General features: G+C 61.5%; 3 protein-coding genes across 9 annotated transcripts; 2 read left to right on the top strand and 1 right to left on the bottom strand.

Annotated features, from left to right (window-relative positions):
- Positions 1-3,211: 3,211 nt before the first annotated feature.
- On the top strand, positions 3,212-27,831 carry LOC125159909 (PI-PLC X domain-containing protein 1-like). The gene is given in 9 exon segments (XM_047848586.1): positions 3,212-3,267; positions 7,702-7,839; positions 12,238-12,374; positions 16,682-16,810; positions 17,876-17,915; positions 17,918-18,030; positions 20,458-20,575; positions 20,578-20,640; positions 26,499-27,831. Coding segments are annotated over 8 exon segments (957 nt in total). The 5' UTR covers positions 3,212-3,267; positions 7,702-7,721; the 3' UTR covers positions 26,738-27,831.
- Positions 27,832-31,689: 3,858 nt separating this feature from the next.
- LOC125159907 (putative GTP-binding protein 6) lies at positions 31,690-44,388 on the bottom strand. Of its 7 annotated transcripts, none has more exons than XM_047848572.1 (12): positions 44,024-44,388; positions 38,967-39,104; positions 38,333-38,403; positions 38,051-38,181; positions 37,642-37,709; positions 36,562-36,720; positions 36,309-36,388; positions 35,711-35,867; positions 34,531-34,739; positions 32,956-33,104; positions 32,411-32,563; positions 31,690-32,056 (listed from the first exon to the last, which is right to left on the bottom strand). In XM_047848572.1, the coding sequence occupies exons 1-12, from the start codon at positions 44,370-44,372 to the stop codon at positions 31,921-31,923; spliced, it is 1,800 nt and encodes a 599-aa protein (XP_047704528.1). In that variant the 5' UTR covers positions 44,373-44,388; the 3' UTR covers positions 31,690-31,920. The 7 variants fall into 7 exon arrangements, with proteins under 7 accessions (XP_047704528.1, XP_047704533.1, XP_047704529.1 ...); XM_047848577.1 differs by having other exon boundaries at positions 44,097-44,236; XM_047848573.1 differs by lacking the exon at positions 38,967-39,104.
- Positions 44,389-48,588: 4,200 nt separating this feature from the next.
- Positions 48,589-110,477, top strand: LOC125159906 (cohesin subunit SA-2-like). Its single transcript, XM_047848571.1, has 31 exons — positions 48,589-49,357; positions 50,115-50,184; positions 58,370-58,471; positions 58,643-58,768; positions 59,791-59,943; positions 63,610-63,706; positions 64,003-64,079; positions 67,328-67,399; positions 72,037-72,241; positions 73,500-73,651; positions 75,343-75,410; positions 75,554-75,677; positions 85,018-85,116; positions 86,521-86,600; positions 89,735-89,842; positions 90,537-90,648; positions 91,319-91,433; positions 94,269-94,372; positions 96,371-96,463; positions 96,565-96,654; positions 99,214-99,420; positions 100,462-100,538; positions 100,946-101,033; positions 101,287-101,367; positions 102,611-102,703; positions 103,887-104,046; positions 105,290-105,438; positions 106,252-106,353; positions 109,183-109,334; positions 109,746-109,884; positions 110,299-110,477. The coding sequence occupies exons 1-31, from the start codon at positions 49,353-49,355 to the stop codon at positions 110,338-110,340; spliced, it is 3,342 nt and encodes a 1,113-aa protein (XP_047704527.1). The 5' UTR covers positions 48,589-49,352; the 3' UTR covers positions 110,341-110,477.
- Positions 110,478-110,942: the final 465 nt, after the last annotated feature.

Genomic DNA, 110,942 nt, shown 5'->3' with positions numbered 1-110,942 from the left:
TCACAAGGTCAGGGCACAGGGCTGGGAGTGTCATGAGGCTGGGGGTCATTCAGTGGGGGTTAGGGGGTAGAGGTCATATGGTGGATGTCATGGGCTGGGGGTCACAGGGTGGGTGTCACAGGGCTGGGTCACGAAGGGCTGGGGGCCACAGGGTGGAGGTCACATGGTGGGTGTCACGGGGTTGGGGGTGATGTCATGGGCTGGGGGTCACAGGTTGGGTGTCACAGGGCTGGGTCACAAAGGGCTGGGGGTCACAGGGTGGAGGTCACATGGTGGGTGTCACGGGGTTGGGGGTGATGTCATGGGCTGGGGGTCACTGGTGGGTGTCACAGCGCTGGGTCACAAAGGGCCTGGGGTCACGGGGCTGAGGGGTCACAGACTGGGAGATGGGCAGGGACACTGATGCGTGGGGTGTCCTCTGGTGACTGAGAACGTTCTGGAACTGCACAGGTGGTGACTGCACAACAATGAATGTGTAAATGTCACTGGTGGTCAATTTTAGGTTGTGTGTATTTTGCTAACCGTGTGGAACTTCCAGTTCTGGTCAAACAGGAGGTAGAAACTGAAATGGGCGTGAACGCATGTGTGTGCGCACGCGCATGTGAACATGAGTATGTGCACAACAGTGGGAGAAGGGAGTCCGGACAGGTTCTGATACTGTCACTTTCAGGTGTCCTGGTGTTTCCTGTGGGGACAGGTGGTCCCAGAGGTGCTGGTGCCCCGGAGGCTGAACAGCTGGAGCTCCCCACAGGGAACACCTGACCACCGCCCCCCCGCCGTGCACACACGGCCACTGTAGACACGGGGTGTGGCCCACGCTGCCGTCCTCTGCGTCTGGAGGTGGACGGGGCTGCACACGAGGACCCTGTGGCCACCAGCCCACAGCAGCTGCCCCAGCACATAGTCTGTTCTTCACCTCCTGGCAGGTGTGGGTCCCACACATTGTTTGAGGGTCTGAGGGAGGGTGCAGACACAGGGGACGGGGACTGCGGGTCCTGTCTGAGCACAGGTGTGAGGGTGGGGGTGGCCTCTGGGGGAGGGGTTGACCCCAACCTGGCTGAGCACAAGGTGCTGCATCCCCAATGGGCAGCACTCTTGGGGTGGCCCTGCCTGTGTCCCCTCCAAGGGGCCTTGGTGCATCTACCCATAGTGTTGGCTGAGACCCAGCCCAGCACCACTCACCTCTGCTCCTGTGTTGCGAGCACACTGTCCCCTAGTACGCCTCTTGCTGGCAGTGTCCCCACAGAGACGTGGCCATGTCCTGACCCCCAGAGTCTGTGGAAGGGATCTTTTTTGGACACAGGGACGTGGGGAGGGGGGCGCCTATTCCAGTGATGAATGTCCCCCTGGCCTGTCTGGCTACAGGACATCAGGGTGCAGGGACGTCCACAGTGGGGTGGGGGGGGACCCGGGTGCAGGGACGTCCAAGTGGGGTCAGGGGCTGGGGGGGGGGGACTCGGGACCCGGACGCAGGGATGTCCACAGTGGGGTCCAGGCTCAGATAGTAGGCACGTCCACACTGGGGTGCGAATGCGCCGGTGTTGGGTTCCCTTGCGCACTCCCCCCCCAACTCCGGCAAAGCCAGCCAGGCTGGAGTGCTTGTCGAGGGTCCCGCCCAGTCCTGGGCCCGCGGGCCCAGCACAGCCCTTGGGACTGCACGCACACCCGCCCCCTGCTTTGCGCTCAGCTGTGCAGCGACCTGGAGTCCTGTCTGCAGTGGGGCCTGACAGTCACGGGTTCTGGGGATCTGGACAACTTCGGGGCCCTGGGTCTCCCCACCTGAGGCAGGAAGGCGCGTGGAGGCCAGCCTCAGGAAGCCCGGACAGACAGATGGGGAGGGGAGGGTCTGTTCCGCAGGCAGCGGGGGACCCCAGTGGCGGCCGCTGCCCAGGCCCCAGGAGCTCAGAGCCCCATTTCACAGGCGGTACGTGGGGCCCCGGGCTGTGGAGGGCGGGGCACAGGGGGCCAGTCAGGGAGCTGCCGGCCAGGAGCTGGGTCTCCAAGGAGGTAGGAAGGGAGAAAGTGGAGGAGGGGAAGGGAGGGGGAGGGGAGAGGAGGGAGAGGAAGGAAGTGGGGAAGAAAGGAGGAGGGACGAGAAGGAGGGGGAGGGGGGAAGAGAGAGAGGAGGGGGAGGGGAAGATGAGGGAGGCGAAGGGAGGGAGGGGGAGGGAGGGGAGGGCAGAAGAGAGGGCGGAGGGAGGAGGGGAAAGAAGGGGGAGGGGGCAGGAGGAGGAGGCAGGGACCGCGGGCGCGGGAAGAGGCGCCGCGGGGCTGCTGGGCGGGGAGCCCCTGAGGCAGCGCCCGGCACCCCCCCCCCCCCCGCCCCAGTAGCCGGACTGCGCTGCGGGCGGAGGGCGCAGGGGGCAGTCGCGCGGGCTTCCGCCGCACACGTTGGGCCGTCCTGTGCGCGCTCTGGGTCCCGGCTGGCCTCGGGCAGGCAGGGCAGAGCCCGCACAAGGCGCACGTGCGGAGCGCCCAGCGCCCAGGAGCCGACGGGACGAGGCTCCGAGGCTCCGGGTCACCGGGGTCAGCGTCAGGGTGGGTGGGTGTGCAGGTGTGCACGTGCCCTGGAATGCGCCTCCGCCGACGCGGACGGAGGCCACACGCCCTGGCCCGGCTGGGACCGGGACAAGAGCCACTCAGGCCAGAGGGCCACACACTTCAGTAAAGGCCGCGGTCGGATTTCAGACCAACGTCCTCAGAGATCACAGGCGCCGAGGACATGAGGCCATCCGAGCTCTGATGAAAGTCCTGTTTGCTCTGGGCCTGGGGTCCAGAGTGACGGGAACAGCAGCCAAAGCACGGCCAGGCTCTCAGGATGTCCTCCCATCCTGTCCCCTGACCCTGACCCCGTGGTCACACTCAGGACACCCTCCTGTCCCTGTTCCCTGACGCTGACCCCGTGGTCACACTCAGGACACCCTCCTGTCCCTGACCACTGACCGCTGACCCCGCGGGTCCCCTCAGGACACCTTCCCGTCCTCTGGGAGGGTCTGGTCCCTGCAGGTGGGGCTGCCCGGGACGTATGGGGCACGCCCCCCTCCCACCACGCCCTGCTCTCCCCGCTCGGGTCCTGCTAGGACGTGGGGGGTGCAGCCTGGGGCCCGTGTGGGGTTGGGCGTGACTGTCTGGAGGCGGCCCCTCCTCCTCGCGGGGGCGGGGGTTCCCGGCGTCCAATGGCGAGGCCAGAGCATTTTAGGAAGTGCTTGACTCGGCTGCTGGGGGAAGGCGCCTCGCGGGAAAGTCTGCTGGCGAGTCTGCGGCGCGGTGAGTGCCTCCGGGCGGGTGGCGGGTCCCTGCGGGGACAGTGGGGAGAGGTGGGGACGGGGTGGGGGGTCCCGGCCTGGGGCTCGGGCGGGGCGCGTCTTGTACTCAGGCCTCGCCGGAAAGTCCGCTGGAGAGTCTGCGGCGCGCGGTGAGCGCCTCTGGGCGAGTCGCGCGTCCCTGCGGGGACAGTGGGGACAGTGGGGACAGGTGGGGACGGGGTGGGGGGTCCCGGCCTGGGGCTCGGGCGGGGCGCGTCCTGGGCTTAGGCCTCGCCGGAAAGTCCGTTGGAGAGTCTGCGGCGCGCGGTGAGCGCCTCCGGGCGGGTCGCGGGTCCCTGCGGAAACAGTGGGGACAGGTGGGGACAGCGGGGGGGGGGGGGGGGTCCCGGCCTGGGGCGGGGGAGGGGCACGGCACGTCCTCCGGACCGGATGGAGGGTTAGCAAGAGGGGCCGCCACAGGCTCGACTCCGGGCTCCGCGGCCGCGGGAACTAGCCGTGGTCAGCGCTGACCCGCTCCGGGGTGGTGAGGGCGGCAGGTGCCGGTGCGTCCGCGGACCCTGCTCTGCCGCTGGCGCAGGACTTAGCGCCCCAGGTGTAATCGCGGGTCCTTGGGGCTGGGGCAAAGCCTGCGTGCGCGCAGGCGGGCCGGGGAGCGTTGGGGACCGTGAACGGGACAGAATGTCACGCGGGTTTGCCGGCGGCACGTCCGTCCTTTTATTCACCTAAGAGCTATTTCCTGAGTGCGACTGTCGCCAGCCACCACCTCCGGATGCGCCGCGTGGACACGGAGCCACCTCCCCGAAGGCTCACGAGTGGGAGGCTGCTGTGTCTCACCTGCTTGGGCCGGGAGCCTGCAAACCTGCCCTCACCCGGTTTTGTGCAATCAACCCCCTCCTTCCCAGGGCGCGCCCGAGCCCTGCCTTGATGTGATCAGAGAGGGTGGAGGCTGTCCAGCTGTCGAGGGGCTGGGCTCCGGAGAGGACATGGGGTGCTGGGGCGCCCAGGAGCTCTCGCAGGGGCTGGGGTCCGCGGAGGGGACTCAGAGTGCTGGTGCTCCCAGAACCTTCCCAGGGGCTGGGCTCAGCTGAGGGGACTTGGGGTGCTGGGGATCCCAGACCTCTCCCAGGGGCTGGGCTCAGCAGAGGGGACTCGGGGTGCTGGTGCTCCCAGGACCTTCCCAGGGGCTGGGCTCAGTGGAGGGGACTTGGGGTGCTGGGGATCTCAGACCTCTCCCAGGGGCTGGGCTCAGCAGAGAGGATTCGGGGTGCTGGGGCGCCCAGGACCTTCCCAGGGACTGGGCTCGGCTGAAGGGCCTCAGAGTGCTGGTGCTCCCAGGACCTTCCCAGGGGCTGGGCTCAGCGGAGGGGACTCGGGGTGCTGGGGATCCCATACCTCTCCCAGGGGCTGGGCTTTGGAGAGGACTCGGGGTGCCGGGTGCCCAGGATGTCTCCCAGGGGCTGGGGTCGACAGAGGGGACTCGGGGTGCTGGTGCTCCCAGGACCTTCCCCAGGGGCTGGGCTCGGCAGAGGGGACTTGGGGTGCTGATGCTCCCAGACTTCTCCTAGGGGCTAGGGTCGGTGGAGGGGACTCGGGGTGCTGGGGCTCCCAGGATGTCTCCCAGGGGCTGGGCTTAGCGGAGGGGGCTCAGGGTGCTGGTGCTCCCAGGAACTCTCGCAGGGGCTAGGCTTGGCGGAGGCGACTGGGAGTTTTGGTGCTCCCAGGACCTTCCCCTGGGGCTGGGCTCCAGAGAGGACTTGGGGTGCTGGTGCTCCCACGACCTTCCCCAGGGGCTGGGCTCAGCGGAGGCAACTCGGGGTGCTGGTGCTCCCAGGACCTCTCGCAGGGGCTAGGCTTGGCGGAGGGGACTGGGAGTTTTGGTGCTCCCAGGACCTTCCCCTGGGGCTGGGCTCCAGAGAGGACTCGGGGTGCTGGTGCTCCCACGACCTTCCCCAGGGGCTGGGCTCGGTGGAGGGGACTCGGGGGGCTGGGGTGCCGAGGAGCTCTCCCAGGTGCAGGGGCAGAGGCATCTCTTCAGGTGGACATTTCACGTCTACATGGAAACTGGCTTCACGCAGACAAACTAGTGCCCCGTTGGGCAGTTTCTCTGGGGTCTGTTGCTCCCTCCAGCTGGTAGGAACCCTAATGCCCCAGGGGCACATTCTGGGGGTGTGTTTAGTTACCTGTCAGCTGAAACTCACAGAGTGGTTTTCCTTGGAAGCAAATTGGTGAGCCCCTGGCAGATCTCAGGGTTCACCCAAGGCCTCTTCCTGGGGCCATTGAGACGTGGGCCCTGCTGGGATGGGACTGGGGAGGGCTCAGTTGGGCGGGACAAGGCCCCCTGGGCGGCAGCTGGGAGAGGCATAGCCACACCCCCTGCTCTGTGTGTCCTAGCTGGGGCTGACCACACTCCCAGATGACGTCCAGCCGACACATATAGGGGGTCCTGAGGCTGGGGCTACACGGTCCCCGGTCTGCTCACTTTCCAGACACCTGCATGGCTGGAAGGTAGGCAGTGGCCCATCTGCCCCTGGATGGCACAGTGCCTTGAGGAATGTCTCCTGTGTGCATAGGCCAGCCCCAGACCACCTGGATGCTTGCCGCCCCCCGCGGGAGGGCCGGGGTCCCACACTCACTCCTGCAGGGACACTGATGGACTGGGTGTGAGCTGGGAGAGCCCTGGGACCCACCATGAGGGAAGATGGATGGCAGGGGTGCTAGCTCTAGGACCCTCTTATGGACGGGGGGGGGGGGGGGGGTGTAGGGTTAGGGTTAGGGATCGGGCTTTTGTCTGCTGAGGCAGAATGAGAATCAATACTGTACTGTTGGCTGTTGGTGCACTCGACACAGTGTAGACAAGGAACAATTTTTTCTAACCTCTTAGATTCTGGGACCAAGACCTGCAAATTAAAATGACAAAGAGGGGGGCACCTGGGTGGCTCAGTCGGTTAAGCATCCGACTTCAGCTCAGGTCATGATCTCAGTCTGTGAGTTCAAGCCCCACGTCAGGCTCTGTGCTGACAGCTCAGAGCCTGGAGCTTGCTTCAGATTCTGTGTCTCCCTCTCTCTCTGCCCCTCCCCTGCTCATGCTCTGTCTCTCTCTGCATCAAAAATAAATAAAAACTTTTAAAAAAATATTTTAAAATGACAAAGAGGGGCCCCTGTGTGGCTCAGTCGATTGAGCATCAGCTTATCAACTGGTTTGTGAGTTTAAGCCTCGCATCAGGCTCTGCGCTGACAGTGTGAATCCTGCTTGTGATTCTCTCTCTGTCTCTCTCTCTCTCTCTCTCTCTGAAAATAAATAAATAAATAAATAAATAAATAAATAAATAAATAAAATGAAATGAAATGACAGAAGACAGATGGACAGGGTTTATTCTGGATGTTTGTAGAGGCCTTCCCAGAAGAGGAGTGGACCCAGGGAGACAGTTGGACGTTAGGCCTTATCTGCCATTTCACCAAAGGTTGATGAATTTGTGTGGAATTGAGAAGCCAGAGTGAAAGGGCTGGGGGTTGTAGGGACCCTAAATCCCGAGAAGGTAGCGGGCTGGGGGAGGCTAAAGGCAGGGTCACTGTTACTGTGCAGACCTAGGGGGGGGTGCCCTCCCCTTCCGGGTACAGGTGATGGAAGGGGACGGCTGCACAGAGGGAAATTTATACCTGCTTGCAGGAGAGGGTTAGGGTTAGGGTTAGGGTTAGGGTTAGGGTTAGACGAGGAGGGAGGAGAGTTTTTCTTGTTTCTGCTTTTCTTCAGTCTTCTTCCGCTCAAAATAACCCTTAGGGTGAAGTGGCTTATTTCCAGGGAAGCCAAGTCTGACCCCCTCACTGTGTGTACAGAGCTTCCACGGCTGGGGACGTGCTGGGGGAAGAGGCCACATGGGAATCTGGTGGCGGGTCACAGCTCAACCCAGGATGGGCTCCTGTCTTTGGGGCTCCTTTTCTGGGCAGGCGATGTCCTGTGCCCACCTCGTCGGCTTATCCTGAGAGTAAATTACACCCCATGCGTGTTCATCACCTGGCAGATGCTGGGAAGACAGTGGCCAGGGCCATAGGTTAAGGACCAGGAGACACCCCCTCCTCTCCCCTAGCCCCAGGCGTCTCCCCATTGCTTCTAAGGGAGCGCTGGCTTCCGTGGGAACAGTCTCAGATTCCCTGCACCACAGCCCAGCACCCCAACCCAGGGAGGCAGAGGGCAGGGTGCTGACCTGGGCCCCCAAGGCACCACCACCCCCAGGATTGAAGCCCTGCAGCCACAGACCTGGCCGACTGTGGCGTGTGAGCCCCTCTGCGCAGCGGGTGTGGCGGGGTGGAGGGATTAGCGCAAGACTGGAGCAGGGGGCACCGGCAGGGGGTAGCATGCACGCTTTGCCAGCGCCCCCCAGGAGAGTGGCTCTGGGCCCTTTGGTTTACGTCAGCAAAACTTTGTTTCCTTCCTCAGGTCGCGCCGAGTGGCCCCTGATGGGCGGACAGGTAAGCGCTTCTGGCAACTTCCAGGGCTGCGGCACAAATGCAGACTGGATGTCGGCACTGTGCCCCCTGCTCTGGGATGTACCTCTGCACCACCTGTCCATCCCAGGTGAGGGCTTCTGCTTCCCCCAGGGGCGCGGCCGGCCATGGGGTGGGGCCTGAGTGCACGGAAACTGCAGGGACCATGCACGCATGCACGCAATATAGGCACGCACACAACACAGACACTCATGCGTGCACACACATGCACACAGCACGGGCACACACGCATGCACACAATACAGCACACATACACATGCACACATGCACACACACACATATGGACACAAGACAGACACACATGCACACAGGAACAGGCACGCGTATGCACACATGCACACACATGTACACAGACACGCACGCATGCACACAATACGGACACACATGCATGCACACACACGCAGACAGTACAGGCACACGCATGCGGGAACATGATACAGACACACATGCGTGCACACACATGCACATAAGACAGACACGTGTGTACACATGCATGCACACAGTACAGGCACACACATACGCACACAATATGGACACATGCATGCACACAATACAGGCACACGTGCACACAATACAGCACACATACACATGCACACATGCACGCACACACGTATGGACACAAGATAGACACACATACACATGCACAGAAACAGGCACGTGTGTGCACACATGCACACACATGTACACAGACACACACGCATGCACACAATACGGACACACATGCAGACAGTACAGGCACACACATGCATGAACACGATACAGACACACATGCGTGCACACACATGCACATAAGACAGACACATGTGTACACATGTATGCACACAGTACAGGCACACATACGCACACAATATGGACACACATGTATGCACACAATACAGGCACATACGTGCACACAATATAGGCACACACGCACACAATACAGACACGCATATGTGCACACACGCACACAATGCAGTCACACATATACACACACGTGCACACAATACAGGCACACACACACATGGATGCGATACAGACACATGCACACATGATACATGCACACATACGCATGCACACACATGTACACACAGACACACAGGCACACACACACCACATGCACACACATGCACCAAATGACCGTCTTCCCTTCTCCATCTCCTTCATTCTGATGTGGCCCAGCAGGCACGTGCACAGTCCCAGGGAGTGTGGCTGAGGGGAGATGTGATGGCATAGGGATTTGGGGTACTGCTCCCCCGCCAGTCTGTCCCTCTGTGTAGGGACCCGCTAGCCCTTCAGCTGTAAGGACCGAGCACTGCGTTCCTGCGGGGCACCTCAAGCCGCCAGCTGGCCGTGAGCCATCCCTATCACAGGACCTGTGGGACCCTAGTTATGGTGTGGCCAGAGCAGCTGGCTGGCAGGTCAGGCGCAGTCGAGGAGGGCTGGGAGTGCAGGGGAGGGAGAGAGGGGCTGAGGGCAGAGGGGCAGCAGGGACAGAACCCCCCCTCTGGGGACAGAACCCTCCCTTCTGAGAACAGAACCCCCCCTCTGGGGACAGAGCCCCCCCCTCTGGGAACAGAACCCCCCTTCTGGGAAAAGAACCCCCCCTCTCTGGGGACAGAACCCCCCTCCTGGGGACAGAAGCCCTCTCTCCGGGACGCCTGCCAGGCCTGCACGGGGCACGACCTGGTGGCCCTGAGTCCTGCTGGGCTCCGTCTGGGCCCTTGCGGCTCCAGTGGCCCCGGGACCAGTGGCCGCCGCTCCCCACTGATGAGCATGTGGGCATTACCAGCCTTTTGTTTTTGCAAAAACGAAGGGCTGTAGTGGACCCACTCCGTGTCTCCACGTCCGTGCACGTGCGGTATCTGGAGATCCTCCCTCAAAAATAAGCAGGTTTCTCACCTGGGTACATTTTTGTAGTTTTTCAGATTGAGCCACGTTTTCACCCTGTCCTAGCGCTTTTCTTTGGGATTTTACGAAGACTTCTCAAAAACGTTTAAATCCTTGATTCGAATGCAGTTTCTCTTGATGGGGCAGGACCCAGTCTGGTTATTTCCCAGATGGCTGTCTGTTGTTTGTCAGCTGGACTCCCACAGTGGCCCGAGTCCCAACACCCGAATGACTTCACAGACGAGAGAGAGTCCCTGGGGGTCAGGCTGTGTCCCCGCTGGGCCCGAGGGGTGACCACACAAACCCGATTCTAGGCACTGACCAGTGCCTACAAATTCATGTCCCGCATAGCCTCAGAACGGGGCCTTATGTGGAAATAGGGTGTTTGCCGATGTGAGTAAGTGAAGGATCTGAGATGAGCCCATCCTGGGTCAGGGTGGCCCTGACTCCAATGGCAGGTGTCCTTGTAGGAGACAGAAGGGGAGACACAGACACAGAGAAGCCACGTGAAGGCAGAGGCAGAGATGAGGAGGATGGGCCCACCAGCCCAGGGACGCCTGGAGCCCCAGAAGCTGGAAGAGGCAGGAAGGACCTTCTGCTGGAGCCTCTGGAGGGACTTTGGTCCCGCCCCCTTGGATCTCAGTGGTCCTGCCCTGCCTGGATATCAGACTTCTGGCCACCAGAGCTGGGATACAATTAATTTTTGTTCTTTGAAGCCTCCCACTTTGTAAGGGAGCCACAAAAAACTCATAGAGCCAATACATAATAATTGCAGACAAATGCAAACGTGTAAGTTACAAAAAATTACATTCTCTGTGACATATATAGATTTGCCTGCAGTTTATAGTTCTATATTATAATATATATGTGAATCCATTTACATATAGGGATAATCCATTTTTATATATAAAGATATACACTGTAAACGAAAAGAAGGCCCAACTGTACAATTTTTGATCTACGTTTTCACTTAGCATAATATTGTCTGCATTTTCTGTATCAGCACATATGGAGCCACAGTATCGTCTTACTGGCTGTGTGCCCTCCGCTGACATTCGTATAGGAGTGTATGTAAGTGAGGACTGTCACTGGGCGTGGGGACCGTCCACTTCCCCATCGCAAGCTTCTCCAGGCGCATCCTGAGTCTTGGACTCTTGACCAGGTGGTGGGAGGGGATCCCTCCCACTGCCCTCTGCCTTCTTGTCATGCCCTATGGCCACGCCCCCGTCATCGGTGTCAGGAACCCCTGGCCACACCCACGTGCTCGAGGAGAGAGGTGTAACCATGCTCTCACTCCCTGGTGATCCCTCCCTGGTGATCCGAATCACAGGGTTTCCAGTTTGCCCTGGGGCCATTTTCCTTGTGGGAGGCGGTTTCCGGGTGGTTCCAGGGGATCTGTAGGGAACTCTTCCGGGACAAACAGCCACCAAGGGCCCAGGGCATGCCCTTCTTCAGGCCCATCCCCTCGTCTCCCCTCTGTGCCCCGCAGAAGCAGGTGGCCTCTGGGGAGCGTGTGGGAGTTTAGCTCCCTTAGAGGTCAGATCTGGGGAGCGGGGGCAGCTGTGGGCGGTAGGGGACGCCCCAGCACCACAGGGGAAAGGGCCCCTAGTCCCCAAGGCGCCGTGTCCAGGTGGCTGTGAAAGTGTCCTGGGGACGCTCTAACAAAGGGCCACAATCTGTGTGGTTCCAAACAGCTGTGTGAACTCACAGCTCTGGGGCCAGAAATCTGCACGGGGGTGACCTTTCAGTGCCCACAGGCCCGGCTCCTTCCGGAAGCCCCGGGGGGAATCCCTTTCTCTTTTCTCTGCTGCCTCCAGCCTCCGTCTTCTCCTTTCATACGTTTGCGTTCGGGATCGTCCTCAGAAAGATTTCCTGGCACATTCCGACAAAGCAGGACGGCTTCGTTTTTCCAGCTAAGCCTGTAAACATCGTGGGTTCCGCTGGATGGGACACAGGGCCCAGGAATCTCTCCTGATCTCGGTGCTCACTGATTGTGTCCAGCGACCAGAACGCCCCCGTTATGACACCTTAGATGCGCAAAACTGCGTCCGTCTTTGAAGTCCGCGCTCTGATGCGTTGATCTGTGGAATCGGCAGCACCGAGTCTCAGCGATTCCAGCAGCTTCGCTTATTTATACGTATTTGTGCTTATTTACACGGACGTCCCTGTACAACATGCGAACGTTCGCACCCAGTAAACGTGCCCCTTTCTTCTTCAAGAGTTTCTGGAAAACCTTCACGGACGTCAGTGCGGACGGACATGGGGGTGTTTCTCCAGGTCAGGGGGGCACGTTGGTGGCTGTGCTGGATGAGGATCACTTGGCACGGGAAGGTCCCCGAAACCAGGGGCGGTGTTCCCCGCGAGGAACCACGTGGTGTCATGTGGCATCTCCTCTGTGTCTGTGTCTCTCCTCTTGTGTCCCTTAAAAGGACACCCAGGTTTAGGGCCACCCTGGTCCTGGACGACCCTGTCCCACCGGCACGGTGGGCATGAGTTTGGGGCAGTACCCACTGCCGGGCACAGGGCGCCCAGTGGAGGGGGCTCACGGGGCGCCCGGCAGAGGGGGCTCCCGGGTGCAAAGTCCCCTCGGGTTTGCTTGCAGGGAGTCACGACACCATGACGTACTGCTTGGACAAGAAGTCGCCCATTGCACAGAGCCAGTCCCGGCTGCTGCAGCTGCTGGGCAAGGTCCTTCCCTGCATCACACGCCCCATCGTGCTCAAGTGGTCCACCACCCAGGTGAGGGGCGCGGGGCCCTGGGGCCAGCCGATCAGTGCCATCTGCCGGGTGGGTGCCCTCCCTGGCAGGGGAAACACTATTGAAAACAGACGTCCGGCCAACCCAGCAGCCATAAACAACGCATGTCCCCGTGTCTTTGTGAGGTGTTTTGCTGGCTGGAGGCAGGCCCTCACGGGATCCCACTTCAGAGCCCCCAGTCCTGGGGAACCTCCTCTGGGCCGTGCCGTTGTCCAGAGGCCTGTTTAGAGACGGGCACACGTTTGAAAAGGAGGAGAAAGAACCCACAATGACAGGTTTCTGCCCTGAATGCTCAGGGAGGGACAGGGCGGGCGGGGCCGGGTCCCCACGTCCTGAGAGGGGTCAGTCTCTCCTGTCTGATTGGGGTTTGCTCAAACTCCCTGCCAAGGCCTCTGCTCCTGGGGGTCCGAGGGCATTGTGAGCACTGGGGTGGGGGGGTTGTCCTGGGGTAGGGTGTACATGGAGAGGAAGGTCTGGGTGATGTGCAGTCTGAGGGTCACCTGGGGCATCCCGGTGCGGGGTGGGGTGACCCGGAGGGTCCCAGTGGAGGGTGGGGAGAGCAGACCCAGGGTGACCCGTGGCGTCCTGGTGGGTGATGGGGAGAGCAGACTCAGGGAGACCCAGGGCATCCTGGTGTGGGGTGGGGTGACCCAGAGGGTCCCGGTGGAGGGTAGGGAGAGCAGACCCAGGGTGACCCATGGCGTCCTGGTGGGGGGTGGGGAGAGCAGACTCAGGGAGACCCAGGGCACCCTGGTGGGGGGTGTGGTGACCTGGAGGGTCCTGGTGGGGGGGTGGGGAGAGCAGACCCAGGGTGACCTGGAGGTTCCCGGTGGGGAGTAGGTTGAGCAGACCCAGGGTGACCCGGGGCGTCCCGGTGGGGGGTGGGGAGAGCAGACTCAGGGAGACCCAGGGCATCCTGGTGGGTGGTGGGGTGACCCGGAGGGCCCCGGTGGTGGGTGGGGAGAGCAGACCCAGGGTGACCCATGACATCCTGCTGGGGAATGGGGAGAGCAGACCCAGGGTGACCCGGGGTGTCCTGGTGGGGGACAGGGAGAGCAGACTCAGGGAGACCCAGGGCATCCTGGTGGGGGGTGGGGTGACCCGGAGGGTCCTGGTGGGGGGTGGGGAGAGCAGACCCAGGGTGACCCGGGGCGTCCTGGGGGGGGGGGAGGGAGAGCAGACCCAGGGTGACCCATGGCGTCCTGGTGGGGGGTGGGGAGAGCAGACTTAGGGAGACCCAGGGCATCCTGGTGTGGGGTGGGGTGACCCGGAGGGTCCTGGTGGTGGGTGGGGAGAGCAGACCCAGGGTGACCCATGACATCCTGCTGGGGAATGGGGAGAGCACACCCAGGGTGACCTGGGGCGTCCTGGTGGGGGGTAGGGAGAGCAGACCCAGGGTGACCCGGGGTGTCCTGGTGGGGGGCGGGGAGAGCAGACTCAGGGAGACCCAGGGCATCCTGGTGGGGGGTGGGGTGACCCAGAGGGTCCTGGGTGGGGAGGGAGAGCAGACCCAGGGTGACCCATGGCGTCCTGGTGGGGGGTGGGGAGAGCAGACTCAGGGAGACCCAGGGCACCCTGGTGGGGGGTGTGGTGACCCGGAGTGTCCTGGTGGGGGGGTGGGGAGAGCAGACCCAGGGTGACCTGGAGGTTCCCGGTGGGGAGTAGGTTGAGCAGACCCAGGGTGACCCGGGGTGTCCTGGTGGGGGGTGGGGAGAGCAGACTCAGGGAGACCCAGGGCACCTTGGTGTAGGGTGGGGTGACCCAGAGGGTCCCGGTGGGGGGATGGGGAGAGCAGACCCAGGGTGACCTGGGGCTTCCCGGTGGGGGAGGGGCAGGCAGCTGGCCGTATGGCCGTCACCGCACAGTGTCAGTAAGGGAGGAGAGGCACGTGATGGTTCCAGGTTCTGGCAGCAATGCAGGACCCACCTGGGGAGCAGCCCAGCCCCCCACCGCCGCTTGTGGGGGGCTCAGGGGGTCCGAATTCTCTGCTCCCTGGACGTGTGCATTGGAAACTCTGGGTTCCCGGAGGCCCCAGTCCCGGGCTCTGGTGCTTTGTAATCGCTGCGCAGCAGGAATTCAGGTCACGAGGGCAGCAGGAATCCCTCTGGAGACCTGCCTGTCTGGAATGTGGAGAAACCAGATTCCCTACCTGTGTGAGGTGTTTGCACTGGCCAGCCTGAAATGTCACCACAGAGCCCTGCGGGAGGGGTCAGCGGGTTCGCTGCCGTCCTGGAGATGGGGTCCCGCGGTGCTGGGGTCCCAAGATGCTGGGGTCCCACCGAGCTGGGTCCCCGCGGTGCTGGGGTCCTGGGTGGTTCTGGGTCCCATGGTGCTGGGGGCCTGTGATGCTGGGGTCCTGAGTGGCGATGGGTCCCCGCAGTGCTGGGGTCCTGGACGGTGCTGGGGTCCCATGGTGCTGGGGGCCTGCAGTGCTGGGGTCCTGGGTGCTGGGTCCCCACAGTGCCATGTCCCACGGTTCTGGGGTCCCCACAGTGTTGGGTCTCTCAGTGCTGGGGTCTCATGGTGCTGGGTCCCCATGGTGCTGGGTCCTACGTGGTGGTGGGGTCCCGTGGTGCTAGGGTCCTGAGTGGCGATGGGTCCCAGCAGTGCTGGGGTCCTGGACGGTGCTGGGGTCCCACGGTGCTGGGTCCCCACAGTGCTGGGTCTGTCAGTGCTGGGGTTTCATGGTGTTGGGTCCCCACAGAGCTGGGTCCTACATGGTGGTGGGGTCCCGTGGTGCTAGGGTCCTGAGTGGTGATTGGTCCCAGCAGTGCTGGGGTCCTGGACAGTGCTGGGTCCCCACAGTGCTGGGTCTCTCAGTGCTGGGGGTCTCCTTGTGCTGGGCCCTACAGTGCTGGGGTCTCGTGGTGCTGGGTCCCCGTGGTGCTGGGGTCTCATGGTGCTGAGGGCCATGAGGAGGTCTGGGTGGGGGTATGCTGTTGTAAAGTCTGGGTGCCTCCAGGGAATCGGTTGAGGAAATAACCAGAACCGCTTGTTCATAAGCACCGGCCACAGGAAAGCATATGGGGTGCGTCCACAGCCGGGAAGCTGTGCACACCCTGAGTTTGCTGCAGAACGCCCCAGGCCACACGGTGCCATCGCTAATGCACACCGTTCGGGGAAGAAGCACCGGGGAGGGCATCATGTTAAGTTTGTAGCTCACACACCGAGGGGAAGGGGCAGGAACGCCCCATCCAGCTCCAGGGAGGTTCTCGGCGCAGCCCCCCTGTTGCGTCCCCAGGTGTAGGCAGGGATCCGCCCTGGGCGGTCAGACCGCGCGTGCGTCGTGTGACGACCTCCTCAGATCCCGCGGCTTTACTAATACACCGCGAGCACCTAGTTTACGTTCTGAAAAGACACCATACGCGTGTGAAGGGGTGTTTTACGGGAGAAAATGTGCACTTCTCGGTCCTGTGCGTCCACGACCTCAGCCCACCTGAGGCACAAGCCTGTGCCCCGGGGAGTAGCCAGCTGGGTGCTTTGCTCTCCCCGGAGTCCGCTCCTGCAGAGAGCTTGGGGTCCCTGAGCGAGGGCCGGCCTGGGCGTCAAGGCCCCTCGCAGGTGGTTCTGCACGGTGGGGGGAGAGGGGGGCGCACCTGGCTGGACCTCGCCCCCCTCCCCCCACGCACACACAGTAGGGGACACGAAAGCCTCTAGGTAGCCTCCTGAGCCCGAGTGCTGCGTGTTTCCACAGGGGGGCTCACAGGGGGGACCCTGGCTCCCTGCAGGGCCGCAAAGGACGTACAAATTACTTTCACGTTAACTCTCGCTTTTTCCATTGTCACGTTGTGTGGGAGGGTACAGCCTTTCCCTCCTTTACCCTCTCTGGATTGGATTCCTTCCTGCCTGTCCTCCTGCTGTTTGTGGCGTGGGGACGGTGCCCACCTCCGCTGACCCTCCTCCGCGCGTCCTGACCGCCAAGGGTGCAGGTGCGGCCCTGGGGGCCTGGCTCAGGGCTGCTGAGGCCCAGAGAGCGATCCTTCCCGGAGGCGGGACCCTGCAGGGCAGCGCCGAGGGGGCGTGGACGGCAGGACAGGGCCTCCCCAGGCTCCGTCTGTGGCTCACCGTGGCCAGTGTCACCCGAAAGCATGTGCCCGAGTGCCAGGCGTGCGCGGCATCCGGACCGCAGCCGGCACCTAGAACAGCTCTTGATTCGACCTCAGACAGCGTGGCCCAGAGGGGGGCATCTCCGGCCGGACCGTGAGCCCTGGACGGGAGGGGGGGGGGGGCAGTGAGCCGAGGCGGGAGCCCCACGGCCCCCAGCAGCGACGACGGAGCTCTGTCCACAGGTGCTGGGTATCACGGAGCAGCTGGACGCCGGGGTGCGGTACCTGGACCTGCGGGTCGCGCACATGCCGGAGGGTTCGGAGAACAACCTGCACTTCGTGCACATGGTGTACTCGACTGCGCTGGTGGAGGTGCGGGGGGAGGGGCAGGGGAATGGGGGCGCGGGGGGGGGCAGGGGAGGGGGATGGTATACACGACTGCGCTGGGGGAGGTGCGGGGGGAGGGGCAGGGGAATGGGGGCGCGGGGGGGGGGCAGGGGAGGGGGATGGTATACACGACTGCGCTGGGGGAGGTGCGGGGGGGCGGAGGGGGAGGGGAAGGTGCGGGGGGGGGGGAGAGTGGGAGGGGAGGTGCGGGGGGGGGCGGAGGGGGAGGGGGAGGTGCGGGGGGGGGGGGAGAGTGGGAGGGGAGGTGGGGGGGCGGGGGGCGGGGGGGGGGCAGGAGAGGGGGATGGTGTACTCCACTGCACTGGTGGAGGTGTGGGGGGTGCAGGGGGTCACGGGGTTGAGGAGGGGGGGCGTGGGGGAAGGGGGGAGGGGAGGAGTGCGAGGTCGCAGAGGGAGGGCAGGGCGGCTGGCGCAGGGAGGGGCTGGGGTGCTGGACGGGCTGCGGCGGGGAGGCCTGCACGCGGTGATGCGCACCCTTGTGGGGTCCAGCCGTCCAGAGGTTACGCCTGTTGAGCTCCTGGGTTTTGCAAACCTGGGGCCGCTTGTCTTCTGCCTTTGCTTGGGGCTTGGGGTGTCTTGCACTGTCTCCTCCGCCACAGCCTGAGTGGCTCTGAAGTCCGAATATGACGAGTCACCGTCCCGCTCAGCCTGACTCCCCCCTGCCATCCAGGACGCCTGGGGCCGGGTGACACCATTCCGGGACCTCACTCCACATGCCACTTGCCGGGCTTTGCGGGTTCCCTGCACTTGCAGACTTCACACCTTTGCACACACGGTGCCCTGTGCAGTGAGCGTGCACACACGTGGCCACACACACACACACACGCAAGCATATGCTTCTCCCCGAGGATAATGGCTGGCGGCCCGGCGGTCGTTGGTGAGGCTGCATTGGCTATTTGTTGGCCCAGGACCCAGGCCCGTTTGCCCAGTGGGTTCTGTTTGCGGAAGGCCCTTGGGCCTGTGGGAGTGTCCTCAGCTTCCTGGCCCCCCTCGGGACGGTCCGACTGAGCCCCTCTCTCTCTTGTGCAGGACACCCTCACGGAGATCTCAGAGTGGCTGGAGAGCCACCCCAGGAGGTGGTCATCCTGGCCTGCAGGGACTTCGATGGCCTGACGGACAACCTGCATGAGTACCTAGTGGCCTGTATCAACAATATCTTTGGGGACATGCTGTGTCCCCGAGGGGTAGGAAGGGCCCCTTTGGCGCAGGTGGGGGGCAGGAGTATGACTGTAGGCTCCCCTGCGTGCTTGGTTCTGCTGTGCATGATGGTGAGATAATTCCGGTGCTGGGGGTGGGGGCACTGCTGGAGTGCTCTCTGTGATGCGCCCAGGGAGAAAGACCACTGCCCACCCCCCGCCCACAGTGTGCCCCGCGCACCACTGTGCCACATACACAACCTGGGAGTGCGAGGTCCAGGCGGGGACGAGGCTGGGAGTCTGAGGTCCAGGCAGGGCCGAGGCCTGTCTCCTGGGCGTGTAGACCCGTCTTCCCGCTGTGTCCTCACGTGGTCGTCCCTCTGTGCATGTCTGTGTCTTCATCCGCCCTTCTCCAGTCCTATTGGATCAGGGCTCATCCTAATGATCTGATTGTACCTCCGTTATCTACTTCAAGACCCCACCTCCAAATACAGTCACGTTCTGGGGTATCGGGGTGAGGACTTCAACTTAAGAATTCAGAGGGGACATGGTTGAGCCCACAACACACCTGGTCTTTGTGATCCAGATAATTGGTGCCATTTGCTGACGACGGCTAGAGTGACCCTCCCTGGGTCTTCGGGAAGCTGAAAAGTTAACTCCATACCCATTTGGGGTCCATTTTACATCACTTTGTTGGGCGTTTCTCCAAGTTCGTCCTATGAGCCTGGTCTGGGGCCAAAACAAGACAGTGGGGCTGCTGTGACCCAGGGCACCCAGGTGCTCGGGGCTTCTGAGGGAAGGTGGCAGGAGCAGCTGTTAGGGGACAGACGGCCAGGCTGAGTCTCCAGAGGGAACGTCACAGAGGGGAGACGGAAGAGGGTGGGAGGTCCACGTACAAAATCACTGGTCCTTCGAGCACTGGTCCTTGTAGTAACATGTGCTTGACCTTCCTGACACACCTGGCTATTCGACGGGCAGGGCCTCTGGGGGGTCAGCGTGAGCTCAGGATGCTGTTGGTAACACTTCTGTCTGGGTCACAGACATTCCAGAGGCCAAGGAGCAGTTGTAGATGCTGCCTGCCCCCCACCTCATGTCCCTACTACAGGCACCCCAATGATGCCACATCCCTGCGTCTCTCAGACACCCTGATAACCGACCACCGTTGCTCTCAGACACCCGATCCTCCACCATCAGTGTCTCTCACACTCCCCGATACTCCACCATCAGTCTCTCACCCCGATCCTCCACCATCAGTCTCTCTCACCCTGTTCTCCACCATCAGTCTCTCTCACATACTCAATCCTCCACCATCAGTCTCTCAGCCCAATCCTCCACCATCAGTTTCTCTCAGACAACCGATCCTCCACCATCAGTTTCTCACCTTCATCCTCCACCATCAGTCTCTCACACACCCCGATCCTCCACCATCAGTCTCTCTCACCCTGTTCTCAACCATCAGTCTCTCTCACACACGCAATCCTCCACCATCAGTCTCTCACCCCAATCCTCCACCATCAGTCTCTCTCAGACAACCGATACTCCACCATCAGTTTATCACCTTCATCCTCCACCATCAGTCTCTCTCACCCCGGTCTCCACCATGAGTCTCTCACACACCTTGATCCTCTACCATCAGTCTCTCACCCCGATCCTCCACCATCAGTCTCTCACCCTCATTCTCCACCATCAGTCTCTCACACACCCCGATCCTCTACCATCAGTCTCTCTCACCCTGTTCTCTACCACCAGTCTGTTTCACTCCCCAATCCTCCACCATCAGTCTCTCACCCTCATCCTCCACCATCAGTCTCTCTCACCCTGTTCTCCACCACCAGTCTGTTTCACTCCCCAATCCTCCACCATCAGTCTCTCACCCCCATCTTCCACCATCAGTCTTTCTCACCCTCTCTCCACCATCAGTCTCTCTCAGACACCCTCATCCTCCACCATCAGTCTCTCACCCCCATCCTCCACCATCAGGTCTCTCTCTCACACACCCGATCCTCCACCATCAGTCTCTCACCCCTATCCTCCACCATCAGTCTCTCTCACCCTGTTCTCCACCACCAGTCTGTTTCACTCCCCAATCCTCCACCATCAGTCTCTCACACTCCCCAATCCTCCACCATCAGTCTCTCACCCCCATCTTCCACCATCAGTCTTTCTCACCCTCTCTCCACCATCAGTCTCTCTCAGACACCCTCATCCTCCACCATCAGTCTCTCACCCCCATCCTCCACCATCAGTCTCTCACACTCCCCAATCCTCCACCATCAGTCTCTCACCCCCCATCCTCCACCATCAGTCTCTCACCCTCATCCTCCACCATCAGTCTCTCACCCCCATCCTCCACCATCAGTCTCTCACACACCCGATCCTCCACCATCAGTCTCTCACCCCCATCCTCCACCATCAGTCTCTCACACTCCTCGACCAGTCTCTCTCAGGTACCCGCTACTCTTCCTTCCTCTCCAGGAGGTGCCGACATTGAACCAGCTGTGGACACGCGGCCAGCAGGTCATTCTGTCCTACGAGGAGGCGAGTGTCGTGAGCCGGCACAGGGAGCTGTGGCCTGGGATCCCCTACTGGTGGGGGACCAGGTGAAACCCCAGGAGCTCATCCACTACCTGGAGCACATGAAGAGGTGTGGCCGCCCAGGTGAGCAGTGTGGGTCGGTCACACATGGCACCTGCAGGGCTCACGCACACGTTATCGCTCACAGGTTTGCTTTCGGCTCTTGGGGAAGAACTTTAGAAGTCATGTAGCGTGTGTGTGTGTGTGTGTGTGTGCGTAACATGTATGGACACGTGTGTGGCTGTGTACGCACGTGTCTTACGTGGGTACGTGTACATGTGTGCACGGATGCACAGAGGTACGGATAAGTCCATACACACGACGCGGTTTGAAGTGTTGGGGTTCTGAGCCGACGGCCAAGAAAGAAAGGATTGTTGCGCGGTCTTGGGTGCAAACAGGTGCTTTCATTACAGCGGGGGGACAGGACTGTGGGCGGAACGGGGTTGTGAGGGGTGACTGTAACTTGGGAGGTGGGGGAGGTGAAGGGACGGAAGTTCCAGACGGATTTCTATGCTAACGAGGACTCCGGAGGCTGGAGGCCTGGCTGTTGTCAAGCTAAGGTCATTTCCCCTCTAGCAACGCAGGAACTTTAAGGGGGTAGGGAGTTGCTGGAGAGACGTTTCACTCTGAGGGTGTCAAGAGTTCGCCAATGGCCGCAGGTTATAAGGACATTTAATCCGCACCTCTGCCTTTGTTTCCCACATCTTTCCCCCCTGAACAATGTTGACTCTTACATCTTTGGGTTTTGTTTTTTTTTTAAACGTTTATTTATTTTTGAGACCGAAAGAGACAGAGCATGAACGGGGGAGGGGCAGAGAGAGAGGGAGACACAGAATCGGAAACAGGCTCCAGGCTCTGAGCTGTCGGCACAGCACCGAGCCCGACGCGGGGCTCGAACTCACGGGCTGAGGGGATTCTCAGTCTCTCTCCCTGTGCCCCCTCCCCCCAACTCTCTCTCTCAATCTAGAGGTAAAAATAGAAACAAACAAAACCAAAAAACCAAAAAAAAAAAAAATTAGTATTTACAAAGACGTGTTGAAACATAATTTTTCCCTGCAATTACCCTCATTTGGAGAAGTAGCCAAGTCAAGACTCATCTGTTTGTAAACCGAATCCAGTGCTAATAAACTCGGCCTAATTATTTACATCACCTCAGCAGGAATAGTGATAAGCCATACAGATTTTTTTAAATTTGCTTTGCAAATTTCGTAAGGAATCTCTCAACTGAGCCAAGCGCAGCCTCTCCAGGCCAGAAGCCAAGCCAAGTACTTCCGTCAGACCTGCCTGCTGTACCTGTAGAATTGGGCCAACTCCTGGTCACAAGGTCCCCAAATATCCTGAGGTTCCTGCACCTGCCAGGAAGTGACCTGTACTCGCCTGGTGAGGCTGCTGGGAGCTGTGTGAGCAGGTACCCGGCCAACGTTTCCAAGGGGCTCGATGGCTCCGTGTTTCGTAAAGTCAACCTTAGTTCCTTAGAGCTGTCTGGTCATATGTGAGTCTACACAGGTCACTCACAAATAGGACATTCCGGAAACTTCAGGAATTTCGGGGCACCTGGGTGGCTAAGTCATTTCGGTCGGATGAGTGTCGACTCTTGATTTCGACCCTCCCCTGCTCAAGCTCGCTGGTGCAAAAAGAAAACAAACTTAAAAAAAAAAAAAACACTTTAGGAATTGCATAGTCTCCAGAATAGTTCTAGCATTTGCCCTAAGACCTATTATTTATTTAATGATGCTTCCTGAGTCACCTAACAACGTACCAAAGAAGCAAATCTAATTGGTCAAAAAGACTTTATTTACAATTTAAATCTTGGGGAAGTTTGTTTAAAAAGCCTTAAAGAAGTTACAAAGCACACGCCTTAATAGGATTACCTACCATACAAAGTTATTTATTTAACCAAGGAGGCAATAAAAGATTCCAAAGGCAAGTGTGTAGGGTTATACGGTTATTAGCAAAACTTAGCTCTTTTAACACTGAGGTTTAAGTAATCAAAGACCTGATAAACAGAAAATGTAGAAACTGGCTTGCTTGGCAGGTAACACAGAAAAAAACCCTTTGTTTACATGTTCTTATCAAAAGCAGGCTAACAATCCAAAAAAAGTCCTTTTTTATTATTTTATTTTATTTTATTTTTTAAATTGTTTTTTAACGTTTATTTATTTTTGAGACAGGGAGAGACAGAGCATGAACAGGGGAGGGGCAGAGAGAGAGGGAGACACAGAATCGGAAACAGGCTCCAGGCTCTGAGCTGTCAGCACAGAACCCGACGTGGGGCTCGAACTCATGGACCGTGAGATCATGACCTGAGCCGAAGTCGGACGCTTAACCGACCGAGCCACCAGGCGCCCCAAAAGTCCTTTTTTATAACAGAGAAGTCAGAATTCCGAACTTCTACCAGTGTACTTTTAAAATCCCCTCATTATGGGGCGCCTGGGTGGCTCAGTTGGTTGAGAATCCAACTCTTGGTTTCAACGCACGTCATGATCTCACAGTTTGTGAGTTTGAGCCCCACATGGGGCTCTGTGCTGACAGTGTGGAGTGTCTCTCTCTCTCTCTCTCTCTCTCAAAATAAATACACATAAAAAAAATCCATGCATTTCAACTTTAGTCCTGACCACACACAAAATTCCTTTCCAAAGATTTCCCTTCTTAAACCCTCTACACCTTTTTTTTTCTTTTCATCCAGTGTTGTTTCCCTTATTTCCATCAGGGTTAATTACGTTTAGCAGCATTTTCAAAAATGTTTATTTATTTTTGAGAAGGACTGTGAGTGGGGGAGGGACAGAGAGAGAGGAAGACAGAGGATGTGAAGCCGGCTCCAGGCTCTGTGCTGAGAGCCGTGAGCCCGCTGTGGGGTTTGAACCCACGAACTGCACGATCATGACCCGAGCCGAAGCCAGACGCTTAACCGACTGAGCCACCCGGGCTCCCGTTTAGCAGAATTTTTCGTGTTAGAAACCTTAGTCTCCAGTGGAAATTAACTGGTAACCAATTGTAAACTGTTCAGCCAGAAGTCTCTAGATGGCAGATTTATGAATCTAAAATTTAAAGCACAAATTAAATGAAAACATTTAAGCACAAAGCATGTTTTCCAGCAGATTTAAATGCCCTGAGTTTCTCTGCAGTAAGAAGCCGAAAAACCACAAACCTACGTTCAGTAATCAATCCATGCTTCAGGGCCACGTCCTATTAGGGAAAGGTCTGGATGCCCAAGGAATTCAGTCCAATTTGTCATCGCAGCAAAGCTTTAAAAGTCTCGGGTCACCGCAGACTTTGCAAGCTATGTTAAGAACACCCGTGAAAACTGAGACAGAAATCAAGCATCATTTTAGGTCGTCTTTTTGCTGACCAGTTGCGACAGACATAACACGACCTGACCTCACCTTTAGTGAGTCCGAATAGAATAGCAGCGTGGTATTTAAGGCTCGTGCGTCTAAAGACAGGTGCATCTTAAGTAAACCGACAAATTTAAATTAGCTTAAACACCGAATTATATTCTGCTTGTGTCCATTTGAAAGCCAATTAGCTTGTTCCCCACTGTCAGTTTTTCGGGGATGCGGGCAGGGATCTCTGAAGTGGGCGCTCTGAGTCCGGGGCCGGTGTTTGCTCCTTGCGGGAGGGGAGGGGGAGCCCGGGCTCCGAGCTGGGCCAGGAACCGGTGGTGGGCCAGGAACTGGGCCACCCAAGGTGGTAGGAAATAAGGAGGAGAGGCAAAAGAGGAGAGACGCCCCAGAAGGCAGAGAAAGGGGTTCCCGATGGATTCTAAGCCTCGTAGGCTCGGACAGATGAGCAGACTCCGTGGGGTTTTCCACCACAGTGGACGCGTGCTGTTTTCACAGCTGCTTGGGAACATTCCAGAAAGTCCCCGTCCCGAGGCAGACTAACCACAGCTGGCTCCGATGATCGCGGCCGTGAGCCCGGGAAATGACTTCGGGAGAAGCCCCTGCATCTATTTGACGAGGAGCAGACAGGGTCAGCGTCCCCTTTGCTAGGACGGCCTGGGTGCCATCGGGAGGACGCCTGTCTACATAATTATCGCAAGGGAGTTTGCTGGCCTGCGCCAGACACATCCTGCCAGAGCCGCTTAGGTCCGGGCTGATGTGGAAAATGTTGGGGTTCGGAGGCGGCAGCCCAGCAAGCATTCTCGAGACGTTTTTGGTGCAACAGGTGGCTTTATCAAAGCGCAGGGACCGGGCCCGTGGGCGGGAAGTGCTGCTCAGGGATGGAGGAGAGGCTGGTTATACACTCGTGTGAGCTGGGGGCGGTGAGGTCAAGGGAAGCGCCCAGAAGGACCTTCCTATGCTAAGGAAGATCAGGGATCCTCAGGGATCCTGGAGGCCCGGCTGGCGGCTGGCGTCAGGCTGCCGGTGTTTTTCCCTCTAGCAAAGCCTGAACGTTAGGACAGAGGACGTTCCCGGAGAAATCGCGGACTCGTGAGCGCTGCCCAGGGATCGTCAGTGGGCTGCAGCTTGTAAGAAATTCCATTGTGTCTGCGTTTCCTTTTTGCTTTAATTCCCTGCGTCACGTACACACGCACGACGCACGTACGCACATCCACGAGACATCTACGTGTGTGTACGTACGTGGACACGCACTTGTGGTATCGCTAGCGAGGTGCGGAGACCCGGTCTACAGCCTGCCCCAGCTCTGCGCTGCAGCTGTGCGACACGCGTCGTGGGCAGTGTGCTGTGCTCGCGCCCACACGCGCGGTACAGACTCCCACACGTGCTGCACGCGCGCCCACGCGGGCGGTGCCCGACCCACATGCACTCCACAAGCATCCACACGCACTCACACGCTCTACGTGCACCCCACGAGGTCTACACGCACCCACACGCGCGCCACACGCACCCACACACGCTCTAGACGCACCCATGCCCTCCACACGCAGTCTACACGCACCCACACGTCTAAATGCACCCACACGCGCTCTGCACACACCCACACGCGCACTACACACACCACGCACCCACACGCTCTCCGCACGCACCTACACGCGCCACACACACCCACATGTCCTCTACACACACCCACAGACGCTCTAGACTCACCCACACGTCTACACGCACCCACACGCGCTCTGCACACACACAGGCTCCACACACACCCACACGCGCTCCGAGCATGCCTCCTGCTCGCCCTGTCACGCCTCTGTGTGCTCACAAACCTGTTTCAGAGGCCATGTTGTCACCCGAGAGACGGACATAAGGCCCGGCCCCGAGGCCACCCGAGAAGCCTGTTGTGACGTGGTATCTCGCGCTCTCGTGTTTCTCCGGTTGACAAGCGTGCACTCTGAGGGTTAGAAGGAAAACCGTCGGGGAGACACCAAAAGTCTGACCGTGGCCGCCTGCCAACTCGCCTGTGGTGGGGGTGGGGGGCTCTCAGACCTTTGTCCAGGGGTTCCCACCCACACAGGTGCTGAGCCCCTCCCGGAGATTCTGCGATGTGTCTGAGGATTCTGGGCCCCCCCCCCCGAAATCCGCTGGCTGACACGCGGTGTGTGAGTGTCCATTTGCCGCTGTGACAAATAGTGGTTACTGTGTCCAGCACACGGGTGGGATGTGCACGTCGCTGGGGACATTATTCCGTCCAGCACGTGGGAGGGACATCTCTGGGGACATTCGTGTGTCCGCCGCTCAGGGTCAAGGGGTGGACGTCTGTGGGGACATCAGTGTGTCCGTCATGTGGGGGGTTGGGGCATGGTCATCTCTGGGGACGTTATTCCGTCCACTACACGGGAATCAAGACATGCACGTCCCTGCGGACATTATCTGTCCCCATGCTGGGTGGCAGGAGTCTGGCACTGATGTGGACACGTGTGTCCCCGCCGTCGGAACCCTAATCTGCACGCGGCTCTGAGAGTCTGTGCTCAGAAGCGTGTGGACACGAGGGCGGGGGAGGCTGACAGCTGTGGCACCAGCTTCCTCTCCTTCCTGTTCCAGGTGGGCTGTTCGTGGCGGGCATCAACCTCACGGAGAACCTGACGTACATCCTGGCGCACCCGTCCGAGTCCTTGGAGAAGATGACGCTCCCCAACCTGCCGTACCTGCGTGCGTGGGTGCGCGAGCAGTGCCCTGGGCCGGGCGTGCGGTGCACCAACATCATCGCGGGGGACTTCATCGGGGCGGACACGTTTGTCAGCGACGTCATCAGGCTCAACGACAAGCTGCTGCGACGCTGACACAGAGCGCCGGGGGGGGGGGGGGGGCGGAGGACGCGGGGCAGGGTCCACCTTCCCCCATCCACGGAGCACCCCCCGAGGGGGCACCCAGCCTCGCGGCTCCCGGGGGCGGGAGTGGAAAGCACACACTGGTGATCAGCAGAGACGTGTGGTCGAATCCTCAGAGGAAGAAGGGCCCGGAACCTGGGATCTGCTTCTTCAGGTTTAGCTGCAGCCGTGGCTTCCGTGGGCGGGTGCCGTGACTGCCGTGGGGCATCCCCTCGCCTGGGGCTGTGGCGACAGCAGGATGACGTATGACACTTTCCCGGAGCTGCATAAAACCCGAAAGTACGGCGTCTGTGGGGTAGGACTGGGCATGTCCGATCCACGGAGAAAACCACTAAAACGGGGAAGAGATACTGCGGTTTCCGATGAAACCACCGCACGTTTGCTTGTCCCCAGGCCACGGTTCCTGGGGCTGCTTCTACTCTGGCTTTTCCGACAGGGATGGAAGGGGCCCTCGAAGGAGTGTTTGGCACTCACTCCCTCACTTTCCAGACGCCTCCCTGGCGCTCTCTTCGAGCCAGTGTGGGCCCGCACGCGTGACGGGCAGCTGGGTGCCCACCCTGGGCGCTGCCGTGGCATCCGGGGGCCCGCCGGGAGGCCACCTTCAGGCATCCCCGGAAATTAGGCCAAGTGGTGCTGGGGTTTCCCCTCTCTGGCACACGTGCCATTCTTCTCCCAGGACCACGTTGGGCAGTGGTCAGTTTTCCAACATCCTTGTTCTGTGGTTTCTTAGGGTCTGTCTGTCCGTCTGTCTGTCTCTATTTGCCCAAGATGCGAACTCTCTTTTGTTCTTTTCTCTGTTCGTGGTGCTCTGGCGTCTGGGGGCCTTGCGGCTCCCCCCCTCAGGGCTAGCGGATTCCTAATCAGAGACGCCAACCACGGGCTCGGGAGCACACGCTATATGCGAGCAAAGCAACGCCATCATCCAGCCTGCGCTCGCCAAGCCCACATGCATAGGCTTCGAGCTGACCCCTGAGCCGACACGGGCACGCGCTGGAGATACTGTGGGTTTCGGTCCAGCGAAACTGCAATAAAATGTGTCAGATGAATTTTTGGTTTCCCGGGACATACAAAAGTTGTGTGTTGACGAAGGAGTCTATTAACACACCGATCGCGTGGTGTCCAGAAAAACAGTGCTCGTGCCTTAACTGAAACATACCGTATCGCTCCAAAAAAAAAAAAAAAAAAAAAATGCTAACCATCCCCTGAGCTGTCGGTGAGTCCCCGCCACCGGGCGGAGATCACCTTAACGGACACGGTCATAACAAAAACGGAAACACAGCAAGAATGACCAACCTGGGGCGCAGACACAGGAAGTGAGGGGATGTGGTTGGAAAAGTGGGGCCGGCAGCCTGGCAGGACACTTTAGGTTTGTGCAACATGCGGTGTCTAGGAAGAACCACGGCGGGGGGGGGGGGGGGGGGGGGGGGGCGCCGGTGTCCCGCTGTCACGTCTGCCTTTCCCACGGAAACTGCGTGGCCTCATGCAAATTTCTGCCCCAAACGGGTTTTCCTTGCAGCTCAGGGGCAGCACACCCCACCCCCTGGGGCAACATACTTAGTAAATTCTCCTGGCGGCTGGCCGCCTCCGGGAGTGAAAACCCCGAGGGTGTGCATGAGGCCGTGCTCCCCGTGAGGGGCAGGACAGCATTGCTCCGCTTCCCCAGTACCCAGGGATCCAGCCGCGTGGACGCAACGTCACAAGTCCCGCGTTGCTCACACGACCTTGACGGTTCTGGCCCTTTCAGCTTCTCAGCCCAACGGTGAACCCCGATGGTGTGTGGGTGTTCCTCTCCCCTACGAAGGGCTCCCTGGGGTTCCTGTGTGTCTCGTGTTCCGGAGCATTCTGCCTCCGATGGAGGAGGACATTAGGCTTTCTCCAGGTAGTCTTGAAGACGACGCTTTCCTCCGGGTTGGAGTGTGGTCTTTTCAGGTGCAAGGGGTCATTTTCCAGAACATCCGCTTGTGTTTTCGGTATGCGGATGCCATCGTTCCAGGAGCGGCCGGAGGCCCAGGAACTGGAAGCTCGAAGCCCGCAGGGGACGGCGCCGGACGTGATGCTGCGTTCTCGGAACGCCCCGTGGCCGTAGATCCTGGCCGCGTCCGGCCCACAAGTACCTTCCGTTTGTGTCCGGAACGCTCCTCACGACTGTTCAATCCCACGAAATCCGCCTCGTTTGTGGATTTCTGTTTCTGTCATTCAAGTGACGGACACATCTGGGCAACACGGTGTGGAGGGCCCGGTGTTGAAGGAGCAGGTTCCCCGGGTCACGGGGAGGTTTCTTCACCTGCTCGCTGAGCCGCACTTTATTGTTGCTTTATAACTTAAAATCCTGGGTCAAACCTTTCAGTTTTCTGGTATTTTAAGTCTCTTCATGTGGACATGAAGCAAAGGTTCTGTACTTTATTCATTTTTTTAATGTTTATTTATTTTTGAGAGAGAGAAGACAGAGTGTGAGCAGAGGAGGGGCAGAGAGAGGTGGGGGGGAGACACAGAATCCGAAGCAGGCTCCAGGCTCCGAGCTGTCAGCACAGAGCCCGACGTGGGGCTCGAACCCACGAACCGTGAGATCATGACCCCAGCCAAAGTCAGCTGCTTAACCGACTGAGCCACCCAGGCGTCCCTATTTACTTTTAATTTAATTTAACTTCATTTAATTTTATTTTACTTCATTTTGTTATTTTTTATTTATTTTGTTCTACAGTCTTTTTTAAAAAATTTTTCTTTACATTTATTTATTTTTGAGAGAGAGAGAGAGAGAGCGCGCATGAGCGGGGGAGAGGCAGAGAGAGAGGGAGACACAGAATCCCAAGCAGGCTCCAGGCTCCGAGAGCTGTCAGCACAGAACCCGACGAGGGGCTCCAACTCAGGAACCATGAGATCATGACCTGAGCCGAAGTCGGACGCTCAACAGACTAAGCCACCCAGGTGCCCCGCGTACTTTATTTTTTTTTAAAGATGTTATTTTGGGGCTCCTGGGTGGCCCAGTTAAGCATCAGACTTTTGATTTTGGCTCAGGTCATGATGCCAGGGTTGTGGGACTGACCTTGTGTTGGTCTCTGCATGGAGAGTTGACCCTGCTTGGGATTCTCTCTCTGCCCCCTCCCTGGCTTGTGTTCTCCCTCTCTCTCTCCCTCTCTCTCTCCCAGAAAGAAATGAAGAGAGAGAGAGAGAGAAAAGAGAGAAAGAAAAAAGAGAGAGAGAAAGAAAGAAAGAAAGAAGGCTGAAAGCAAATAGAAAATACTAACCCAAAGAAAGCTGGTGGGTCTCTATAAATAACAAACAAAAGGGGCACCTGGGTGGCTCAGTCGGTTAAGCGTCCGACTTCAGCTCAGGTCATGATCTCCCAGTTTGTGGGTTCGAGCCCCGCATCGGGCTCTGTGCTGACAACTCAGAGCCTGGAGCCTGTTTCAGATTCTGTGTCTCCCTCTCTCTCTGACCCTCCCCAGTTCATGCTCTATCTCTCTCTGTTTCAAAAATAAACGTTTAAAAAAAATTATTTTTTTAAATAAAAAACAAAAATGCTTATTTATCCAAAGCAGGCTCCAGGCTCCGAGCTGTCAGCAGAGCTGACCTGGGGCTCGAACCCACGAGTCGTGAGATCATGCCCTGAGCCGAAGTCGGATACGTGACTGAGCCACGGAGCCGTCACCCGCCCATACCCAAAGATGAGTGTCTGAGCCTTGTGTATTTGAGGGATGCACTCTGTCAGAAGGATGTGCCTGGCAGGTGCTGTGGTGGCTCCGTGTGTGGACCACGAGCCCACGGGAAAGGAGGCCGTGTGGTTCGGGTGTGCGCACTGCCCTGTGGCTGCTGGATAAACGTCGGCGGAGTGAAGTACCATCAGGTGACGGTGTCTCCGGGTCACTCAAACCCGTACTTGGCCCTTCCCATGTCAGAATCGGGGTGTGGGCACCTCGGGGGTCGGCCGTGCCCGGGCCCCCTTCTTGGGGTGACTGCCTGCCTCCCAGCACATGGGCGTGTTCTCAGGGCCCGGCTGCTCGCGGCACAGTGGACCGGGCCTTGGGAGGGGAGAGGTCCATCCGTGGACAGAGGGGTCCTGGGGAAGCCTGGGTGCTCGTGGGGCGGGGGGGGCGGTCTTTTACCTGGTCCCCTCGGTGGGAAGACCGACGCCCTCTGTCCGGGGTCCCTCCCCACCATGTCCCTGATCTTCCCTCCTGGGCCCCTGAGCCCCTCCCCCAACCCCCCCATGCAGGCCCCCGAGCCACTCCCCCCAACCCTCTCTCACAGGCCCCCCTGAGTGCCAGCCACCTCCTCATCATGCTTGTAAGCACGCAGTTGGGCGTCAGGACGCTGTGGCTCTGGGCCTTGGGGTGGGGCCTCTGGGACACTGGGGTGGGTGGCTGTGAGGAGGAGAGTGAGGGACCAGAGGTCTGACCCACCCGCACCCCCTCCTTGTGTCTCCTGCACGGGGAGGTGCTGCGGTGGTGAGAACAGTCGGGGGCTGGAAGGGGGCGGCCCTGGTGTGGGTCCCAGGCAGAGAGCCAGGCTGCGGGGCCCCAGGGAAAAGTGGGCACACACTGGGGGCGGGCAGACCGGGCGGGACCTTGGGGGCTGGGGGCGGCCCGCGCAGCACACTCCCCTGCCCACTGCGGTCTCTTCGGGGTTGGCCAGTCTCCTGGCTTCAGGCTGGGCTGGGCTGCTCTGTCCACACCTCTGCCCCGTCCCCTTGTTTCTCCTTGACCTGTGTGTGCCCGCAGAGGCCTCAGGGTCGTCGGGAGACAGTCCTCATTGCCGGGACACTGCGGTGGGGAACAGGGAGGTCTGGCAGCCCTGAGTTTATGGGGACCAGCACCCGGGAAGCCCCAAGTGGCTCCTCCCACCCCTGCCACACTGGCAGGACCGTGTGCCTGGCGGCCGGCCCTCGGAAGACTCAGCAAGGCTGGTTTACAGACACAAGAGCAGAGCTTTTAATATCCTGTAGCTGGAACAGCGTGGAAGGCAACCCATGCTCAGGTCACAAGCACGTCCCCGCGGAGTCACCCTGAGACCTGACCTTTGACTTCTGGCCGCAGGGGGGCGGCCACCAGCCTTCCGGGCCCAGCAGGGAGCAAGGCGCCCGAGGGGGTGGGCAGGACGCCCCGAGGCGGTGCTGAGGCCACACAGCCTCCGCTCCCTCACTGGCTGGCTGACTCCGGGAAGAGCTTCCGGAACTTGCTGTAGGCAGAGCTGCTGATGACGACCCTGACGTCAGCCGCCCCGGCCTCGGGGATCACGTCCACGTCCTGCACCGTCGCCTCCTGGTGCAGCCAGCTGAGGAAGTGAGCAAGGGACACGTCTGTGAGGCGGGCGAGGACCCCAAAGGGCTATGTTCCCAGGAACTCGTCCCAGGCAGAGCGCCGTCCCACAGAACGCTACCCCTGGAGCCCCGTCCCCTGTCCCCGAAGAGCCCTGTCCCCCAACCGCACACCGCCTTGCTGTCACTGGTGGGGGACTTACTGCAACGAACCACCCCCCTGCATGCCTGTCAGCTCAAGGAGGCCGCTTGCCCCGCAGGCCAAGTCATTAACCCAGATTCGCTGCAGACGCGTCAGACACCCCGCACCTGCCCCGCGTGCCGGTGCTCTGCCCGGCCCTTCCTACACCTGCTTGGCCAGCCCCACGCACCTCAGCTGTGCCCCCGCCAGCCGGACTCGGAGCGTGAGGACCTGTCTCCCTGTGGCTCTCAGGACGGCGTCCTCCAGCCGGGCCCTCAGCTCCGGGAGCCCGTGTCCCAGGAGGGCGGACACGGCCACGGCCTGGGATCCTGACGGGCTGTACCTGCGTCGGGGCGGCGGGCAGACCCCACTCAGCCCGGGGAACACCGAGCGGGGGTCCCCAAGAAGCCCACGGGGCCTGAACTGTGACTGTGTCAGACGGTCCCAGGAGAGGACGCGGCCCCGCTGGACAGGGACACAGGGACGGAGAAAACCATGAGGCTGCGGTGACACAGGGGGGGCCTGTGGGGGTAAGGGGTTCAGAACATGCAACCCGGTGCCACATCCGGGACAAGGGCGCTGGGACCGCCCCTTTCCCTCCCGGGACCAGCAGGGGGCGCTCCGCGGAAAGCCGCGGGGCAGGCGTCGAGGGGCGGCCACAGGTCACCGGGCCGCATCTCCAGTACGTGCGGGAATGAGGTCCGGGGGGAGGGGGGCAGGCCGGGGTCCACTCACCCGGGCACCAGGTCGACCTTGTTATGAACTTCCAGCACGGAGTCCAGCAGCGGGGCGGGCAGGCGCAGGCCCCGCAGGGCGGCCAGGACGGTGGCTTTCTGCAGCTCCGTCTCGGGGTGGCTCACGTCTCTCACGTGCACGACCAGATCCTGGGGAGCAGACGGGCCCCGTGCTGGGGACGGGGTTCCGGGGGGCACACCGGAGGACCCGCGCCGGCCGGGGGCTCTCACGGGCACCGCACGGTGGGGTGGGAGCGGGAGCGGGAGCCGGCCCGGCCCCCTGGCGGTCCCCTGCCCTGGTCGCGGTGGGAGGCTCCCCGAGACCAGAGCTGGCCCGGGGCCCACCCAGTGCCCCCTGCTCGGGGGTCCAGCCCCGGCCAGGCCGCCGCCCTCCACGTGGCCGGGGGCCCTGGGTGGCTCCCGCACCAAAGGCAGCAGGCAAGCACCTTCGGGCTCAGGTAGGCCCCCGACCCCCACCGGGTGCCTTGCTCATCATCCGCGGAACCCTGAGTCCGCATGACTCCAAATTTTAAAGGTCGCCTCTTACTACGTTTAAGTATCTTTACAGGTAGGTGACCCATGCACAATTAGGAAAACGCGGGCATCTGACTGGTGCAGCGCTTTCGGCTGGGGTCATGACCTCACGGTTGGTGGGTTCAAGCCCCACCTCCGGCTCGGGCCCACAGCCTGGAGCCCGCTTGGGATCCTCTCTCTCCCTCTCTCCCAAGATACATGAAAAAGAATTTGGAAAATGCAGCAAGAAGAAAGAGCTGCCTGTAATTCTGCCCCTGGGAACAGGCACCGCCCACATTCCAGAATGTTCACTTCCGGGTTTTAGATGCGCTTAAAATTAAACAACAACAAAAAAAATGTTTTACTTCAGAAACGTTCCAGATTTTCTGGAAATATGGCAGAGGGGGCACGTGGCCCTCACCTTGCTGCTGCAGCCAACGTTAGTCATGACGTGTGCCACAAGGCGGGGGTGACCCCGGGGCGCACTTGTGACGACCCTCCAGGCTCTGTCCCGAGTCAGTGGTCTCTCCTTTTCCGTCCTGGACACCACTCAGGACACTTGTCACATTGCCGGACACCTGTCCTTGGCCCCTCTGAGCCCCGACCACATTGAGCACCGCGCGGGCATTTTATGGGACGCCCTGTAGCTGAGGTCGGCCTGGTTCATTCTCCTATTCACACCACGGTTCGGGGTTTGGGGGCAAGACCACAGAGAGCGTGCCCTGAGTCCCCGCGGCCACAGCTGCGCACCCAGGTGACCTGAGGGCTGAGGGGCAGGCACCTGGTCGCCCTGGACAGCGGTTCCACCTCCTTCTGTGAATTAGTCTTCAAAGGGGTCACCGGACAGGGCTCAGTCTCAGGGTGGCTTAGGCGCCACCTTCCTGAGGGTGTGTGTGTCCGGAGACCTGGCCCCCGGGTTGTGTCGTGTGAGAGGGGACCCGGTCCCCAAGGCTGTGTCGTGTGAGGGGACCCGGTCCCCAAGGCTGTGTCGTGTGAGGGGACCAGGCCCCAGGTTACACAGCTGTTTTAGGTAATTTGGCCTCTGGGATCATCCCACACTCACTGAATGAGCCACGTCTTCCAGGGTGGCGGAGAAGGACTCGATCAGGCTGTGGGGCAGCTGGGAGAGGAAGCCGACGGTGTCCATGTAGATGACGGCCACGCGGGAGGGCAGCCACCCCGCGTGGGCTGTGACGTCCAGTGTCGCAAACAGCCGATCCTGGGGCCGGACGGCGTCGTCACCCGTCAGGGCCTTGATCAGCGTGGTTTTTCCTGGAAGGTGGGTCACAGGGGACGCGCTGTGTGAGAGGCCCCCTCACCACACGTGTCCCACCTTGGCAGCAGTCGAACCCACGTGCATCTGGCCGAGGCGGCGGCCACGTGTTGTGAGGTCTCTGAGCTCCTAGTCTCCGCCCTGTGTGGTCAGAGAACCTGCCGTTCTCCGTCACGCTTGCGGCCCAGAGGGCCGGGGCCCAGGGTACAAGTGCCCATACGCAGGACGGCGGTGGTGCAGACGGGGTGGTGACGGCCGAGGGGGTGAGGGCACCGGTGCACACGAGGATAGTACAGACCCGGCGGTCACGTTTGTGCACATGTGGGGGACACGTGATTGGCATCTACGTACACGAGGCAGGTTCTCCGCGTGTCTGAGATGCAGTAGGTGTCTGCGTGGCAGAAAGGTGATGGTGTAGACGGGGGCCGTGGTGCCTATGGGGCATGTGTGTTGTCTGTGAGGTGGGCTGGGTGCCTGTGTAGACAGAGTGCTGGTGGTGGAGTTGAGGTATGTGTATAAGGCGGACCGGATGTTGGTGTAGACGGAGTGATGATGGAGTGGGGTGGGTACACTGTGTGTGAGGTAGGCTGGGCGTCTCTGTAGACAGAGTGATGATGGAGTGGGGCGGGTACAGTGTGTGTGACGTAGGCTGGGCGTCTGCGTAGACGGGGTGGTGGTGAAATCGGTGTGTGTGTGGGGGGGGTGGACGGGGGTGACAGCGTTAATGGAGTGTGGCGGTGTAGACAGGCAGGAGCTGTATGGTCTGCAATGGCCCCAGAGGACATCCCCTCCACTCAGCCTTCCTGCAAGAATGAGCCCGTGTGTGTGCCTGACACCTGTGTTCAGGGCCACGCCAGCACCACGCCAGCTCGTGGACATTACCGGTGGCCACTGGCTTCAGCCCGCCCCACAGGTGAATGAGGAGATGACCCGGTAGGGCGGCCCCACCTGGACACACAGGTGCCCTCACCACACAGGTCCCGGGGCACAGACTCCTCTGTGCTGGTGAGCCACGGGCCGCGGGCGTAACCTAGCAGTACTGAGTTCGGCAGCCTCGGCGGAGCTCCAGAAGCTCGGTGCTGACGCCGCCGTGCGGACGCACTCGCCGTTTCCCACAGGGTGAGAGCCTGTATGTAGCCAAGCGGGATTCTCTGCAGCTGCGGTGCGCCCGCACTTTCTGTGCCAGGTTTTGTGGGAAGTTCCCTCCCTCCTTGAGGACAGGGAGCTGGTGGCGTGAGGCTGGTGGGGACCTCACGCTGGCAGGGGAGTGGACCTCGCGCAGCCCGGCACCCGCTGGCGGACCGGACCCCGACGGTGAGGAAGTCGCACCTGCCGTTGTGTCCCTTTACCGAGCACAGCCGTGAGCTCAGGGCTTCGGGACGAAGGAGACCCGAGGTTCCGTGTCCTGCAGACGATCGCGCTGAGCGCACACGTTAAGCTAAACCCCGAGCCCTGTGGTGAGGTCCTACTGCGCACAGTCTGAACCGCTTTTATCTTTCTACGGGCCTGCCCACCATGAATGGTCTTAACACCGTCACCCTTCTGTCTCTCTCTCAGTCTCAACACACCTGTAAGAGAGGGGAGTGCAGTCCGCTGTCCAGCACTCGATGACCACGCTGCTGACCTGACGGGGCACCCGCCGTGGGCCCTGCAAATGCCCCGGGGACGTGAGCCACGCTTTCCACCTGTTCTCATCATCCGTCGGCCCTCTGAATCCCAGGGCCTTGTTGCGTTGGCGAGCGGTCTCTCCCCAAATGCACTAGCAGGGTGGGGGAGGGGGGCGGTGGACCCCCCCCCAGGGGCTCCCAGAACTTCTCTCACCGCAGTTTGTGTATCCCACCATGGAGACCACAGGAAACTCCCGCCGTCTGCGCTGCCTTTCCAGGAGACGCCTTTTCTCCCGAAGTCTGTCCAGCGCCTTCCGAATCTTCAGCTCCTTGTCCTTCAGCAGGCGCCGTTGCACCTGCACGAGCGATTCTCCTACAAACCCCCAACACGGCGAGTCGGTGAGCACACTCACAAAGACGTGAGAGCACAGTGAGCCACGCGGGTCCCTGTGTGCGTTGTGGACAGGCATTCTGCCCCTGGGACCCCCCGCCCCCCGCCGGCCTGCTCTTCCACACTGCCCCAGCACCTTCCTGTCTGACAGATGGCTTCACCCAGTGGAGGGTGGCCTCGCCTCCGGACTTCTGCCCTCTGAGGTCACCTGGGCTCCCCTTTATTTGGGAGTAAGGGAGAGCCTCAGAAGGACAGCCCCCATGATATCCAGAGCCCCCTGAGCGGTGCCCCAAAGACACAGCTACATCCTGACCCCTGGGACCCGTGAACAGGAACTCATTTTGGAATATGGTCTGGGCGCCTATAACTGGTGAGGGATCTGAGGGGTCATCCCGGATCAGTGTGGCCCTAAATCCAAAGACAAATGTCTGCATAACATAAGAGAAGACAGAGGAGAAGCCGTGTGAAGACGTGAAGACCCATGTGGGAGGGACGCAGCCACGAGCCCAGGGACGCCTGGAGCCCCAGAAGCTGCAAGAGGCAGGAAGGACCCTCCCCTGGAGCCTCTGGAGGGAGCACAGCCCTGCCACTTGGATCTCAGTGGCCCTGCCCACCCCCCCGACCCGATCTCAGCGGCCCTGCCCCCACCCCACCCCCCAGATCTCAGACTTCTGGTCTCCAGAGCTGACAGAGTAGATTCCTGAGGTTTTAAGGCTCTGGCTTGTGGTCCTTCATTGCAGCCACCCCAGCAGACCACGTAGATATTCTAGTTTGTGTGAATGGGACCATGTACGAGGTCACATGCAGCCCCACTGGGATCTTTCAGTGCTGCTGTCCCCTTCCTAAGGGTGGCCACCGTGACATACCCCCTTCTGAGCACGCGGTGACAAGACCTCACGTTACCTGACCCCATGATGTAGCGTGAGCCTCCTCCCCGTCCATCCAGGCGGGTGGTGCTGCTCAGGTGGGACCTGCCGTGGAAAGGGGGCGTCTCAGTAGACAGGGTGAGACGTCCGTGCCCATCTAGGGGGAGCACACCAGGTGACAGCACACAGACCGAGGGTGACATGAGAACTCGGGGTGGAGAGAGCGAGGCAGGGGGTCTTTCCTCCTGCCTGGATCTTCACCGTCACGGAAGGGGGGGGGGGCCCACAGCGGGGTGACCTGTCCGGGTAGGCACGCTGCTTGGACAGGAGCCTGACAGGCCTCGTCCGGGAGGGCACGGCCAGCCCTGCCTTCCGTCTTCACCGCACCCCAGGCAACGGGTCGGACCCCACTACGCGAGCCGCGAGAGCTGGGGTGTGCCCCGAACCTGAGAAGGGGGAGCTCAGCCAGCGCCACCTGCAGCCGGGCCTCCTTCGTCCGGGCGTTGCAGCGGAAAATGGAAAGAACAACGGTGAATCGGTCAAACACCTGCATGCCCCAGGCGGCCTCCAGTTCTTTCTGGAAACGGAGGGAGGGAGTGAGGGCATCTGCAGCGGTGTCTCGGGTGAAGGGGGCCGCCGAGAAGGCGTCCGCGATCCCGGGGCCTCCTCCGTCTGACCCGACTCCCTCCTCCCCGGAGCGTGGGAAGCACCCAGAGACTCCCGCGTACCTTGGTGGGCGGGGCCATCCTCTCCACATTCAGAAAGACCGCGGTGATTTCTGGCAACGCTCTGATTTTCTCTGAGGAAAAGAGAAGGTTCGGTCGGACGTCAGGGCTCCATGGGGTCTGTCGTGGGGCCGACCCTGGGCTCAGGCTGGCTGTGGTCACCGGGTACCCCTCGACTCCCTGAGTGCGTATTTGGGAAGTCGGGTGTGTGAGGCAGGGGAGGGGAGGACCGGGGTCCCTTCGGGGGTCGTGGGTCTTGCACACGCAGGTGACACGACCCCACGGGGTCTGAATGGCTCCATGACCTGCGGTGACAGAGCCGGGCGGTGAGCACCCCCTCAGCGTATCTGCAGGGCTCGCCGCTCTGATGTGTGACACCCCCGGGGGTCCCTGGAAGGCAGGGTTCACACACAGCACCCTGTCTGCGGGGAGGGCCGGGCTGGGGTCCCGGGGCCGGTTTCCACCGGACTCTGAATTGCCCCGACGGCCCCACTGGGCACAGTTCAGGTTGCGATCAGGGCACGGAGGCGTTTTGGACGTCTGATCCAAGTTCCCGTGAGGACACCTCTACTCGGCCCAGACGGCGAGCCCCACCGTTCCTGCTCCAGGAGGAAGAGAGCCAAGGAGCAGGGCCCACCTGTCAGGTGCCGCAGGGTCCCGCTGCTGAACGGGACCTTCCCGTCGGGTGTTCTGGCGGGCACCACCATCCTTTCCACCACCGACCAGTGGTCCAGCGTGTGGACCAGAGATTCCGCCTCTGCCACCTGCCGGTCAGCTTCGGGGAGACACAGGGCCAGGGTGAGGGACACACCCTTGTGAGGTCGGCCCCGGGGCCCCGTGCTCCCCAGCTCGGATGGCTGCCCGCACGGCGGCACAGAGGTCCGGACGCAGCACCCAGGTAGGCACCTGGTCCGAAACACAGCTGTGTGCCTCCAGGCCCAGACCGTTGCAGCCTCCGCTCACGCTGGATGCCGGGGGCTGGGCAGATAACGGGACGTGGGCTCGGTGGGGCCCCCACGGTCTGTCGTGACCCAGCGGACAGCGGGTCTCGTGACGGAGCCCAGGAACTGGCTACGTTCATTGCCTGCAGGGTGGGCTGTGAGCCCCCGCTTAGGCAGGGAGTGGGGCGCTGGTGCCGGTGGGTCCTGGAGCTTGGAGTCCTGACTGCTGCCGACAGGGCCGAGGGGGGCTCAGGACTCTGTGACACGGAGGCCAGCGTGCTGGGTCCCACCCCTGTGACACTTGTACTAAGCGCCCGCTGTGCCCCAGTGCGGTCTGCCCTCTCCCGGCGGCCGCCTTGGAGCACAGTGTCCTCAGGTTCCCCTGACGGACCTCGCTGGTCCTCCTCACCTCGCCCCTCTGGGTGGGGTCCCCCGATTCGACTCTTTAACCGTCACACGTGGGGCATCGGCAATGAAACCTGAGGACACTTGTGTCTTCACAGTTCACATGCATGGGCTCACTCACAACTGGACCCTGCTCGCAGCACTACGGAGGCTTCTGCCACCCCTCACCTCCCCACCCCTGCACCACAACTCCCCACCCCTGCCCCACACCTCCCCTCCCCGCCCCACACCTCCCTACCCTGCCCCATACCTCCCCTCCCCATACCTTGCTACCCCCTCCCCACACCTCCCCTCGCCTCCCCCTCCCCTCCCCACAACACCCCTCCCCTCCCCTCCCCTCCCCATACCTCCCCACCTCTGCCGCATACCTCTTCACTCCACACCTCCACACCCCTGTCCCACAACTCCCCTCCCTTGCCCACCCATGCCCCACACCTCCCCTCTCCCACCCCACACCTCCTCAGCCCCCACCCCACACCTCCCCTCCCCTGACCCACATCTCAGCACCCCTCCCCTCCCCCCTCCACACCTCCCCTCCCCTCCCCTTCCCACCCCTGCCCCACACCTCCCCACCCCTGCCCCACATCTCCCCTCTCCTGCCCCACACCTCCCCACCCCTGCCCCATACCTCACCTCCTCTGCCCCACACCTCCCCTCCCTGCCCCATACCTCCCACCCCTGCCCCACCCCTCCCCTCCCCTTCCTCACACCTCTGTACCCCTGTGCCACACCTCCCCACCCCTGCGCCACACCTCCCCACCCCTGCGCCACACCTCCCCACCCCTGCCCCACACCTCCTCTCCCCTGCCTCACACCTCGGCACCCCTGTGCCACACCTCCCCAGCCCCTGCCCCACATCTCCCCTCTCCTGCCCCACACCTCCCCTCCCCTGCCCCATACCTCCCCACCCCTGCGCCACACCTCCCCACCCCTGCCCCACACCTCCTCTCCCCTGCCTCACACCTCGGCACCCCTGTGCCACACCTCCCCAGCCCCTGCCCCACACCTCCCCTCCCCTGCCTCACACCTCGGCACCCCTGTGCCACACCTCCCCAGCCCCTGCCCCACACCTCCCCTCCCTGCCCCACACCTCCCCTCCCCTGCCTCACACCTCGGCACCACACCACTGAAGACCAGTTGACACCACTTCCTTGTTCCCCATCTATCACATCCGGCCATTAGGAGAAAATTACAGGGTATACTGACAGGTGACAAACGTGATGTAAAGACACAAAGCAGCATCAGAGCCATGGAATATGGCAGGAATGCTGGAATTATCGGACCAGGAACTTACAACAACTATGAGTCATATGCTAAGGGCTCTGACAGATAAAGGAGCTGGCACGCAAGGACAGATGGGCAACGTAAGCAGACAGATGGAAATTCGAAGAAAGAGCCAAACAGAAATGCTGGCTGTCACAAACACTCCAACGGAAAGGAAGAATCCGCTGATGGGCTTATGAGTGGGCCGGGCAAAGCCAAGGAATGAATCTCTAAGCTTGAAGACAGGACTAGAGTCGTGATGAAGAAATTCCGACTGTGAATGTCGTAGAGAAACTGAGAAGTCAAGCCACAGACTAGAAGAAAATATTTGTAAAAAACATCTGAGAAAGGGCTGTTATCCAGAAGAACTCTTAAAACTTAGCAGTAATAGAAGAACTTGAGGGGCGCCTGGGAGCTCAGTCGGTCGAGCGTCCGACTTCGGCTCAGGTCATGATGTCGCGGTTCGTGAGTTCGAGCCCCACGTCGGGCTCTGCGCTGACAGCTTAGAGCCCGGAATCTGCTTCAGATTCTGTCTCTCTCTCTCCCTCTGCCCTTGCCCTGCTGGCACTCTGTCTCTGTCTCTCAAAAAGTGAATAAACATTAAAAAGTGTATTTTAAGGGGCCCCTGGGTGGCTCAGTGGGTCGAGTGTCCAACTTCAGCTCAGGGCATGATCTCACGTCTCGTGAGTTCGAGTCCCGCATCAGGCTCTGTGCTGAGAGCTCAGAGCCTGGAGCCTGCTTTGGATTCTGTGTCTCTCTCTCTCTGCCCCTTCCCTGCTCATGCTCTGTCTCTGTCTCTCAAAGATGAATAAACGTTTAAAAAAAAATTAAAAAAAAAAGAACTTGATCAAAAGCTGGGCCAAACGGGACGCCCCAGTGGCTCGGTCGGTTCAGGGTCTGACTTGGGCTCAGGTCACAATCTTACGGTTTGTGAGATCGAGCTCTGCACGGGGCTGTCAGTGGGAGTTGGCTTGGGACCCTCTGCCCCCTCTCTCTTCACCTCTCCCGCTCCCGCTCTCTGAGAAATAAACTTTAAAAAAATTTATAATAAAAATATAAAAAAACAAAAGCTGGGCTGAAGACCTAACACACACCTGACCACAGAAGCTGGGGAGAGACGCTCTACACCATATGTGGTCGGGGAAATGAATGCACGTTACCTCGAGAGCCACGCACACCTGTGAGGCTGGCCCAGACGCAGAACGCGGACAACACCTGGCACTGGTGACACGGGTGCAGCAAGAACCCTCCTTCCTCGCTGATGGGAACCCAAAGTGGTGCAGCCGCTGGCAAAGCAGTTTGGTGCTTTCTTATAAAACCAAATGTGCTCTTACCAGAGGGTCCAGCAGAATGCTCCCTGGTATTTACCCAAGTGAACAGAAACTTAGGTCCACACAAAGCTGCACGTGGATGTTTACAGCAGCTTGGAAGCAACCTTGATGTCCCTCAGCAGGTGGATGAATAAATACACTGGGGGCCATCCAGACAATAGGGTCTTAGCACCACCAGAAACAAATGAGCTGTATGGCCACAGAAACTCACGCAGGAGCCTTAGATGCATGCGATTGAGCGACAGGAGCCGGTCTGAAAAGGCCGCGTAGTGGATGATTCTAACCCTATGACGTTCTGGACAAGGCAGAACGAGGCACATAGTAAAAACATCTGCACTTGTCAGGAAGGGGGTGGGGTGAAGTATGAACAGGAGGGGCAGTGAAACCCTCTGCAGAATCCTGTAATGATGGATCCGTGATGTTGTACATGGTCCAGACCCACAGAGCGTGAAACACCGAGAGTGAATCATACTGTAAACCACGGACTCTGGGTGATTCCGTGTTCACGTAGGTTCCTGGATCGTAACACGTGTCCTGCTCTGGTGTGGATGCTGGTAACACACGAGGCTAACCAGGTGGGACAGGAGGTACGGGGAACCCTCTGTACTGTCTTCTCAAGTTTCCTGTGCAACTAACACTACTCTAAAAGGCTTTAAAAGAGAAAACAAGGAACATAGCACTGAGATGGAATGTTCTTGAACAGGAAAATTCAAAGGAACAGAGAGCAGATTCGTGGCTGTGAGGGACGGGATGGGGATGCGATGCAAAGTGGCTGGTATTAAGGGGACAGGGCCTCCTTCTGCGGCCCCCACCTCCCCACAGCCACCCAGCCAACCTGCCGAGGGTCGCAGGCCGTGCTCCCTGGAGGACCCCTCTCTGGGGACTGTCCTCACACCTCTGTGCCTGCCCCTTCCCGCTGTGGGCTCTGGTCTTCCCAGGCCATCCAGGACCGCTCTGCTGAGACCCTCGAACCACATCTCGCCCACCCGCAGCATGTGGGCCCAGGAGGTGGCTCTCTGCCCTGAGTGCGTGCTGTGCCCCGAGCCTCCAGCTAACTGGCTGTTAGTGACTAGGGGGAACGATGGCGGTGCCAGGCAGCTGCCCTCGAGAGGGCAGGCAGACAAGGGTTTGCGGTTGCGGGTATAAAGTGCATGCACGATGACCATCTTCTTGCGCAATCTTTAGTATTCAGTGGTTACATAAATGAAAATGCTGCACAGTAAGGTACTTAAGGATCCGTCTCACACACACACGAACACACACAGACGGGGCACGCTGGCTCTAGACTTTTGCTAGATTCTTTACAGGAAAGAACGGGTAGGACACAACACACGCTGCAGGGGAGAGGAGGGCTTAACCAAGGAGCAGGCAGAGAAGGGACAGGGCCAGGCAGCAGGGGGCTGGGGCTGCCTCCAGCAGGTTTAGGGAGATGGGTGGGGGCGTTTCCGTGCTGCGCTTGGCGCCCCGCCCCCTCAGCCCCAGTCCTCCGAGTCTCCGCCCCCGACGCCCCACCCCTCCCAATCTCCGCCCCCAGAGCGCCAGCCCTGAGCTCTGGACTTGGAAGTCCCGCCCATCCCAATCTCCGCCCCCAGTCAGTCCCGAAAACCCCGCCCCCCTAGCCTCCACTCCCGAGTTCAAGTGCCTACAGCCACGCCCCCCCACTGAGCTCCAGCCCGATTCTCCCGAGGCTCCGCCCCCTGGAAGCCCCGCCTCTCAGAGCCCCCGGCCCAGCCCGCGGCGCAGTTCCTGCGCACCTCGGGTCAGCTGCGGCTTCCCGGGTCCCCACTTGACCTCAGGGTGAACCAGGCACACGCGCTGGGTCCCCACCGGCAGCAAAGGGTCCCTCCTCAGCAGCTCCTCCTCCTCTTCTTCCTCGTCCTCGGCATCTTCCGGTTCCTCCACCTCTCCCGTTCGGCTTCTCGGGCCATCAGCCGGTGGGCCCCGTCCTCCGCCCCCTCGCCCCTTGAGGTCCCCGGGGTCGAAGGCGGCGAACGCGCGCTCGGGGCAGACCAGCAGCGGCGGCGCGGGTCTCGGAGCCCGGCGGCCGAGAACTACGCGAGACAGCCAGGCCGCCGGGCGGATGGTGGCCCGCAGGGCCCACATCCTGCGCTGGCCGGCACGCTATGGGGCGGGGCCTCGGGGGGGCGTGTTCCCATGCGAACTTCCCATTGGCCCCCGGACGTCACGTGCTCGCCGTCGCTTGATTGGCGCGAGCGGTCCCGGGCTGGCAAAGCTTGGGACTCCGCCGCCGGGGGCTAGCTTCGCTGCGGCGGAGCCTGCTCGGGGCGGATGCCTGCGCCGGGTGGTGCCGCCAGCGGGGCAGGCGCAGGCATCCGACCCTGGGCGGGCGCTTCCCCACACCCGTCTCTCTCCGGCTTCCGAGCGGGATCTTCCCTCAGATCCGAGTGGTCTGGTCCTGGGGGCCTGAGTGCCCCCGCAGAGGTCCCACATCCTGCGAGGGGGTCCGAGGCTGCACCGGGGGTGGGGGTGCCTCCACATCCTGCCTTGGGGGTCCGAGTGAGGCCGCGGGGGTCCCACATCCTGCCTTGGGGGTCCGAATGCCGCCTCGGGGGTCCACATCCAGCCTTGGGGATAGGAGTGCTCCTTCGGGGGTCCCACATCCTGCTTTGGGGGTCCGAGTGAGGCCGCAGGGGTCCCACATCATGACTTGGGGCTCTGAGTGCACCCCCAGGGTTCCCACACCCTGCCTTAGGGGTGTGAGGGCTTCCCCTGGGGGGGGGGTCCCACATCCTGCCCTGGGGGTTCCGAGTGCTCCTCCAGGTTTCCCACATCTTGCCTTGGGGGTCTGAGACCTTTTCGGGGGTCCGGAATTCTGCCTTGCAGGTCTAGTACTGCCCTGGGGGGGTGGGTCCCACATCCTGCCTTGGGAGTCTGAGCCCATCCCGGGGGTCCTACATCCCGCCTTGGGGGTCTGAGCCCATCTCGGGGGTCCCACATCCTGCCTTGAGGGTCTGAGCCCATCTCAGGGGGCCTGAACTCTGCCTTGCAGGTCTAGTACTGCCCTAGAGGGTCATACATCCTGTCTTATGGGTCCAAACCCGACCCTAGGGTCCCACATCTTGCCTTGGGGTCTGAGTGCTCCCCAGGTTCCCACATCCTGTCATGGGGGTCTAAGTGCAGCCGTGTGGGTCCCAATCCTGCCTTGCGGGTCAGAGTGGTCCCTCGGGGGTCCCACATTATGACTTGGGGGTCAGACTGCTCCCTCAGGGGCCCCACATTCTGTCCTGGGGTCTGAGTGCTTCCCCATGGGGGTCCCACATCGTGCCTTGGGGGTCTTAGTGCTGCCCCAGAAGGGGGTCCCACATTCTGCCTTGGGGGTCTGAGTGCTGCCCTGGGGGGGGGAGGGTCCCACATCCAGTCTTGGGGGTCCGAGTGCAGCCATGGGGGTCCCAATCCTGCCTTGGGGGTCTGAGCGCTGCCCCAGGGGGGGTTCCACTTCCAGCCTTGGGGGTCGAAGTCCTCCCTCAGGGGTCCCACATCCTGCCTTGGGGGTCCCACATCCAGTCTTGGGGGTCAAAGTGCTCCCCCAGGGTCCCACATCCTGTCTTGGGGGTCTAAGTGCAGCTGTATGGGTCCCCATCCTGCCTTGCGGGTCAGAGTGCTCCCTTGGGAGTCTCACGTCATGACCTGACTCTCTGAATCCTCCACGGGGGGGGGGGGTGTCCCCACATCCTGCCTTGGGGTTTGAATGTAGCCACGGGGGTCCCAATCCTGCCTTGGGGTTTGAGCGCTCCCTCAGGGTCCCACATGCTGCCTTGGGGTGGTGGGGGTCTCACATCCTGCCTGCGGGCGGAGTGCTCCCTTGGGGGTCCCACGTCATGACTTAGGGGTCAGAATGCTCCCTTGGGGCTTCCACATCCTGCCTTGAGGTCCGAGTGTTCCCCCAGGGGTCCTACATCCTGCCATGGATGTCTGAGCCCATCCTGGGGGTCCCACATCCTGCCTTGGGGTCCAAGTGTGTCCTCGGGGTTCCACATCCTGCCTTGGGGGTTTGAGCCCATCTCAGGGGTCCTAACATTCTGCCATGAATGTCTGAGCCCATCCCGGGGGTCCCACATCCTGCCTTGGGGTCTGAGCCCATCTTGGGGATTCCACATCCTGCCTTGGGGGTTTAAGCCCGTCTCAGGGGTCCTAACATCCTGCCGTGGATGTCTGAGCCCATCCCAGGGGTCCGACATCCTGCCTTGGGGTCTGAGCCCATCTCAGGGATCCCACATCCTGCCTTGGGGGTTTAAGCCTGGCTCAGGGGTCCTAACATCCTGCCATGGATGTCTGAGCCCATCTCGGGGATCCCACATCCTGCCTTGGGGGTCTGAGCCCATCCCAGGGGTCCCACATCCTGCCTTGAGGGTCTGAGCCCATCTCAGGGGGCCTGAACTCTGCCTTGCAGGTCTAGTACTGCCCTAGGGGGTCTTACATCCTGTCTTGGGGGTCTGAGTACTCCCTGGAAGGGGGTCCCACATCCTGCCCTGGGGTCTGAGTGCTCCCCAGAAAGGAGCCCCACATCCTGCCTTGGGGGTCTAAATGCAGCTGCAGGGAACGCAATCCTGCCTTGCGGGTTGGAGTTCCCTCGGGGGGTCCCACAGCATGACTTGATGGTCTGAGTCCTCCTCCAGGGGGGTTCCCACATCCTGCCTTGGGGGTCTAATTGCTCCCCTAGGCATCCCACATCCTTCCTTGGGAGTTTGAGTGTGGCCATGGGAGTCCCAATCCTGCATTGGGGATTCGAGTACTTCCCTGGGGTCTCACATCCTGCCTTGGGGCCCAAGCCCATCCTGGGGGTCCCACATCCTGCCTTGGGGATCCAAGCCCATCTCGGGGGTCCCACATCCTGCCTTCGGGGTCTGGGCCCATTCCGGGGGTCCTGCATCCTTCCCTGGGGGTCCAGGCCCATCCGGGGGTTCCACATGCTGCCTTGGGGGTCCAAGCCCACCCTGGGAGTCCCACATCCTGCCTTGGGGGTCCGAGCTCATCCTGGGGGTCCCACGTCCTGCCTTGGGGGTCAGAGTGCTTCCTTGGGGGTCTCATATCCTGCCTTGGGGGTCCAAGCCCACCCTGGGAGTCCCACATCTTGCCTTGGGGGTCCCATCCCGGGGGTCCCACATCCTGTCTTGGGGGTCTGGACCCATTCTGGGGGTCCTGCATCCTACCCTGGGGGTCCGGGCCCATCCTGGGGGTCCCACACCCTGCCTTGGGGATCCAAGCCCACCCAGGGAGTCCTACATCTTGCCTTGGGGTCCAAGCCCATCCCAGGGGTCCCGCATCCTGCCCTGGGGGTCTGGGCCCATTCCGGGGGTCCCACATCCTGCCCTGGGGGTCCGGGCCCATCCTAGGGGTCCCACATCCTGCCTTGGGGGTCCAAGCCCATCCCAGGGGTCCCGCATCCTGCCCTGGGGGTCTGGGCCCATTCCGGGGGTCACACATTCTTCCCTGGGAGTCTGGGCCCATCCTGGAGGTTCCACATCCTGCCTTGGGGGTCCAAGCCCATCCTGGGGGTCCCACATCCTGCCTTGGGGTTCAAGCCCATTCCGGGGCTCCACATCCTGCCTTGGGGGTCCAAGCAGAGCTTTGAGAGTCTCATCCCATCACTGGGGGTCTGCAACTCGGCCTCAGGGGCCCCAGACGCTGCGTTGCGAGTCATCGCCAGTTCGGAGGAGACTCAAACTTTGCCTGGCATGTCTGAGTCCGTGATCTCAGGTCGTACACTGCTACGGGGGTTCATGTTCAGTCGCGTGGGTCCCATACTCTGCCTTGGGCACGTGATGCTGACTTTGGGCTTCTTCCCCAGTGCTGCTTGGGGGTCGGAATTTGGCCTGGTGACGGCCAGGGGCGGGTGGGGATTCTGAAGTCTGTGCTGCTAGCCTGGGTGTGTCCCTGGGGGTCCCAGGACCTGCTTGGGGATCAGAAGCTGGCTGGCGAATGTGGTGTGGGAAATGAATGCAGAGGCCAGTGGGCCCAGGAGGGTGAGAGGTGGTGGGCTGTTGGAAGGGAGGGCCCCTCCTGTTCAGACTGTTATCAGTATATTCTCCAGGAGAAATTCAGAATGCGTGGTGTCGAAAGGGTCACATGGATCCCAGCTGTCACTAGGGGGTTCTTGTTTTCACAGAAGAGCAGGTTTAATGGAAACGTTCCTTTTTAAGTGTCTGCAGAAAGCCACGGCCTTTCCGATATTTCGATGATGGTGACACTCGTCATTCTAACATGCACAACGAAGGAGGGGACACGTAGGGACACGTAGCCCGAAGAGGCAGGGGAGGCCTGGTTGCTGTGTCCGAACGGGGGTGGGGGGGGGGATTGAAAGGAACGTTTGAGGTGGTGTTACTGTACTGGCAGGAACTGTCCTGTGCAGCCCCCGAGCCAGTGTGACCACGTTGGGCACGGTTGGAATTGAGTTGAGCTGTCGTGCGTCTGTCTTAAAGAAAATGGGCGAGCTTGGGACCTCGACCCGGTGTCGCCAGTGACGCCCCCACGGGCCGTGAGTCCTGGGTGCCATTTCCTTGCTGATGGAATCAGAGTGTGGATTAGAACCTACAGTAACGAAGGCACAAGTGTGTGTGTGCTGATGGCGTATATCGTTCCGGGGCCGGTCCCCCAGCCCTCCGCCCTGTCACACGGCTTCCAACCGCCAGCACCGGGCACGGGCATCAGTGAGTCCGCGGAGATAGCACGGGGCCTTGTGTCCCGGGGAGGGTGTCTCTGCGGGGCCTTGCTCTGAGATCCTGGGGCGAAGCTTCTCTGCAGCGGGAGGCCGGCTGGCGATCGCACAGGAGCTCGCTGTGGTCCTGTGACGCCCCCTGGCGTAAGATTCGGGCAGGTCCCCTCCTCCAAGCCCTGCCTCCTGTAGACGGAGTGCAGTCTTACTTGGGGGAGCAGACCTACCGGAGCTCGCGTTTCCAGGGCTGCGCGGGGCGCCAGGTTCTTAGGCGCACTCAGACCTCTCCGCTTCCTCGGTTCCCGTCGCCGTCCGGGCCGCATCGCCAGCGCTGTCCCCTGGAGCCTGCCTGCCCGGCGGTTTCTGGGGGTGGCTCGGGGAGGGACGACGGTGAGGATTAACACTTGATAATGAGGTAACGCATTTTTTTACTCCTTTACTATTGACACTATGCCCTGAGGCTGCTGAGGGGGGTGGTAGACGGTTTCCTGCTAAGTAAGTTCATCCTACAACCTCACCTCCGTGCAAACCCAAAGCTGTCTGCAGACTTGATTCAGCAGACAGCCCTCGAAACGTCTAGTGTGTGTGATAAACGGCGTAGATGTTGGCGTGAAAATGGTGTTGAGGCTGTAGGAAGAAGTAGGGGAGAGAGGAGACAGGTGCCAGTCGCCTGGGGTCGTGGCGCTGTGAACACAACACGGTGGGAGGGGGCTCGCACAGCCGTGTGGAAAAACCGCTCGTGTTTTGCCTTCGTGTTGAAAGTATTCCATTTTCCCGATTCTCGAACACCCGTGATTGTTAAGATACATCGTGGATTGGATGGGGAGATGTGTCCTGATGTGTCAGGAGCCCCGAACCGGGCGCAGTTAGAATCAGGGGCCCCGGTCATTTAACCCCCTTCCCAAGCATTCAGAGACGGACTGTTTTGTCCCCTCTGTGAGCCGAGCCACTCCCCATTTCTTGGCATTGTCTGACTTTGGGTGCTTTCTTTCCTCTGCTGACAACAATGTAAAAACGTCGAATTTTAAGAGCGTGTGCTGAAAAGCCCCAGCGTGTGCAACTGCCTGTAGCTCGGGAAAGACTCACCGAGCGAGTGGGGGGGTGGCTGTGTCATTACGTGGCTTGCAGCCTCAAGGGCTCCACGCAGCAATCTGACTTTTCTTGTGTCTCAGCGAAAGGTCTGGCCAAGAGGAGGGGAACCTGATGCCCGTGTGCGATGGCGGGGGCCAGGACACTGTGTCGGTAAGTGCCCGTGCTGACGGAATCCGTGGCCACGCTGATACACGCTTGTTACGTGGGCCTAAGATGCGTGTTTCCCGGGGGGGGGGGGGGAGTGACACGCTCATGCAGATGGCAAGGTGTAGACAGGAACGCGGGAGGAAACACGGATCCCTTCTAATCTGTCCCAACAGCGGTCACTGGTAAGGTTTTGCCACAGGGGCACCTGCGTGGCTCGGTCGGTTGAGGCCCCCCCCCGCTTGGGCTCAGGTCATGATCTCGCGTGGTCTCGCGTGATCTCGCGTGAGTTCGAGCCCCGCGTCGGGCTCTGGGCTGACGGCTCGGAGCCTGGATCCTGCTTCGGATTCCGTGTCTCCCTCTCTCTCTCTGCCTCTGCCCTGCTCACGCTCTGTCGCTCTCTGTCTCTCTCAAAAATAAATTAAACATTAAAGAAATTAAAAAAAAGATTTTCCTGTATATTCTTCTAGTTTTCTTTTTTTTTTTTTTAAAGCCATCTCTGCCCAAACTGGGACTCGAACTCACAACGTGACAGCAAGCGTGGTGTACCAGCCACGTGTCCCTCTTCCAGGCTTTTTATGCACGTACACACACACACACGCATGTGTGTATTTGCATATCTGTCTGCACGCATGTGCATATATATATCCTGAAATTTAATAAAAAATGAGTTCGAATTGTACATATTGTTTTATACTTTCTTTTTTTATCTTATGAAATTTTAGGCTTAAGGATGTGCCTGGCTGGATCAGTTGCCACACCATGCAACTCTTCTGTCTTTGTTGTTATTTGTTTAATTTTATTTATTTTTGAGAGATTTGAGAGAGAGAGAGAGAGAGACAGAGGGCAGGCAGGGGAGGGGCAGAGAGAGAGGGAGACACAGAATCCGAAGCGGGCTCCAGGCTCCCAGCCATCAGCACAGAGCTCGACTCGGGGCTCGAACCCACGAACCCTGAGATCAGGACCCCAGCCGGATTCGGACACTCAACGACAGAGACACCCAGGTGCCCCACCCCGAGCATGCAACTCGATCTCAGGGTTGTGAGTTCGAGTCCCATGTTGGGTGTAGAACCTACTAAAAAAAAAAAAAAAAAAAAGCAGAAACAAACAAAATAGGAAACAAAATTTGTAAGTTTCACCTGTCTCCTGAGTATCCTGGGAGTGAGTTTGCACTGCTGTGTAGACTGCAATGACAGACCCACAGGGTGGTCTGTCGGCCGTGTAGCAGTTTAGTTAATAACCCCTCACGTTAACCGGGCTTGTCATGTATACATGGGGGTGCGACCACAGTGTCGTGAGGTTACTGTTTTCCAGTCACTCCTGACTTGAGAATGAAAATACGTGGTGGCCCGACTGTAGCTGGGGTGGCTGCCTGGGACCTGAGATGCTGAGGGTTGGTCATCGTGGCCTCGAATGTGCGTGCGAGTCTGCAGAGTTGGTTCAGGAGCACGCAGACGGGCGGGTTAGACTGAGGTCCCCGTGGCTTTAAGCCGGAGCGACGTCAGGGGTCATGCGTGTCTGGGTGCGTGCAGGGCTGGGCGCGTGCAAAGCCCCCCAGGGCTGTGTCCCCAGGACGCATTAGTAGCACTGCGGTTGGCTGTTTACAGGCCACACATTGTGCTTCTGGGGCTCCACTCGGTGGTCTCCTCCCCTGATCCTGCTGTGTCCTCCTCCCCATGACCAAAATACATGCCGTTTTTAATTTATTCGTGCTGGTCCTGGAGAGTCAAGCTCGTTTTTGTTTCAGACGCTTGGTGTGAGGGGCACCCGGGTGGCTTAGTCGGTGAAGCATCCGACTCGGCTCACGTCATGATCTCACGGCTCGTTGAGTCTGAGCCCTGAGTGGGGCTCTGTGCTGACGGCTCGGAGCCCGGAGCCCGCTTCGGATTCCGTGTCTCCCTCTCTCTCTGCCCCTCCCCTGCTCACGCTCTGTCTCTCTCTTTCTCTCTCAAAAATAAATAAACATTAAAAAAATTGTTTTCAAACACTTGGTATGAAATAAACACGTATTGAAAGTGCGTGGTTTAACACGCGTGGACACCTTCTGGGCATCACGGCCATCAGGATGAGGACTATCTCCACCCCTCCTCCCCCCTCCAGATCTTGTAAGCCTTCGCAGTGGCAGACCCAACACCTCTCCACACCCACTCCAGTCTGCCCTGTTCCTGACCGTGACACTGTGTGCATTTCCTAGAGGGTTATATACAGGGACTCACGCACTACGATTTCTGTTTCTTGGTGCTCAGGCGTCATTCACTCAGCATAATTAAGTATGTTCGCATTCAACCATATTGGAATGGGTCAGTAGTTCATTCCTGTATTTTCTTTAGTTTTTACTTTTTAAAAGTTTATTTATTTTGAGAAAGAGAGACCGCGGGCAGGGGAGGGACGGGGTGGGGTGGGGGGTGGGGGGACAGAGAATCCCAGGCAGCATCAGGGCAGAGCCCGATGCAAGCCTCGATGTCGTGAACCAGGAGATCACGGCCCCAACTGAAACCAAGAGTCACAAGCTTAACTGCCCGAGGCCCCCAGGCGCCCCGGTTCGTTCCTTTTATTACAGAGTGGTTGCTGCACATGTGGACCGACCACCGTCTGTGTGTCCGTTTACTGTGGACGGGACATTTGGGTTGTTGGGAGGTTTCCTTATCCCTGATAAAGCTGCCGGCAACATTTGGGCACAAGCTCTCGTGCGGAAAGATGCCTCTGTTTCTCTCGGGTACATGCCAGCGGCACAGTGACTCGTAGGCACACATTTCACGTTTTGCAAAACCGACAAACTGTTTTCCAAAGTGCTGGTATCGTCTTACGTTCCCGCCGGCAGGTAGGAGGGCGCCTGTGGCTGCACGTCCTCGCCAGCACCTGTCAGCTTGTATCAGTTTAGCCGTTCTAATGGCGGTGGGTTTGCAGTTCCCCTTCCCTAGTGCCTAATGACGAGAGCGTCGTCCACTGTCTAAGGGCCCCATCTGTGGGTATCTTCAGGCAAGGACTCTGTTAAAATCGTTTGTGACTCTCCTCTATTGAGTGGTTTGTTGTTGAGTTTTGAGAGTTCTTTTTTAATGAACTTAATTGTTTTGAGAGTTCTTTTTTAAAAAATGTTTGTTTTTGAGAGAGGGAAAGAGAGAGCATGAGCACGGGGAGGGGCAGAGAGAGAGAGAGAGAGAGAGAGAATGTGGACCAGGAGAGGGGCAGAGAGTGGGAGACACAGAGTCCGAAGCAGGCTCCAGGCTCCGAGCTGTCAGCACAGAGCCCGACGTGGGGCTCGAACCCACAAACCGTGAGATCATGACCTGAGCCCAAGTCGGAAGCTTAACCGACTGAGCCCCCCTAGGAGCCTCTGTTCGGTACCATATTTTTAAGCAGATTATCTTCTTTTGATTGAGTTGCCTTAGCAATTTCAGAAAAGGTCAGTTGACCATATTTGTGTGGTTCTGCTTCTGGACTCTGTCCTGTTCCACTGATCTACGGGATATCCTTTTGCCGACTACCACACAGTCTTGATTGTGGCTTTATACTAACGTTCGAAATGAGTTTCAACATTTGCAATGTTGTTGTTTTTGAAAGTTACTTTGGCTGTTCTAGTTCCTTTTTCTTTCTATAAATTTTAGAATCAGCTTACTAATATCTAGAGAAACGTAGGCTGAGATGTTGATTGGGAGTGCACCGAATCGAGATCACTTTGGGTCACGTTCACATTCTGATCCTCTGAAGTCTTTCAGTCCATGAAGGTGGGATGCATTTCCATTTCTGTACATCTTTAATTTCTTCCGGCAATGTTTTGTACTTTTCATTGTACAAATCTTTCACTATCTCGGGTAATACTTAAGTATTTTATTCTTTTTGATGCTATTGTCAAAGTCGCCTACTACTATTGAAATGTTATCAATGGGTTTCTTTATGTTTGTTATTAATTGATTTATATACTTAGGTGTTCCAAGTTGGGGGCATAAATATTTACAAAGCTCTAGATGGCTTTGATTACATTGCGATACTTTCCTTCTATTCTTAATTTTATTTTTTAAATGTTTTTATTATGAAAGGGTGTTGAACTCTGTCCGATACTTTTTCTGAACCTGTTGAGTTGATCATGTGATATTTTCCCTTAATCCTGTTGACGTGGTGCCTTACAATGATCAGTTTTTGTATGTCAGACCAACCTTCTATTCTAGGAATAAGTCCCGCTTGGTCATGCTGTATAGTCCCCTGAGTTCTGTTCGCTGGTATCTTGTTGAGGATTTTTACATCAGTGTTCATGAGGGATGTCCGTGTGGTTTTCTTGTAGTGTCTGTCTGGCTTTGGAATCTGAGGAATGCTGGCTTTCTGGAATGAGTTGGCAAGTGCTCCCCCCCTCTTCAATGTTTGGAAAAGTTCAAGAAGGATTGGTGTTAGTTTTCCTAAAATCCTTTGGTAGAATTCCTCAGTGAAGTCTTCAGGTTAAAAGCTTTTCTTTTCAGATTTTCTATTTCTGTGTGACTTAGTCTTACTAGGTTTTGTGTTTCTAGGAATTTGTCTATTTCATATACGTCATCCCGTTTGCTGCTGTGATCTTACAAACCTGTTTCTGTGGAATCTGTAATAATGCCCCCACTTTCAGTCCCGATTTTCATAATTTGAATCTTTACTCTTTTGCCCTTAGCCCATCTAAGCTAAAGGTTTGTTAACTGTTATCTTTTTTAAATTTTATTTATTTAAGTAATCTCTACACCCAATGTGGGGCTTGAACTCACAACCCCAAGGTTAAGAGTTGCATGCTCTTCCAACTGAGCCAGCCAGGCCCCCCAAATCTGTTATCTTTTTGAAGAACCAGCGTTTGGTTTCATTGGTTTTTCTCTATTGTTTTTCCATTACCTATTGTGTTTATCTCCGTTTTAATTCTTTGTTAGGTCCTTCCTTCTGCTACCTTTGGATTTAATTTGATGTTCTTTTTCTCATTCCTCAAGTTGTAAAGTTGCGTTGTTGATCTAAGACCTTTCTTGGTTTTCGGTGCCAACATTCACAGCTGTAAATTTCCCATTAGCACCACTTGCCCACCATTCCAAAAGTTTTAGTTATGTTGATTTTCATTTGCATTTGTCCCTAAATATTTTCTTTTCCTTTTCTTTTTTTAAAAATTTATTTATTTCTTATTTTTTAAATTTACACCCAAGTTAGTTAGCATATAGTGCAACAATGATTTCAGGAGTAGATTCCTTAATGCCACTTACCCATTTAGCCCATCCCCCCTCCCACAACACCTCCAGTAACCCTCTGTTTGTTTTCCATATTTAAGAGTCTCTAACGTTTTGTCCCCCTGCCTGTTTTTTATATTATTTTTGCTTCCCTTCCCTTGTGTTCATCTGTTTTATATCTTAAAGTCCTCATATGAGGGAAGTCATATGATATTTGTCTTTCTCTGACTAATTTCACTTAGCATAATACCCTCTAGTCCCATCCAAGATTTCATTCTTTTTGATTGATGAGTAATACTCCATTGTATATACATAAACCACATCTCTTTATCCATTCATCCATTGATAGACATTTGGGCTCTTTCCATACTTTGTCTATTGTTGATAGTGCTGCTATAAACATGGGGGTGCACGTGTCCCTTTGAAACAGCACACCTGTATCCCTTGGATAAATGCCTAGTAGTGCATTTGCTGGGTCCTAGGGTAGTTCTATTTTTAGTTTTTTGGAGGAACCTCCATACTGTTTTCCAGAGAGGCTGCATCAGCTTGCATTCCCACCAACAATGCAAAAGAGATCCTCTTTCTCTGCATCCTCGCCAACATCTGTTGTTGCCTGAGTTGTTAGTGTTAGCCATTCTGACAGGTGTGAGGTGGTATCTCATTGTGGTTTTGATTTGTATTTCCCTGATGATGAGTGATGTTGAGCATTTTTTCACCTGTCGGTTGGGCATCTGGATGTCTTCTTTGGAGAAGTGTCTGTTCAAGTCTTTTACCCATTTCTTCACTGGATTTTTTTTTTTGGGGGGGGTGTTGAGTTTGATTAAATTCTTTATAGATTTTGGATACTAACCCTTTATCTGATATGTCATTTGCAAATATCTTCTCCCATTCTGTCGGTTGCCTTTTAGTTTTGCTGATTGTTTCCTTCGCTGTGCAAAAGCTTTTTATTTTGATGAGGTCCCAGTAGTTCATTTTTGGTTTTGTTTCCCTTGCCTCCGGAGATATGTTGAGTAAGAAGTTGCTGTGGCCAAGGTCAAAGAGGTTTTTGCCTGCTTTCTCCTTGAGGATTTTGATGGCTTCCTGTCTCACACTTAGGTCTTTCATCCATTTTGAGTTTATTTTTGTGTCTGGTGTAAGAAAGTGGTCCAGGGGGGCGCCTGGGTGGCTCAGTCGGTTGAGCGTCCGACTTCGGCTCAGGTCATGATCTCACGGTCCGTGAGTTCAAGCCCCGCGTCGGGCTCTGTGCTGACAGCTCAGAGCCTGGAGCCTGTTTCCGATTCTGTGTCTCCCTCTCTCTCTGCCCCTCCCCTGTTCATGCTCTGTCTCTCTCTGTCTCAAAAATAAATAAACGTTAAAAAAAATTAAAAAAAAAAAAAGGAAGTGGTCCAGGTTCATTCTTCTGCATGTCGCTGTCCAGTTTTCCCAGCACCACTTGCTGAAGAGACTGTCTTTATTCCATCGGATGTTCTTTCCTGCTTTGTCAAAGATTAGTTGGCCATACGTCTGTGGGTCCATTTCTGGGTTCTCTATTCTGTTCCATTGATTGAGTGTCTGTTTTTGTGCCAGTACCATAGTCCTGATGATTACAGCTTTGTGATACAGCTTGAAGTCCCTGTCCCTAGATATTTTCTAATTTCCCTTGTGATTTCTTCTCTGAACCACTTGTACTTTCATAGTTTTGCGAATTTTCCAGTTCTCCTTCTGTTATTGATTTCTACTTCATACTGTTGTGGTCAGAGAAGATACTTTGTATGTTATCTGTCTTTTGAAATCTAATAAGACTTCATTGGTGGTCTAACGTGTAGTGTATTCTGGGGAATGTGCTAAGAACACATGAGCAGAAGGTGTGTGCTGTTGCTGGGTGGAGGGTTCAGTATACGTGTCTTAGATCTAGTTGGTTTGTTAAGTCTTGTTTGTCCTCACTGGTCTTCTGTCTGGTTGTTCTGTCCATTATTAAGAGTTCAGTATTGAATCTCCACCTGTTGCAGAATGATCCATTTCTCCATTCCATTCCATGAACATGGTATAGCTCACTGTTTCTGAAAGTCTTATGTGATTTTTTTCATCAAAATCTTGTAGTTTTCAATACACAGATCCTACACCTCTTTTGTTAGGTTGATATCTAAGTATTCCATTTTGGGGGAGCTGTTGTAATAGCTACTGTTTTTGTTTTTGTTTTTTTAAATTTCAGTATCCAGGTTTTCATTCCTTGTTTTTAGAAATATGATTGATTTTATTAAACTGACCTTGAATTGGCCTTGCTAAATTCACTTTTAAGTTTGAGGACATACGAATCTAAATCCAGCGTGTTGCTGAGGCACAGCCTTCAGTGTGCACACATATCAGTGTGGGGTTCCTACAAGCAGAACCAGATGTGTGTTGTGGTGAGGTTATCAGTGGGCCAGCCAGCCTGGTACTACAGCCCTCAGATGTTCTCGTTTGTGGAAGACTGTCATGTGGCGGTGTCACAGAGGCCCACAGTGTAGGGATGCAGGGGTGTGGGGCACCCACAAGTGGGCACACTTGTCCTGAAGACCGTCTGTGCCCCAGGATGGCCCTTATGGGCTCATGGCATCCGTGAGCCCCTGGTGGGTGGGACACTAGTGGGCAGGGGAGCATCGAGTCAGGACAGGCATGGCCGTGGTTCTTTCACTGCATCCACGCTGGTCCCCATGCAGTAGCAGCATCCCACTAGGGAAGGCCATGCTCTATTGGGCAGGTGTGCCCAGGAGTGACGCCCAAGTTCTGCTGTCTGCACATGTGACCCTTGGTTCCGGGTTACTCTTCCTGTGCCCCTTGAGGCTGTACTGGTCTCAGTCCTGCTTCTGCTGGGCCACTGGGCCCACCCCTCCCAGAAGGACAGGGAGAGCTGGCTCATATCGTGGGTCTTACCTCCCCCAGCCTTGCTGGTCACTGGCCTGAGCTCCCCATCTCCATCTGGGGCTGTGACCAGTGGGGTGATGGGAACCCCATATCCCTGAGAGACAGTCCTCAGGATTGGGTTTAAGATGGCTTGCTATCCCCAGGACACTGGTGGTTTGTGGCAGCGGAGGCTTGTGTCTGAGCACCCAGCTGAGGGCGTGACGACAGTCAGAGACCCTGGCCGAGACCTCTGTCCTGCAGCAGCGGTGGGTGACATGGGGTGGCCACCCTCCTCTCCCGGGGCCCCCTGGCGGTGATGGGCAGTTCTAATGGACACTTCCTTCCCCCTGGGTCCTGGAGTTAAGGGGTCCTCTCATTAAGCTGGCCTCCACTTAGTACCATTTCCTGGCCCTTCACATCCTGCTCTCTGGCTGTAGGTGCAGGAAGGACCCTCGGGGATCCGGGATGTCAGTGGGATTGGATTCCGACGGCGTGGGCGGGCCACACGCAGGAGGTACAGGAACGAGGCTGGCCAGTTCATCTCCATGGTGACCTTCTTTGAGGTGATGTCCAGGAGGAGGGGCTCCATACTGGTATTGACCACTGCGGGGAGGCCTGGGCGGGCTGGGTGGTGCTGTGCTCCCCTGTGCCAGGCCAGGTGCTGCCAGCTTGAGGACTGGGTCCTGGAGGCTTCTCCCTGTACTGCCTGCCCACCAAACCCCAGGCCCACCAGGGCCCTGCAGGCCAGCGCACTTCCACTGTTGGTCTTTGGAGGTGGTGTCCTCTCCTGTGTCTGCAGATGGGGTGTTCCTTCCCTCCCGCATCCTCGGACATAGCATCCCCTCCCTCGTCCTTGGACACGGTGTCCCCTCCCCCAACCACGGACATGGAGTACCCTCCCCCAACCATGGACACGGCGTCCTCTCCCCCATCCTCGGACACAGCATCATCCTCGACCATGGACACGGAGTCCCCTCCCCGACCATGGACACGGCGTCCCCTCCCCATGCTTGGACACGGCGTCCCCTCCCCCAACCATGGATATGGCATCCTATCCCCTGACCTTGGACACAGTGTCCCGACCCCCTGACCGTCCTCAGACATGACGACTCCTGCTCCCCTCTTCAGGCTCAGTGTCCCCTCGCTGCTCCCTGGCATCGATGCCCCTGCCTGGGGATCTGGGGAAACCCTCCCTGCTCCCTGGCATTGATCCCCCCACCTGGGGGTCTGGGGTCGCTCCTGCACCCTCTGTTCCAGGTGCCTGAAGCCCCCCTGCCCAGGGTCTCAGGTGATCATGGACCCCTTGCAGCGGGTACAGGACAGGCCATGAGTTGCTGAGAGCTATTTGGTGTGAAAGTGTGAGCACATAGTGACAGGTGGGCACCGCCAGGGGGTGCAGCCAGTTGTCTCCTGAATGTCCAGGTCTCCTTCACAGCTGTGTGCTCCCGATGGTCCAGCGTTCCTGCCCAGGGCCACCACGGTGTGCCCCTGCGTCCCCGGGGGGAGGGGGGGGCTACACCCTCCTCACCTGCCCGGGACACAGGGTGTGAGGTGCAGACCGTCACATCCCACTCTTTGGTTTCAGGCACAGGGAGCAACCTCGGGGGCCCAGGATGCCCGTGGGCAGGGCACCTGCCGGCGAGGGCGGCCCCCACGGAAGTACCGCAAGAGGAAAGTGGCCATCACCGCAGAGGTGACCCTGTTTGAGATGGTTGCCCTGGGGAAGAACTCTGTGCAGGTACCGCCCACTGCAGGGGATGTGGGCTGGACACGGGTGTGACACACGCTGCTGGGGCCATGAGGGGCTGAGTGTCCCCACAGGGTCAGGACAGCACCGGCCACAGCTCTGTGCTGCCCTGTGTGCCCAGCTGACAGGTGTGCCAGCCACATATGCCCATCACACGTCTTCACTGCCGCCTGTCACACACCGGATCACACACACACGTGCTCACCGCTGCCTAGCACACACCTGATGACACACACACGTGCTCACTGCTGCCCGTCACACACCTGATGACACACACATCTGCTCACCACCCGTCACACGCCTAATCACACACACACGTGCTCACCACTGCCTGTCACACACCTGATGACACACACATGTGCTCACCACCCGTCACACACCTAATCACATACACACGTGCTCACCGCTGCCTGTCACGCACCTGATGACACACACACGTGCTCACCACCCGTCACACGCCTAATCACATACACACGTGCTCACCGCTGCCTGTCACGCACCTGATGACACACACATGTGCTCACCGCCACCCATCACATGCCTAATCACATAAACACGTGCTCACCGCTTCCTATCACACACCTGATGACACACACACGTGCTCACCGCCACCCGTCACACACCTGATGACACACACACGTGCTCACCGCCACCCGTCACACACCTGATGACACACATGTGCTCACTGCCACCTGTCACACGCCTAATCACATACACACGTGCTCACTGCCGCCCATCACGCACCTGATGACACACACATGTGCTCACCACCACCCATCACATGCCTAATCACATACACATGTGCTCACCGCCGCCTATCACACACCTGATGACACACACACGTGCTAACCACCACCCGTCACACCCCTAATCACATACACACGTGCTCACCGCCGCCCATCACACACCTGATCACATATGTGCTCACCGCTGCCCATCACACACTTGATGACACACACATGTGCTCACTACCACCTGTCACATGCCTAATCACATACACACATGCTCACCACTGCCTGTCACATGCCTGATCACATACGTGCTGACACCCGCCTGTGACACACCTGATGACACACACACATGCTCACTGCTGCCCATCACACACCTGATCACACACGTGCTCACTGCCACCCATCACACACCTGATGACACACACATGTGCTCACCACCACCCATCACACACCTAATCACATACACACGTGCTCACCACTTGTCACACACCTGATGACACACACACACACACATGCTCACCACCACCTGTCACACACCTGATGACACACAGATGTGTTCACCACCACTTGTCACACACCTGATCATACACGTGCTCACTGTTGCCTGTCACACACCTGATGACACACACATGTGCTCACTGCCGCCTATCACATGTGCTCACCACCACCCTTCACACACCTGATCACACACACAGACGTGCTCACCACCTCCCGTCACACGCCTGATCACACACATGCTCACCACTGCCCGTCACACGCCTGATGACACACACATGTGTTCATCACCGTCTGTCACACGTCTGAGCACACACACGTGCTCACCACCGCCCATCATATGCCTGATCACACACACGTGCTTACTGCCATCTGACACACCTCTGATCACACACACGTGCTCATTGCCACCCTTCACACGCCTGATGACACACACATGTGCTCACCACTGCCTGTCACATGCCTGATCACATACACACATGCTCACCTCCACCCGTCACACTCCTGATCACACACACACATGCTCACCACCTCCCATTACACACCTGGTCACACACACACATGCTCACCTCCACCTGTCACATGCCTGATGACACACACGTGCTCACTGCTGCCTGTCACATACCTGATCAGACACACATGCTCACCGTCACCCATCACACACCTGATCACACATGTGCTCACCGCTGCCTGTCACACGTGTTCACCACCACCTGTCACATGCCTAATCACACTCATGTATGCACCGCCACTGTTCACACACCTGATCACACACATGTGCTCACTGCCGCCCATAACACGCCTGATCACACACATGTGCTCACTGCCACCTGTCACACATTTGATCACCCACACACGTGCTCACCGCCACCCATAACACGCCTGAACACACACACATGCTCACCACCGCCCGTTACACACCTTATCACACACACACGTGCTCACTGTCACCTGTCACACACCTGATCACACACATGCTCACCGCCGCCCATCACACGTGCTCACCACCACCCTTCAAACACCTGATCACACACACACGTGCTCACCACCGCCCATCACACGCCTGATCACACACATGTGCTCACTGCCACCTGTCACACATTTGATCACCCACACACGTGCTCACCGCCACCCATAACACGCCTGAACACACACACATGCTCACCACCGCCCGTTACACACCTTATCACACACACACGTGCTCACTGTCACCTGTCACACACCTGATCACACACATGCTCACCGCCGCCCATCACACGTGCTCACCACCACCCTTCAAACACCTGATCACACACACACGTGCTCACCACCGCCCATCACACGCCTCATCACACACACGTGCTCACCACCGCCCGTCACACACGTGATCACACACATGCTCTCACTGCCGCCTGTAACATGCTTGATCACACACACACGTGCTCACAGCTTCCCATCACATGCCTGACCACACACACACATGCATGCCGCTGCCTGTCACACACTTGATCACACACACGTGCTCATCACTGCCCGTCACACACCTGATCACACACACGTGCTCACTGCGGCCAGTCACACGCCTAATCACACACATGTGCTCACTACTACCCGTCAAACGCCTGATCACACACACACGTGCTCAGCACTGCCCATCACGTGCCTGATCACACACACGGTCACCGCCGCCCGTCACACGCCTGATCACACACACGTGCTCACCGCTGCCCATCACATGCCTGATCACACACTTGTGCTCACTGCCACCCTTAACATGCCTGATCTCACACACACATGCTCACTGCTACCCGTCACACACTTAATCACACACACGTGCTCACTACTGCCTGTCACACGCCTGATCACACACACGTGCTCACCACTGCCCATCACACGCCTGATACACACACATGCTCACTGCCTCCCGTCAGACGCCTGATCAGACACACATGCTCACCACTGCCAGTCACACGCCTGATCACACACTCATGTGCTCACTGCCCATCACACACCTGATCACACACACATGCTCACTACCACCTGCCACATGCCTGATCCCACACACGTGCTCACTGCCACCCATAACACGCCTGAACACACACACATGCTCACCACCGCCCGTTACACACCTTATCACACACACACGTGCTCACTGTCACCTGTCACACACCTGATCACACACATGCTCACCGCCGCCCGTCACACGCCTGATCCCACACATGTGCTCACTGCCACCCGTCACACACCTGATCACACACATACATGCTCACCGCCACCCATCACACACCTGATCACATACACATGCTCACCACTGCCCGTCACACGCCTGATCACACACACGTGATCATTGCTGGCCCATCACACACACACCATCACACCTGTGTCCTCACTGCTGGCCTGTCACATGTGCGTCATCACACACGTGTGCTCACCTGTGCTGCTGCCCCTGCAGACAGCCGTCGAGGAGTGGGTCCAGTCTTACAAGGAGGACAGGGAGCTGGCCCTGCTGGACCTCATCAGCTTCTTCGTCCAGTGCTGTGGCTGTGAAGGTGAGCCATGCTCCTGGCACTCCTGGGCCTCTCTCTCACGTGCCGGCTGGGCTTCACCGTCCTGGCCGCCTGTGGTCCTAAGACACTGGGCAGGCTGGGGCCTCCTCCAGAGGCTGGTTTGGGTAGGAGATCTTGGTTTTTTGGGGAGCAGCGAGGCCGGATTACTCCTGTGGCCTTGCCGTGGCCTCTGAGGGATGAGGTGTCGTGGCCCCGCCCACCTCCCAGCCCTCCCAGGAGAAGGAGGAGGAGTGGTGCAAACCGCGTTTCCATGTTGCGTGTGCTTCTTTCTCTCCCAGGGATGGTGACGGCTGAGCTGTACCAGACCAACCAAGGCAACAGTGTGGTTCACAAGATGACTGAGAAGTTTGACCAGGTGAGGCGGGCTCTGTGCCCTCCATGAGCCCAGGGCCTGGGGTCACAGGATCTTCCCTGCTGCCCCGTGTCCCCCCAGCCCGTGGGTTCACCATCAGGCTTGCAGGCTGAAGCAGCCCAGGTGTCACGATTGCACAGGTCGACACCATCCGCCCTCACGTCCCTGGGAGAAGCGGCCCTTCTTCCACTGGGGAGACCACGATTCTCTATCAAGGAAAATTTGACCTTTAGTTACTATTGCAGATTCCTTTGTGTACGTGGAAAGTACCGTTATAAAACGGTAACCACGTGGCCATCGTCCAGATGAAGAGAGAGCGTGGCCAGTACGTGCCCAGACGTGCCCTGCCCCCGTCCTGACCTCCTCCCCACGGGGACGTAACCATGCCCCGAACTTGGTGCCCAGAACATGCCATGGCATATCTGTCCCACGTGGGCATCTGTAGATGATGTCACCTGGCTCTGCCTGGCGCCCCGGTCTCTGCACGGGAGACACGCTTGACAGAATGATTCTGACCAGTGTTATCGCGTGAAGCCATCTGGTGCACAGCTGTGGAACGTTCCATCGCATGCCTATGCGTCCTTCTTGTCTCCATTCTGCTTCTGATGGCGTTCGGGTTGGTTTTGCGCTTTGTCTCTGCGTGGCTGCAAACGTCTGTGGTCCGTGTGTCCTGCTGTGCGTCTTCACGTGTTTCTGTAGCTTAGGCCTGTGCATGCACACGTTTTCCTGTGCGAGGTGGCACCAACGTGTATTCCCAAGCAGGAGCCTCTACCTGTGTGTTGGACGTCGCCTTGGTCCTGTTCCCTGCCAGTGCGTGATGCGATGTTGTTAGGTTTTGCTAGTCTGGTAGGTGTGCACGTGGTACTTCTGGTTTCGGTTTCCTGGATTATTAGTGAGGCTGACCACCTTCTTGCATTCGAGCACTATTCTCGTTTAAAATGGTTTCTTAAGACATTTTTTGATGTTTATTTTTGAGAGAGAGAGAGACAGAGACAGAGACAGAGTGTGAACAGGGGAAGGGCAGAAGAGAGAGAGGGAGACACAGAATGTGAAGCAGACTCCAGGCTCCCGGGTGTCCACACAGAGCCTGATGCGGGGCTCCGACTCACGAACTGTGAGATCATGACCTGAGCCGAAGTCATGCGCTCAACCAACCAAGCCACCCAGGTGCCCAAAAAGGTTTTTTAAATTGTGGTAAAATACATAAAATATGAAATGCGTCACCTTAATCCCTTTTAGGTACACACCTCAGTGGCACTGAGCACATTCACGTTGCTGTGCAACCATCTGTACCATCATCTCCAGAACTTTCCATCTCCTCAAACTGAAGCTGTGTCCCCATGAACCACTGACTGCCCATCCCCGTCCCCAGCCCCTGGCTCCACCATCTACTCTCTGTCTCTGTGAATGTGGCTCCTCTAGGGACCCCATGTATGTGCAATCACACACGATTTGTCCTTCTGTGTGGCTTATGTCGCTGAGCATCATGTCCCCAAGGTCCGTCCACGTAGTGGCAGGTGCAGAACGTCCTTCCTTATTTTCAAGGCCGAGGCACATTCCACTCTGTCGTGGACTACAGTTCACTGATTGACTCATCCATTTAGGGACAGATGTAATATCTACATTAATTTGTCACACCTTAAAATATTCATGAAGTGTTTTCAGAAGTGCTGTGCATCAAGTCAGTGAACATTAAATTTTTTCTTTAACGTTTTGTTTTAAAAATGTCAAACCTAAGAAAAAGGGGAGAATAACATGAATTTCGCCCGCGTTTAGCAGTTCACACCCTGCCACATTCACTTTATGCCCCATGCGTGTGCTGCTACATGTGCATGCGTGTGTGTTGTGCACGTGAGTCAGCGAATGCACATGCATGTGTGCATATATGAGTGTTACTGCATGCATGTGTGTGCAGGTACACACGTGTGCGCAGTGTACATGTGAGCGAGTGAATGCACACATCTGTGTGCATGTGTTACTGCCTGTATTCTCATATTCACGCCCTGCCACGTTCACTTTATGCCCCATGCGTATGCTGCTACATGTTCATGCATGTGCACTGTGCACGTGAGCGAGCGAATGTACATGTATGTGTGCGTATGTGAGCGTGTTGCTACATGTCTCTGCATACAGATACACATGTGCATTGTGCATGTGAGCAAGAGAATGCACATGTGTGTACAGATACACGTGTGTGCACTGTACGCAAGTGAGCAAATGCACATGTATGTGTGCATATGTGAATGTGTTACTGCATGTGTGTGTGCGCAGGTACACACGTGTGTGCACTGTGCACGCAAGTGAGCAAATGCACACGTATGTGTGCATATGTGAATGTGTTACTGCACGTATGCGTGCATGGGTACACACGTGTGTGCACTGTGCACGTGAGCAAATGCACATGCATGTACACATGTGAGTGTGTCACTGCATGTGCACACGTGTGCACTGTACACGCAAGTGAGCAAATGCACGCATGTATGCATGTGTTACTGCGTGCGTGTGCGTGCAGGTACACACGCGTGTGCACTGTGCATGTGAGTGAGCGAATGCATGTGTGTGTTTGTGTGTTGCTGTGTGTGTCTGCCGGAACCACTCCCAAGATGGCTACTCGGATTGGGTCTGCTTCCTCAGAGGGTCCAAGTCGCCAGGTCGGGCCCTGTTCACCCTCCCCCATGTCAGAAGCGGCAGTGGGGGCTTTTCCAGCCCCCCAGTCTGGCGCCCTCATGGGACGCCCAGCACTTTCCACAGCAGGCCCCTGAACGTGTCCGTAGGGCAATGCCGCGGGGTGCAGGGCCCCCCGTGGGCACGGTGACAGGCACGGCCACAGGAGGAGCCTCATGGAGACGTGGGCGTGAGAAGCTCGAACACTCCCAGGTTCTCTGTTGAGAACGGCCTGTGTGCCGTGACCTCTCCCCGTCCCGGCCTCCAGAGCAGACACAAGGCGTGCCCTGCGTGTCAGGCCCGTGGACACACAGTGGCTGAGCGCCACAGAAGCAGTCTGTCACCACCTGTCCCGAGGACAGTGACACGAAGCTAGGCGCGGAGCCCCCTCGTGGAGGCGGGGCGTGCCTGCTCTGGGCTGCCAGAGCATCCCACCCGCGCGGGCCAGCCCCCGGGGTAGGTGGACGCCAGCCCCCAGTGCCCTGTGCTGCGCAGGCTGGTCCCTGCCGGGGCTCCCCCCGGGTGCCCGGGGCTTGTGGCAGCGGGGGACGCTTCACCTCATGGCCACCTGTCCTCTGTCCATTCAGGAGACCGGGCTGTACTACAAGAAGTTTCTGGCGTACCCCTGGATCCTGACCATCATGTGGCCAGAGAAACTGGTAAAGCTTTCGTCTCACGTTTGGCGGCGTTTGAAGATGGGGGGTTTGTGTGCAGCTCCCTGGCGAGCCCCAAGTCGGTTGGGCATCCGCGTGGCTCCCGACTTCCTTCCGCACGCAGGGTGGGCTCTCTGGACGCACACCAGGGTCCACGTGCATGGGTCCCAGGGGACCGTGGGCCTAGCGCACAGAGTCCTGCTGACACTGACCCTGTGTCCTGACTGGCGAGCGGGGGCTCCGCCTGACCTGACCCTGTCCTGTTCACACTGGATCCTCCTGAGCATCTGAGTCTTGTCCACGAGGGGGCGTTACCTGACGGTGCTCAGTCTACACTCACACCCGACCGCGTTCTGCTTCAGATGAGAACGTTTAAGCCAGGCTGTGTCTGGTGTGATGGGACACCTAGACCTGACACGTTCTGCAGAAGTGACCTCACTTAGCGAGTTCCGTCTATACCGCGACATCTAGCCCTGAGTCTGTTCTGTCTACACTGTCATGTAGATTGGTGTTCTGTCTACAGGGGATTTTTTAAAGTTTATTTACTTTGAGAGAGGGAGAGAGTGTGAGCGGAGGAGGGGCAGAGGGAGAGAGAATCCCAAGCACCTGCAGGGGTTCAACCTCACAACAAACGACCCTGAGATCATGACCTGAGCCAAAACTGAGTTGGACGCTTGACCAGTTGAGCCACCCAGGTGCCCCTACACGGGACATTACAACCTCACTGTGTTCTGTCTACACTGTGACACTTAGACCTGATAGTGTTCTGTCTACACTGGGACATTTGGGCTTGACTGTGTTCTGTTTACACTGGGACATTTATTTACACCTGACTGTGTTCTGTCTACCCTGGGACATTGAGAACTGACTGTGTGCTATCTACACTGGGACCTTTAGATATGGCTGTGTTCCATCTACATGGGACATTTAGGCCTGACCATTGTCTGTCTACACTGGCACATTGGGACCTGACTGTGTTTCATCTACACTGTGTCATGGAGACCTGACCGTGTTCTGTCTACACTGGCATATTTAGACCTGACTGTGTTCTGTCTATACTGTATCATGGAGACCTGACCGTGTTCTGTCTACACTGGCATATTTAGACCTGACTGTGTTCTGTCTATACTGTATCATGGAGACCTGACTGTGTTCTGTCTACACTGTATCATGGAGACCTGTGTTCTGTCTACACTGGCATATTTAGACCTGACTGTGTTCTGTCTACACTGTATTATGGAGACCTGACCATGTTCCGTCTACACTGGCATATTTAGAACTGTGTTCTGTCTACACTGTATCATAGAGACCTGACCGTGTTCCGTGTACACTGGCATATTTAGACCTGACTGCCTTCTGTCTACACTGTATCATAGAGACCTGACCATGTTCCGTCTACATTGGCATATTTAGACCTGACTGCCGTCTGTCTACACTGTATCATGGAGACCTGACTGTGTTCCGTCTACACTGGCATATTTAGACCTGACTGTGTTCTGTCTACACTGTATCATGGAGACCTGACTGTGTTCCGTGTACACTGGCATATTTAGAACTGACTGTGTTCTGTCTACACTGTATCATAGAGACATGACCATGTTCCGTCTACATTGGCATATTTAGACCTGACTGCCTTCTGTCTACACTGTATCATGGAGACCTGACCGTGTTCCGTCTACGTTGGCATATTTAGACCTGACCATGTTCTGTCTACACTGTATCATGGAGACCTGACGGTGTTCCGTCTACACTGGCATATTTAGAACTGACTGCCTTCTGTGTACTCTGTGCTTTAGTGTCTGGACACCACTGCGTTGGTCACAGTTGGAATGACCCGACCAGTAAGTGTCCCTGTAGACACGAGCATCGGGGTGGCTGAACAGGGAGATGTAGGGGGCACCGTGTGGCCGGCCTGTCGCCCCTCGGCTTCAGGTGCCCCTGCCGGAGACGCGCCTGGGGTTCCTCATGTGGTTAATTCCCCACCCTCCCATGTGTGCAGACAGGTAACGTGTGTTACTGTGCTCAGCAGTGAGCACGTGGGGACGTGCGCTCTCAAAGTGCACCGAGTTTGGGGACTGAGGACCCACCTCACAGACCCGGTTAGTGACCTGGCCTGGCCTCGGTGTGGACACGTTTATTACCCTGTTAGAGATGTGCCGCAGCCTCCGTACTGGGGAGTGGCACGGGAGCCCCCCTGGCGTCAGGTGTTCTGGCGCTGGGGTCTGCGGTCGAGGCTGGCTCGAGTGAACGACTGTGCTGTGCACCCCCATGTGACCCCCGATCCCTGGCAGGGCACCCCTCCCCCTCACAGCCGAGTGAATGGTGGGGGGCGCTCAGCCAGTTGGGGGGGGTGGAGGAAGCCAGGCTGTGGGGGCAGGGCGGAGGGAGTGCTGTGAGGAGAGGCGGTTTGCACGGAGCGCTGGGCAGAGGCGCGAGGCGCCGGGTCCCAGCATGGAGAACGAGGAGGAGGGCTGAGTGCAAAGTGCACTGGGAAAGGCTGGACGACGCAGCGCACGGCGGCCCTAGCACGTGGGACGCTGTGCGCATAGGACGGGCGGGCAGACGAGAAAGGGTCCTACGCGACGTGGGGCGGTCCCTGCGCACGGAGGGGGCGGTCCCTGCGCACGGAGGGGGCGGTCCCTGCGCACGGAGGAGGCGGTCCCTGCGCACGGAGGGGGCGGTCCCTGCGCACCGAGGGGGCGGTCCCTGCGCACGGAGGGGGCGGTCCCTGCGCACCGAGGGGGCGGTCCCTGCGCACGGAGGGGGCGGTCCCTGCGCACCGAGGGGGCGGTCCCTGCGCACGGAGGGGGCGGTCCCTGCTCACGGAGGGGCCGGTCCCTGCGCACGGAGGGGCGGTCCCTGCGCACCGAGGGGGCGGTCCCTGCGCACCGAGGGGGCGGTCCCTGCGCACGGAGGTGTGAATGAGAGCAAGGCAGGAAGCTGTGACCACGTCCCCGCCCACACCCAGCAGAGGTGTGGATGCCTTGCCCCAGGGTGAGGGCTGCCGTGGGGGACCGCGTGGGGGGGGTGCGTGCACGAGGCGCACAATGTCGGGGCAGTCCCTGGTCCATCCCCAGCCCCTCGAGCTCTGGGGCCGGGCACCGCTCTGCACCGGCCTGCTGGGTTCTGGCCACAGCCTTGACGTCCCTTCAGGGTCCACCTTCCCTTGGGGTCTCGTGGAGCCTGTGCAGGTAATTTAGACAAATTCGTACAACACGAGAAAGGCGAGGCTAGGGGCGGGGCGTCCTGAGGACCCCCTTTCCTAGTGGAGGGAGGCGGGGGGGGGGGGCAGGCGGTCCCGAGGCCCTGATTGCCCGCAGGCGGAAGGACCGTGGCCGTAGGCTGATTGGCCCCGGGTAGTGTGCCGCCCACGTCTGGGAGCGCACCTGCCGTGTCTTCCTGAGGAGACGTCTCCCTGGTCCGGCCGCGTCTCCCGCAGGGTCGGGGACCGGCCGCCTCCTTCAGCCCCCGTTTCGGGGGGTGCGTGTGGCCTCTGCGGGAGCAGGGTTGGGCTGAGTCCCCCGTGAGGGCCGAGGGAGTAGCTCTCAGGTCGGCACTCCCTGTTTGCAACACCTGAAATCGGCCGGAAGCGGAAGCAGAGCGGAGAGCGGGAGGGCCGGGCTTCTCTGGGACATGCGTTGGGAGAGGGGCCTGCACGCTTCCCTCGAGGGTCACCCGAGGTGCCACGCGTGGGGGTCCCCCCAGCACAGCCTCTTGACTTCACCACGGGGACGTGGGACAGTCCACTCAGGTGCAGGTGTGGGAGAGGTGGGGAGACCCTGGTGGCCGTGGATATGTGACCCCCCAGGTTCTGGGTCTCAGGAAGGTGGGGTACATCTGAACCCCCGCAGGTGCAGGGTCTTGGAAAATGGGGGTCACTCTACTGAGTGTGGATATGAGTCCATGGTGCAGCACTGGGAAGTGTGCTCACCCTCAGTGTGGATGTGTGACCCCCAGGGCAGGATGTGGGAGACTTGGGGTCACCCTGTGTCAAGGTGGATGTGTGACTCCCAGGGGCAGGGTGTGGGAGACCTGGGGTCACCCTGTGTCAGGATAGGTGTGTGACCCCCAGGGGCAGGGTGTGGGAGACTTGGGGTCACCCTGTGTCAGGGTGGGCGTGTGACCCCCCAGGGGCAGGGTGTAGGAGACTTGGGGTCACCCTGTGTCAGCGTGGGCGTGTGACCCCCAGGGGCAGGGTGTGGTCACCCTGTGTCAGGGTGGGCGTGTGACCCCCAGGGGCAGGGTGTGGGAGACTTGGGGTCACCCCGTGTCAGGGTGGGCGTGTGACCCCCAGGGCAGGGTGTGGGATACTTGGGGTCACCCTGTGTCAGGGTGGGCGTGTGACCCCCAGGGGCAGGGTGTGGTCACCCTGTGTCAGGGTGGGCATGTGACCCCCAGGGGCAGGGTGTGGGAGACTTGGGGTCACCCCGTGTCAGGGTGGGCGTGTGACCCCCAGGGGCAGGGTGTAGGAGATTTGGGGTCACCCCGTGTCAGGGTGGGCGTGTGACCCCCAAGTGCCCAGTCGGGGTGTGCTCATGTGACCTGGAGACGCTTGTCTGCGAGCAGAGGTCTGTGTTGTGATTCTGGGAGTGCCAGGACGGGCACAGCGTCTCACCCCTGTCCCTTGTTGTGTCCTTAACCAGCAAAACGACTTCTACCCCATCGTGGGCCCGGGGCCCTTCTGGAAAAGGTTCAGGGTCAACTTCTGCGAGTTCACGGAGCTGCTGGTGCAGCAGACACACTCTTCGGTGCTGTGTGACGGACACCTCATGGACACGGTCATCTGCATGCTTAGCGGCCTCACCAACTCGGCCGTGCACAGCCTGCGGCACACCAGCTCCCTGGCAGGTGGGCCACTGCACAGGGCCACGCGCCCGGGCTCCCGCTGACTCGGGGGGCCGGGGCCGTGTGACATGGGGGCAGGGGCTGTGGGACTTGAGAGACGGGGGCAGGGGACAGAGAGGCAGAGGCCAGGGGACACAGGAGCACACTCCCGGGTTGGCCCACAGGGCACCTCCTCTCCCTCTGTCCCCATGAGAGTCCCTAGCGCTGGCCCATCTGGGCATGTGCTGTCCCTCTGTCCCCATGAGAGTCCCCTAGGACTGGCCCACTTGGGCATGTGTTATCCCTCTGTCCCCATGAGAGTCCCTAGGGCTGGCCCCCCCAGGCACGTCCTGTCCGTCTGTCCTCATGAGAGTCCCCAGTGCTGGCCCATCTGGGCACGTGCTGTCCCTCTGTCCCCATGAGAGTCCCCTAGGACTGGCCCACCCAGGCACGTCCTGTCCCTCTGTCCTCATGAGAGTCCCCAGCGCTGGCCCATCTGGGCATGTGCTATCCCTCTGTCCCCATGAGAGTCCCCAGCGCTGGCCCATCTGGGCATGTGCTGTTCTTCAGTCCCCACGAAAGTCCCCCAGGACTGATCCACCTGGGCATGTCCTGTCCCCTCTGTCTCCACGAGAGTCCCCAGGGCTGGCCCATCTGGGCATGTGCTGTCCCTCTGTCCCATGAGAGTCCCCCAGGACTGGCCCACCCAGGCATGTCCTGTCCCTCTGTCCTCATGAGAGTCCCCAGCACTGGCCCATCTGGGCATGTGCTGTTCCTCAGGCCCCATGAGAGTCCCCCAGGACTGGCCCACCTGGGCACGTGCTGTGCCTCAGTCCCCACGAGAGTTCCCAGGGCTGCCCCACCCGGGCACGTTCTGTCCCTCTGGCCCCACGAGGGTCCCCAGGGCTGGCCCACATGGTTATGTGGTGTTCCTGTGTCTGCTGGCCTTGTGTGCCCTCCGAGGCATGCTGAGTCATGGTTGAGTCGTGCTGGCTGTGGGCTACTGATGTGATCTTGCAGCTGGGTAGGACGTGGGGTGTGTCCGTGCCCGGGGACCCTAAGACATGTTTTGGGTCAGTGTGCACGGCTGCTGTTTGGGGGTGACCCTCTGCACACTTGTGACCCAGCAAGGGCAGGACGGGACATCTTCTCCAGCGCCGGCCTCCCCAGGCCCTGTCTTAGTACTGCTGCGAATGGTCACTCCTGTGGGAGGTGAGCTGGGCTCCGGGGTCACAGATCCATGGACACGGCCCCCGGGTCACAGCCCTGCTCTGTTTGGCAGCCATGAAGCTGCTGACAGCGCTGGCCAGCGTGAACCAGGGCATCTGCACGAACAGGCGCAGGTCCCAGCGGCTGTGCGAGGTGGAGAACATCGCCAAACTCAAGGGCAAACACAAGTACTGCATGGAAGTACTGGACCAGCGCAGACAGCAGGTGCAGGGGGCGGGGCCGCCATGTGAGGGCGGGGCCAGCAGCAGACGCCAGGAGTGGGGGCGGGGCCACGGGAGGAGGGTGGGGCCAGCAGCAGACGCCAGGAGCGAGGGCGGGGCCACGGAAGGAGGGTGGGGCCAGCAGCAGCCGCCAGCTGCCGGGGTTGGGGCCACCTGAGAGGGGGGTACACAGGTGTGAGGACGTCACTGTGTGCAGGGAGGGGACCCAGGTGTGAGGATGTCACCGTGCTGGGAGGGAGGGGACCCAGGTGTGAGGATGTGACTGTGTGCAGGGGGGGAGGGGACCCAGGTGTGAGGGCCTCGCCGGGTGCAGGGGGCAGTGAGGAAGGGAGGCAGGCGTGTGCCTGGGGTCTGGGGCTGGGCCGGGTTGATCCCCAACCTCTGTGGTTTCCGCCCCCCCCCCCCCCATGGGGCGTCCGTGCGGCCGCATGTGGCCCCCTAGGCGTGTGAGCATTGTCCTGGGTTGGGGTCTCTATAATAGGGCAGCGAGCGGGGGTGCAGAAACCATAGCGGTGACCCCAGCCCCTTCCACGTCCCGGTTCCGGGTTCCAGCTGGCCGCCCGTGGGGGGGTTGTGCCCTGGCTCCCCGGGGACACGCAGGTGAACCCCCATCCCCTGTCACGGTTCAGTGACATGTCTCGATATCATTTGTGGGCTTGACACCTGTGGATTCTTTTACGCACAAACCAAGTTCACTTGCGTCACATGCGAGGGCCCGTGTGTCCCTCCGACCTCTGCGCCCCTGCGTCTTTGGTCTGCGCACCTGGGAGGTCACTTCGCTGCCCAGTGTCCACAGCCCACAGAGCACAGGAGCCCCTCCAGGAAGATAGCTGGGCATGCGTGGGGTCTCCGCCGCTGTCCCCTCCGCCAGGGCCCTGGGTCCTTCACCCTGGCCCCTGCCCCCCCCCCCGACCTGTGCCCCATGCCCCTCACCCCCTCACCCTTCCTCCCGCCCCCTCACCCCTGCCCTGTGCCCCTTACCCCCTTGCCTCTGCCCCCGATACCCCCACCTTCATTGTGTCACCCCTGCCTGCACCCCTTGGTCCCTGCCCCCATCCCCCTCACCCTTGCCACCCCCTTCGCCCCTGCCCCTCACCCTTTTGCTCCTGCCCCACCCCCCCATCACCCTATACGCTTGGCCCCTGTCCCTTACCACCAGCCCCTCACCCCATTGTCCTCCTTCACCCCTGCTTTACCACCCCCAACTCCTCAGCCTTGCCCTCAGCACTGCCCCTCACCCCTTCACTCCCTTCCCTTCACCCCTCCCCTTTGTCTGTTCGTCCTCATGGGTGCCCCTTTACCCGTACCACGCACCCCCTACGCCTCCCCCCACTCACCCCTTCACTCCCCCCCAGCCTTCACCCCCCCACCCCTCCCAGTCACCCCCTTCACCCCCCCCTTCACCACCCCCCTTCACCACCCCCCACCCTGCCCCCATATGTGCGCATGCGTGAGGCCAGCGTGCACGGAGCCGCCCAGCAGCTCAGGCGACAGACGGCCGGCGGGCTGGTGTGCAGTCCCAGCGGGGGCAGAACCACCAGCGTAGAGGATGCTGATGCCTGGTGGGGGGCGACCACGCAGCGGGCTGCGTTGGGCCTGGTGGCCGCAGCTCTGCGGAGGCCCGCAGCCCGCCTCCTGCCTGCCTGACTCCCGTGCCTTCTCCCGCTCCACCAGAGCAAGCCTGTGGCCATCGACAACATCATCTGCGCGCTCTTTAAGAGGACGTTCGTGCCTCGCTACCGGTAAGGCTTGGCCTCGGGGCCGCGCGTCTTCCCCGCCTGTCCCCGTGACCAGGCCTCGCTCAGCCCCGTGTCCACACGCGCACCCTGCCGCGTGGGCGACACGGCCTGGCCGTCCCAGTGACGCTCTGGCTTCGCTTTCGCAGCGACATCAGCTCGGACATCCGCGTGATCTGCGTGGCGGAGCTCGGATGCTGGATCAAGCTCTACCCGGACCTGTTCCTGGACAACAACTACTTGAAGTACATCGGCTGGATGCTGTATGACAAGGTAGGCGCGCTCCACGGGTCTGCCGCCTCCGCCGAGGAGGCCCCCAGGCCCGCTTTCCTGTCCGGCGGTTCCGGAGCGAGCACGCGGTGTCCTGCACGGTGTCTCGTGAGCCCCGCTGTGCAGAGAAGTCTTTCCAACAAGCTGCGATTTTGCAGCAGGGGGGTCTGGGCCGCAGGGGCTCACGTGTCCGCCTGGAGAAATGGGGACGTGGCCCTGCCTCGTGTCTGTCCTGCGACACAGGGTTGTGTGTCTTCGCCCCTCACTGACATTGCGGACCGGGCCCAGCAGCTGCACGCGCCCACAGGACCGTGCTCGAGGTCAGCCCCACCCCCTGCCACCAGCTCCGGGTGGGGGGCCACGGGCGCGGTCCTCGGCCTGCCGGGCACAGGGAGCCTCAGACACGAGCCTGCTTGGGAACACCCGCTCTGGACCCTGCGCGTCCGGATCTTACCAGAACAAACGTGCCCGCCTGGCGGTCGCCGGCTGCGACCGACATTGGGCGCTTTCTGGTCCCTGGACAGACAGAAACGAGTACAACTCTGTTCTCCCAAATAGACGCCTTTTTCATGAAAGTAACAAGACGAAGCCCTAAGAAATGTTCGTGACCACCCGTCGTCGGTTGTGTTTCCTGGCTGTGGGCCTGATGGCCTTGTCCTCCCCCAACTGCTCCCCATCCTCTTCTTGACTACCCCTTCCTCCTCCTCTTCCTCCTCCTCCTCTCTCCCCCCTCCTCCTCCTCGTCCTCCTCTCCCCTCCTCCTCGTCCTCCTCTCCCCTCTCCTCCTCGCTCCTCTCTCCCTCCTCCTCCTCCCCCCCTCCTTGTCCTCCTCCTCCTCCCCCCTCCTTGTCCTCCTCCTCTCCCCCTCCTCCTCTCCCCTCCTCCTCCTCCTCCTCCTCTCCCTCCTCCTCCTCCTCTCCCTCCTCCTCTCCCTCCTCCTCCTCCCCCTCCTCTCCCCCTCCCCCTCCCTCCTCCCCCACTTCCTTTTCCTCCCACTCATCCCTCTGATTCCTCCCCCTCCCCTTCCTCCCCTCTTCCTGAGTCCTCCCCCATCACCTTTTCTCCCCTGCATCCTCCTCCTCCTTCCACCCTCCCTCCTCCCCACCGCCTCTTCCCTCTCCTCTTCTTGACTCTTTCCCCATCTCCTCCCCCCCTCTCCTTCCTCCTCCTGACTCCTCCCCTCACCACTTCCACCTCCTCCTCTTCCTGACTCCTCCCCCCTCCTAGCTTCTCTCCCTCTCGTTTCCTCCCCCTCCTCCCCTCCCCTCTCCTCCCTCCCTCCTCCATCCTCCGCCTCCCTCCCCCTCTCCTTCTCATTCCCCTTCCCTCCTCCCACACGTCCTTTCCCCCTCCTTCCCCCCACTACCTTCCCCGCTTCCTCATCCCCCACCTCCTTTTCCTCCCATTCCTTCCCCTGACTCCTCCCCCTCGAATCCTCCCCGACCCCTCCCCCCTCCTCTTCCTCCCCCCTTCCTCCTCTCTCCTCCTTCCTCTCCTCCCCCCTCCCTTCTCCCTACTTTTCATACCCCCTTCCCCCTCCTCCCCCTCCTCTCCCTCATTCTTCCCTCCTCCTCCTGATTCCCCCCTTCTCCCTCGTCCCCTTCCTCTTCCTGACTCCTCCCCCTCTCCTTCCTCCCTCTCCTTCATCCCCTTCCCCCCTGCCCCCTCCTTCATCCCCCCCTCCTCCTCCCCCTCGCATTCCTCCCTTCCCTCCTCATCCCCCTCCTCTTCCTGACTCCTCCCCTCTCTCCTCTTCCCCTCCTTCTTCCTTTCTCCGCCTCTCCTTCTCCTCTCTCTACTTTCTCCTCTCCCTCCTCTCCCCCGTCTCCTTCCCTTCCTCCTCCCTCTCCTTCCTCCCCTTTATCCTCTCCTTCCTTCTCTCTGTCCCCCTCTCCTTCCTCCCCTCCCTCCTCCTTCCTCCCCTCTCCTCCTCCTTCCTCCCTCCCTCCTCCTTCCTCCCCTCCCCTCCTCCTTCCTCCCCTCTCTCCTCCTCTCCGTCCTCCCCTCCCTCCTCTCCGTCCTCCCCTCCCTCCTCTCCCGTCCTCCCCTCCCCCCCTCCCCTCTCTCCCTTCTCCTCCCTCCCTCCCTCTCCCCTCTCCTTCCTCCCCTCCCCTCTCCTTCCCTCCCTTCCTCCTCTCCTCCCTCCCTCCTCCTCTCCGTCCTCCCCTCCCTCCGTCTCCGTCCTCCCTCTCTCCTCTCCTTCCTCCCCTCCCCTCCCCTCCCCTCTCCTCCCCTCTCCTCCCTCCCCCTCCCCTCCCCATCTCCTTCCTCCCCTCCCCTCCCCTCTCCTTCCTCCCCTCCCCTCCCCTCTCCTTCCTCCCCTCCCTCTCCCTCTCCTTCCTCCCTCTCCCTCTCCTTCCTCCCTCCCCTCTCCTTCCTCCCCTCCCCTCTCCTCTCCTTCCCTCCCTCCTCCTCTCCTCCCTCCTCCTCCTCCCTCCTCTCCATCTCCCCTCCCTCCTCCTCTCCATCCTCCCTCCCTCCTCTCCATCCTCCCCTCCTCCTCTCCTTCCTCCCTCCCCTCCCCTCTCCTCCCCTCTCCTCCCTCCCCTCCCCTCTCCTTCCTCCCTCCCCTCCCCTCTCCTTCCCTCCCTCCTCCTTGTCCTTCCCTCCCTCCTCCTCTCCTTCCCTCCCTCCTCCTCTCCTTCCCTCCTCCTCCTCTCTCCTTCCCTCCCTCCTCCTCTCCGTCCTCCCCTCCCCTCCTCTCCTTCCTCCTCTCCCTCCTGCTTCCTCCCCTCCCTCCTCCTCTCCCTCCTCCCCTCCCTCCTCTCCTCTCCTACCTCCCTCCCTCCTCTCCTTCCTCCCCTCCCTCCTCTCCTTCCTCCCCCTCTCCTTCCTCCCCCTCTCCTTCCTCCCCTCCCTCCCCTCTCCTTCACCCCCCTCCTCCTCCCTGTCATTCCTCCCCTCCCTCATCCTCTCTCCTCCTCCCCCCCCTCCTTTCCCCTCTCCCTCCTCCTCTCTCCTCCTCCCCCCCTCCTCCATCCCCCCCCTCCTCTTCTGGCTCCTCCCCCTTCTCCCCCTGACTTCTCCCCTCTCTCCTCCCCTTCTCCTCTCCCCTCTTCCTCCCCCACCTCCTTCCTCCCCTCCTTCTCCCCACCTCCTTCTCCTCCACTGAACCCTCCCACTCCTCCCCCTTCCCTTCCTCCCCTCCCTCCTCCCATAGCCCTCCCCCTCCCCCTCCCTCTCTCTTCCCTCCCTTCCTCCTCCTGATTCCATCTCCTCCCCCTCCCCAGCTCTGCCCATTCCCCTCCCTCCTCTCTGCCTCTGCTCCCCTCCTGACTCCTGAGCTGGGGCTCTTGTCTTATGGGCATTGCCAGAAGGGGGGCAGGTGTGCAGGGACGGGGAATCTCCACGTGGTGCGCTCACTGCCTGCGCGCTGGTTGCAGGCGAGGCGCTAGGTAAGGTTCCGCGTTCTCTGCGTTTTACCTCTTGATGGTTTATCGTGCTGTGAGGACAGACGGCGCGTTCGGCTAGCGTGCACGCCGTGGATCGCAGGTGGATGCTGGTCGCGTGTGCTGCCGGTGCTGGGTTCCAGAGTGGAGACGGGGGCATGTTCTCTGAGGTGAAGGGTAGTAACAGGACGGGGACACCGGACCGTTTCTTTCCGTCCGCCGGAGCTTGTGGTGGTGCCCAGGCCACCGCGACGGAACGCCACCGGCCGGGACTCGTAAACCACACGCGTTCACGGCTCACATCTGGGGCTGGGTGTCCCACCCAGGTCAAGGCCGGCCGACTCGGGGTCTGGAGAGGACCTCCTCCCCGGGCCGTTTTCCCCACGTGGGGGAGGCGAGGGTCAGGAGCTGTCTGGGGCGTCGTTGGGCAGCACGGTGATCCAAGGTGGGGGCTCCGCCCTCAAGGCCGCAGCGCCTCCCGGAGGCCCCGCCTCACACGCACGTTCTTCTGGGGGGCTGGGACTTGGCGTTTGCCCTCGGCGGGCACAGGGACGCTGGTCTGGAGCGGCGGCTGGCTGCTTTCCGCAGCTGCCTGAGTGCAGCTGGCTTAGTGCAGACGCAGCACTACAGTGACTTTCCTGGGGTCTCGGGGCTGCTTGGCATCCGCCAACGGAGCCCGGTGTGTGGAGGGAGGAGGGCGGGCAGGGCAGGGCAGCGTTGTGGGCAGCGCAGGTCCTCGGGGGGGAGGGGGGGGGGCGCTGTGGGCGGGCCGTGACTGCAGCTCCGGGCGGGCGGTGGCCTCCGGGGTGCTTCCTGGCACCTGGGGAGGCCGGGATGCACAGCGTGGCTTCGCTCTTCTGCCCCCCCCCCCCCACTCTGCTCTGTATGGGGTGGGGTGAGCGGCCGTCAGGAGGGCGGGCGTCGGGAGCCTCTTCTGTGCACCAGGGAAGGGCTGCCAGAACGTCCCCAGCAGCGGTGTCCCTGAATGCGGCCGACGGATGTGGGCTCTGCTGGCCTACAGGGACCACGCGGCGCAGCCCGGGGCCGGGTCGTCACGAGAAGCCTCGCCCCACCGCGTAGCGCGTGTGTGGCCCAGGGCCTGTGTGCGGCTTCGGGCTGTGTGCTCTGTAAGTGCTGCTCAGGTCCAGGAACAATCCCTCAGGGACGGACTTGGTTTCCTACAGAGACGTGGGGGGCGGACAGGTCGCACGCATGCCCTGCACTTGGGATTTGGCGGTCGGGAGGTGTTTCTCTCCATCAGGGGGGTTGTGCTGTCACTCACTGAGGAGGGTGGTAATGTCAACGCTGGAAGAGGTCGCTCAGAAATAAGCCGTGTTGCTAAGTCCACCCGTGCAGGGCATGTTTATTTTCTCTGCTTAAGAGACACATCTTCCGGGGGCACCTGGCTGGCCCCATTGATGGGGCCTACGACTGTTGACTTTGGAGTCCTGAGTTTCAGCCCCAGGTTGGGTATGGGGCTTTAAAATTCATTTTGAAAAACACAATAAAGATGCACAAGGCTGTGTTAAGCGTGGACACTAAATTAATCCGCACATGAGGCAGGACAAATACCCCACATGACGTGGCAACCATCTCTCCCAGTGCTGGAGGCTGGGAGTCTGAGATCCTGGCTGGGCAGAGACTAGGAGGTTGAGATCCAGGCAAGGCTGAGGCTGAAAGTGTGAGGCCCAGTAGGGCCTGACTCAGGGACTCTGACATCCAGGAAGGGCCAAGGCTGGGGGTCCGAGGTCCAGGAGGGGTAGAGGCTGGAGGTGTGAGATCCAGGCAGGGCAGAGGCTGGGAGTTTGAGATCCAGGAAGGGTGGAGGCTGGGGGTCTGACATCCAGGCAGGGCCGAGTGGGGGTTCTGAGATCCTGGCTGGGCAGAGACTGGGAGGTTGAGATTCAGGAGGTGCCAAAGCTTGGGGTCTGAAATCCAGGAGGGGCCGCGGCTGAGTGTGAGGCCCAGTAGGGCCTGAGTCAGGGACTCTGACATCCAGGCAGGGCTGAGGCTGGGAGTCTGAGATCTAGGTGGGGCCGAGGCTGGGGGTCTGAGATCCAGGTAGGGCCAAGGCTGGGGGGTCTGAAGTCCAGGCTGGGCTGAGGCTGGGAGGTTGATTTCCAGGAGGTGCCGAAGCTTGGAGTGTGAAATCCAGGAGGGGCTGAGGCTGAAAGTGTGAGGTCCAGTAGGGCCTGAGTCAGGGCCTCTGACATCCAGGTAGGGCTGAGGCAGGGACTCTGAGATCTAGGTGGGGCCGAGGCTGGGGGTCAGATCCAGACAGGGCTGAGGTTGGGGGTCTGACTTCCAGTCAGGGCTGAGGCTGGGAGTCTGAGGTCCAGGTAGGGTGGAGGCTGGAAGTCTGATGTCCAGGAGGGCCTGAGTCTGGGACTCTGACCTCCAGGACGGGCTGAGCCTGGGAGTCTGAGGTCCAGGCAGGGCTGAGGCTGGGACTCTGAAGTCCAGGCAGGGCTGAGGCTGGAGGTCTGAGATCTAGGCAGGGCTGAGGCTGGGAGTCTGAGATCCAGGAGGGGTGGAAGCTGGGGGTCTGAGATCCAGGCAGGGCCGAGTGGGGGTCTGAGATCCTGGCTGGGCAGAGACTGGGAGGTTGAGATCTCGGAGGTTCCGAAGCTTGGGGTCTGAAATCCAGGAGGGGCCAAGGCTGGGAGTCTCAGTTCCAAACAGGGCTGAGCCTGAGAGGTTGAGACCCAGGCAAAGCCGAGACTGAAAGTGTGAGGCCCAGTAGGGCCTGAGTCAGGGACTCTGACATCCAGGTGGGGCTGAGGCTGGGGGTCTGAGATCCAGGCAGGGCTGAGACTGGTGGTCTGAGGTCCAGGCAGGGCTGAGGCTGGGAGTCTGAGATCCAGGGAGGGCTGGAGGTTGGGAGTCTGAGATCCAGGCAGGGCCGAGCCTGGGAGTCTGAGATCCAGCCAGGGCCAAGGCCGGGAGTCTGAGATCCAAGCAGGGCTGAGGCTGGGAGTCTGAGATCCAGGCAGGGGTGGGGCCAGGAATTTCATATCCAGGCAGGGCTGAGGGTGGGAGTCTGAGATCCAAGTGGGGCTGTGTCTGGGACTGTAAGTCCAGTGGGGGCTTAGCTTGGGGGTCTGAGATCCATGCAGGGTTGAACCTGGGGGTGAGGTCCAGGCAGGGCTGAGGCTGGGGATCTGAGATCCAGGCAGGGCTGAGACTGGTGGTCTGAGGTCCAGGCAGGGCTGAGGCTAGGAGTCTGAGATCCAGGGAGGGCTGGAGGCTGGGAGTCTGAGTCCAGGCAGGGCAGAGGCTACAAGTCTGAGGCCCAGGAAGTGCTGAGGTGGGGAGTCTGAGATCAAGGAGGGCCTGAGTCGGGGAATGTGACGTCCAGGAAGGATTGAGCTTGGGGGTCTGAGGTCCATGCAGGGCTGAGTCTGGGAGTCTGAGGTTCAGGCAGGGCTGAGGATGGGGGTCTGAGGTCCAGGCGGGGCTGAGTCTGGAGGTCTGAGGTCCAGGAGGGCCTCAGTCTGGGAATCTGACACCCCTAGGAGGGGCTGAGCTTGGGGGTCTGAGATCCATGTAGGGCTAAGGTTGGGAGTCTGAGGTCCAGGCAGGGCAGGGGCTGGAGTCTGAGATCCAGGCAGTGGGGGGCCAGGAGTCTGAGATCCTGGCTGGGCCGAGCCTGGGGGTCTGAGATCCAGGCAGGGCCGAATCGGGGAGTGTGAGGTCTAGGGGTGCGTGAGACTGGAAGTTTGACGTTCAGGCAGGGCCGAGACTGGGATTCTGAGAATCAGGAAGTGCTGTGGCTGGGGGTCTGAGATCTAGGAGGGAGGAGACTGGGAGGTTGAGATCCAGGCGGGTTGAGGCTGGGAGTGTGAGGTCCACGCAGTACTGAGGCTGGGAGTCTGAAATCCAGGCAGGGCTGAGGCTGGGAGCCTGAGATCCAGGCAGGGCCGAGGCTGGGAGTCTGAGGTCCGGCAGGGCCAAGGCTGGGAGTCTGAGTTCTAGGCAGGGCCAAGGCCAGGAGTCTGAGATCCTGGCTGGGCCGAGTTTGGGAGTTTGAGATCCAGGCTGGGCCGAAACTGGGAGTCTGAGATCCAGGCAGGGCTGAGGCTGGGGTCTGACTTCCAGGCAGATCCAAGGCTGGAAATCTGAGGCCCAAGCAGGGCCCAAACTGGGAGGCTGAGATCCAGGCAGGGCTGAGGCTGCGGATATGAGATGCAGGCAGGTCTGAGGCTGGGAGTCTGAGATCCTGACCAGGCTGAGTTTGGGAGTTTGAGATCCAAGTTGGGCTGAGGCTGGGAGTCTGATATCCAGGCATGGCCGAGGCTGGGATTCTGAGGTCCAGGCAGGGCAGAGGCTGGGGGTCTGAGGTCCAGGCGGGGGTGGGGCCAGGAATCTGATATCCAGGCAGGGCTAAGGGTGGGAGTCTGAGATACATGCAGGGTTAAACCTGGGGGTCTGAGGTCCAGGTAGGGCTGAGGCTGGGGGTCTGAGATCCAAGCAGGGATGAGGCTGGGAGTCTGAGATCCATGCGGTGCCGAGGCTGGGACTCTGAAATCCAGGCAAGGCTGAGGATGTGAGTCTGAGGTCTATGCAGGGCTGAGACTGGGGGCCTGAGATCCAGGGTTGGCCAAGGCCGGGGGCCTGAGATCCAAACACAACTGATCCTGGGATTGTGAGGTTCAGGCAGGGCTGAGGCTCGGGCCTGAGATTCAGCGGGGGCTGATGCTGGGGGTCTGATGTCCAGTCAGAGCTGAGTCTGGGGGCCTGAGATCGAGGCAGGGCTGATCTGGGGGTCGGAGGCCCTGCAGGGCTGAGGTGGGGGCCTGAGATCCAGGCAGGGCTGAGGCTGGGGGCCTGAGGCTCGGCGAGGCTCGGGGTGTGAGATCCAGGCAGGGCTGATGCTGGGGGTTTGAGGTGCAGGCAGGGCTGAGGTGGGGGCCTGAGATCCAGGTAGGGCTGCGTCTGGGTGCCAGAGATCCAGGCAGGTCTGGATGCTGGGAGTCTGAGATCCTAGCAGGGCTGACGCCGGGGGCCTGAGGCTCAGCCGAGGCCGGGGGTTTGAGATCCAGGCAGGGTTGATCCTGGGGGTCTGAGGTCCAGGAAGGGCTGAGGCTGGGGGTGTGAGATTCAGGCAGGGCTGAGGCTGGGACTCTGAGGTCCAGGCAGGGCCGAGGCTGGGGGTGTGAGATCCAGGCAGGTCTGAGGCTGGGGGTTTGAGGTGCAGGCAGGGCTGAGGTGGGGGCCTGAGATTCAGGCAGGGCTGCATCTGGGGGTCGGAGGCCCTGCAGGGCTGAGGTGGGGGCCTGAGATCCAGGCAGGGCTGCATCTGGGTGCCTGAGATCCAGGCAGGTCTGGAGGCTGGGAGTCTGAGGTTCAGACAGGGCCGAGGCTAGGGGTGTGAGATCCAGGCAGGGCTGAGGTTGGGGGTCTGAGATCCAGGCAGGTTTGAGGCTGGGGGTCTGAGATCCAGAAGGGTGGAGGTGGGGGCCTGAGATCCAGGCACGGCTGAGTCTGGGGGCCTGAGCCTCGGCCGAGGCTGGGGTTTGAGGTCCATGCAGGGCTGAGGCTGTGTGCTCCTGATCCCCGCGCCTGGGTGTGGGACTGGGTGTGGGACGTGGCTCCTCCCTGTGCCCTCTGGTGGTCGTGCTCTGTGCAGGTCCGTGTGCTGGTTCAGGCTTCTCATTAGGACCGTGTCGTATGGAACCAGTGCTCCCTCTAGCGACTTCATTTTCCCGATCCGCTGATTTTCGACCCCAGGGGCACACAGTCCCGTCCTGAGGTCCTGGGGGTGCGGACTTCCACCTGGGCCATGGGTCGCGCCGTGCCGCCCCTGCGGGCGTGTTTGCCGGCCGCGTGGGGGCTGCCGACACACACAGCCCAGGCAGAAGGCGAGGCCCAGGGCCCGAGGGGTGTGTCTGCTGGGGAGTCTTGGTGGGGGGCTGCCCTTCCGTGGTGACCGGCCCCGTTTCTCTGTCCTAAAGGACGCCAGCGTGCGGATGAAGTGCATCCTGGCGCTGAAGGCGCTCTACGAGAAGAGAGAGTCGGCTATGAAGCTGGGCCTTTTCTTCCACAAGTTCAAGGTGAGTGAGATTCCGCGTCTTGGCCACCGGGGGCGCCAACCCGAAGCGTCGCCATGGACTTGCGGACCTCGGTCTGCGGCCATCAGCCGCTCCCGGGCTTCGGACCGCCGGCCGCGTCTCCGCCCGCTGCCTGGGGCCCCGTCCTGCGACCGCGAACCGGAAGCCCCCCCTCCCCCCCGGGGCCCGTCGGGGAGCCGGCCCGCACTTCAGAGCGCACCAGGTGACACGGGCGGAGCGTGGGCACACCCCGGTGGGTCAGTCGCGTGCTGGCGGGAGTTTTCGGGTGTGGGAGCGGGAAGGGTCAGCGCCCGCCGTGCCGACACAGGCACACTGCTGTCGCTGGGTTGCGAGGCTCCGTGCCCCGCGTGCCGGGCCGCTCAGGGACGGTGCGACCGAAGCAAGTGCCCGGGACGATGCGGGCTGGAGCCCACGGTGAACTTGTGCTCAACCTGTTCCTGAATTTGGGGGCCGCGCTACCACCCGGGATGCTGCGTGAGGCCCCACTGCCCGACGTGGACGGCAGGGCTCGGCGAGGACTCCCCATCGCGGGGCAGGGCCGTCGGGGACTCGGACCGGGCCCGTGGCTGCTTGGGAGCAGGGGTCGGGCCACGTCGGTGCCAGTGAATGTGTAGCCAGCGACGCGGGGCGGGGGGGGGGGGGCACCAGCAGTTTGTCTCCCCCTCCGGGGGCGTGTGGGAGAAAGCAGCCTTCCTTGACCCCGTCTGGGTTCCCCGCTGGGCGTGAGCAGGAAACCCACGCGGGCGGGCCACGCGTAGAGAGGCGCGAGGGGTCAGTTAGAAGTGTGCAGGGGGGAACTCTAGTGTCCACGGGGGGGGAAGGCGGGGACGGCCGGAGGGCCTCCTGGAGGTGGTGGTGAGTCCCCATGGAGGACAGCGCAGTGCCCAACCTGTGCACCGACCGGGAGCCACGGCCCCTTCGTGAGCGCAAGGGTCGTGCAAAGTCACCTACGTAGGAAAGAAAGGCTGCGGAGGCTCCTGGCGGGAGGCGCACACGTCCTGCAGAGCTCATGTCCCCACGGGCTGGGTGCGCAGGTGGCCGGCCTCTTCCGGAGACTCGGCGTGGTCAGGGGCGCTTCCCGGCAGCCTCGAGGCTCCAGGGCTCCTGCCTCCTGATTTCTGTGCCGAGGAATTCCGTCTCCCCGTGGGTCCACATCAGCGGCTGACGCCTGGGGACGCTCAAACTCTGGGGACACGTGGTTGTCACCACCGTGTGACATCACTGTGTGCGCGCTGCCGGCGTCTGCGGGGACCAGGGATGCGGCCCGATGACCCTCACGGTGTGCGGGACTCCTGCCCGAGGGGACGGCCCGGCCCCGCCCCGCGGCGTCCTCCATCCACGGTGCCGGAACCAAGCGGGCTTGTTGTGTTCTCTCGCTTCCCCTAGAAACGAATCCTGTCGATGACCCAGGACAGGCAACCGGAGATCACGTCCGAGTGCATGCAGCTCCTGCGGCTTATATCCGAGTGAGTAGCCCTGCGGCCGTGTGGAGCCGTGTGTACCCGTGCGTGGCCCTGCATCTGTGCAGAGCACTGCGTCCGCGCGGAGCCCTGCGGCCGTGCGGAACCGTGCGTCCGTGCGTGTCTGTGCGTGGCCCTGCGTCCGTGCGGAACCGTGCGTCCATGCGTGTCTGTGCGTGGCCCTGCGTCCGTGCGGAACCGTGCGTCCGTGCGGAATCCTGCGTCCAGAGCGCGTTTCCAGACCACATAGGTGGTGGGCCGGGAGCGCTGGGCGCGCAGTTATCACGTGTGCCGCTGGCGGACCGCGGGGTGACCGTGTGCGGTGTGCAGCCCCCCCCCCCCGCCCCGGCGTAGCCGCGTGATGGTCAGCTCGCATCCTTGGGTGTGTTTGCACCGTTGCTCAGTTGGAGATCTCTGTGGCCGGCGCCCTTGCGTACGATGCGACGCAAGGGCTTGTCGGAACCTGGCTTCCTGTTCGTGGGCTCGGGGGTTCCCTGTGGGGTCCCTTCTGCCTCTGCCCTGCATCAGGGGCTCTGATGGGGCCAAGGTGCTGGTGTACAAGAGGCAGCTGCAACCCGGCCAGGTCCTCAGAACCTTCTGGAAGCTCCCGGGTCCCCGTGTGCACTTGGGATACACACTGCAGGTGACAGCCGCCTCGTCGAGTCAGGTGTCAGACATTGATGTGAGACGTCTCTGGAACGGGGGACATGGGGACGCGACCTCCCACTGGGCCGCCACGCCTAAATGCCGCGGTTGGTGCCGTGGGAACGTCTCGTGCCCTGAAGGCCAGTGTGGTGCCGTCTGTCCGCCCTGTGCGGAGGATGGAGTGGGGCCCTGGTGGGCGCCCGACCCTCCTTGGGTGTGCACCCCGACACGGCCCAGACGGACGGAGGCTGTCGCAGCCAGAGACGGGGACGAGCACGGGCACCAGACTTCCCGTGTGTTGCACGGAGGTCCCGCCAGTGGCCGGGACCACCCAGCACCCACCCGTCCTGCGCCACCGCCCGAGGGCAGTGGCTGGGTGATAAGGTGGCGTATTTTACAAGGCAGCCGTCTGGCCAGAGCCAGCCCACACAAGTGCCACGATCTGGGTCAGTGACCCAGTTCGCGAATGCGTGTCTGCGTGGACTCCTGTCCAGGGTGCTTTGCAGGCGGGCCGCGGGGCCGCGTGTCCCCTGATACTGACTTGGAGAAGCTCTTACCCGTGTGGCTTCCGACACGTGTATGCAAAAGCCCCCCGGCTGGGGACCTGAGCTCCCCCGTCTGCTCCCCAGCCGCCCCCTCCCCCCACCCCCTCCCCCCACCCGCCAGCAGACACTGACACACGGAACAGGCTCTGACGTGGCATACCACGTGTGTCTGGCTTCCTGCAGTCAGTGACGGTCTGCGATGAGTCGATGGTCAGAAGCCACGCTCTCACGAGGAAGTGTCCATGGGTGATGCCGTGTTGTCAGCCTGACTGCTGACGTGGTTGGAGGGGGCAGCTCCCACGTGATTCCAGAAAATCTGTGAGGAGTTCCCCAGATGGGTTAACACGTGAATCCCCAGATCAGTAAAGCACATTGTCCTCCCCGGTGTGGTGGGCCACATCTAATCACTCGAAGGTCCGCGTAACAAAACGTGGAGGCAGTTCACGTGGCCTGGCTTGACTCCCAGCCGAGGCGTCCATCTTTTCATACCCTGGGCAGTCCCCCTCCCAGGTCCTGGGGCCGCAGCCACGTTCCGAGTCGTGGGCGGGCCCCCGCTAACTGGGCTCGGTCGTGGGCAGAGCCCGTGTGCCCCACGTTGCACAGAACCAGGCGGCTTTGGGGTTTGACTTGGACAAGTCAACCTCAGGGCTGACTTGGACCCCCCAAGGGTGCTCCTTGTGTGCCCAGAACCCCGAGGACAAACGCAGGCGTCCCCCGGGGTTGTCCCCCAGGCATCAGAGGTCGTCCACCACCGTTCAAAGCCCAGACCGGGAGGCGGGTAGGCCACCTGCCTGTGTTTCTGCCGGTGTGGGAACGTCCCTATGGCTGTGTTTGCACATCGCTGTGTTCTGCTCACGCGGGTTCACTGGATGCGTTTGGGTAAAGGATCACACTGGTGACATCCTCCCAGGTGGTGTCAGGGGTGTCCCCCACTCATCCCCTGACTGCTCCCAGTATGGGTGCCTGTGGACATCTGCCTCCTGTCCGTGGTCGCCCCCTGTGTGCCCGCCTGCTGCGCATCAGTGATTGGCCCTGCATAGTTGCCCCTGCGTGTGCGTCCCACGCGGTTGCCTGCTGCCCCTGCGTGTGCGCCCCTGCGTGTGCGCCCGCTGCCCCCGCGTATGCGCCCCTGCGTGTGCACCCCTGTGGGGTCGCCCGCTGCTCCTCCAAGTGCGCCCCCGTGGGGTCGCCTGCTGCCTCTGTATGCGCCCCTGCGTGTGAGCCCCCGTGGGGTCGCCTCCTGCCTCTCAGTATGCGCCCCTGCGTGTGCGCCCCCGTGGGGTCACCTCCTGCCTCTCCGTATGCGCCCCTCCGTGTGCGCCCCCGCGTGGTCGCCTCCTGCCTCTCAGTATGCGCCCCTGCGTGTGCGCCCCCGCAAGGTCGCCTCCTGCCTCTCCGTATGCGCCCCTGCCCCTGTGTATGCGCCCCTGCGTGTGCACGCCCGTGGGGTCGTCTGCCGCCTCTCCATGTGCACCCCTGCGTGTGGGCCCCCACGGGGTCTCCCTCTGCCCCTGCGTGTGCGCCCACTCTCGGTTGCCTGCTTGGAGTCAAGAGCACTGCTCCTGGGGAGGGTCAGGTGACAGGTGGCTCAGGTGCACACGTGGGAGAGGACAGAGTGGTTTTCCCTTCCTTTGGGGCTAGCAGTTGGCTGGAGGGGAAGGAACCCAGACACGGAGGCCCTGCGGGGGGGAGGCCTTCCCAGGAGGCTGCTCACGTCGTCTTGGCTCACGTGGGTCCTTCTCGCGTGGCCTCAGCTCCTGTCCTGCAATGTGGGCCGCCCCAGGGGAGCTCGGTCCAGCAGGAACTGCAGGGGCGGGGGGCACGTCTAGGGGAAGCCAAGGTTGGGGCCCTCGATTTAGCGAAGAGCCTCCCTTCGCTCTCCGCGGGGACAGGCGCCTGTGGCCGTGTCCTGCGTGCACGGGCCCCAGACTGACGCGCGTCTCCCCTCAGGCACTACGTGGGCGTGTTCTCATCCATGGAGTACGTCTTCCTGTTCCAGTTCGTGTACGCGGCCTACAGGCCCATGGCGACCGCCGCGGGCGAGCTCATCTGTAAGAGGTAAGGCCGGGACACGTGAGGGTGTCTCCAGGGCTGTGATGTCACCGTGATGTTTCGGGGGGGGAGGGGGGGTCCCGCGTCCTGCCAGGTGGACTCGCAGATGGAGGAGGGTGGGGGCAGTGGGAGGCCCCAGGGACCAGGGGAACAGCAGGGCCCTGAGCAGGGGCTTGCACAGGACAGCAGGTGTGGGCCCCGAGGCACAGGACAGGATGGATGGAAACGTCAGCGCAGAGGATGCGCGTGGCTGGGGGTGGATGGACTTGATCGCGTTACAGGCGCGCCCCTTCCTGCATTGGTCTGACCAGGTGGTAGAGGCCCCCTCGAGGCCCCCCCCCTCCCCCGGGCCTGAGGTCCTGTCCTGGGCCACCTGGCTGTCTCGCCCTCCCTAATGGGTCTGCGTTCAGGCGAGGGTCCCTGTCCTTTGGGGGTTTGACATGCGGCAACAGGGGGCAGTCCTGTTGTCTGTTCCCGCTGCAGTGCTGGCCTGAGTGGCAGTGGGTCGGACAGACAGAAGTCATTCTAGAGCTTTCCTCCCTGGGCCGTGTCCTGCGCCCGCGGCCTCCCGGCGCGCCTGCTCCCCAGCTCCCTGCGTTGCACGTGTGCGTGCAGGGAGCCACAGGACCTCGGGCACCAGCAGGTGCGGGGAGCCCCCCGTCCAGGCTGATGCTGGGGTCGCTCTTTCTGATCCCACTAGGCTCCTGGCCCCTCCGCCCCAAGAAGGTTTCTTTGGTCAAAACCCTCCCGACGAGTTTGACAGAAACATCCAGAACATGAAGACGCTCATCGACTTCTACCTGCAGGGCGAGGTGAGGGTGTGGCAGCACAGGGCCCGGGGCCGGGTTGTCCGAGTTGCGGGAGGGACCTGGACCCGTGTCCTGCAGCCCACGTTGCACGCCACGTCCCGTGTCCCACGCCCCGTGTCCCGTGCCGCGTCCTGCGTCCGGTGTCGGGCTGACACGCGGCTTGCTTCCTGTGTGAATGTCTGCCGTGGGCACATGGGCGTCGGAGCTCTGGGTGGGTGTCCCCGTTTGTCCTCACGTGTCCACCACATGGGTGGGTCGGGGAGGGGGCCGTTCCTGCCCATGTCCTCACGTGTCCCCTCCACCAGGTGTCACCACGTGTCCACCCCTGGTTGTCACACGTCCCCTGTGTCATCAGGTGTCTGCCTGTGTCATTACGAGTCCCCTCTGTCATCACATGCCCCTCACGTCGCGTGTCCTTTCTGTGTCATCACACGTTCCCCGTCGTCACGTGTCCCTCATGTTGTCACGTATTCTCCTCGCCCTTGTCACGCATTCCTTCTACGTCGTGTTGTCATGTGTCCCCCTGCGTCCTCATACGTCCCCCTGCCTGTGTCATCACACGTGCCCTGTGTCCTCAGTGTCCCCCGTGCCACGTATCACGTGCTCCTGTAACATCATCGTGTCTTTCCTTCCGCGTCGTCACGACTTTACACGTGTGGCCCGTCCCTGTCAGTTCCACAGACACGTCCCATACCTGGTGGACGGCCTGTGGGACGCGGCGCCCGCCCTGGTCCGGAACTGGGAGTGCATGACGGCCCTGCTGCTGGAGCCACGTGGCGGGCGCCAAGGTGAGCGTGGCCAGAGGCCGGCTCTGAGTCGTGGATGGGGGCCAGCGATCCCGCTGGCCTCCCGGCCGTCCCTGCCAGGCACACCATCCCCCCGTCCTGCCGTCCCTGTTCCTCTGTGACCCACTGGCTGCTGTGTCCCGCTGCCCCCGTGTCCCGCTGTCCCCCGTGTCCTTCCGTCCCTGTGTCCCGCTGCCCCCCTGTGTCCCGTGTCCTTCCGTCCCTGTGTCCCGCTGTCCCCCGTGTCCTGCTGCCCCCCGTGTCCTTCCGTCCCTGTGTCCTGCTGTCCTGTGTCCCGCTGTCCCCGTGTCCCGCTGTCCCCTGTGTCCTGCTGTCCCTGTGTCCCACTGTCCCCCATGTCCTGCTGTCTCCCCTGTCCTGCTGTCCCATGTCCTGACATCCCTATTCCTCTGTGACTTGCTGTGCCCCCCCGTGTCCTGCTGTCCCCTCCTGGTGTCTCACCGTTCCCTCCTCCCCGTGTCCCACTGCCCCCAGGCCTCCGTCCTGCCAAGCGTCTGTCCATACAGGCAGTGACACAGCCCTGTCGAGGCCCCTGTGCTGCACCCGCTCCCTGAGTGGCTGCTTGGGGAGCATACCCATGCTTTCCCACGGTGAGGGGTCCTCGGCCTCGAGGCTGCGGTGTCACAAGGCTCTAGTGTGGGGTCCACAGGACGAGGGCCACAGACTGACTTCCCATAAGACGATCAGCCTGGGGAGCCACGGAAGCCCAAAGCCCGGGCCCCAGAGTCAGGGTGCAGGGTGGGCAGAGTGCCCAGCGGATCACCCCCAAGCAGCTGGGGTGTCCTCGCCTGCCCCTCCAGGCCCAGGAGACAGCCCGTCCTCCCTGCCAAACTCCCCTCGGCAGACACAGCTGTCGTCGGCCACAGCCAGGAGTCCCGGTGCCATTTATGACGTAGCCCAGGCCTGTCACGTTCCTGGAGGGACCCGCAGCTCTGACCGTGCTCCTTGGGGTCCCTGAAGGGGCCTGTTTCTTTGTCATGGGGATGCCTCCTTTCCTCTGACTGAAATCTCTGGGGCCCAGCTGTGTGGTCTGTGTTTCTTGGCTCTGACTGTGGGCCTGCTCCTGCTATGCCTGGGCTCATAGGGCTAGCTCCAGGACATGACAGACTAGGCATGAGACCCATGTGTGACATTCTCAGGCTGGCTGTGACACATGATCTCAAACCCAGGAGTTAAATGAGAGTCCATCCTGTCTTAGGTCTGGAAACCAGAAGTCTGAGATACAGGCAGGGCAGGACCGCTGAGATCCAGGGGGCGGGCAGGACCTCTGAGATCCAGGAGGGGCAGGGCCACTGAGATCCAGGAGGGGCAAGGCCTCTGAGATCCAGGCGGGGCAGGGCCACTGAGATCGAGGAGGGGCGGGGCCACTGAGACCCAGGCAGGGCAGGGCCACTGAGATCCAAGAGGGGCAGGACCTCTGAGATCCAGGCAGGGCAGGGCCGCTGCGACCCAGGCAGGGCAGGGCCGCTGAGATCCAGGCAGGGCAGGGCCACTGAGACCCAGGCAGGGCAGGGCCACTGAGATCCAGGGGGGGCAGGGCCACTGAGATCCAGGCAGGGCAGGGCCGCTGCGACCCAGGAGGGGCAGGGCTGCTGCGACCCAGGCAGGGCAGGGCCGCTGAGATCCAGGCAGGGCAGGGCCACTGAGACCCAGGCAGGGCAGGGCCACTGAGACCCAGGAGGGGCAGGACCACTGAGATCCAGGAGGGGCGGGGCCACTGAGATCCAGGAGGGGCAGGACCACTGAGATCCAGGAGGGGCAGGGCCACTGAGATCCAGGCAGGGCAGGGCCACTGAGACCCAGGAGGGGCAGGGCCACTGAGATCCAGGAGGGGCGGGACCACTGAGATCCAGGAGGGGCGGGACCACTGAGATCCAGGCAGGGCAGGACCCCTGAGATCCAGGCGGGGCAGGGCCACTGAGATCCAGGCAGGGCAGGGCCACTGAGACCCAGGAGGGGCGGGGCCGCTGAGATCCAGGCAGGGCAGGACCACTGAGATCCAGGCAGGGCGGGGCCACTGAGATCCAGGCAGGGCAGGACCACTGAGATCCAGGCAGGGCAGGGCCACTGAGATCCAGGAGGGGCAGGACCACTGAGATCCAGGCAGGGCTGTGCTCCCTCCAGAGGCTCCAGGGGAGGGTCCTTCCTGCCTCTTGCAGCTTCTGGGGCTCCAGGCATCCCTGGGATTGTGGCTGCGTCCCTCCCGTCTGTCCCCGCACCTCCACAGGGCTTCTTCTGTGTCTGTGTTGTTTTCTGTCTCTTATAAGGATATTTGTCATTGGGGTTAGGGCCACCCTCATCCAGGCTGACCTCATCTTGGGTCTTTCACTTAATCACATGTGCAAAGATTCGATTTTCCCACAAGGTCCCTTTGTGAGGCTTCGCGTGGGTGTGACTTTGGAGCGAAAGCCAGTGCAGAACGCTCCGTGAGCAGACCTGTGGTCAGCTGGATGGTTTTAGACCCGCGTGCTAGCATTTTGGGGCAAAGCCAGGTGAACCCCGGTCTGCGGTCCCGTCGGGTGCTACCCTGAGGACGTGTGCGTCTGTCCCAGCCCGGGCCAGCGCCAGGTCCCACGTTGACCTGAACGGGTGACAGGGGGTCCCTTTGAGTGCGGTTTGAGCGGAGGGCTGGCCCCGGGGGCTCTGGTCTGTGTGTCACTGAGCCCACGAGCCGTCGGCCTGTGGCCGTGCCCGGGGGCCCCACCACGCTCGCCCCGCGCCGGGCTCCCCGAGGCCCCTCAGAGCCCTGCGGCGGCCAGAGCGCCGTGTGTCCCCGTGAGGCTCGGAGGGCGCTGACCGGACCCCGTCTCCTTGCAGCGCTGACGAGCCAGCAGGAGAGAGTCCTCATCGAGATCCTCGTGGCCGCCGTGCGACAGGCCGCAGAGGGCCACCCCCCTGCTGGCCGCGAACTGGGCAAGAGAGTCAGTGCCACCCCCGCCCCCGCCCGGATGCGCTTCGTCCCCTGTGCTGACCGCTGCGCTGTGGCTGCTGCGCCCTTGCTGTCAGTGCCGGGGCTCTGGGGGTGCCCGCTGCGGCCTCGGGCTCGCGGGGCTCCCCACCCCCACCCGTGCGGCCGCGCGATCGCTTGCTGCCTTGTGCTTGGCACGCTAGCTGCTCACTGGGCCGCTGGCTCTGCGGGCGGGGCTCCCGGCCACCCAGGTAGGTCTCGCTGACTGTGCCTCCCAGCTCCTGCCCGCCCCTCCTGCCGCTACCAGCCCTCTGCCAGCTGTTCCCGTGTGAGCCGTCCGCCTCCCTGGGGGGGGGCACCCCACAGTCCCCCCCACCTGGTTCACACCGGACACGGCAGTGTGTCAGCCAGCCCCCGAATCGTCTCTGTGTGGGTCTCTGGTGCTGCTGGGACAGAAGATCATACCCGGGGGGACCTAGGACCACAGGGGTTGGGCGTCCTGCCCCAGCTCTGGAAAAGAGGAGTCTGACATCCAGGCAGGGCAGGGCTGGCCAGATCCAGGCAGGGCAGGACCCCTGAGATCCAGGCAGGGCAAGGCCTCTGATATCCAGGTGGGGCAGGGCCATTGACATCCATGAGGGGCAGGACTACTGAGATCCAAGCGGGGCAGGATCCCTGAGATGCAGGAGAGGCAAGACCACTGAGATCCAGGAGGGGCAAGGCTGGCCAGATCCAGGCAGGGCAGGACCCCTGAGATCCAGGCAGGGCAGGGCCACTGGGATCCACGAGGACAGGACCGCTGAGATCCGGGCATGGCAGGGCTGCTGAGATTGAGGAGGGGCAGGACCATTGAGATCCACGAGCACTAAGATCCAGGCAGGGCAGGGCCGCTGAGATCCAGGTAGGGCAGGGCCACTGAGATCCAGGAGAGGCAGGGCCAATGAGATCCAGGCAGGGCAGGACCCCTGAGATCCAGGAGGGGCAGGGCCGCTGAGATCCAGGCAGGACAAGACCACTGAGATCCAGGCAGGGCAGGGCCACTGAGATCCAGGCAGGACAGGGCCACTGAGATCCAGGAGGGGCAGGACCCCTGAGAACCAGGCAGGGCAGGACCACTGAGATCCAGGAGGGGCAGGGCCACTGAGATCCAAGGGCAGGGCCACCGAGATCCCGGAGGGGCAGGGCCACTGAGTTCCAGGTAGGACCACTGAGATCCAGGCAGGGAAGGATCACTGAGATGCAGGCGGGGCAGGACCACTGAGATCCAGGCAGGGAGGGGCCACTGAGATCCAGGCGGGGCAGGACCACTGAGATCCAGGCAGGGCGGGGCCCCTGAGATCCAGGAGGGGCAGGGCCGCTGACATCCAGGCAGGGCAGGACCACTGAGACCCAGGAGGGGCAGGGCTGCTGAGATCCAGGCAGGGCGGGGCCACTGAGATCCAGGCGGGGCCGGACCACTGAGATCCAGGCAGGGAGGGGCCGCTGAGATCCAGGAGGGGCAGGGCCACTGAGATCCATGCAGGGAAGGACCACTGAGACCCAGGAGGAGCAGGACCTCGGAGATCCAGGCAGGGCTGTGCTCCCTCCAGAGGCTCCAGGGGAGGGTCCTTCCTGCCTCTTCCAGCTTCTGGGGCTCCAGGCATCCTTGAGCTTTTGGCCACATCCCTGCTGTCCTTGCTTCTATTTTCATGTGGCTGTCATGTTCTCCCCTGTGCATGTGTCTGGCTCTGTTCTCTGATGTCTCTTTTTAACGTCACCCCAGTCCTACTGGATGAGGGTGTGCCGTAAGGCATGAACTGGGGGGAGACGACTCAGTTTTTCTTGATGGTTTCTGCGCACGTGAACTAGCGTATCTGGAACAAAACCGCAGCGTGACAATCTGGAGCCAGACCTGTGATGTGGGGGCAGCGCTGCCTGGGTGTGATCTGGGCCCGTGTTGGCCGGTCCCAGGGCCAGCATGAGACTCACACGGGTCGGCCGTGGGCTCAGGCCACGCTCGCTCTGCCCACAGGCCCCCAGGGAGGTGGACGGGACCCGCCGCTGGCGTGAGCGTGCCAGCATGAGCCGACACTTTGTGAAGGTGCTGCCCCAGCTGCTGTCCAAGGTGCGGAGCGGGGAAGGTCCCGGGGCGGGGGCGCGGGGAGGCGGCGGGGCCTGCAGGGAAGGGGGCCGGCAAGGCCCCCTCCACACCTGCTCTGTGGGCAGTTTGCCGCGGACAAGGAGAAGGTGACGCCACTCCTGCAGATCCCGCAGTACTGCAACCTGGACGTGTATGGCAAGGACGGCCTGGGCTCGGTGAGTCACGGGCTCCGCCCCTCCCCCTGCGTTCTGCCCGTGGGGGCCGCCTTCCCCCTCCCCCGGCTTCAGGCGTGGGGCACGGCGGCCGCCACATCGTCTGTCCCTGTGTCCTGCCATCTTCCCAAGGCCTGGGGCGTCACGCCCGCGAGGCTGCTCTTGCGTGCTGGTCTGGGCTGGTGGAGCGTCCCCCTGTCCAGGGCGGTGGCCCCGGGCCCTGTCTGGGGGTGTCTGGGTCACCTGGTCAATGCCTCCCTGCAGTTCGAGGCGGGCGGTGGGGCCCGATGACAGGGCGGGACCGGCAGGGCTGTGAAGACAGAGGCACTGACCACTGTCTCGAGTTTTCATTGCGTGAAGGTCAGATGCCTGGTTCTGGGTGGCACCCTGGGGTCTGGTCGTCAGGGTGACCGTGGGCACAGAAACTGGTAAAGCCCCCGGGAGCTTGTGTGTTGTGCCCTGCGTGTGGGTACGGTCGGGGCGGGGGGCAGGAGAGGTGGGATCTGAGGGGGACCCTGGGGGCCCAGGCGGCTACTGGAACATTCCGCCCACGCTGTCCCCACCGCAGGTGCAGCCATCACCCATGGTGGTGGGAGGGTCCAGACACCTAGACTCACAGTTCCCGTGACCTCTTCCTCTTGGCCCCATGTTCCCCTCATTGACCCCACCTGGCCCTTTCTTTTGGCTCCTGACCTCCTCCCCTAACCTCTGACCTTCTCCCTGGCCTTTTATCCCGCAACCCTCTGAACTATCACCTTTCCCCTTGACCCAGGCATCCCCAGGCTTTCCCCCCTCAATGGCCTGACCTTTCCCCGGCACTTCCTCCTTGACTCTATGACCTCCCCGACCTTTCCCCTCAGTGCCATGACCCCCTGACCCCGGATCTTTCCCCTTCCACCTCATGACCTCCCTGACCTCTCCCCCTCGGTGCCATGACCCCACGACCTCCCGACCCTCTCCCTCGGTGCCATCAACCCGGCCTTTCCCCTCACTGCCATGACCCCACGACCTCCCGACCCTTCCCATCAATGCCATGACCCATGACCCCCGACCTTTCCCATCGACACCATGACCTCACGACCCTGGATCTTCCCCCCTCCATCCCATGACCTCCCTGACCTTTCTCCCTCGGTGCCATGACCCCTGACCTTTCCCATCACTGCCATGACCCCACGACCTCCCGACCCTTCCAATCAATGCCATGACCCATGACCCCCGACCTTTCCCATCGATGCCATGACCTCACGACCCCGGATCTTCCCCCCTCCATCTCATGACCTCCCCGACCTCTCTCCCTCGGTGCCATGACCCCTGACCTTTCCCCTCACTGCCATGACCCCACGACCTCCCGACCCTTCCCATCAATGCCATGACCCATGACCCCGGACCTTTCCCATCGATGCCATGACCTCACGACCCCGGATCTTCCCCCCTCCATCTCATGACCTCCCCGACCTCTCTCCCTCGGTGCCATGACCCCTGACCTTTCCCCTCACTGCCATGACCCCACGACCTCCCGACCCTTCCCATCAATGCCATGACCCATGACCCCCGACCTTTCCCATCGATGCCATGACCTCACGACCCCGGATCTTCCCCCCTCCATCTCATGACCTCCCCGACCTCTCTCCCTCGGTGCCATGACCCCTGACCTTTCCCCTAACTGCCATGACCCCACAACCTCCCGACCCTTCCCCTCGGTGTCATGACCCCCTGACCCTGGATCTTTCCCCCTCCACCTCATGACCTCCCTGACCTCTCCCCCTCGGTGCCATGACCCCACGACCTCCCGACCCCTCTCCCTCGGTGCCATGACCCCTGACCTTTCCCCTCACTGCCATGACCCCACGACCTCCCGACCCCTCTCCCTCGGTGCCATGACTCCCGACCTTTCCCCTCACTGCCATGACCCCACGACCTCCCGACCCCTCTCCCTCGGTGCCATGACCCCTGACCTTTCCCCTCACTGCCATGACCCCACGACCTCCCGACCCTTCCCCTTGGTGTCATGACCCCCTGACCCCGGATCTTTCCCCCTTCAACCCCATGACCTCCCCGACCTTTCCCCTCGGTGCCATGACCCCCTGACCATGACCTCCCCGACCTTTCCCCTCAGTGCCATGACCCCCTGACCCTGGATCTTTCCCCCTCCACCTCATGACCTCCCTGACCTCTCCCCCTCGGTGCCATGACCCCACGACCTCCCGACCCCTCTCCCTCGGTGCCATGACCCCCGACCTTTCCCCTCACTGCCATGACCCCACGACCTCCCGACCCTTCCCCTTGGTGTCATGACCCCCTGACCCCAGATCTTTCCCCCTTCAACCCCATGACCTCCCCGACCTTTCCCCTCACTGCCATGACCCCACGACCTCCCGACCCCTCTCCCTCGGTGCCATGACCCCCGACCTTTCCCCTCACTGCCATGACCCCACGACCTCCCAACCCTCCCCTCGGTGCCACGACCCCCGACCACCCGCCCCCCCCCCCCCCCGACCTCTCCTGTCCGCCCCGTGCCATGGTCCCTGAGCGGTCGTCTGTCCCCCACCCCGCCGCCCGCAGTACCTGGACTCGGCCCTGCTGGAGCTGGACTGCCTCGTGCAGCGGCACTCGGACGTGGCGGTGCTGGAGGCCTGTGCCCGCGCCTACGGCGCCTACTGCTGCGAGGGCGGCTCCGCCCACTGCCAGGCCGCCCCCGCCTGCAGCCGGCTGGTGGACATGCTGGTGGACGCGCTGACGCCGCTGCTCGACGTGTTCCTCCAACACGAGGTGCCAGCTGTGGGGGCGGGCGTGGGGACGCGGAGGTGTCGGCGAGCGGGTGTGGGTGTGCGGCGTGTCGTGCGGGATGGGGAGACCTCCACCGAGGCGGGCCACGCGCCGGCGAGGACGCTCAGCCTCGGCCCTCGGCGTTTCGTCGTCGGGCGCCTGTTGGGTGTCGGCCCGGAGAACCCGGGGACTGGCTCTTGGTCTCTGGGGACGCAGGGTGGGTTCTCTGCGCCCCTGCCGTTCACCCCGCACCTCCGGTGGGGGCTTCTGTCCCCTGGGAGTGGGTAGATGTGGGGGGGGGGTCACACATGGGCCTCACTTTCCCCCAGGGGAGCCCCGTGAGCCCACAGAGGACCCAGTCTGACCGAGGCCGTGGCTCTGCTCGGGCAGAGGGTTTCTGTAAAACGCCACGTTGCGAGCACTTTTGGGGGGTCATCCTGTTCCGGGGGGGGTGGTGTAGTCCGAGAGCGCACACGTATCACGTGACTGGGCCGTGTGCCAATAAAACTTTATTGGCACCGACGGGCCGAGGGCCACGTGACCTGTGGACCAGGTGCCCAGCCCCGCTTTGGGCACTTTCCTTCTGGGGACCCGTGGCCACAGGCGGGGCTCCCGGTTCCTCTTGCGGCCCCCAGCCGAGGGCCTGCCATGAATTTGGGGGGGGGCCGGGGTCAGCGACACGCTCCCCTGTGTGTTCTGCCCGCTGCCAAGTGGGAAATCTAGTTCCTGTAGCGGGTTCCTCACGGGGCCGCGCCTGAAGTGCTGGGAGACGGCGGATCTCGGGTCACTTCCGTTCTTCTCGGCGTCCGCGCACGCGTGTTTGGGGACTGTCCCACCCTCCTCCCCGCCCTTTTCTGCGAGGCTGGAGGCAGAGTGGCCTGGGGTACCACGTCGCGATCCGAGGATTTAAAGAGCCGCCTTCCAGGAAGTAGCAAGAGAGGAGGCTCCTAGGATGGCGGGCCGGCTCGAAGCCAGGGCCCCAGGAGCCCCGCCCGGGACGCGTGTGTCAGGCGGCCACCCCTCTGCTCTCTCCCTGCTGTGTAGAAACAAGGCCAGTTCCTGGGACACCACGAGATGGGTCGCATCTGCTCGACGCTGCGGAGGCTGGTGGCCTTCTACAGGTGAGTGGGGTGACACGGCCGGCTCCCTCCGCATGGGGCACACGTGACCCCCAGCAACGTGCCCGCTGTCTCACTCTCAGCTGCGTTCCTGTGTCCCGGGTGAGGCGAGGGGGGTTCACAGCCTCAGGGGTGTCCCCGGGGTGGGCCAGGTGGCTGCGGGTTCCCCGGGAGCCCGTCCTGCCCGTCCAGGGCCCTGAGCCGCGTGTGCAGGAGCTGGGACCGCCTCGGCCACGCCCGCGCCGTGGTATCCCGGAGGGGCCGCCTCGGCCATCTGGGGCGGGTGCCCCTCGGTCTGCCGGGAGTTGGTCCTGTGGCTCCGGGGGCTGCTGACCGGGCGTGGGCGGCTCACCTCGGGGATGCTGGGGTCCTGGGCCGAGGTGGGCCCTGAGAGCCCCGTTTCTGGTCAGCACGCACGACCTGAGCAGCTGGAACCTGTACGAGAAGATGGACAGTCTGCTGACCCTGCGCAGGCACCAGGGCAGCATGCCCACCGAGGTGAGGGCCACGGGGTCAGGGGAGGGCGCCGGTGGGAGGAGGGTGCCGGGGTGAGAGCGGGTCCTGAGGTGCAGGGAGGCGGGAGGTCCTGGGGGAGAAGGAAGGGTCCTGGGGAGGAGGTTCCTGGGGTTGGGGGGAGAGGTCGGGCGGGAAGCAGGTCCCGGTCAGGGCTCGGGGTCTTGTGCAGCGGAGCGTCTGCAGGTGGGTGTCCTGTCCGTGTCCCCAACTCCATGACAGGTCTTGTGTCCCGTAGGTCATCCACTGTGCGCTGCAGTGCACCTACTATGCGCTCCTGTGGCAGATCGTGGCAGCCACGGACCGGCTGCCGCCTCAGGTGGGTGAGGGGGCGGGAGGGTCCGGTGCGGGTATGGGTAGGTGAGAGGTGGTGGTGGGGGCAGGTGTGGGCAGGTGAGGGGCCGGTGCAGGTGTGGGAAGGGTCAGGGGTGGGCAGGTGAGGGGCGGTGTGGGGGGCAGGTGAGGGGCGGTGGGGGAGTAGGCGCAGGTGTGGGCAGGTGGGGCGGCAGGTGTGGGTACGCGGACTCCAGTTGTCTGTGACGGATGCGGCAGGCTGGGGACAGGGGACGACAGGGTCACCACTTCGACAGGCATCCGCCCCCGCCACTGCCTAGCGTGTGTCACCCTGGGGTCGGGCCTGGGCTCCTGGGATCTGACCCAAGAGCTGACCTTGGGCCCCGGCCGACACGGCCCTCCAACCTGTCCGCCCGCCACAGGGAGCTAGGTTTAGATCCTCTCTGAGCACCTGCCCCGTGTTTGCTGGGTGGGACCCTTGACCTTGGTTGCTGGCCAAACCAAGGGTACTTTGAAGTCAGCTGTGCTTTGGGCCCGTATTTATGGCTGCCTGGAAACGTTCAGCCCTAATTCCTCATGACGAAGGACATACAGGGCGGGGGGGGGGGGGGGGAGAGGAGCATGTGGGAGGATGGCAGGTGGGGAGGGGTGTGGGGGACAGAGGGAGGTAGGGGAGGGGGACACGGGGGTTGGGGGAGGTAGACAGTGGGACGAGAAGGGGGGTGGGGGAGGGAGATAGTGCGGGAAGGGGACAGTGGGAGGTGGGGAAGGGGGAGGGGGCTGCCCGGGGGGGGGGGGACACGGGGGTAAAGACGGGGGAAAAGACGGGGGAGGGGGCCGGGGGGGACGTGGGGGTGACGATGGCAGTTCGTCTGCGTCAGGCTGTGGCTGGAGGGCCGGCTCCCCTGGGCGGGGCAGGTGCCTGGCTGTGTCAGGTGGGGAAGGGGGAGGGGGTTGCCGGGGTGGGGGGGGCACGGGGGTAAAGACGGGGGAGGGGGCCGGGGGGGGACGTGGGGGTGACGATGGCAGTTCGTCTGCGTCAGGCTGTGGCTGGAGGGCCGGCTCCCCTGGGCAGGGCAGGTGCCTGGCTGTGTCAGGTGGGGAAGGGGGAGGGGGCTGCCGGGGGGGGGGGGGGGGACACGGGGGTAAAGACGGGGGAGGGGGCCGGGGGGGACGTGGGGGTGACGATGGCAGTTCGTGCGCGTCAGGCTGTAGCTGGAGGGCCGGCTCCCCTGACGGGCGGCCCCTGCCCTCTCGCTGTCCGGCAGGACGCGCTCCTGGACTTGCGGAGGCGGCTGATGAAGTTCTGCGTGGCCTGCCGCGTGTACCTGAGCCACCAGAGCAAGGTGCTGAGTGAGAAGGTGGGTGCGTCCCCCGGGACCCTCACGGGGCCGGGATCCCGGGGCGGCCGAACCAGGGGAGGGGCGGTAGAGAGGCCCGTGCGGATCGGGGCCCGTTCGTGTTTTCGGTGACGTTGTTTCCACGTCGAACCACGCGTCTCGCACGGTGACGCGTCCGCTTACGTGCATGAACGCGCGTGAACGTCCCGTTCGCATAAACCCGTGCGCGCGCCCCCTGGTTATGTGCAGTACACACGTCTTGCGTGGGGCCCTGGACGCCGAGCGTGGGCAGCTTCCGCACGCGGAGAGTCTTTAGGGCGATGTCACGTCTGCGGGGAGGCGGTTCTAACGGCTTCGTGACGCGGGACAAGCCACTGCGCTTGGTGCTGTCGTGTGTGCTCAGTGACCTGCTGCTTCCTTCTGGTGCGCGTGCGCACGTGCGCACGTGAGAGCGACCCCGTCGCTGTCTCAGATACAATGTGTCGCGGCCGACCGCTGGCCGAGGAGCAGGGCCCGAGTCTCCTCTCCGGGCTCCGAGCTCCGTCCTTCGTGACCCGCTCCCCGTCACGCTGCGTGTCCGCGCCCCCTGGTCACTGCGGGTTGTGGTCGCGAGCCTGCATGTGGCAGACGTTTCCGCTCACCGTGTGTGGCGTTGCCCGCGTGTTGTGCGTGTGGGCGCGTCTGTCATCTGCACGTGGTGCGTTTCTCGTGTCTGTGTTGTGTGCTTTGGATTGTGTCCCGTGCGTGTCGTGTCTGGTCCGTATGTTGTATTTGTCACACGGGTGTTCTAGGTTTCTTTCTCGTGTGCGTGTCGTGTCTGGGATGGTCACACACGGTTGTGTATTTGCGTTTCCGGTCTGCAGCGTCTGTGGCTTTCTGTTACCCGTAGGCTGCGTGTGTGCGGCTGTCTTTCCCGCCTGCGTGTGACGCGTCACTCTGCTGTCAGCCTTGTGCGCTGCTGGCTGACGGCAGCTTTTCGACGTCACCGAGCGTCCCGTGTGCTGGTCTCGTTGGACCCTGTGTCACGGGCAGGGTGGGGTCGAGGCGGGGGGTGTCTTCGAGGGGCCGGCTGCTGTACCCCTCCCCGCACTCTGGGTCCCGCCCAGCCCTGGGTCGCCCACCCCTGGAAGCCTGTGGGGGGCAGCCGGGGGCAGGCAGGGCATGACGCCCCTGTGGCTGCTCCGTCCCCCCCTCACCCCCTCAGGCCTTCATCCTGCTGTGCGACCTGCTGCTCATCCTGAGCCACCAGGGGCCCGAGGACACCGGCCTGGGGCTGCTCTTCTTTGTGCCCGACCACATCCTGCAGGGCAAGCTGCTGAGCTTCGTCAGGGAGCACGTGTTTCTGGAGGAGTCGGGGTCTGAAGGTATGCCCCCCCCAGGGGCCGCAGGGGGGTAACCCCGGGCAGGAAGGGTAGGTGGGGGCCGAGGTGGGGGAACAGAGTGGGGGGTAACCCCGGGGTGGAAGGGTAGGTGGGGGCTGTGGTGGGGGGACAGGGGAGTAACCTCGGGGTGGAAGGGTAGGTGGGGGGATGGGGGGGTAACCCCGGGGCAGAAGCATAGGTGGGGAGTCAGGGGGGATGGGGGGGTAACCCTGGGGTGGAAGGATAGGTGGGGGCTGTGGTGGGGGGACAGGGGGGGTAACCTTGGGGTGGAAGGGTAGGTGGGGGGTCGGAGGGGACGGCGGGGGGGTAACCCCGGGACGGAAGGGTAGGTGGGGGGTCGGGGGGGTAACCCCGGGACGGAAGGGTAGGTGGGGGGTCAGGGGGGATGGGGGGGTAAGCCCGGGACAGAAGGGTAGGTGGGGGGTTGGGGGGGATGGGGGGTAACCCCGGGGTGGAAGGGTAGATGGGGGTCGTGGTGGGGGGACAGGGGAGTAACCTGGGGGTGGAAGGGTAGGTGGGGGGATGGGGTGTACCCCGGGGCAGAAGGGTTGGTGGGGGGTTGGGGGGGACGGGGGGGTAACCCCGGGGTGGAAGGGTAGGTGGGAGCTGTGATGGGGGGACAGGGGAGTAACCTCGGTGCGGAAGGGTAGTTGGGGTGTCAGGGGGCATGGGGGGGTAACCCTGGGGTGGAAGGGTAGGTGGGGGCCACGGTGGGGGGACAGGGGGGATAACCCCGGGGTGGAAGGGTAGCTGGGGGCTGTGGTGGGGAGACGGGGGGGGGGGGGTAAGCCCCGGGGCGGAAGGGTAGGTGGGGGGTTGGGGGGGTTGGGGGGGTAACCACGGGGCGGAAGGGTAGGTGGGGGTGGGGCACAGCAGGGCACCGTGGGGTGCTCTGCACCCGGGATGATGAGCTGCACTCTGCACGTGTCTGTCTCCCGTGTTCACGCGGTCACGGGAGGGTCGGGGGAGCGCTGAGCAGGTGGTCAGGACCAGGAGACGCAGGCACCCCGTGGCACTCACGGGCTCTGTGCCGTTGGGGCCACGGTGTCCGGTGGCGGGTCTGACCCGCGACCGGCCCCCGGAACGCTGCCCGGACCCCGAGCACCTCTGGATCGGACTTCCCGCCGTGCCCGGCCGCGCCCTGCTCGCCTGCCACACGGCTGCCCCACGGCTGAGCCACGAGGGGGCCGCAGGCCGACGAGGCCGACGCGTACTGTCTCCCCAGGCCCCAGCAGGATTTACAAGGAGGACGACGCGGACGAGCTCCACGAGCTGTTCCACCGGAGGAACATGCTGGCCGTGTTCTGCAAGCTTGTCGTCTACAACGTGCTGGACTTGAGCGCGGCCGCCGAAATCTACCAGTTCTACCTGAAGGTGCCCGCGCGGCCCTCCTGCCCCCCCCCACCCCCAGCCCCCGCCGGGCTCCCCAGCCCCCGCCGGGCTCCCCCTCCCCCGCCCACTGCTTTCCTGCGCAAGACACAGAGTTGGGGTGACAGATTCCAAACGGACGGAGAGCACGGGTGGCCGCTGTCCAGTCTTACGGACGCACGGTTCTCGTGGCCCCCACCACTTCCTGTGGACGAGCCCAGTGCAGCGCGCGTGGGGACTGCGTTCCCCTGAGCGTCACATGTGCGTTTTTGTAGCGCTGTCGTCTCTCCCCACACCTGACGCCTAGCGGGTTTCTTCACTCGGGACATCACGTGCTGTCTTTTAAAGCCGTTCCCTCAGTTTCGTGCTTTTGTCACTACCGAGACTGCGTGCAGCCGATCTTGTGACGGCAGGGTCCTGTGGCCGTGCATCTGCGGGCTGGTGCAGTCGTGGCAGCGGCACGTCACGGTGGCTCCGAGAGGCCTCGCTCCCTTGCTCCCGGCCCTCCATGCCCGGTGGCCCTGCCCTCCCCTCCCCACGGAAGAATCGTCCCGGTGGGAGGGGCCCAGCCAGTCCTGGCAGTGCAGCTGGCCCCAGGACCTTGATGCCTGATGGCTTCGGCTTCCCTGGTCCTGTGGACGTGCTCCCACCCGCTGGCCCTGACGCGGGGCCTGGTGGCCGGCGGGATCCACATCCGTCTAGGTCCTGGGGTTCGAGCTCTGTGGCTGTCCTTAGGGTTCGCAACGTTGGGACCCGGTGTGGTAATGCGTCTGTGCTTGCCGCGTCCCTGTGCTGACGCACGCCTGTCTTCGCTCTCAGCATTACCATCACTTTGGTGACATCATCAAGGAGACCATGACCAGGACGAGACAGAACGACAGGCTTCGCAACGCGCTGTCCCTGCTCCTGTGCCTGCAGCAGGTGAGCGGTCTGTTCCGGAAGGTTGGGCGGCACTCTGTGGCTGCTCCCCACGACACCAGGCCCCGTCGCCGGGGCCTGGAGGGGCGGGCGCCCTCGGGGACGCGCTGGCCGTGGGCACCGCTGCCCTCTCCTCGGGAGTCCTGCACCCCCGTCAGTGGCCTGTGAGCAGCTGCTGGAGGGGATGGCACGTGCTGGCGGCTGGGTCGTCCCACGCCCCACGGACAGACAGGGCGGCTGAAACGTCAGACCCTTCTCCCTCCTGGTTCTGGAGGCTGCGGCCTGAGACCAGGGTGCCAGCGGGAGGGGGCACTGGGGCCAGGTTCTGGGGAGGCCTCTGGAGGGCCACACACGGTCCCCTCTGCCGTGTCCCCACGTGGCTGTGGGCGGAGGGCAGGAAGCTCTAGGGACACCTTCGAGAGCACTAACGCACTGCGTGGGCCCCGCCATCCTAACCTGATCTGCTCCCCGCCAGCTGCCAGGGCCCCCTTGGTGGTCAGGCTTGCGCACGTGGATTCGGGGGACTGATTCAGTCCCCCGCAGTTGGCTTCCGCAGTCGGCCCCACCTCAGGGTCGTGGGACCTTTGTGTTGGGTTCCTCTGCTGTTCAAGGACGGGAGGACAAAGGAGGATGCGGTCACAGGGTGTTGCGGGGACACATGGCAGGTGGACGCATGTGCCCACGGCTTCCTAGACGGAGGGGCGTCACCGCGTCTTGGGGGTCAGGGGGCCGCCGTGCCCCAGTGTTGGGCTGGATTGTCCCCGGGGGGGTTCCACGTGTGTCCTCGCACAGTGAACTGGGGGCGGGGTGTCCCTGACCCTCCGGGTGGGTGTCACCCCCAGCTCCGTCCACTGAACCTCAGGATGGGCGTCCCTCTGTCATGACACGGCGTGAGAGGGCGTCCGCATCTATTCTTCCATCCCGTGGTGGTCGCCTTACCCACATACGTGGCACCTGTGGCCGTGAAGCGTGGCTTGTTCCGTGCTCTGTTCTGCTTTTCACACGGGTGTGTCTGCCTCTCGTGTCATGACAGGCAAGGACGGGAGGGTGTGGCAGAGCCAGTGTTGACTTACAGGCCGGCAGGGTCTCTGGCGGACAGCCTGCGTGGTGGTTTTCCGGCACGTGGCCTCTGTTTCCGGGTTCTGGAGCGTGAGCACCTTCTGGAGGCTCGCCCCGAGGCCTCCCTTTACCTCTGATGCTTTCCTGCCATTGGTTCTTCCTCGGGAAGCGGCCTTGTTCCTCCTGTTGTGGGCCGGGTCTCACGTGACCTGTTCGGATGACCCACAGATGCCCCAGGGCACGCGTGGAACGTTGGCGGGCACGTCCCGGCCACGTCAGGGCCTGCTCTGCGTGTGCCTCCTCGGACTGGGAGCATCTTTCTCGTTCCTGGTTTTCTGTTGAGTCCGCCTCCGGGGCAGGCCTGGGGAGCTGCTGCTGAGCAGATGTGACGTGGCGGACTGGGGTGACTGCCGGATGGTGCGGGGACCCCGGATCCCCGTGTGGGCAGTCACGGGTGCTCCCCTGGCACCCTGGCCTCGGCGTGGCTCCCCGGAGGAGCCCCGCCCCTGTCCTCTGCGGAAGAGGTCATCGGCGAGCGGCACTGTCGTCCGGGACCTCGTCGTCACGGGCACTCGCTCGGCTCTGGGCGGGGGCTGCAGGTCCAGGAGACGCCTCTCTGGATCTCTTGAGCCTCCGACCCCGGGGGCGGGGGCTGCCTGTGCCAGACGGGGGGCCTCCCTGAGGCGCTGGGGGGGCATGGGGAGGGCCCAGTCAGCTCTCAGGGGTCCCGGCCCCTCAGCTGGCAGGGCTGACCCTCCGGCGGAGATGCCTGGTGCACAGACCTGTCCTGCACCCCTCGGTTCTCCAGCCTCTACAGGCTCTGTGCAGGGCGGGCCGCCCCGGCCCGCTGCCTGCTGCACCCGGAAGGTGCTGGCAAGGGCGTGGCCGCCCGACCTTCATAAAAACTCAGACCCCGCAGACGACAGGATCCAGACTCTGGACACGGGGCTCCTCCAACACTGTGGATGCAGTGTTCGCCCCCTACTCAGGCACACGGCTCCCCCAGACCCTGGGACACAGGCTGCCCCCCCCACTCAGGCACACGGCCCCCCCAGACCCTGGGACACAGGCTGCACCCCCTGCCCCCCTACTCAGGCACACCGGCCCCCAGATCTCAGACACAGCCTGCCCCCTTGACCCCCCTAGTCAGGCACACGGCCCCCCAGACCCTGGGACACAGGCTGCCCCCCCACCCCCCTACTCAGGCGCATGTCCCCCCCCAGACCCTGGGATACAGGCTGCCCCCCCCCACTCAGGCACACAGTCCCCCCCAGACCCTGGATACAGGCTACCCCCCCACTCAGGCACACGGCCCCCCCCCAGACCCTGGGATACAGGCTGCCCCCTCAACCCCCCTTCTGAGGCACACGGCCCCCTCAGACCCTGGGACACAGGCTGCCCCCCCCCCACTCAGGCACATGTCCCCCCCCTAGACCCTGGGATACAGGCTGCCCCCCCTGCACCCCTACTCAGGCACACCAGCCCCCAGATCTCAGACACAGCCTGCCCCCTCGACCCCCTACTCAGGCAGACGGGCCCCCCAGACCTGGGACACAGGCTGACCCACTCTGTCTCCCCTACTCAGGCACACGGGCCCCCTGACCTGGGCTGCTCCCCGTACCCGCCCCCACTCAGGCACACGGGCCCCCAGACCTGGGACACAGGGTGCCCGCCCCCTACTCAGGCACACGGGCCCCCAGACCCTGAGAGCCCGGTGTCGCTGGCGCATGCCCAGCACGGCCCTGACCCCACTGGGTCCCTGCAATCCCCCAGCTCTTTCAGAAGCACATGGACACGTACGGTCTTAACTACGACCCCATCGAGTTTATCTGCGGCCCCTTCTACTCCATCCGGCTGCTGGCTCGCCGCTTTGCGCTCACGCTCGGCTTTGACCGCGCCCGGGAAGCCGCCCACCTGATCCAGAGGTCCGTGCCGGGGGCTGCCCCGTCCCACACTGCCCCCTTCCCGACTACACCGCCCCACCTGGCACTCTGCTCGTGGTCTGGGTCCCACCTGGGGCTGTGGTCCAGGGTCCGATACCCCGCCCCCAGGCGCGAGCCCCCCCCCCCCCCCCGCGTCCCCGCCTCCGGGTCCTTGGCACCTGCCCGACGCCCCGCCCACCTGCCGGTGTCCCCCGCCCCCAGGCGCGAGTCCCCCTCCCCCCTCGCGAGACCCCCCCCCCCCCGGGTCCTCGGCACCTGCCCGACGCCCCGCCCACCTGCCGGCGTCCCCGCCCCCAGGCGCGAGTTTCCCCCCCCCCCCCCCCCCACGCTCCTTGCCGGTCCTGGGCACCTGCCCGACCGCCCCGCCCACCTGCCTGCGTCCCCCGCCCCCAGGCGCGGGCTGGCCTACGCCTTCTCCGAGGCCCCGGTGGCAGAAGCGGAGGGGGGCCGCCAGCGCTACCCAAACCTCTGCTTCCTGCTCCTGCTGGCCGAGTTCTCCTGCAAGATCCCCCCGGCCCGAGCGCGGGACCGCGTGAGTGCGCGGGGAGCCCCCGGGGGGCGGGGCTCGGGGGCGGGGGGGCGGGCGCCCAGACCAGGGAGCCGTGGGGAGCGGGGCGCGCACGCGGGAGGGAGGGCTCTCGGGGGTGGTGGGGTACCGTCCTCTTCACGCGGCGTGTCCTGGCCCCGGCCCCGGCTCCGGCCCCGGCTCCGGCCGTGCGCGCGCTGGAGGCCGAGGGCTCGGGGCTGGTCCGGGTCGGGGGCGCCGGGCTCCGCGTGCAGGACTCACCTGCGCCCACCGGATGGCGCCCCTCCGGCAGGCCGTGGCGGCCCCAGGGGGAGCGGGAGGGAGGGCGGGGTGGCTCCTGAGGACCTCGGTGGGGTCCCCTCCCTCGCCCCCTCCCCCTCCCCCACAGCCGCCCTCCCACGTCCTCTCTTTTGCCCGCAGACTCGCTCACTTCCAGGACTCCATACCCGAGGGCGTACCTAGCTTTGGGGAAGGGGATATGAACCCCCTGCTCGTGTACCGCAAGTCCCTGATGAAGACGGACTACGTGCCCCAGACCGAGGAGGAGGAGGAGCCGGCCGCCAACCCGTTCGATGCCATCTGCAAAGAGAGCAAGCGGCCGCAAGGTGCGGAGGGGGCGGGGAGGGGGGAGGGGCGAGGGGCGAGGGGGTCTGGAGCGGAGAGGGGGGTAGGGGAGGGGGGGTCTGGAGGGGGTAGGGGCGAGGGGTCATGAACGGAGGAGGGGGGGAGGGGGAGGAAGAGGGAGGAGAACGGGGAGGAGGAGAACGGGGGAGGAGGAGAAAGAGGAGGAGAGGGGGGGAGGAGGAGAGGGGGGAGGAGGAGAGGGACGAAGGAGGGGGGAGGAGGGAGGGGTGGGGAGGGGCGAGGGGTCGGGAGGGGCGAGGGGGTCGGGAGGGGGGGAGGAGGAGGGGGGCGGGGAGGGGCGGGGGCGAGGTTTGGGAGCGGAGAGGGGGTAGGGGCGAGGAGGGGGTCGGGTGGGGGAGGAGGAGGGGTCGGGGAGCGGAGAAGGGAGGGGCCTGGGGTCGGGGAGTGGAGGGCGCGGGGCGGGGCGGCCGGCCATGGCT

This window comes from Prionailurus viverrinus, unplaced genomic scaffold (assembly GCF_022837055.1).
Source record: "Prionailurus viverrinus isolate Anna unplaced genomic scaffold, UM_Priviv_1.0 scaffold_89, whole genome shotgun sequence".
In the NCBI taxonomy this organism is placed as follows: domain Eukaryota; kingdom Metazoa; phylum Chordata; class Mammalia; order Carnivora; family Felidae; genus Prionailurus; species Prionailurus viverrinus.
The sequence above is the reverse complement of the archived record's forward strand: the minus strand, read 5'-3'. Positions and strand labels throughout refer to the sequence as shown.

What these genes read in the sequence shown, in the direction of transcription:
- LOC125159907 (XM_047848572.1), bottom strand. Translation starts at nt 44,372, where the DNA reads ATGTGGGCCCTGCGGGCCACCATCCGCCCGGCGGCCTGGCTGTCTCGC. An exon ending in TGTGCCCCGGGACCTGTGTG is followed by an intron (nt 34,740 to 35,710) that starts GTGAGGGCACCT and finishes CCCACCTTCCAG; the next exon opens with GAAAAACCACGCTGATCAAG. An exon ending in CTGGCGGGGGCACAGCTGAG is followed by an intron (nt 32,057 to 32,410) that starts GTGCGTGGGGCT and finishes TCACTTCCTCAG; the next exon opens with CTGGCTGCACCAGGAGGCGA.
- LOC125159906 (XM_047848571.1), top strand. An exon ending in GGGGCCAGGACACTGTGTCG is followed by an intron (nt 50,185 to 58,369) that starts GTAAGTGCCCGT and finishes TGCTATCCCCAG; the next exon opens with GACACTGGTGGTTTGTGGCA. An exon ending in TGGGGAAGAACTCTGTGCAG is followed by an intron (nt 59,944 to 63,609) that starts GTACCGCCCACT and finishes CTGCCCCTGCAG; the next exon opens with ACAGCCGTCGAGGAGTGGGT.